Source organism: Lycium barbarum, chromosome 6 (genome assembly GCF_019175385.1).
Source record: "Lycium barbarum isolate Lr01 chromosome 6, ASM1917538v2, whole genome shotgun sequence".
NCBI lineage: Eukaryota > Viridiplantae > Streptophyta > Magnoliopsida > Solanales > Solanaceae > Lycium > Lycium barbarum.
Window position 1 is genome coordinate 97,170,770 of NC_083342.1, and position 144,179 is coordinate 97,314,948.

Consider the following 144,179-nt stretch of genomic DNA (forward strand, 5'->3'; position numbering starts at 1 on the left):
GCCTTCTTTTTTAGTGAAACCCTTGGCTACAAGTCTGGATTTATATCGTTCAATATTACCAGATGAATCTCTTTTGGTTTTAAAAACCCATTTGGATCCTATAGTAGAGAATTCTTCTGGTAATTAAACGAGATTCTAGACTTCATTTTTGGCCATATATTCCAACTTTTCTTTCATGGAATCATACAAAAGTGTGGAGTTCTCTCCACTCATGGCTTGTGAAAAAGATCATGGATCACCTTTTAGTCTCATATCATGATCAGACTCTTGAAGATATACAACATAGTCACTAGAAATTGCTGGCTTGCGAACTCTTGAGGATTTTCTTACTCTCACTGGTTCAGACACTCCTTCAATGGGTTCACGTAAAATGGGTTGATATTCACGTGGCTCCTCATGTGGTGGTAGCTCTTGAACAGTTGAACTTGTTGCTCTTCAGACAATTCATGAGAATTTGTCTGAACTACATTCAAGTTCCCAATATATAAAGGTACCACGGGTGGTTCCCTTATCTCTTACACTTCCACCACTTAAGTCGAACCACTCCCACTTACTTCATGTTCCTCAAGAAATTTAGCATTTCTAACCTCAACAATTTTAGGAGAATGAGAAGGAAAATAAAACCTAAATCCTTTAGAGTTAACTGCATAGCCTATAAAGAAACCACTTATTGTTCTTTCATCCAACTTTTTCAAATGTGGGTTATAAACCCTTACCTCAGTTGAAAATCCCCAAATGTGTAAATGGCTTAAACTAGGTTTCCATCCTTTCTATAATTCAAAAGGCGTCTTGGGGACAGGCTTGGATGGAACCCTGTTTAAAATTTACACAGTTGTTTTTAAGGTTTCACTCCGTAAGGATAAAGGTAAACTTGATCTGCTAATCATGTTTCTTACTATGTCCATTAATGTCCGGTTCCTTCTTTCTGCCACACCATTTTGTTGTGGTGTTCCTGGCATGGTATATTAGGCAATTATACCTTCACTTTAAAGTAACTCAGCAAATGGACCCTTAACTTGCCCTTTATCTGTGTAACTACCATAATATTCTCCACCCCCGTCAGACCTTACAATTTTGGTCTGAGCTCCTGTCTATTTCTCTACTTCTGTTTTGTAAACTTTAAAAGCATCAAGTTCTTCTAATTCGTTAAATAGAAAATAGATATACATGTACCTTGAATAGACATTAATAAACGAGATAAATGTCTTTCACCATTCAAGAAAGGGGTAGGAAAAGGTCCACAAATATCTATATGTATGATCTCAAGCAATTGAGAACTCCTTTTGGCATCTTTAGTGGATTTGTTGGTCTGCTTACCCTTTATGCAGTCCACACAAGTCCCCAAGTCAAAAAAATCAAGAGCTTCTAGAACTCCATCATTAACTAACCTTTTGATTCTATCAATTGAGATATGTCCCAATCTCTTGTGCCAAAGACTTGATGAGTTTTCATTGATAATACATCTTTTAGTGCCAATTTCTTTATCATGCAGAGTTAAAACATTACATCCAATCGTGGGGTCTAGTTCAAATTTAAATAATCTTCCATCCAAATTTCCAAAACCAATAACTTTATTATCTTTCAAAAATTTCACTGAAGAATAATGAAAATTGAAATCATAACCAGCAACTGATAGTCTTGAAAGAGAAATTAAATTTCTAAAATACGATGGAACATAAAAGGTTTTTTCTAAATCTAATTGAAAACCATCTTTCAAAATGAGCCTATAAGTCCCCACGCCTTCCATATGTAACGGCATCCCATTGTCAGAATAAACTTGTTGTTCACTTGCCATCGGCTTCCTTAGAGTTAGAAAACCCTGCATGGTTTTGACAATATGAGTTGTGGAACCAGAATTGATCCACCATGTATTATCAGAAACTTCAGTAAAATTAGATTCGTAACATACAAAGGTAAATTACCTTTCTTTTTAAGCCATTTCTTGTATTTTTGGGCAATCTTTCTTCTAGTGCCCTTCTTTCTGCAGAAACAACAAGAATCTTTATCAACAATGCATTTCTTCTTCATGGGAACACTTTTGCCCTTCTTCATATTTCTCTTATCATGAGTCACCAAATTAACACTTTCAAGTATCTCATACTTCAACCTCTCCTCTTACACGTGGTCAGGAGTTCAACGATTGACCATTTATCTTTATGTGTGTTGTGAGATATCTTGAACGGCCCATATTTCGCAGGAAGAGAGTTGAGGATAAAATGCACAAGAAATGGTGCAGACATATTAACCTCAAGGGACTTGAGTTTAGCAGCAATGTCTCTTATCTCTATAATGTGCTCGTGCACTGTACGACTTCTATCAAAGGTCATACTTGAAAGCCTCTTCATAAGGGTGCTGGCCAGCGCCTTGGCAGAGCTTACAAATTGTGCTTCAATAGCCTTCATGTAAGCTTTGACGTTATCACTATCAGGGATAGAACCCCTAATGCTTTGGCTTATATCAGCCTTTATGAGCATCAAGATCAAGCGATTGGATCGCTCCCACCGCTCATAATAACCTTAGCATCTAGTATACTTGGTTCCGTAGGTTTAGGTGGTTCTTCATGTTATAGCCCGCATTTTGTACGTTCGGATATTTCGAGATCGACGTGGCAAGTGAAGGGCAAGACCATTTTAAAAAATTATTTTTGATGTATAAGTTGTTATGAATAATATTGTATGAAAATATTGAGAAAGGTTAAGGGTAAAAAGGGAAATTCGCAAAATGGTTCATGGCAATATTGTGGAAGCCTAGGGGAAAAATGGTAATTTCATGAATATTCAAGAAAATTCTTGAAATTTCCAAGATGGCCGTGTGGCATGGGTAGCATGTGCTCACATTTTTATTAAATGGGGGGCTAATTATAAATAATAAAAATACATGGGCCAAAGCTTGCTTAAGAAGACACTTAGTCTTCTTTGACCATTTCAAGAAGTTTCAAGAAAATGGAGAAGGGGGACATGTGTCCATACTCCTACTCAAGGGACCTAAATATATGTATAGCTAAATGGGGGAAAAAATACACAAGATATATTTGTCTTCATCTTTTAAAAAGATGAAGAAACTTGGAGAAAATAGAAGAAAATTCCAAGGGGCCATTCGGCCATGGCTATGGAGAATTGACTCCATGAAGTTGATCAAGAAAAATTTATTTCTTCTAGTATTCCAACTAAGTTGAAGGCCCTCATTAACATGGGAGAGTTGTTGGAGCAATTAAATCACTCATTTGAGCAATATATGCCCCTAGCCGAATGAAGAGATAAGTGGAAAAGGTATGTGTTTAACCTTCTCTCATATGTTTATGGATAATTTGTGAGTATCGTGGAAGGTCGAAATGAATGAAATTCATGGGAAAATGTGATGTTGAAGTGGTGGCCGTGTGTGTGTAGCATTGGTCGTGTACATATGGTGTTGTGTAGAAGAAATAGATTAATTTTACTTAGTCTTTTGGTTGTTGTTGTAATATGTAGAAATGAATGAAAATGCATGAAAACATGTATGATGTTATTGTGGCCGAATAGGGGTTGGTTTGGCAAGTTATGGTGAATTGATTCTATGTGATATTTTAGTTGTTGTTGTTGTGGAATCCATAAGAAAATGAAGGTTTAATGACTTGGAAATGAAGTTGTAATCGTTATAGAATTGTTGAAGAAAATTAATGCGAAACTAGCTTGGATTCTTACATTGTATGAATGATGTTGTTAATACATGATTGTTGATATTGTTTATGAATCTAGAATGAGAAAAATGTGTGGTTAATACTTTTGTTGAAGTTGGAGGATTCGGGTAGCATTGGATTATTATGAATATTGTAATATTGTTAGAATAATTGTTGGTATTGTTGTTGATGATGTGGCCGAGTTCCATTCTTGGGTTTTTTGTTGAAATTGGCCGAGTTGTATTCTCGGGGATGGTATATTTACAGGGGAGATGCTGCCGAAATTTTGGCAGAATATAAGTGAATCTATTTGAGAAGTTAAGACAAGTGAATGACAATGAATCTAATGGTTATGTCAATTCTCTTGAATGTAGATTAGCAAGTTTGGGCTAATAAGCGTAGCTAGTTGGTCGTGGAACAGGTATGTAAGGCTTACCCTTTCTTTCTTTTGGCATGTCCTAGAGCCAAGAAAGTTATGATATGCACTTTTGAGGTAACTTTACTCTTGATTCCGAGTCTGTTTATGATTCGTATGCACCTTCTGATATACGTATTCAGTAAATCCGCTATGAGTGTTCGGATATAAGCATTTTGTTACAAGTATTCTGATATGAGTATTTTGATATAAGTATTCTGATATGAGTAATCTGATATGAGTATTCTGATATGAGTATTCTCTGTAAGTCTTAATGTCCCCAACTTCTGTATACGATCTTGGATAGCTTGAAAATGCCCGTAGAGGTTTTTGTACTAAAACGCTCGTAACTTTCTGATACTGAGTCTGATCGACCCAAAACTTATTTCTAAGCCTTCAGATGTCGGTGAGTGTGTGTGTCTCTATCGGGTCTTGATTTGTATGCATATGGTTTCTCACGACTCGGCTCGTGCATGTCTGAGTATGTCTTTTCACTGCGTCCCGGGCCAGGTTCTGTTATCGTGCATTTCCTCTGCATTGTTCACCGCGCCCCTCGGTGGGAGAGCCGGGCTCTGTTATCTGTATATGATGATATGGGGATGGCGGCCAGGATGGCATATGATTCTGTTCACCGCGTCTCTCCCTAGAGGGCCGGGTTCTGTTACCGCGTCCCTCGCTAGAGGGCCGGGATCTGTTATTTGTTATCTGTATATGCATATGATGACTTATGATTTTGGCATACATGATTTGTGTTCTGAAAGTAAGCATTTTGATGCCTCGAATAAGGTACTTACCTTCTGTACTTCTGATTCTGATTATGGTTCTATCTGTTATACTTCTGTGCTCCTGACTCCGATTATGATTCTGTTTACTGCACTTCTTGCCTTACATGCTCAGTACACATTCCGTACTGACCCCCTTTCTTCGGGGGTTGCATTTCATGCCGCGCAGGTACAGCCAGATGATGTGAAGTCATTATAGAGGATGTTCCAGCAGAGTTGGCAAGCTCCATTTGCTCCTGGAGTGCTGCCGAGTCCGAGTTTGTATGTTATGTTTTTTTTCTGGATTGAAGTTAGAGACTTTGCAGACAGAGTCGTGGGTATAGTATGTCGGTTGCGTAAGCGGCTTCATCAGCCGATATGTCATTCTGTATTACGTGATAAATCCTATATAATCACAGATTATGTTTAATTTGGAAAGCATCGAAAAAGAATATTTTGAAAGTTTATTATGTATTTTATTTTTATTTGATTTAAAAGTCTAATCAGATTATGTGTGCCCTAAAGGTCTGTGGGTTCGCTCGGCTCCGGATGTGGGGCCGGGTGCCCATCACACCCTAGTGGAATTAGGGTGTGACACTTCCACATGAATTGCCAGATTCAAATCCGAGCACCCTAAAGTGAGAAGGACTTTCTCCTTCCATTCAGTAAAGTTCTCACCAGACAACATCAAAATTCGAGCATTCTCGTTAAAGATCGCAATAGGAAAAGCTCTGAAAACTGCAAAACAAGGATGCACACATAAGCTATGAGGTACAAACCATCAAAGTGAATCGCGCAAATGCCGATTCTAAGTAAATTATAGACCTTCCTGTGGGCAGAGGTTGCAACACATGCACAAAATTTACTTAACTTTATTAGACTAGTAAACCAAAATAAAACTAGAAAACAATCCCTACCTGTGGTCATAGGATAATTTTCAAACTAAAAGGTTTACTAGCTCGTTCCAATTAATCTCACCAAAATAGTTACCTTCCTGTGGAGCCGGGTTAAAATTTTAATGAGATAACTGGACTAAATAGATGTCATTAATAATTTAATCACTAAACTTTATGTGATTAGATAACTTTATTTTCTTTTATATAAAGTACTTAAATGTTGTGGCTACTTTCAAGCACATGAGATAAAAGAAACTCAGAATGACATCTCAAATAATTAAACTTAATAATCAATGGGCTACTGGATATAAGCATAACGCTTACCCCAAAGGTTGATCTTTATAATTAAGCTATTATAAAACTTAAACAGTAACTAAAGTTTGTCAACATCAAAACATGACGAAAAGGCATACTCAAAATTATCATGCTACTGGTTTCAGGACTTAATGAAAATCTCTTATCACTTTTATGAAATTAGATAACATTGAAGTTCTAAATATGTGAATAAGATTTTATCAAATAATGGATTCAACTTCACATAGCCAGTGACGTCACTAATTCTTATACGTGAATGAATATAAAATCTCACCTTTGACTCCTCCAATCATTAGAATTCACGCATAAAGAAAATAAAATAATCAAAATTTTTGCATAAGTACGCATAGTTTGGTTGTTAAGGTACTAAATTATGATTCCACGTCATATTCCTTAAATACAAAATTAGATCTTTCATGCGCGTAGGCTACTGCCGCCACTCTTCAATCAAGAATCATGTAAGTATCCATTATCATCACTTTAGAAAAATCAAATTGAATAAACCGGCATGAAGATTTGATTTCAAAACTGGAATTCACGTTCTATAATTTCACAAACCTTTTAAGAGTTCAATACTATGGATTAACACACAATTTTCATGAACACAAATAGATACTGAACAACACAACAAAGACCACAACAAACCAATAAGAACAGATTTCTACAGTTGCGGGTTCTTACCCGTTTAGATCCAATCTAATTAGAACTACACTGAATAACACGGCAAAAGGTAGGCTCTGATGACCAATAAAATATTATCTGCTATAATTATCATTTACTCGGGAGACAAGGTAAATAATTTGTTACCATAATATGTGGGCCACATTAAATTCTCATTAAAGAGATATTATTCTTACATGTAACTCCTGTCAAGTATCTACCAGGATTTCTGGGATCCTTGCCTTTTGAGCTTGAAACCGGATAAGTTTAAGTTATATATACTAACAGTGTAAATACTTTTAGAAATATGGAAATTAGCTACGAACTTTATCGAATGATCTGTCTGTAAAAAGCTCGTAGTTAACAAAAAAAAATTGATAATTTGTCGCTAACGTATCGTTAAATAGGATTAGAGGTGCATTTTGTTGATTAGCTGTAAAAATTTGTCTGTTGCTAATTCCTAATCTTTTTAGTAGTGGAAATTGTTTGTATGACCTATAGGCCATGAGTTCGAGCATTGGGATCAATTGTTGATGCCTGCATCAGGTAAACTGCCTACATCACACCCAAGGGGGTGTGTGGTCCTTCCCGAACTCTATATGAACGCGGAATGGTTTGTACACTGAATTGTCCTTTTATTGTTCCTCGAGTTTCTTTTCTTTTTTTTTCTCTATTAGCTGATTTTTTTAAAAAAAATCTCAATATCTGACAGGGACTCCAGAGTGGAGGCCTGCTGAATGTTTGGCTATACTGAGACGCCGGTTATCTCATAAGCATTTTTAGTTGAGACATTATTATTAGTCATTGTAAATATTCATTTCATTCAAAAAAATCACCTTAGAAAAAACTTGGCGTATAACGCTAGTTGCAGCGAGCACACGGTATTATTTAGTGACACACGAAAGAATAGTGCACTCTGTGCCCGCTGTGTGGCTGCGTGGGCTTACTGATTCACTTGTGCTAGCATTTTATATTTAGGAAGTTTGGGGTTACTCTTTGTATTTTGATGTGGGAGTCACCACATTTCTTTAGTGAATCGGCCAAAAACGCAAAAGCAAAAAACGGAGCAGCTGCATTATTTAGTGGATCTTTTACTTTTATGGTTACTTTTATTTGGCTTTACAATGATATTGAGTTGTGGAAGAACCTTATAGTATCTGAAAATCCAATAAAAATGGAACGGTGTCGCTTTTGTTCAGAATGCTAAAGTCTGTTCTTAACGGACAGAGTCCGGCACTTTTGTAAACCAGAAAAAAAAATGGAACCAAACTAGGCTTCACGCACAGATTCTATGCGTGAAAGGGCCAAAGTGTACATTTACATTTTGTCCCTTTCACGCACACAATCTGTGCGTGAAACCCTTCCCTAAAACCCGACCCAACCTTTATTCTTTCTCTTCTCTTTCATTTTCTCCATCTTCACCCTTTCAACACACTTTTGCACTTCCAAAAGCATGTCTCAAAGTTTTGAAACTTCAATGTTTGTTATACAACCCGATATTTGCGAATGCAGTTATTACTGTAAACTAAAAACATCAACGACCCAAGATAATCCGAGTCGCCGTTTTTGGCATTGTAAAGTGCCTGAAGTAAGTGTTTTTACATTTTTTAGTGTTTTTTTTTCACGTTATCCATATATTTTACTTTAAAAAACTGATTTTCTTGTAATGTTTATAGGATATGGGCAGTTGCAAATACTTTCGGTGGGAAGATAGCATTCACGTGGATAAAATGGTGGCGGCGAAGTTTAAAAATCCAGTTTTGGATAGAGATACCGCGACTTCACGTATCTCTAGAGATACCGCTAAGTTGAACTCGCAATTTAAGCTTGTGGAAGCTGAAGAAAAAATTGATGGTTTGGAGGTGTTGCTCACCGATTCCGAAAAAAAATGAAATTTGCTGAAGGCTAAACTTAGAGAGGCTCAACATGAGAAAATAGCTTTGAAAGAAAAACTTAAATTGTGGAAGATTATTTGTGCTATGTTGTTGTTGTTCATTATTTATATGTATTTTGTTTATTAAGTTTAATATTTATATGGATTATGTTTTTTACTAGTTGTACATTTTCCACTATAATGTAATCCGCACTCTTTATGTACTAATTTAATTGTATTTCTTTGTTAAATTGTCAATTAATAATAGACTTTAACAATAAAAGCAAATTAAAAACCTGCCAAACTAATTCAAATTGATGACTTCATCATAAAATAAAAATATAAATTAACAGCCTTAGTCCGAAACTTAAATGACCCATAATCTAAGACAGTGAGCCTAAATAGACCCTAATCGTCATTGTCACGACCCAACCCCGTGGGCCGCGACTGGTACCCTAACTGGGTACCCGTACATACCTACCTGACCGAATTTCGTATCATACAGATATTTTTTATTTTTTTTTAAAACAGATGTTACAGAAGTAGGCCGATACAGGTACGGCACGCGCGCAAACATATATATATATATACCTGAACATGCAGACATTTACAGATAAGCCGATAAAGCTAACATACAGACGAAACCCGTAACCCACACATCTATCTACAGGCCTCTACAGACATACAGAATCATATGACGGGACAGGGCCCCGCCGTACCCAGAATTTCCATACATACAGAACATACGGAAAACAGAAGATATATACCAAAAGTGTATGCTCCGGATCAAAGGAGCTCTTCAAAACAGCTAAATAAGAACCCTACGCTGGCGGCGTATCACCTGGTGCGTCTGTACCTGCGGGCATGTAGCGCAGCCCCCGAAGAACCGGGGGTCAGTACAAAAATGTACCGAGTATGTAAAGCAGAAATATATCAAACATAATCATGATCTGGACCGGAAGCGCAGAAATATAATAAACAGGCTCATAAGCCGGACAGACAGAGTCATAGTCCCGACAGACGGACAGAATCATGGTCCAGACAGACAAAATCAGAATCCCTACGGACACACAGAATCGGAATCCATACGGACATACAGAATCATAACCAGTCGAACAGATAATCCGGACGGACAGACAGAATCATAACCAGTCGGACAGATAATCCGGACGGACAGACAGAATCGTAACCAGTCGGACAGATAATCCGGACGGACAGACAGAATCATAACCAGTCGGACAGATAATTCGGACGGACAGACAGAATCATAACCAGTCGGACAGATAATCCGGACGGACAAACAGAATCGTATATAGGGTACAGGAACGTGGTCGCCACTCCTGCCATTGGCACCACAACACAACATATATCAGAAATTCTTCTCCGATCTCCGTCATACATCATAACATAACCACGGTACTCGGGGCCGAACAGATAACACGGCACCCCGAGCCCGGACACATCATACTTCATAATATATCCTCGGTAACCGGGGACGGACATATAACACAGTACCCCGAAACCGGACACATCATACTTCAGAATTCACATATGGGGCTCAGCGGCCCACCGCACGATATACGTACCGGCCCGGGATCCGGTGAAAGGAATCATAGCACATGCACGAACTGATTAATGAAAAACCACATACGTACAGATCGTCGTACAGATTCAACGGAACAGAAATAGGCCAACTGGCAGATGGAATCAAAGTATTCAGATAGTTTTCAAACTACGCACCTACACGTCACTTGGGGAGGCACGACAGATCATAACCCGAACTAGATTTTCAGATATCAAAACCATATTGTGAGATTTATATAAAAACAGTCATATTATGTTCAAAATGATAGTTCAGATGTTGCCTGTGAAAAACGGACGGAAATGAGGCAATTTAGATCATTCACGGGGTATCGGGGCTCCGTGGGCCCACCTCGGACCAACTCGAGGCAAGATACATAAATTACTGATAAAAGACCTTATGAGGTCATCCATAATCATTCGGAAGTATTCCGACTCCGTTCAGGAAGGTTTCGTACAAAAGCACCCTTTAAAGATATTTTATAAGGACATGGTTCCAATCTTACTGAAGGAATTGGAGCAGATTTCCATATCGAATTCCGAGGAACGGAGTCGTATTTAAGGCTCGCGGCCGAGCCTATTATGTTCAGAACATGCCTAAGAATGAAGGGAAAGACTTTACATACCTTAGCTGCGTCTTACGCTTGTCCAAATTCAATTCCCGTTTCGCTCAAAATCTACAAATGGTCACATTTACCAATTGTCAATAGTAAGACTTTTAGCATTCTTTAATTCACTATTTGTCTACAGAAATTTGGGCAGCATCTCCCCTGCTTATATGCCTAGCTCGAATTTTTAATTCAGCAGTCAACAACACAACAACAATACCAACATCAATAATATCCTTTTTTTCATATCAACATATTCCATAAAACAGCCCACACGCTGTTTTCCAACTTTCATAACTAATTAACTCAGTATACAGTTATTTAATCGCGTCTTCTTCGTAAATAAACTAGTATTAACACAAATAGGAAGAGATTCATACCTTTCTCCTTTTAATATTGTTGTATCTTCCCTTTTTCACCTTATTTTTATGCCACAACACACCGCCATACGATTCTGCAGTGAAAATTATACGCTATCCGGACTGAAATTGGGAAATTATACCTGGTTTGGGCTAAAATTTGGTGGTGGAAAGTTGGAGAGTTTTCTGGGATTTTTGGGGTGTTTTTCGTGGGTTTTGGCTGAAAATGAGGGGGTCTCCCCTTCTTTATGATTGATTTGGAAGCTGCCAGAAGCAGCTGGAAAACTGCTCTTCGCGATCGCGCTGCCTTCTGGCGCGATCGCGTAGAGTTAAAATTTCTGACTTGATGTTCGTTCAGTAAACCGGTCATAACCTTTGATCCCGATATCGTATGAGGGCCCACGACCTATGGATGGAAAGATAATTCAATTATCTACAACGTTTATTTCTGGCGTTTTCCCAAATTCCAAACTTATAATACCGTTTTTGCCCCTGGAAGTCAGATCATCCTAAAATGCTTCCTTAAATTGTCCTTTTGGAGGGCTTCCACTTTGATTTGGCCCAAGGGTCCTTCTTGAGTTGTGTTTAACTTCACATATGTGATTCATATAATTTGTCACATGTCCCAAAAAAAATCTTGACGTGTGGGCCCCACCTCAGCTTACAAATAATTCGACGTTCGAAAATGCAGGATATAACAGTCATCAGAATAGAAGTCCTCGATATCGTCCTCAGAACAATATTGGCTGTCTCTTAACACACATATTTTTTCAGGAGATGTTAGTTCTCTACCGGTTGATGATGCTTGTTCTTCAGCCAACTTTAGCATGTAAAATCTACAACGTCTTGCCAGCATTCTGTTGTTTTCTTTTCTAATCCTTTGTACGGCCATCTCGCAAGTTGCTGGACCTACTCGAGGCATGGTTAGTGAGTACCTTGTTGGGATTGGAGCGTTGACATCTTTCAAGTCATGAACAAGACGTTCTGATTCGGCAATCCGATGTGACCATTCTTGGCGTAAACCGCAATAATATTCTCGCGGATCTGAATATTTTACACTGCAGAAATCATCATTACGCTCTACAAGAAGGTGCGAATTTAGCTCGTCTAATTTGAAATCACTGGTATCACTCGAAAAATTGCTATGATTTGAACTCTCATCATCACTGCTATTTGGTTCTTTTGGAAGGAGTAAAGACCAAGCTGTGTTTCTACTACTCGACATTGAATATAGTATAGTCTAATAACAAAAGAAAGGGCTACTTATATAGTTGCAAACCCCCAAGTACCCTCGGGGGGGGGGGGGGGGGGCGGGGGAGGGGTCTTTATGACCCTACCTACTTACCTTATTATAAGAAAAATATTAATCTTCATCGGACATTTCACAGTCCGAATCCCACTTGGATCTAAATCTTATGCTACCATGTATACCATATTCTACCCTATGGTAACGTATTTGCATCCGATTGTTCTCTTCGCGAAAACGATTAAGAGCAAAATTAAACTCTTGTGGAGTTCCGCGAGGCATTGACATAGAACGTTTTTTTGGGCGTTTAAGCCCTATTGAAGCTAACTTTTGCTCCAGTGCTTCAGCCTCCCTAACACGCCAATTCCACTCCTCTCTCATTGTTTTATTGTATTCTTGATTGAATCTTTTGTTAGGGTTATTTGAGTAATGAAAATCATCATCATCTAGTTCCCATGTCCTACCCATTGTTTCAAATATTTTTGCTGGGGTAAAACATGTAATAGAATCAAGATTTCCAAATTGGTTGTAGAATGTCATGATAACTCGTTTTAAAGTGAATACTAGTTGTTTGTTAATCATGTTATATATAGTACTGCATTTTTTGAGTGTTTATTTGAATTAAATTCATATTACGCAATGTTCTTGTGCGCAATAGGACATGATTTGACAACACATCATGCATGCCAATTTCAGCTTTTTTATGACACCTAAAGGACCGATTGGACAACATAATGCTGAATTTTTGACTGTTTATTTGAATTAAATTCATATTACGCAATGTTCTTGTGCGCAATAGGGGTGAATATGACAACACATCATGCATGCCAATTTCAGCTTTTTTATGACACCTAAAGGACCGATTGGACAACACAATGTTGAATTTTTTATCGTTTATTTGAATTAAATTCATATTACGCAATGTTCTTGTGCGCAATAAGGGTGAATATGACAACACATCATGCATGCCAATTTTAGCTTTTTCATGACACCTAAAGGACCGATTGGACAACACAATGCTGAATTTTTGACCGTTTATTTGAATTAAATTCATATTACGCAATGTTCTTGTGCGCAATAGGGGTGAATATGAATCTATTTAAGAAGAATGTTGGACGAGGTAAAAACTCATCCATTTCATAAGTTTAAGTCTCTTAAGTCATTCCAAAAAACCTATCTTAAGTCATACAAAAAATGGTCAAGATATTCCACCAGTTAAGGTTTCAATACATTGGGATGGTATTATCCTTGATGACAATAGTACAGTTCATTACAATAAAAGACCAAACGTTCATGTTAAATGCCCACTTGAAATGTCTTATGAATCACTAGTCACTTACATATATGAAAAAATGAAGGTTAGTCCAGATGAGTATGAAATACCTATAACAGGCAGATATCCACAATCAGTTTCCAATGGTATAGTGCTTTATGGTAGGCATTATATCAATGATGATGATTCTTTAAGGGATTATTTGAATGCGCCAGAAGAATTAAAACATTTAGTCGCCCTTAATGTTCTGGAGATGTATGTTGAAAAGATACCCAGAGAGGTCCCGCAACAACAGCCCAGTCAAGCTAACACGTATGGGGATTTTAGTTCTTACAGGGGTAGTTTGAGTGGCCAGGTGCCGCTGAAAAATCTTACCCAACAATTTAATCAAACTTGGTAAATATGCATTCTTATATGACCGTTTACATTATATATCTTATAGCAATTAAAATATCATTGTTAAATGTTGTTGGTTTATGCAGGATGCCTATCAAAACTTATATTGGCATGGTCCACTCAAAATATGGTAAAATCATAAGCAAGAGAAAGGAATTTCTCGGGCGTCGACGTGCTTTTGAAACGATCTTTGGAACTTGGGAATACTCTTTTCAGGCGTTGCCGGGGTATATGGCGGCTCTACAACATGCTAATCCTGGCATTGTTGTATAGTGGCGGCTTTTAGAGGGCAGAATTTTCGACTTCGTCTTTTGGGCATTCAAACTAAGTATTGATGGTTTTGCTCACTGCAAGAATGTGATATCAATAGATGTGACCCATGTGTATGGCCGATATGACATTAAGCTCCTAATTGCAGTAGGTATGGATGCCAATGGGTCAATGGGTCAATATTCCCTCTTGCTTTCGCAATGGCCGCCAACGAGAGCAATGAGACATGGGGGATGTTCTTGACTCATCTACAAACTCATGTTATTAAGGGTCGTCAGGGCATATGTGTCCTATCGGATCGTCATAAAGGCATATTGCACAATATGCGTACTCTGGAAGGGTGGCAGCCTCCACATGCTTACCATCGATATTGCTTAAGGAACCTAAAGGCTAATTTGCAAACAAAGTTTGGAAATGGCACTGTAAACAAATTGATGTGGGGGACTGCAATGCAGCATCAACAAAGAAAATGGGCTGCAAAAATAGAGCTGCTAAGGGAAGTGAGTGAAGAGGCATATGTTTGGTTGATGAAATTAGAAGTTGAAAAATGGACTCTTTATGCTGATGGAGGATAGAGATGGGGCATGCTCACAACGAACAGCTCGAAGTCTTTCAATGGACTCCTCAAATCTGCTCGAGGACTACCTGTCACCGCAATGGTAAGACTAACTTTCAGGCAAGTCGTGGAGCGATTTACGGATAGGACAAGGTAGGCCATAGCTATATTAGCCGACGAGGGAACATGGATGCCAAAGCCCTACAAAAAAATGGAGCACTATATAGGAAAGGCAGAGGGTCACCAAATGACCGAGTATGACGTCATTCAACGAGTGTATGAAGTTAGAACAGGTTATTGCGACGGCAAAGGAGGAAACAAACATATCGTTACTGGGCGTACACAATCATGCACTTGTGGTAAGTGGAAAACGTACCACATGCCATGTTCTCATGCAGTCGAGTGCTTTGAGAGAATAGTCTGAAATGTAAATGATTATGTGGCGGAGGAATATAAGGTCGTAAAATACCTTAAAGCATATTCCGACCAATTCCGTCCCCTTAGTGATCAAGCTTATTGGCCAGCCGCGCCGTTTTCTATGATTGCGAACAAGAACTATATCCGTAAATTGGGAAAAAACAAGCTAACCCGTTATCACAATCAAATGGATGTTAGTGAAAAGACTTACTCTCGCAAGTGCTCGACATGTAAGCAATTTGGGCATGATAAGCGTTCATGTGGGCAAAATTCTCGTGGTGGCAGCACATCTGGAAGTAGAAGAGTGTCTAGAACTTGATTTTTTTTAAGTCTATTGTAATTTAATGATGTATTTCGTTGCTAATGGAATGAAATATTTTTCAATTATTATGAACCTCTCGTATTGGATGAATTATTTTTAAATACTATATTTATTTTTGCTCATTCAAAAAGTGCGGATTACACAATACAATAACAAAATAAAAAAGACATAAAAGAATCTGCACCCTATAAAATATGACACTTAAACCTAAATATAACAAGTTTTCAAACGTATTTCGGAGCACTTTACAACCCCTAAAACGACAATCCAAATGTATATGTATACTTGATGTAATGAGCCGATATTATTGTACACTAAAAAAAATATTAATTTCTATATAAAATATTTATATTCCGGTGTTTTGAAACGTGATTAATCTTCGGTCAAAGTACGCAAAAAACCTTAATTTTTGAGTTTGATAAGAGAAAGAATAAAGGTTGGGTCAGGTTTTAGGGAAGGGTTTCACGCATAGAAGTCTAATTTGGTTCTTTTTTTTTTTTTTAATGGGTTAGTTTGGTTCCAAAAAAATTTTTGGGTTATAAAAGTGCCGAAGTCTAACGGACATGACTTAAAAAGACTCCTAAGATATTATAAGTACCAACTTATACCCGTACAAGAGCAGGTTTGTTTTAAGTGCATACAATTGGAAAATCAGTTAACAAATCCAATAGAAGATGAACTAACGTTAAAATTTAGTTAATTAAATGCACACGGGCTGCTCGAAGAAATGCCGCACAGGAGATTAACTTGTTACACTCTGGAACTTATAAGTACATAGAAAATTTTGTTGAAGAATTGGATAGGTGCAGCGCTAACGCAGGCCCCAACTTTGTAAACCTCAGTTCACCCTTAATGAAGAAAACAAAATCAAGAAAGTGACAAACAACTTCTGCCGCTAAACAATAATTATCCGTCATTGATCCTATTTAACGACAAATTATAAATATTTATGTTAGCTATGAGCTATTTATATTTTTTTATTATAATTATAACCATAAAAAATTATGTCATATTTAAGACAACTTTGTAAGAACTTCTGGCATATATGCCGAAAGTTTTTCTTTCTTTTTTTTCCCTTAAATTTCGTGCTCAATTAAGCACCACCACATAATATTAAACAAAAGGAGAGCAAAGTAACTAATAATACCTCCTTTGTACCCAGTCCTAGATGACTGAAATGGCAAATACGTTTGATTCAAGAAACAGATGACACGTCTAGGAAAATTCACACCCCCTCATGCTAATAACCTCACCGAGATGAAATAAGTATGAAATTATGCATGAGTTTCCACAAGTTAAGCATCCATGCTAAAGTTGCACTACTTTTGTCGCAAAAACAGGCAGATGTAAACTCTTTTTGCTGAAAATTCTTAGAAGAAATAGTTGAGTTCTACTTATTTTCTTGTCTCGAAAAAAACAACAAAAACTAAACATAAAAAATATTGTTGTCCCCGAGAATCAGGGAGATTTTTAACACATGGACCACTTGAGCTAACTTTTTGCATTTGTTCAGAATATTCAAAACTTATATATGTACATAAACATAAAAAATCTACCCTCTATAGAGTGTATTTTTTTTATTTAAATCCGCCCCTGCATACAGACTACAGTCGACTTGGATGAACAAGATTATCTACAGTGAAGGGCTGTGGTGATTATAAACTCCATGTTCCATTTTTTAAAGTGTATTGTTCTATTGAAAAACATAAAAAGAATTGTTCGTAAAACACCTCAACCTATAGCATCAACATCCAAAAAGATCCAAGCAATCAATGTGACAAGCAGAAAAACAATTACTCATAACTTGTTGAATGAAGAAAGCAATGTTTACAGAAACAGAAAGGGGTCATCTAGTTCACATTAGTAGAATTTATGTATAAAAACTAGAGCAACAATGCTAGAAACAGCTAACTCACCAAAACTAAAACACAGGAATATCAATAATAGCCAAGCTAGTACAAATAAGAACTACTGACACACATTGCAAATAAACAAAAAGTAGCCATTGAAGGGATCTCGGTCGAGCAAGAAGAACCCCAGATAAACATCAGGATAGTTCAAAAGTGCGAAGCGGATGCTCAAAACTACCAACATATCAGCAGAAGCTTGTGTTGTGTTGAATCGGACAAGGGAGCTGCCAGGGCTCAAGCAAAGTATCCGGAATTTCAGGAATATCCACTGCAAGTCCATTAGCATCAGCCCAGAAACGAGTGAGCGAATTAAGTGAATCCAACCGTTCAGTCAGTTCAGCCATTTGAGCCCTCAGCACATTGTTCTCCGCATCGACGCCATGGTAATTTATTCCAACAGCATCGATCCTCTCGCGCCAAATAGTGTTCTGATTCTGCAGCTGTGTTAATTGGCTCATCAACTCCTCCAAATGCTGCTGCTTCTTCATCCGTGACCGCCTTGCAGATTCACGGTTAGACTCCATTCTCTTTCGTTTTCTCTCATCATTATTAGCAGCATATCGCTGACCCTCAGAGCCCGAACTAGCTGGTTGCTGAGTCGAAGCCATGTTTCGTTTCGTTCAATGGGAAGTTAATTTAACAACAATAGGAATTCAAAGAAAGGGTAACGTAAACTACCGTGTTCTTGTTGGAATCACCAAAATTTGGTGGTTCTAATACCTTAAAGCGCGCTAACGAATATTTGAATTATTGTTCTTGAGGGGGGGCTAGTTCATGAAAACACGTAGAACCAGTACAGGAATACTACGGAGAAAGAGTGCATAATGCGAATTCGACGCATAAGGGTCATGTAGAAATTGAAGCTAACATAAAGACTATTTGGGAAACCACAATCTATGGGTCAAAAAATAATTAACAAATTTGTAATACTTTGATTGTTGTGTAGGTCTCCAAATCCAAACAGTGCTTTCAACAATTAAAACGCAAATCAATCTGCAAAACAGAAAACAGAACATCTAGGTATTAGGAAAATTGCTAAAAATAAACAAATTCAACAATATCATGAGTATCAATCAACCCAAAAGATAAAAATTACTAATATAAAAAAAAATTAACCCGAATGATCGGCTATATGAATCTTATATATCCTTTTAGATCTATTTGATTCTAAAAAGGGTTCAGGATTACTCATAATAAGACTAATTCTACAAAAACTCTCAAGCCACCCAAAATTCATTATTTTAACAAACACATGTACCACCAAGAGCAACAGAGACGAAAAAAAAAACCCTCAAACACAAACAAAAGAAAAAAGAAAAGAAAGAGAACAAAAACAAAAAAGGAAATAATGAAGGCAAAGAGAGAGAAATAATAGAGACGTACCTATAGATGTAGAACCGAAAGTGGGCGAAAAGAAGGTCTAAAAGGCGGGTGAGAGGGGATTTATATAGGGAGAGGAAGTAGGTTTTTTCGTAAATTCAGGCAAATATTTTAATGTTTTATGAAAGAAAAATGTAGTGCGATAGGTGTAATCAGGTAATGTGATTGGCGTGTAAATTGAAAAAGTAGTGATGACAGCTAAGCGAAAAAAGAAATACTGTGGGTATATCCATAAGAATCTTCCCCGTATCTTCTTTCTCTGTGGGCAACGTTTTTATTTTTTTGACCATCCAATCCAATTCGTTGTCCTTTAAGCCGATTAAGGCCTCCTTTGTTGAAATTTTCATCTTTAATTATTCATGTCTCAACAATTAAATCAGTTTATTTTTTAAATTTGAATCTTAATGATCTAAATTTAATCAGTAAGTGAGTTTATTTTTACGTTACAACTTACAACCACTAAATAATTTGAATAGATTTGAATGATTAAAATCTGTAACAAAATCTTAATTATTCATATCTCAACAATTAAATCAGTTTATTTTTTAAAACTGAATCTCAATTATCTAAATTTTAATGATTAAGTGTATTTATTTTAATGTTACAATCACTAAATATGTCTGAATAGTTTTGAATGATTGAAATTGTCACAAAATTTTAATATTATTGAGATCAAAGTAAAAATTTAGGATTTCTAAGAATCTAGAATTTCTATAACATGTTGCACCATTAAAAAGGATGGAAGAATAAAGTACTAGGCATAAAATGTATGATTTTGTCAAATCAAAAGCAATTATGAGATGTAAAATTATATGTTAGATGTGATCAATTTATGACTTTTGACATATTTTCGTTTATAAGCACTTTGTTTTTTACCAAATGTGTAGCTAAGTCATAGATATATACAGCTACTTGTACTAGCTTATTAGTCTAGCAAAATATCCGCTTTATAAGGAGTAAACAGTTATAGTTATATCTATATCCATATAAATAATAAAACTAGGTATACACAAGGTGATGTGACACCTCTTTGTGGCCTGGAAACTTAATTATCTTTTTTCACCTTTTTTTTCTATTTTTTTCCATTTATGTGTTATGTTAAAAGTACTCAAAAGTTACTTATCTTAAGTAAATGGGTGCTCTACATGACTTGTAGGTGGGTGTTTTATAGTCCCTCCATGTAATGTCAATGTACATATTCCAAATCTCAAAAGTCATTTCTTTTGCAATTACTCAATGTTATATTACCCTCTTCATTGTCTTTACTAGTACCTATTAGTATTACTAGATGGCGTATGATCGTGCTGCGCACGGGCCCAATAGTTTGAATTATAGTGTATCTATGTATATGAAGTTGTGTTTGGGTAGTGATAATATATATATATATATACACACACACTATATTCAAAACACGATTAATATAACATTGTAGTTTGTGCTCCATATTCAAAACTTTATTATATTAGTGTTTGCTACGAATATAAAGTTTGCAAAAATTTATTAATACTTTTTAAAAGAGAAGATTTATTTAAAAGAAAACTATTTTCCTCTTTTTGAGACAAAACAACAGCAATTTTAAGCATTAGTTGATACTTTGAATTTTAAATCGATTAATTTAAAGGTGTAAAACATTATATTATTAATGTATGTAGATTGGACCTAAACAATACTTATTATTTTTTATCAAATTTTGATTTGAATAATTCTAATTCAACTTATTAAATTAATTTTACATGTTTAAAACGAAACAAAGTAGAAATTGTAGGGATCTAGTAGCTTAGTTGGTTGACTACCTGAACTTTCACCTTGTTGGTGAATGTTCAAATCCCCACGTTGTAATCTCCTCCCCATTTCCCCTTCCCCTACCTCCTATGTAATAAAAACAAATTGAAAAAAAAAATAGAAATTTGATTTTCTATTTAAACGAAGAACTACTATTTTTTAATTTTTGGTAAATATTCTTGATTTAGCTCATTTTACTTGTCATGTCTTTTGCATGTTTTTTTTAAGGAAATGTCACTAATTTACCTTATTTATTATTTGATATCTATTTAATATTATTTTTTCTTTTACGACATTAATCTCTTTTCACATTTATTAGAGTAAGAATAAAAATGAAAAAGTAATTAAATTCTATCTTATTTTAAAATATAAATATTTTAAGTATATTTATTTTAGTAAACATAACAAATAAATGACATGGCGGAATAAAAAATACAACAGTTGAATATCTAGATTAGATCTCAGGCTAATATAAGAAAAGAAAGGAAATTGCATGGTTTGGCTACTTAACCTTTTGAAGAAAAACAATAATATGGGGTTCACGTTTTTGCTGTACTCTCACTAATGGGTTGGTTCGCATGTGACAATGAATCCACCATTATTGACTTAATGGGGATACTTTGGGAATTACATGAATATTGTTCGATTTTTTAATATGGGGTGTATTTTTTTTTTTATATTACTTGTTTTTTCAATATGGGGTCCACCCTTTTTTTACATGAGTTTGGAGGTAGTGGGGTCCACTTTTTAAAAAAAATTGTATTGTTTGATTTTTTTAGTATGGGATTCACTTTTTTTTTTGCTGTACAATAATTTTATTTGCTCCCACTAATGGGTTGGTACGCATGTGACAATGAATCCACCATTATTGACTTTATGGAGATACTTTGAGAATTACATTAATATTGTTTGATTTTTTAATAAAGGGTGCACTTTTTTTTATATTTTTTTGTTTTGATATAGCTTGATTTTTTTAATATGGGGTTTACTTTTTTTTTTAACATGAGTTTGAAGGTGGTGGGATTCACCTTTTTATTTTATTTTTTATATGAGTTTGGAGGTGATGGAGTTTTTTTTTTTTTTTTAATGAGTTGGAGGACGGACGACGATCCTCCTCCTCCGAGCTCATGTTTCTATAATAGTAAAAATTTACATATTTAATGCTAGCTGTAAGTGGGGTCCTTCTTTCTGAATAATATCTATTGGTTAATCTTCTAATCAACTGTGTCAGGAGATCATGTGCATTCAATCAAAATCGTGATATACTTTTAATTTTTCTCCTCTATTTTTTTTTTTGGCTTTTTTATGATTTCAATATGGAATTTGAGGATACCGTAGCTGTTTTGGTACCCTTTCCCTTCCCTAATTTTTTTTTAATATGTATTAATGCCATGATTTTCAGGCAAAAGACGGAATTTGGCAGTGAAACATAAATGTAACGTTTGTTTGTTGGCTCTTTCATGTAGGAAGAGTTACATTCTATGTTTCCCAATTCTTGAGCTCTCTCTTTGCAGCTTTTGCAGGGATGCCGCCAAGCTTTTTTCTCTCCCTTTTATGTCTCCAACAATGATGCAAGATCAAAAGTTTATTGGCTTCAATTAGTTTGGTAGTTAATGGTCACCGCAGTCTATACATGTTATGCAAAATGTAAATAGTACTATTTTCCATTCGTTTTCCTCCTAATTTTGTGAAAGAGATTAATTCCGTGATTATTCTCATTGATTGAGTTGGTAAATATACCATAGTTACAATGTCCTATTAGGATACAAACTATACTAACCTAAAATAGAAGATTTACAAAATATTCTTTTACTACATATTTACACTATTTATCACACCCCCGCAGTCGAAACGGGAGGTTTACGACCACTGAGACTGTCCCGAAAATCCTCAAATAAGACCTGTGGCAGTCCTTTAGTGAAAATATCGGCGAGCTGATATTGGGACGGAACATGAAAGACACGGACGTGGCCGCGCGCCACCTTTTCACGAACAAAATGTATATCCATCTCAATGTGCTTGGTGCGCTGATGTTGGACTGGATTTCCTGACAGGTAAATGGCACTGACATTATCACAATAAACCAAAGTAGCCTTAGGGACCGGACAATGTAGTTCCAAGAGTAGGTTACGTATCCAGCATGATTCAGAGACAACATTAGCAACCCCCCTATATTCTGCTTCCGCACTGAAGCGGGAAAGAGTAGGTTGGCGCTTAGATGACCAGGATATCAAATTATCTCCCAAAAACACGCAATAACCCGACGTTGAGCGTCTTGTGTCTGGACATCCCCCCAATCAGCATCAGTGTATGAAACCAAATCAGTAACTGAAGATGAGTAGAGATGCAAACCATGATCAAGAGTACCCTGAATATACCGAATAATCCGCTTAAGAGCAAGCATATGCGTATCTCGTGGAGCATGCATATGAAGACAAATCTGTTGTACAGCATAAGAAATATCCGGTTTGGTGAAGGTAAGATACTGAAGAGCACCTGCAAGACTCCGGAAATGAGTGGGATCTTCAAACAGATCGCCAGAAGAGGCACTGACCTTCGGTTTAGTGTCAACCGGAGTGGAAGAAGGCTTACACGATGACATTCCTGCACGTTCAATAATGTCTGTAGCATAACTTCGTTGTGATAGAAACATACCACCCTTGTGACGGGTCACCGCAATGCCAAGAAAATAATTCAAAGGACCTAAGTCCTTCATAGCAAATTCTGAGCCAAGAAGGTCCATAATAGAACAGTGGAGAGCATCTGAAGAAGTAGTAAGAATAATATCATCCACATATAGTAAAATGTAAGCCAAGTGGTGCCCTTTGCGATAGATGAACAAGGAGTGGTCAGACCTGCTATTAGCAAAACCAATGGAATAAACAAAGTCAGCAAATCTTTTATACCAAGCTCTCGGTGCCTGTTTAAGCCCATATAAGGACTTGCGCAACAAACACACATAATCGGGACGAGATGGGTCTCTAAAACCCATAGGCTGATGCATATAAACCGTCTCCTTGAGCTCGCTATGAATAAATGCATTTTTGACATCCAACTGATGAATGGACTAATGTTTAGATAGAGCTAGACTTAAGACAGTGCGGATTGTTGCTGGCTTCACGACCGGACTGAAAGTCTCACCACAATCAATGCCAACCTGCTGTGTTTTGCCATCACCTACAAGACGGGCTTTATGCCTCTCAAAATCACCATTAGACTTTTCTTTATGAGTAAAAATCCACATAGACCGAATAACATTCACATTAGGTGGACGGGGTACCAAATCCCACGTCTTATTTTTAATAAGAGTATCATATTCATCATCCATGGCCAATTTCCAATTCAGGTCACGTAGCGCATCCAACGGTTTACGAGGTATGGGGGACTTGGTAACTGCCGCATGTAGATTAAATGGGTGCTTGGGTTTGAAAATCCCGCGCTGACTACGAGTGACCATGCGAGTGTGGGTATTGGGCTGGACAGGTGGAGGAATGGTCGAGTTTTGTGGGCTGGTGGCAAGCTGGTGGGGGAGAGGGGCGGACTGGTCCTGCGTAGAGGACGATGGAGGCTGCTGCCTAGTTAGGGAGGGGTCGGCGTGGGCCTGAGTCACGGGCAGCGACGGAGGGGGACAGGGCAGCGGTGGTGGGCTGGCGGCTATATGATGGATCAAGTAAGGAGAGAGGCCATCATCAAGGAAGTCATAAGTGGTGGGAGTCGGAGTATGGATTTTGGAAAACGAAAATTGAGTCTCATCAAATAAAATGTGACGACAGATAATGATTTTATTTGAGGATAAATCAAAACATTTGTAGCCACGATGGTTTGGTGGATATCCCAAAAAGACACATGGAGTTGACCGAGGGTGCAACTTGTGAATAGTAATAGATGGAAAAAGGGGATAACATAAACACCCAAAGACTCGGAGATGAGAATAAGATGGTTTCCGTTGGTAAAGGACCTCTAAAGGTGATTTGTGACCCAATAGCTTACTTGGTAAAATATTAATGAGATACGTCGCCATTTGCAATGCATGATGCCAAAAAGACGGAGGAATGGAGGCATGAGCAAGAAGAGTCCGGATGACATTATTTAGTGAACGAATTTTCCTTTCTGCTTTCCCATTTTGAGAGGATGTATGAGGACACGAAAGACGGAAAGACATCCCATTGGACGCACAAAATTTTCCGAATTGACTATTAGTATATTCCCTCCCATTATCGCATTGGACATTCTTGATAGGACGTTCAAATTGAGTAAGAATATGGGTCTTAAAATCCATGAATTTTGAGTAAACATCAGATTTTCTAGCCAAAGGGAAAGTCCACAAATAGTTGGTAAAATCATCCAAAAACAGAATATAATACCGATGCCCCATAGAACTCAAAATTGGAGAAGTCCACAAATCACTATGAATAATGTCAAATGGAAACAAAGTTTCGGAAATAGAACTAGCAAATGGCAACTTAACATGTTTACCAAGAACGCAAGAATGACAAATACTAGATGAACTAGAACTATTACATTCAATGCTTTTATTATGCCTAAGAAGATCCAAAATAGAAGCTCCCGGGTGGCCCAAACGATCATGCCGACGTGTAGAAGACAAGGCAGCAAAAGTTGATGGTGAATTGGTGGGATATTTGAAGGTGGACAATGGATAAAGAGCACCCCTACTATGACATCTCATGAGAGCCATCCCCGTCCGGAAATCCTTCACAGAAAACCCATAAGGATCAAATTCAACACTTACAGAGTTATCAGTAGTAAATTTACGAACCGATATTAAATTCTTTATGAGTTTTGGCGCATGAAGGACATTGTTTAACAATAAAGGAGGGTTCGGGGGAGGCAATTTAGCATGACCACAACCTCGAATTGGAATTGAATTACCATTACCAACAATAATGCCAGTATTACGATTGCTCAAATTAAAATAAGACGAGAGAGTACCTTTTGTGGATGTCATATGGGACGTGGCGTCGGTATCCATATACCAATTCTGATCGGGTTGGTTCAACGTCATCGTGTGCATGGTCGATTCAATATCAGTCGGAGTCCATTGCGTCATTGGGCCCGCGACTTCATACGCCTGCTGCTGTGGTCGCGAGCCCAAAATTCCAGGTTGGGCCAGCGACCTGGGGCCAGACGAAGGAGATGGTGGCTGCCACTGCTGCTGTGGCCGAGCCCACTGCGTGGTAGGATACGGGCAAGGGGGAGCCCACTGAGGCATCCATCCCCACTGCCACGGTGAGGAGGGTTGTTGCCACTGTTGCTGGTCACCTGAGGGACGTCCTCCACGGCGTCGGCTGCCACTGCCGCCGCCAGAACCACGGCCACCGCCGTTATTATTCTCGCCGCTAGAGCCACGGTTTTTGTTGTTATTTTTGCCCCGATGATGGTGAGAACGACCAGAATTTTCCAGAGGAGTAGAGTCATCAAACTCACGTTTGGAATTAGCCACCATAGCCGCGGGCGAGTCATCATGCATTTCAGCCAACGCCTTTTCCTCAAGGCACAAACTCGACCGAGCTTCGGAGAATGGTGGAAGAGGCTTACTTTGGCGGATGTAGGTACCCACGTTCTTGTACGCCTCGGTGAGTCCAGCCACCAGTTGGAGAACGAGGTGGTTGTCGGTCACCGGAGCCCCCACACTCTTGAGTTGATCGGCCAAGGTCTTGAGACGTTGGCAATACGCCGAAGCGTTTGGAAAATCCCGCATCTTGACATGAGAGAAATCATGTTCCAATGCAACGGCACGGGAGTTTTTGTTGTCTTGAAAAGATTACGGAGGCGATCCCAGGCCTCCTTTGCCGATAGATCTTCTTCGATGATCGTATGCAATAAGTCAGTGGAGATGGTTGCATACACCCATTGAAGTACCGTGGCATCCAAAGTGGACCACAACTCCTTTTCGTCGTCGGTGGTAGGAGCCTTCTCCTTTCCGGTCGGCAGAATGTGGGAAAGGACACTGTGAGACCGGGCATGAAGCTTGAATAATTCGGCCCAAGCTGAATAATGATCCGTTTCCATCTCAAGAATGATAGGGATGTGATTCTTGATGTTGGAGACAGCCAAAGCAGGATGGAACTTGGTGTCTGCCATTGATGGAAGGCAAGAAAGTGGACGGAAATCGAAGAAGAAGAAGACGTCGGGAAAAGGGGTATAGGAAGTCGGAGAATTAGGGCCGCGGAAGAGAAGAAAAAAAAACCCTAGTATCTGATACCATGAAAGAGATTAATTCCGTGATTATTCTCATTGATTGAGTTGGTAAATATACCATAGTTACAATGTCCTATTAGGATACAAACTATACTAACCTAAAATAGAAGATTTACAAAATATTCTTTTACTACATATTTACACTATTTATCATTTTGTTCTTAATTAATTATTTCCTTTCTTCTATTCTTGAGATAATTGTTCTTACTAATTTTTTTAGGAACATTCTCATGTTTGAGAAAATGGATGAACAATTATGTAATACAATGTGCGATCTGAAACAAGAGCGTTATAATCCAAGAGAGATATCATATATCAGTGAATAAGATGTTTGTTTCTTCATGAGAGGTACTTTTGTGACAATGACACCAACATATGAAAAAACTGAAGACTTCTACAACTCCGCTATCTCTTGAAATTGTTTTAGATTTATGGATTATTCTGCTTCTGACACTTCACTCATATCTTCTATTAAGTTCAAACAGATCAAGAGTTAAGTTTTAAGCTTTCAAATTTGTATCTTATCTTTGTTTCTTCGTTATCAACATGAAGCATAAAGTTTGATATTTTTTAAGGAGTTTTCTTTGGCATCCCGATGCAAAGCATCGTGCGATAGTAAGGTTCAGGATTTTTTTAAAGAGTTGAATAGTATTATTTACCTCAACAGTCGTAGCAATTGGTCAACTTTAATTAAATTTCATAGATTAGGAATCAGTTTCCATAATAGTCTCCTAAAACAAATCATAAAGTGAAAAACAAAAGAAGGAGAGTGAATTCAATTTTTTTTCTCATTTCATTTTTTTTTTTGTTTCCTTCCCCTTTTTACTTTTCTTCTAATACTATCTAATAAAATGGGATAAGCAGACAGGGCGTCGACACGCCTGCTTGGCATTTTAGGGGCATTTCAGTCATTGTCGAAATGGGGCAATGTAATTGGCTGAAAAGGCATCTTACTGTAGCTTAAATATAGATATTTGAGCGAGTTGACCAAATTGCCCCTTGCTTATCTCAGCATACATCACCACATAATCCAAAAGCTTTTCAGGATAATTTCGGTATTTTGTAAACTCTCGAGCTTTAAAGATATTGTACTAGCTTGCAATACAGATGTACTTTTTCACCTTGGACAAAAAAACCAGCCAATGTTTTACTTATTACGCGTGCCAGTCGAAAAGGTTGTACTTCAGCTTTCCTACACCTCTAGGGCCCATTTGCATTTGTTTGGATTTTCTTGAAAACCTGTGGACCCCAGCTTCAATTTTGCATCCATTTTTCTTTACCGTTGCTTGCCTATAACTCTTTGTAATAACTTGTCCTTTTAGTGGCAGCCTGGGGTCCACAAGTTTTCAAGAAAATTTAAACAAATGCAAATGGGACCTAGAGGTGTAGGAAAGCTGAAGTACAGCCTTTTCGACTGGCACGCGTAATAAGTAAAACATTGGCTGGTATTTTGTCCAAGGGCGAAAAAGTACACATATATTGGAAGCTAGCACAATATCTTTAAAGCTCGAAAATCTACAAAATACCGAAATTATCCTGAAAAGCTTTCGGATTATGTGGTGATGTATGCTGAGACAAGTAAGGGGCAATTTGGTCAACTCACTCAAATATCTATATTCTAGCTACATAAGAGGCCCTTTCAGCCAATTACATTGCCCATTTCAACTGAAATGCCCCTAAAATGCCAAGCAGGCATGTCGACGTCCTGTGTGCTTATCCCTAGATAGTAGAAAATTAACATTTTCTCATCTCTCTCAAAGATCTAAGCACATAGAATTTATGAAGTTGGAATATTCCAAAATTTACAACGATTATACTAGTCAAATTATATTTTCATAAATATCACCTAAAATCTTCATAAACAAATATAAGAGTGCACGTCATTCCTAAACATGTCAAGTGTTGATCAAAAAGGTACTTAGGAGAATAGGAAAGACAAAAGAGGAAATGCTTGAATAATCTATAAAAATTGAATGTAAAATTTTGTGTTATGTTTAGCTTGATTTGATTTACTTCCTCCGTTCATTTTTACTTGTCGACTATGGACTTTTCACACCCCTTAAGAAATAATAGATGAAATGTATAATTTATCATGATACCTATATTAATTCGTGCATATTTTTAATGAACTTGAAAAATGATTTGAAATAAGTAACTAATACTACGGGTAAAACAGGAAAAAAAAATCATCTCTTAATATGCTAAAAATGACAAGTAAAAGTGAAAATGTATTTTTAGAGGCCTCACGTGGTTATGGAAGACAAAATAAATTCGCAGCCTAAAGTCAAACTTTAATAAAAGATAACAACATCCCCAGTGAAATCCCACAATGTGGGGTGTGGGTAGGCTAAAGTGTATGCAGACCTTACCCCTACCTTAAAAGGTAAGGAGACAGTTTTCGAAAGACCCTCGGCTCAAGAGAAAGCATGGCAAAAAAGGTCAGATATGGACAAACAATTCAAAGCAGTATGAAAATGAAAATAACGAAAGTGAAAAAACCATGATAAAACAGTCTGGAAAAAAAGGAGTAGTATGTCACGCCCCGAACCTGGGCCAGGATGTAACACGACACTCGATGCCTGACCGCGTGTGATTGAGTGAACCACATGGCTTGCTGAATTAATATGGAAAATGTATTGATACCGAGTATAAGGTAAAACATGAATAGTCTGAATAAAACATATGACCTCATAATAATACTGAAAATACTGTTTAAAACATAAGAGCAGAAAATAGTGTGAAACATGGTTGTGTAGCCCACAAGGCTAAACATTACTGAATACCGAACATGACATACTGACTAGTCCATGAAACCTCTGAACATGAATCTGAATACTAAATTTACCGGGACAAGGCCCCCGGCATACCTCTACTACCGAACATGACCTGAACATGAAATAACAATAACCCCCCGAATGAAGTAGGGCTCACCAATAGTTAATACGAGATAATCCTAGCGAGCCGATCTATCATTCTGTAAATCAATGCCAACATCGTGAAATGCAGGCCTCGGGCAAAAGGGACGGAAATACACTGGAATTGTACTTGTATATAAAGCAATTGAATGAAATAATAGTAAGTGGGGTGCTCGAGGAATGGGCAACCCAAATCAATAACATGGATACATGAAGTAATACGAAACTGAAACTGTAACTGCGTAGCTGAAACTGTAATTATAAGCTTAAACTGAAACATGGACATGATTATGATCTGTCATGATAAAGCTATAACATGAGTAAATCATTTTAAGTGGGAGAACCTTAGTATAACCGACAACATGAAATCACCACTTGAGCACGTGGAGTCTAGCACCTGGCCTGGCAAGCAAAGCAATCCCATACCTTGCAGGGGTATGAGACATGAGCATGACATGAAAGGATCCAATCAATAGTCTAAAGGTATCGTCCTAACTGGGCGGAGCGATCCTTACCTTACGTTGACATACGTAGTTTCAGGTGGTCTGCACCTTCTCGATAAAGCTATGCTACTCCCTAAAATACTGAATATGTACATGGTTGGCTTAAAAGCTCATAAATTTCATAAACATGGTTTGTAAATAATTTCACATGAAAATCTGTATAAATATATGTATATAAATTTTTGAGACATGAAAACATGTAAAAATTCATAGAATAGAATAATCTGAGTTCATAGCTGATATCTGAGAGCTCATGCAAAAAATAACACGAGCATACATGGATTACGAACATGTTCATGACAATCGTAATGATATACATGAATACAATAATCTGAAACATGATTAAGTATGGAAATACATAAACAGGCTGGAAGACAGGCCTATCGTAAACTTAGTCTATTCTACCGAATTTTAAGTACCTCACTATTTGTCTTGATTTCAAACCAACTATTTCCACCCAAACTCATCCAGATGACACTTCATATGGCTAAAATGTCACACTAATACTCATTTAACACATTCACACTTGACCTGGATTTAGGGAGTGTTACATAGCAGCTACCATAGATAAATAAGAAAATCGAAGTACATGAAACAACAAATAGTAGTATCGATCAAAGGACAAGAAACTATAGGGCTAAATTGCCACTAACATTACAAAAGGATAAGCAAGACTACCTACTAGCATTCCACCCTAATCTGCATCTTCCAAACTTTAATAAAAGAACTCAAGCATATTTAATAAAACTAGTTTATTACTACATGTTATACGTGCATCTTGTGCATCACATGTGCATCCTGTCAGTTGGTAAAAAAATAAAAATAAAACCACGCACACACAACACTCTCACACACATACACGCGCGCGCGCACATATATGAAATTAAAAGAAAATAAAAATATGCGAACTCTAAATGATAATGAACAGTCCCTTGTAATAACTCAAAATGACGAAGGATAATCCTTGATGGTTAAACTTGTGAAGATGAATAATTATTTTTAGTTAGGTCAGTTCGATAGGTAATTGTATTTATTCTGATAGTATGAGGTACAAATAAAATAATAATTTAAAATAAAATTGACCCTTATATTTAGTCATGCATTGTGTATAAAAAAAAACATATCTTAAGTGCAAAAGAAGAAACTTCAATTTGGGGTACATAACAATGTACACAAACAAGAATTTTGTTTGAAAGAAAATAAGAATATTGCGATAATTATATTCTCTTTCCTTTGTTTTCGATATTCATGACCAAGGTTTCTCCCGCCTGGGCATGTATAGTCGGCGCTAGGAATTGTCTTTCACTAACTTTGCACTTACTTTTGTCCGAATAGGCCTAATTTTGCTATTCGTAGGCTTATTTGTAGCAAATCCAGACCTTTGGAGTATCTTAAGCGAAGGACACAAATTAAAGACCAGCAATTTGGGGGTCAAAAATTAAGGACCACCCCCGAATAAGGGCTGTCATGCAAATTGCCCATTTGAATTTTGAAGACAATTCTGTGAAAAAGACACAAGGATATTCAATATATTGCGTAAGATTTCCATTTTATTGAGATTTAAGACAAGTGATTATATTTGAAGTATAAGACTTAAGATTAACCAGTTATTAAATAGAATTTCTATTATACATTTTAAAATGTTTAATTTCTATTACAGGAATTAAGTGTTTAGTCTTAAAATATATAAGGTATATCGCGTGACGAAGTCATATGTACCGATTTTTATTGTAGTTAAAGAAAGAAAAATTATATAATAATTATAAAAAATACGAGATAAAATAGAGAATGAGTTATGAATTATTTTATGTGCTTTTTGTGAGAAGCTATAAACATAGTTGCTTATCTTTGATGGTGGATTTAAATATTCTTTAAATATATTCTTGAACAATTTATAGTTCTTTAAATTTTTCAAAAGTGAATAGTTTTAGTCTTCATCAAATGTTTAAGAACTCTAGCTGTTAGAGTTAATAGGAACTGTGAATTTTTTAACCAAAAACATAAGAAAAGTCAAAGTCCTATCAAATAGTATCAGAAATTACAATGCCAAAAACTGCACAACCACAGTAAATAGATAAGAAATAGCAGAAGCTACACCAACTACAAAAAATGGATTAAAAATTACAAAAATTACACCGATAGGAGTTCTTATTAAATCATTTCTTGTTCCATACTTCCAATTAAATGTAATTAGTAGAGTTTTTAAAATATTTAATGGATACTAAATGTGTTCAATTTTAGTAAAATTAAAGAATCAACACAACTCAAATTATATTAAGTGGCTACTTCATACCTACCATCTCAAGGAATCATTTTTGTCATTTTCCTATCTTTGTCAAAAGGACCAAAAAAAAAAAACAGTAGTTTAGTTCAAAGCCAAAACCAAAATAAGAATTAGAGGTTTTTTGAATTAACTTATTTTAAATGCTTTTTATTTTTTATTTTTTGTTTGAGAAAAATAAAAAATATTTTAAGCATTTACTTTTTAAGTTAAAAAAATAAAAATAAGCCAAAAATCAAAAGTTGAATATTTCCTGTGAGTCCATCCAAACACCCTTTTGAATAAGTCTCTGCCTGTAAAGTATGTAACTACTATAAATTAAAGGCGCGATTGAATTAGTAAACCACAAATTATCAGATTTATCATCAATTCACATTTCCAACAGTAGTTGTTGGCAGACGAAGATCGCTGGCATTGTGTTTGATAGATTTTCAACAAATTAAAAATGGGTGTAGATGATGTACCACTGGACGATAAAGCAAAGAGAATGAGAGATCTGTTATCAAGTTTCTATTCTCCTGATCCTACTTCTCCTTCAAGAACTCCCAATAATAATACTACTTCTTCAAGATTCGCTACATTGGATACCATCAACACCACTACATTTGATGCTGATCAATACATGAACCTTCTTGTATGCGCCTCTCTTCTCCTTTTGTTTTATCCCATAATATGACACTGTTTGATTGATAGTGAGTTTGCATGGTAATTTTACGTATGCATTACAACAACATACCCAGTGTAATATCATAAGTGGGGTCTGGGGAGGGTAGGATGTACGCAGACCTTACCTTTACCTTTGCAGGGTAGAGAGGCTATTTCCGAAAAATTTGACGTATGCATTACATTGCAAAATATCTAACAACATCTCAAAAAAGTGGAGGAGTGATATATAAATGGTAAAATTACAGCCTAATGCCTTTGGATGATCTAGTTTACAAAATATGACCAAATGTATAGGTTTTGTATATTTATATATTTAATATACAGATACTATACATATAACATACATAATCAGTGTGTAGTTTTTTGTATATTTCGGCCATATTGGTAAATAAGTTTGGCCGAACTGTACATATTGGAAGGTTCCCTATATAAATTGGAGTGGAGGGAGTATTATGAGAGATTGTCTATAGTGGCACCTTTCTCCATAGCATGTATTCGCTTTTTGAGATCACAGTAGTGTAGTTCCATATATTACTGTGCTACCATGGTATAATTCAATGTTGAGTTCTCTGGTCTGTTTGGCCTATTATGGGAATTGAAATCCTACTAAAAAGTAGGATTTCAAATTGAAGTTGAAATTTTGTTCAAATGTCATAAACAAACACTGATTTCAAATCAAAACTTCAAATTTAAGCTCCAAATTGCATGGTCAAACGCCTACAAAGTCTTTCTTTTGATGTATTGGTACCAGTCTTCTTGAATATATTAAGTGGATTAGTACAAGTACTATGAGAGGTGGTTTACAATGACTAATTTTTGCTAGTATGTATCTCCATTTTAGTCATAGGAGGGTTAGAGTTCTCTGTACTACTTTGCAAGCATGTTATGATCTCATGTCTAGTCCATTTATTGCGATTCACAGTCGCTTGTACTTTAAAGTCTGCAAAATTGGAAGAGTGTCATCTAAATTGGAATGAAAAGAGTACTGTGAAAGGTGGTTTATAGTGATCCCTTTCTCCATAGTGTGTATCCCTTTTTTCAGAATCTCTGAAGTATAGTTCCCTGTACTACATGAGCCCATGTTATGATCCAATGTTTAATCCCTTTATTACGATTGACAAGATGTCTTTCAATGTACCTATCTGCATTTAAGTGTAACTTTTGTGTAGCCTTATCAAAAAAACAGGAAGAAAAAAAAAAAAAAAAACTGTAACATATATCTACCTGGAAACATACTTTTACTGATGAAACAAAAATATCTACCAGGAAACACAACTGTTGTAACTCTTTAAAGAAAGGACATAGAGCCTTATGTGGAGAGCATGGTTATTTGCCTTTAACTTAATGTGCTCTTCTGAAAGACTTCTGGTGCGCACGCTTCACACTTATGTTATATTTATCAGAGAGATTGTGATTAATCTTTTTCTCTGTCCTGGAGTAAGCTATTCTCTTAATGATGCTATTATCTTTGAAAAGATTGACTAGAGACCGTGATTTTTTATTTTATTTTTATTTTTTGTTGAGAACGTAACATAGAGAGCGTGATTTTTCTGAATATATAGGTGCAGAAGTCCAATTTGGAAGGTCTGCTTCAGAGGCATGTTGATATGGCTGCTGAGATAAAGAATCTGGATACTGACTTGCAGATGTTGGTATATGAAAATTACAACAAGTTTGTAAGTGCCACAGATGCTATAAAAAGGTAAACCTTTTCTTTGAAAGCAGCTATAGAATATGAGCTATTTCTTCCTGTTAGTGTCGGACACTTGGGGTACAATTGAACCTAAATCTAACTTAGTGTGGCGTGCTTGTTATGACATTATTAGATGTCTCATGGATCCGGAATAATTCAGAAGAAATGAAATAACATTGCCATTTTCTTGCACTTGTTATGCTTAGCCTCAGATCATATGTTGACATCACGATTGGCAGAGTTTTATTTTGTCGTATTCTTCTTTGGCATGTTGGTTCAGAACTCATTAATGATTGCCTTTTCAGGATGAAGAACAATATTGTCAGCATGGAAACAAACATGGAACAGCTTCTTGAAAAGGTTTATAGTTTCTTTCTTTCCTTTTTTTTTTTTAGTCGTCCATAGAGTTATTTGGTTTTAGTTTTTACCCAAGAAGTAGAAGATGTAAAGGAATTGTGTGCGAAGTGTTAAATTTCTTTCAATTACTTGCAGATAATGTCCGTCCAATCTAGAAGTGATGGGGTTAATACTTCTCTTTTTGAGAAGAGAGAGCACATTGAGAAATTGCATCGGACCCGCAATCTTCTACGGAAAGTTCAGGTACTAAAGTGAGGTATTAAGCTAGAAGATTTTAATTCTCTGTATCTCCAAGTCAGTCTTTCTGGAACCCACATCCTAGAATTGCAACATCCTTCTTATTACAGCACAAACCACAAAAAAGGAACTGCCGGTGATATTGTAGGTTCGAGCCCTACTAAGCCTACTACCCCCTTCTCTTCACCTGATACAAGGCAGTCGAAGACCCACTACCCTGCAGATCTCAATCTCTGGTGTTCATATAGCACTCTTCAGAACTAAATGAGTCTTGCTGTTTTTTTGAATATGGAAAAAGAAAGAAGTCATTTCCATTTCTAACCTCCTGATCTGCGAGCCGGTTGATTATGTAATGTTTATGACTGAAGGGCATTAGACGGTGACTGGCAGTGAATTATATGTTAGAGTGTCCCACATTGGTTGAGAGAATGGGCTGATGTTATGCTGACAATCCTCAGTTCATCACTTTATGAGATAGCTTTTCGGTTGGGTTAGACCAAGTGGATTTTTTTAACATGGTATCAAAGCCAGACCCATTCATGTTTTTGTGTTTCCAATGTTGGACCCTCACGTGCTTTTGTTATTTTTTTTTTCTTGAATTACATAAGGGATCAGGGAAGGGGAAAAGGGTAGTGAGAATCGAACCCAACCTACTTTGTGGGAGGTCCTACTAATACCACTACACTATAAATCTTGGTCCCCATGTTATCCACATTCTAGTTTGCCAGGCTTGGGCATGTCATGTACGGGGAGGAAAGGGGCATGTTCCCACGTTAGTTGAGCGAACGAGTTGTTGTCTTCTTATATAGTTTTGGACAATTATTGCCTTACGAGCTAGCTTTTGGGGTTGAGTTATCATGAAGGTCCATTTTCTTAACAATGTAATTGGTTTAATATATTAATTGAAGCATAAAGGAATAAGCAATTTCGTATCTGATGAGAAAGTGGAAAAAAATAATCAACTATTTCATATTTACTGGCCTGATCTTTCGAGCTGGTTAATTTGTTCATGTATGTGATGACATGATTGTACGAGTGAAGTGATTGCCAATGGCAAGATTGACGAAATTGTAAACTGTACCTGATGTTAATCGAACAACACACTACTCCCTCTATCCTCTTTTATGTGACTCTATTTGACAGGAGTTTAAAATTTAAATTCACTTATTTTTTATATTAGTATTAGTATAATGGAAGAAACCTTAAAGTAACATGGTTGAATAGTTTCCTTGGGAGAAAATATCATATCAAAGTTATCATCAATAGTTTAATTTACTTGAATTCTTAAAAGTTGTGTAGAAATGGTATGATGCCGAACATAGGCGGCCCAAAATTGCAAGAATATCATACAAATAGGGATGGAGAAAGTGCATTATTATTTGGCTGCGTTATAGACTTTTGATTCAGTCTCACCACATCATTTTCTTTGCTGAGATAGGTAGAATTCAGTTTTATGTTTATGCTGCTATGTCCTGTCCATGGTTGAGTGACAGAGATTTCCTCTTCTTTGGAAAAGAGCAGTTCATATACGATCTACCTGCTCGGTTAGCAAAGTGCATCAAGTCAGAAGCCTATGCTGATGCAGTAAAATACTATATAGGAGCCATGCCCATTTTCAAGGTTTGTAGGGATCCTTGGGTCCACACCTTTTCCCTTTTCGTGATAAAATTGTGTTTATAAGTTTTGCTGACAGTAACAATTTGTCCTAGATATATGGGGACTCTTCATTCCAGGACTGCAAACGAGCTTCAGAGGAAGCAGTTGCTACGATTATCAAAGCCTTGCAGGTCTGTAAGTGCTCTGATTACTTGTTTGGGGGTGGCCACTTTATTTGGTGGAGGTAGTTATACTTTTTGTATAATTCCTGCATTCCACGTAGATCCCTGTGACTACTTTAAAGGAGCAGTGGAAAAACATAAAGTAGGGAGTGCAATTTTCTGGACATATTTGCTTATTTGGTTTTGCTGTCAAGAAATTAATGAACTGGAGTTCATGATGCATATTACTTTTCGTTTGCTTTTCAGGGCAAGGTATTCTCAGATTCGGAATCCATACAAGCCAGGGCAGAGGCTGTTATGCTCCTTAAGCAATTAGATTTTCCGGTCAGTATCATGCCTCCCCCTTTCTCCCCAGTTTTATCCTAAGTTATGCCGACTTTCACTTTCGATGCCGGACCCTTGTCGGATTCTCCAAAAATGCACTACTTTTGGAGAATCCGACACGCACCCATTGACACTTTTTAAGAGTCCGAGCAGCATAGGTTTTATCTACTTCTTGTCTTCTGGTGCATGGTTCACTTTGGTCTTGAACTGATTTGAGATGAATTATTTGATTTTTCATAAGACTCTCCATCTCCTTATATTGAAGTAAATATTATTAATTAAAGAGTTCCCTCATTCCCCTGTTGTTAGAGTCACTTTATCTTTTTTGTAAATTTAATTACTTTGATCAAGATAATAAAGTGTCACGGTAATAATATGGATAACAAAAATAACTTTTTTGAAAAAGTTTGAAAAAAGAGAACTTTTTCAATAATTCACCCTTTTACATCTGTTGAATGCATAAGGAAGTAGGTAAGAGTGTGCTCTCTCTTAAGAGTCTCACATTGGTGTGGGATGGGGTTATTGCCTCTTTATATCGTCCATGAGCTAGATTTTGGGGTTGAGGTAGGCTCATGGTCAATTTTCTTAATATCGTGTTAGAGCAGACACAGATCTTGGGTTTAAGTCTTCACCGCAACCCATTATCAAAAAGAATTTCTTCGTGCTTGGCCCAGGAAAAAGAATCTGATTAGCATGTAATGGGATGTGTTGACGATATAATTAAGTAGACGTAAGTGTACTCTCTCTAACAACTTAAGCTTTTAGATAAGATGATCACACTCCTCAACAACAGGAAAAAGAATTAGCCATATTTATTGGTGGCCTTCATTAATTAGAGATGTCAACCTAAATTTGTTGTTTAACAACTCTTCAACACCTCAAAGGGTGACATGATGCACTTAGCTTCTGCATTGCATGGGGTCTTGGGAAGGGCCATATCCTTACCTATCATTTTTGAGAGGTTGTTTCCACGTCTTGAACCTGTCACCTCTTGGTCACACGGCAACAATGTTTACCGTTGCGCCAAGGCTTCCCTTCACTTTTTAACACCTCAACAACAACAACAACAACAACCTAGTGAAATCCCACAACGTGGGGTCTGGGGAGGGTAGAGTGTACGCAGACCTTACTCCTATCAAGGTAGGACGGCTGTTTCCGAAAGACCCTCGGCTCAATAAAAAAAAAGCATAAAAAGAGGTCAGATAAGGCTAAGAGATTCAAAGCGATATGGAAATGAAATAACGCAAGCGACACCTCAAAATTAGAATATTCTCTCTTAATGTAATATACACAGATCACTCACTGCATTATTATTATTTTTATTTTTTATCTTTTCCAAGTAGAGGTTGGAGAATGCGAAGAATGTCTCAAATCATAGTAAAGGAAACACCAGAACTACTCAATTTATTGTGAGGCCAGTTACTATAGTCGGAGCCAGTTACTATAGCTGGAGACTTGGAATAGGGATATATACAACTGTTTTGTATGTTGGTCGCATAACATGGAATATGTTACAGGCTCGCAACAAAAATAATTTCTCTCACTGGTAAAATGGAGGAAAGAAGAGTAAACTCGCCTTGGTTGATCTTCAGTCTGGTGGACATAAAATTAAGTGCATCCCTCTTGATACAATCCTGATATATTATATTCTTCAGACTTTTAGTGCAATATAACGGTTGGAAGTTTGTATTGTCTTGTTGTGACTTTGCCTTTGGAATTATATGTCTATGTTGCAGGTTAATAATTTGAAGGTGCAACTCTTTGAGAAGTTAGAACAGTTCCTTGTGGATCTCCATCTGGAATCTAAGGAAATAAGATCATCAGACCTTGGTGGGATTCCTGTATCGACTTCTTCTAGTGCTCATGAGGTATGTCAAAGCAATATAATTAATATGCTTGGGAATTCTATACTTGCTACATTATGCACAATGTGGCTATTATTCTCCATTTTTTTCCTTTTGATTTCTTAGAGAACCACGCCCTCCTCATGGTGGTGGTAGTGTGCTGGGTATTATCTTTTCACTCTAAGCCAATTAAATGAAAAAGAGAAGGAATGCAAGATAAAGAGTGTGTCTTAGTACTTAGAAAAGAATTCTAACATCTATAAACATTTAATAAACTTTATCCAACATGATCTTCACATTTGTATGAAAGAGAATACCGTCATTGGGAAAGCTGGCATCCATTCATGCCGGTATCACATATTTCAGCTCAAAAAGGGAGAGAAAAAGAAAAAAAAATTGTCAGTGTGTGGCAATACCAAAAGAAAACATATATGGTAGCTTAAAAATGCTTCTGACAGAAACCTTTGGGAGTATCACTTATTTTTTTCCTTTCTAGTTATCGTACTGTACTTGACATATTGTCCTGTTCACAACTTTAGGCTTCTATTCGTGAATTTGCTGAGGCTGTCCGCGCTTATCGAGTTATTTTCCCTGATTCCGAACAACAGCTCTTTAGACTTGCAAAAGACTTAGCTGCCAAGTATGGATGCACTTCTTTTTTCCTCTCTCCTCCCTTCACGGCTGAAGTTGATCTTGCTTTCTGGATATCGTTTGTGCATTAGTTTTCGACATCTGATGAGTATAACATAGCACCTCTTTCGAAAACTTTAGGCGCTTTGAAGCCACAAAACAGCAGATCAAGAAGCAGCTCTCTTCAGCAGACCTTGTTGCGATGCTGCGTAAGCTCCTCTCACTGTTACTTCATCATCACATGTAGTGTTGATCTTTACTTTGTTTTCAATGTTAGGTCCTTCTCATTCACCTTTCTCTAGGGATTCAGAATCATAGTTATCTTTTACCATTTGCCATCTGCTATGTATGTTTAGCACTTGAGAAAAAAACACAAGGTTCAACCCGCTCTATGTTTGGTTAGTTTAATTATCTAGGGACAGGGGCTGAAGGTGCGCTTGAACCCTAAAGTGTGGTGCAACGCAAGCTAAACTCTTCCTTTAGCTTATGTGATGCTTCAGCAAAGACGCCTAGGTGTTACAGCGTGCGCTTCAACAAACCTTGTCAATCAACAACTTTTTTTTTGAAATGTCAAATTTATCAGGCTCATAGATCACGAGGAGGCAGCACTAAACAATAAAGCCAAGAAAATGATATATTTATTGATTAGGAACATTGTGGATGAGTATGATTTGTAATTATTTATTAGTTATAGGTAACAGAAATTTTAGTACGAGAAAATCAGTCTGCAAATCTTTATTTATCAAAAAAAGAAAAAACAGCAACTCTGAATCAGAATGCATCTTGGCATTTACATCAGAAATTTAATACTCCCTCCGGATCAAAAAGAGTGTCCATTTACCCTTTTTTTGGTTCAAAAAGAGTGTCCACTTACTAAATCAAGAAACAATTAACCTTATTCTTCCAAAATTGCCCTTATTCAGTGCTAAGTGATCAAATCTCAATAACTATATAATTAGGAGTAGTTTAGTCAAATTACCTATTTTTGCCTAGGAGTTAGTATTTTCTTAAGGCTAATAGCTCGTTTGGATTGGCTTATTTTAAGTGCTTATAAGCCAAAACAGCTTTTAAGCAATTTGTAGTGTTTGGATAAAGTAAAAATTTGCTTTTAAGCACTTATTTTTAAGTCAGAATAACCAAAAAAAGCCGAAAGACAAAAGCTACAATTCCTAACTTATGGCTTATGCTTAAAAGCCACTTAAAATAAGCCCATCCCAATGGGCTCTAAGTGGACACTCTTTTTGATCCGGAGGGAGTATGGTTTTTGAATTTGATCTGCTAGGTTATTAATTTCGTAAATTTCTCTTAACTACTGTATTTCAATTCTACTACTGTCGTAATTGTTGTTTGTGTTCTTAGTTATTGATTGATGTGTGTGTGTGTGTTATCTATTATTTTTTCTTTGTTCTGGACTTTTATTTACCAATTGTGCTTCATTTAAGCTTTGCACTCAAACCCTACTACACCTTGCTTTTCTACCTTTTCGCCTTTGCTAACTCTGGCTCTTTGTAGACACCAGTTTTGCATTTAATGGCTGCTACTTTTGGTCTGATTTTATTTTTTCTTTCACTCACATTTTTCCTCAGGAGTAATTTGGACCGATGTGCTTCTGATGGATGAAGTGCTGCCAGAGGCCGGAATACGTGATTTTACGTTTGAGGTTGCTTATAATAGACAATTACCAGTTCATGGATTCATGTTGTTCAAATTGTGGTTGTTGTTACAGTGATGGGTTTGGAAAGTCTGATAAATCCTGTGTGGTTTCAGGCTGCTCACGATGCTATCAAACAATATGTTGCTGGAAGATTCAGTCATCTTCTGCTAGATATTTCAGGTATGTCTTGTTAAACTGGTACTGCCGGATAACAATCTAAACTTGACTCAAGCTAAATTTGTCAGGTTTTAGGTTTACGAGATACAACGGAATATCTAAGAAGGATGTGAAAAACACAAAAAGTAAATACAGAACCTCCTTGTTATTTCTTCTTGGATAGCTACTATGTCCTATATAGGATCTTGTGATTTGTGACGTGACTTAGCAAAGGTTATTAAGAAGATAATTCAAAATAATTCAGATTATCATTCGTCTTTCAGAGGATAAAATCTGGCAAGGTTCTTCAGAAGTCTGAGGTCTTATCCTATGTGTTGTATCATCTGGCATTCAGAACTTAATGCACAATGTGTAACTACTCGTGTATGATATTATTTGTGATAATCCAAAATCTTAATTACCGTTAGAGGATAAATTAGTTCCTTCATAGAAAAGACCGCTCTCAACTATTCTGAGTTTGACTGTTGCTTTGTTTTCTTTTAAATTGGCAGGTACTCTTGTAAAAGTCCATGATAATCAAAAGGGTATAATTGAAGAAGAGTGTCCTTTGCAGGCTGCCCTAGAGACCAGCAAAAAGGCATTAGTTCAAGGCAGCATGGACGCCTTGCTGGTAAAAGTAGTTCTGTGGCTTTATATGAATAAGAAATTCTCGTGAATCCTTGTATCAAATAATTCATGTGTTGGCTCAAAGGTTATCAAAGCCGTCCGTTTAGTTTTCACTGGGAATGGTTCTTAAAGTAGTTGGTAACTGTTGATCGTTTCCATACCCTAGCCTCCATATTGTTTTTCTTTCACTATTTGATTCTACCCAGGGAATGATTAAGAATTGTAGAAAATATGTTAAAAGATTTAAAAGGATTTCCGCTGAACCTATGAATGGAGATAGAGAGTTTTCTAACCCCTTGGGAAACAAACTATTTTGTTTTACAAGGGATAGGTAAGAACCGTGCATCAGTAACATCAAGTGAGTTCTCTTTCATGCGGATTGTTGTATGACATGCATCTAGAGCTTCTGGAGTAGTGGACTACTGTGAACCAGGGTCTTTACTGATGAAATTATGTTACCACATGAAATGAGTGTGCATTAACATTTTTCTGCTGCTATAACAACTACTGACCTACTTTGGTCTCTGCTGTTATAACTGGCCACTTCGGTTTGATCTCAAGTAACTGACAGACAGTTTTATTATGCCAAAAGTATCAGGAAGGTGACTCAACTGAACAAAAGACTTGTTGCAAAAATCACTGAGCTTAGCTCCCAAAAAATATAAAATGAAAAGGCTATAACTCAGAGAGTAGCAACGGGTAAAACTAGCATCATAGCATCATGATTTCAGCATATTCTCTATCAGAGTGCAGTCTCTAGTTTTCCAGTCAGTTGTGTTCTTTATTGTACTTGAACTTTGATTTTTCATATAACAGGATACCCGTCGACTTCTTGATGAAAACTTGGAAGTGCTATCAACGTTGACAGACTTGATCATTGAGTGGGTACGAGAAGGATTTCAGGACTTCTTCAGGAAGCTGAATGATCAATTTCTCGTGCTTTCGGGCAAGAAATATTCAGCTAATCAGGATTTAACTTTTGGGGAGGGAATGCAGGGTGATAAAGTACTTCCTGATCTTGTTCTTTTGCTGGCTCAGCTCTCCGTTTTCATTGAGCAAAATGCCATTACCAGAATTACCGAGGCAAGGGTTCTCTGATTGTTACTTCAGTATAGTTACCTGTCTGGCCCATTTAAATGGGCTTTTGATTTTTTCAAAATTTCAGGAAATATCTTCTTTTTCTCGTGGTGGGACTCGGGGCTTTGAAAATAGTCCAGCTTTTATTCCTGCAGAAATTTGTCGTATTTTTCGATCAGCTGGTGAAGAACTCTTGCAGCATGTATGTATCTTGATTCTTGACATTTTCTTATTTCTACAAACACCTTGTTGTTTGTTTTACTGGTTGGCTTTTGCTAGAAGTGTATGGATTAGCTTATTTGCTCTATGGAGGAAGCTTACCATGTCTAATATTCGTTGTTTTCATGCTTGTATTTAGTTAGTAGCTTTGATACCCATTTAGGCCTTCAACGATAAACTTGTGCCATTGCAAATGTATACTGCCATCTTTTATTGTGACAAGAGAGGTATTGCAGTATGCAAAAACAACATTTCTAAGTTGCAAAACCATTATTCTTGTTGCATTTGATGAGTTGCAAAAAAGTTATCTTTTCCTGTATCTCACATACAACATTTTTCAGGGCATGGATTTTGCGTTTAGTACACAAACGTTTTCAGTCATTTTCATGTATTATTCATGTTTCCCTAGTCAAGTGGATAACTTAAGTTACGACTTTGATATTCTGTTTTCAACTCAACTTGTACACATCATGTCCATGTATCCTGATTAATCAAATGGATAATATATGTAACTAGAAGCAAATTTGTGCATGCGAATTATAATAATTTCATAGAGGGACAGCAAAATTTAAATAATCCAGTATAAAGCGGTAAGATATGCTTTTTGATCAAATGGATTAAGTCAGATATAAGATGGATTTAGTGCACATATATTAACCTATAAATTAGAGAACTATAAAAGTTTTACAACAACAACAACAAAGCCAGTGTAATCCCACAAGTGGGGTCTGGATAGGTTTTAACGATTAAAAAAAAAAAAAAAAAAAACTATTTGCTCTCCTTCTCTAACTCCAACTACACATAGATCTGCATGATGGGCTGTCTTTTAAAATACAATAATTATCCTTTATGACCAACAATTACTTATCCGTCCATCAATACAGTTCTACATGTTTGCTTTCTTGAAAAAATGGACACCTTTCATGAACTGCTAAATGCCATTGTTCATTTATTCAGGTAGGTTGTTAAGAACCCATTTGTTGTCTTTATATGGTTAGATAGCATACCTTTTTTTTTAAGCTTGGTTACATGGAACTTAAGATGATTTTCCGGCTGGCTTGCATTTACACTCGCTGTAGGTTTGTTGACTTTCTTGAATTCCATATTATCTTTTTGCCGTGCATGATGAACTCTCTTGTGAAATACTTTATCCATACTAAAAAATTGAAGCTTATGATACTTTTTGTTATTACCTTCCTTGGTAAATAGCTAATAGTTAGAGTTTAACGAAATACTGAGTTTTAATTCTATTTCAATCTCCTGTTTCAGTATATAAGCTTGAAAACTCAGAAGATCTTGATTGTGCTGAAGAAGAGATTTACAACCCCCAATTGGGTTAGGGTAAGCAAACATGGTCGGCTTACACTAATCACTTGTAAGCATCAAGATCATGGCTTGTGCTAATTTTGCCTACCTTCCCATTTCTGTTCCATCTTTGTATAGCATAAAGAGCCCAGAGAAGTTCATATGTTCGTTGATCTGCTTCTCCAAGAGGTAACTTCTGCAGTTGTCGTCTTCTCTTGCTGTTCCAGGATGAGGTTTTTGTAAATAGGAAATTGAAGCACCGAGAGGGAGAAAATTGCACCTTTTGACTTCATATGATATAACTATAGTTTCTTCTCCAATAATAGTTAATATGACTAGTTCAGTAGAAAATTAAACTTTTTCTGTTTGATCTCATTTTCAGCTGGATACAATCCTTAATGAAGTAAAGCAAATATTGCCTGAAGGGCTCCACCCTAAGCATCGGCGCACAGACAGCAATGGGAGTACCAATTCTTCTCGTAGTAATCCATTGAGAGATGATAGACTGGTACGATCAAATACCCAAAAGGCTAGGAGTCAGCTTCTTGAGTCTCATTTAGCAAAATTGTTTAAGCAGAAGATGGAAATTTTTACTAAAGTTGAACACACACAGGTTTGGTCCTAGTGCTTGTAACTCCACAACCTGCACTAATTTTGTAGAGCAGTGGACTAAGAATTATTTAATGCGCAGGAATCAGTTATAACTATGATTATAAAACTTTTCTTGAAGAGTTTACAAGAATTTGTCCGACTTCAGACTTTTAACCGGAGTGGATTTCAACAAATTCAGTTGGACATTCATTTTCTTAAGACCTCTCTTAAGGATACTGCTGAAGATGAAGCTGCTGTTGATTTTTTGCTGGATGAGGTAAAGACAGAATCTCAGCTATTGTATTTAACGGCTACTCTGTTAATGAGCTTTTACCTATATTGTCCACTTCAATGACCACCTTCGAGCAGTCCTAAAAGGTTCCTTTATCATCTGTGTTTAGTTGTTGTCGATCAGGTGTTCCCTCCCTAGACTCTTCCGCACCTCTTTCTCCCTCTCCCTAATAGATTTGACTTTGCAGAAGAAATCATCCAGTTGGTTATCACTGCATATACTGAAAGTTGAATGCTTCAACCGTTTTTAGCAAGCAAAATGTGACGGTGTTTCTTGCTGAACAGGTGATTGTTGCTGCTGCTGAACGTTGTCTTGATCCCATTCCTCTGGAACCGGCAATCTTGGACAGGCTTACCCAAGCAAAGTTGGCTAAGAATTCGGAATAGAGCTCTACTTCATAATAATCTGGGAGACTGGGAGCTCAAGTGCATCTTGCTGCTGCAACCCCTGAGCTTGCAATAATCAGAAAGCATAACACTCGATGCAACTTTTTTTGATAGGTAAAGCATAACGCTCAATACTAGGTATATGTTAGAATAAAAACCTTGCTTTAAAGCCTTTCTAGGCAGAGACAAACTCAAAGATTTAGAGTCAACGAGTTCAAAATGGGTGTGATCTGTTAGATATTCACATTTCTAATTCATTTTTACATATGTCTAAGTGATTCGAGCTGAAAATAGTGGATTCACTCGAACCCTGCTAAATCCGGTCTAAATAAGCATGCAACATGCACATACATCTCTTTGATAGAATAGAGGCATTGCCAGTTTGCCAATCAGTTCTCCTGGTTTTGAAACAAATCACATTGCAGCTTAGTTCATGCATCGCTGGATTGTTGAGGAGCCAGCCATTAACGTGGTTGCAGGATTTTCCAAATGAAAGAAGGGGTAGAGTGGATATTGTAATTTGTATTCATTTTATTTACCTCAAATCAATGGCTCATTTGTTTATTTTTTTATTGCCTAAGTCCCAAATCAACTGCTAAATTGACTTTCATTCATTCATTGTCAACTTTACCAATTTTGATCATCAAACTACTGTTAATATATTTTATCTTTTTTGCAACTATAATTTAGATCCTAATTTATACTCAAGTCTCAAAATGAATGAAGGGGTTCGGAGTGTACGAATGAAGAACTTTCTAGTTTTATCTCAATTGTTGCTCAATCCTCTTTAAAACAAAATTTTATGTAATTAGAAACTAGACAAATAATTAGAAATACATGAAAATTTTGTTTGACTCTTCGAATAAAATAATGTCATACGAGAACAAAGATGTGGAGCAGTACTTTTGTTATAGTTTAGGGTGATTTGCACAAATAGAATAGTTTTGTGCTAGTACTTAGATTTTGTTCCTGGTTTTGATATTTACATATTTACGCAGAAATAACCCTTTTAAATTTAATGAAAATAATCGGACTAAAATACCTTCAAGTTGTGCAAGTCATTACGAATTATGTAGGATAGCTCACAGACCCTATTGGATTCTCATAATCTCTCTCTTTTATATATGCAATTCAAACCTACAAAAAGATTGATTTCAAGTTTTCACTCGTGATATCGGTTTAGAAGTTATAAAAGAAAAAAAATACATTTTAAAATGATGGCACGCAAGTTTGACATATCGGCATGACTTTATGCTATATTCAACCTAGTTGTCTTATTAGATAACTCACAAACTTTACCGGATTGACATGACGTTGTGCTTGTTCAGTTGTTCAACAAATTTCGGTTGACATGACTTTTGTGTTAACGACATTTGGCCTATCTTGTGAAATTGTACACAAATCCTATCGGATTGACATGATTTGTCTAAGTGGTTCAACATGGTGTTTTTTGAGTTTTCAATTCCAATTCCAATCAATCTACCCCAAATCTGATCTAATGATCTCAAATTTGAAACAAATCCTCCAAACACTGATACAAACTTATCCTCAATCACCAATTTAATCAAATAACACCAAAATCAAGAAGACCCAGTTTGTATTCTTCAATACTTTCTAAGACCAACAATTAAGTTTTGAGAAAGTAAATCACTAATTTAGTGTTTGAACTAAATATTTAAGCACAAATAATCAATACTTAAGCGATAATAACAATAATTCAACAATTAATTTTGAATTTCCACCCCAAGCAAGAATTTCAGCTTTCAAAATTGAGAAATACGTGTTATTGGTGAAGAAGAAGAATAGGAGAAAAAACGTAAGAATAAAATGGTAAAAATATCGATTGTGGTGTATATAATAAAAAATAAATAAATAACTATTTGTGCAACAAGTTAAAAAATAAACGGGAGATAATATTTAGAAGATTAATCCCGCACGGGAACAACCTGTGCAATTTCTTCATAGTTTAACACGTGGCTCTTCCTGCAACGAAATTGGTCAAATTGATAACCATTATGGACAGTTGACAAATGGAGTAGTTAATTTAGGATAAGCTACATCTTTAAGAAATAAATTAGTTCTTGTTTTTTCTAGCACTCCATACCGAAGTTTATCCAATGAGTCTTGTGCATAAAATTCTTGATAGGGAGCTCTTTTCATGGGCCTAATGCGGTGTGAATTCAAATATAATCGGAATACGCAACACTAGATAGTAAACCAAAAAAAAAAATGATTTTGATTTTCATTGGGCCATCCATATTACTTCTATTATTTCCTTTGTCACACATTTAGATTTTAGTAATCAGTTTTCAAACCAAAAAAAAAAATGATTTTGATTTTCGCTGGGCCATCCATATTACTTCCGTATTACTTCCTTGTCATACATTTAGATTTTATCAACCAGTTTTCTATCATAGTGTATCCCAAAAAGTTCATATGTTTTCTAACATAACAATATATTTTTCCTTCTGAGAATTTAAACAGATCTTCCTTCCCAAAAATTTTTGCCCTTAAGGCTTTCTCAATCAAGTTGAACAGTAAGTACAGTGAAACTCCATAGAAGTAAATCCATTCTATGAATAAAGAAAGTATCACATTTTTAGAAACTAAGAGTAATAAAAATCAGAAACTAATTAACTTGTTATAAAATCATAACGGGGCAAGAACAACGGATTGCGTATCTTTTTTGTTGCAGCGGAAATCGTTGTAATTACCATCAAAGAATTGCCACAAGTCCAACTTCGATTCTCCGGGAAACGAAGTTAGTATTCCACGAAGTAAATGCCTTTTCTATATGTGTATTTTTAGGGAGATTGAGAGAAGAAGAAATTTTTGCATATTTAGTTATTTACACCTATGCGTTGTTCTACTCTATTGTAGAAGAGAGGCGGAGGTTATGGAGAAGAAACCGTTCCATATTATCCACGTAATACAGTTTCTCCAAAGTGGGTTATCTGATTTAAAATATAACTTCTCACATAATAACCTCTTTTATTCTGTATCTCTACTAACCGGGTCGGGTCAGCCCACATGGAGCGACCCGGGCCCAATATCCAGCATCTCCCACTTCGCTCATAATGGGCTAGACCCAAGCAAGCACCATGTAAGCATTACACACAATTCATACCGGTAAATAGTGCGTGCGACCTGCGAGCATCAAGATCTACGAAAGCTCTACATAGGAATTCAATCACGTGCGGAAAGAATCCACTACAAATATACGGATCATATTACTCGCAATACCCCAAACATCATCCGCTACGCCAGTAGCTATTTATCTGATCCCTCGTCCTCTAAAGAGGTAAACTCGAGTTCATGTTTAACTTTATATCCACAATTACACTTGATTGGTACCCTTATGGTAAGTGTAATGGCCGGCCTATGAATAGAAGTTAAATTAATAATTTTAATTGTTTTCCCTTTCTACTCGAATCTATTTGTTTCAAATAAACTGCTTTGCTAGACATACACTGCATTGCCGAATCACTCATGGCTATTAGTAACATGCTAAAGTAGCAACACTGATTGAAACTTCAAGAAACAGTCAAAGGTCAAAGGGTATTCCATTGAAAAGTTAATGTAACTTTTCGAGTCTCACACAATGAAGAAGCAGGGATCCATTCTCCATTAACCCATTGGTCGCTTAGCACACGTGGTATGAAACACGTGCTACGGTGCTCTCACCTTATATTGGCGCGTGTCTCATTCTTTTACTCATTCAACACCGTGCAAATCTTGATCTAGACATCTCCAAAATGTCTAACCCGAGTTTCTTTCTTCAATGAACCTCAAATCCATCTTCTTAGAGAAACTCATAGCTGGCTTACAAAACAAGTCATAACATGGTGGTGGAACTTATCTCTTCACGTTACTCAACGTAACAGGCGATTGCTCGTGTGAGAGAGCCAATCTCACGACTTGTTCGACACACTTTATCAATAAAATTACATCATCACATGCATATAAGATATGAACACAAATTCAAGAGTAGAATATTGATGAAAATATTATAACAACCAAGTCATATTACAATACAGAAATATAATCATATCCTACGCAAACCTAGAGCCATAACATGTTTCTCAAACAGGTCTCTAGCTATCGCCTTTGTAAAAGGATCAGCTATCATTTCTCGCGTAGGTATGTATTGTAAAGTTACTTCTCCACTTGCTGTTGTGTCTCTTACAAAGTTATACTTAATGTCAATGTGTTTGTTTTTGCTGTGATACTTAGGATCCTTTGTGTATGCAATAGCCGCTTGACTATCACAATGTAAAATCATTGATCCTTGAGAATTCTTTGCTACGTCCAAATGCTCAAAGAATCTTTTTAACCAAACAGCTTCTTGTACTGCAGATGCACAAGCCACAAACTCAGCTTTCATAGTTGAAGAGCCATGCAAGTTTGTTTCTTACTTTTCCATGAAATAGCACCACCATTAAGTAAGAAAGCATAACCGGATGTCGATTTTCTATCGTTCCGGTCACCACCCCAATCAGCATTTGTGTATCCTCTCAAGTGTAAATCATTTCCACTATAACATAGTGAATAATCAACAGTTCCTTTCAGGTATCGGAAGATCCTCTTCACAGCTTTCCAATGATCTCTTCCAGGATTGGACTGATACCTGCTAACCAGACCTACGGCATAACAAATGTCCGGACGAGTACACATCATAGCGTACATCAAGCTCCCGACAGCACTAGAATATGGAACTCGAGACATGTCTTCCTTTTCTTTTTCAGTCTCTGGATACATTTCAAGGCTTAAAGTTTCACCTCTTGCTATTGGAGTATCCATGGGTTTGCAACTATTCATTCGAAAGCATTCCAAAATTTTCCTTATATAAGTTTCTTGAGATAGACTCAAAACCTTCTTGGAACGATCTCTTTGGATCTTAACACCCAATATATAGTCTGCTTCACCCATGTCTTTCATATCGAATGACTTTGCAAGCCATGACTTGATAGTTTTCACATACTCCAAATTATTTCCGGCTAATAAAATATCATCCACGTAAAGGGAAAGAATTACAAACATTCCATTGGACTTCTTCACATAGATGCAATGGTCTTCATCGATCATGGTGAAATCATATGAAATCACCTCTTTGTGAAATCTCAAATACCACTGCCTTGAAGACTGCTTCAGGCCATAAATGGATCTTTTTAATTTGCAAACTTTCTTTTCTTGGCCTTTAACGATGAAACCTATAGGTTGTTCTATGTAGATTTCCTCGTTTAATTCTCCATTGAGAAAAGCTGTCTTCACGTCCATTTGGTGTAACTCTAGATCCAAACGTGCAACAATAGCCAAAAGTAACCGAATTGAGGTAAACTTCACAACTGGTGAAAAGGTTACCTCATAATCTATTCCAGCTTGTTGGGTAAAACCTTTTGCGACCAATCGTGCCTTGTGTCTTTCTATTGACCCGTCCGCTTTACGTTTAACCTTGAGAACCCATTTGTTCCCAATGGCTCTACGCCCAGAAGGAAGGTCAACCAGATCCCAGACTTTGTTGGTTCTCATGGACTCTAATTCTTCTTTCATTGCTTTCATCCATTCATCTTTTCCAGGACTTGCCAAAGCCTCAGTCACATAATTAGGCTCATCCAATTATGTGGGAGACACCAGGAAAACGTAATCTTCAATCTCATAAGATCGTTTAGGTACACCTTTTCTGGTACTCTTAGGTTGTTGAAATTCAGATTCCTCTAAAGGATTTTGGGATTCAAAACTCCCACTTGGACCAGGAACTGATCCTTGATCTATTTGACTATTAAACATGTCCGAAGACATTGTTTGATCATCTGAATTTAACATTTCGTAAAGAGGCTCTCCTTCTTTTATTTCTCCCTTTTTGGGAAAATCATTTTCTAAAAAAGTGATATCTCGTAATTCAATTTCAGTTATACTTCCATCTTCTAATTCACCAATGAACACATACTCTTTGGAGTGTTCTGAGTATCTTATGAAGATACATTTCTTCCCTTTTGGACTCAGTTTTCCAAACTTACCAAAATGATCCTTTACATATGCAGCACAACCCCAAGGTCGTAGATCATTCAAGTTCGGTTTATGACCAGTCCATAACTCATAGGGAGTGGAAGTAACTGATTTAGAAGGCACTTTATTTAGTATGTAGGCTGCAGTCAATAATGCATCTCCCCAGAAGGAGATAGGTAAATTTGCATGCGCCATCATAGATCTTGTCATGTCCAATAATGTTCTATTGCTCCTTTCTGCTACACCATTCTGTCATAATTCTTCAAACTGTTTTGATAAATATTCACGGCCTCTATCGGTTCTTAAAGTCTTTATACTTTTATGTAATTGATTCTCAACTTCATTCATATATTTTCTAAAGCATTCAAGTGCTTCAGATTTATGAAAAATCAAATAGACATAACCAAAGCGCGTGAAATCATCAATAAATGCAATGAAATACAAAGCACCAGACCTTGCCCTCACATTCATTGGACCACAGATATCAGAATGGATTAATTGCAACGGGGAATCTGCTCTCTTAGCCTTCCCAAATGGTTTACGCGTAATCTTTCCGGCAAGACAATTTTCACAAGTTGGCAATTCAATTTTGGAGAAAGGACCTAAATGCCCTTCCTTTGCCAATCTATTCATCCGGTCTTGCCCTATGTGACCTAATCTTGCATGCCATGTAATAACATCAACATCACTGTTACTAGAATAACATGTCATTACACAACGGTCAACATAATAGTCATAAGTTGAAGGATTACAATCTAAAACAATAAAACCATCATAACGTAGTCCAAAACCATAAAAAACATTGTCTTGAGTAATTCTAACACCATTGCGACTAAACTTTAAATCGAAACCTAGATCTAGAAGAACAGACACATATATCAAGTTACGTCGGATCTCTAGAGCATATAGGACATCATGCAACATCAAAGTTCGGCCACCACGCAAGTCCATTTTGCAAGTGCCTATCCCTTTGACTTCAAGCTTTGCATTATTTCCTACATATATCCACCTTGATCCAGGTGAGACTCGACGAAACTCCACAAACGTTTCTCAATCACGACTCACATGGTCGGTGGCCCCTGAGTCTACAATCCACACAGGATAAGATTCAGTTAGTAAAACAGTGCTAGAAACATATGTAGCACTTAGAGATGCGTTTTGAAATGCGACCTTTTTCGGCTCGGAACACTCTCGAGCAAAACGTCCTGGAACATGGCAGTTGTAGCATTTCATCTTACTCTTGTCTTTCTTCTTGAAAAATCGTTTTCCCTTCTTGGGATTTGGCTTGTTCCTTTTCTTGGAAGGTCCTTCTCCAGTCTCCTTACCCTTTCCGTCATTTTTCCAATTCTTCTTGCGCTTGAAGCCAGAAGACTTTATGCCACTTGATTCTGCTACATAGGCATTAGATACAGTTTTGATAGCACCAAGACGCTCGTCTTCAACCTCGACATGACGGGCAACATCAGAAAAGGTTTTGATGCTATCATTATGGGTTAAGTTAACCTTCAAGTGTTCCCAACTATTGGGAAGAGACCGGATCACTGCCTGAACCTGCTGCTCATTAGAGAGAACATGACCAACACTTTTGAGTTGAGCAATCATGTTAGACATCACCCTAAGGTGTTTCTTGACATTGTGATCATGACGCTTCTTGTAAGTGTCAAATTTGATAGTCAGCTGTCTAAGGCGGGTCACAGTGGTACCCCCATAAGTCTCTCGTAAGTGTGCCCACATAGCATGAGCAGTAGGGTATTCTTCACATTCGTGAATGAGATCATCAACGACAGAACTTACAATAATTCCACGTGCAGTAGAATCTTTCTTTTTCCACGCATTGTAAGTTTCCAAATCTCTCCTGTGCTGAGCAGTGTTACCCTCTTCTGGGTGAACCAAAACATGGTTAATACCTTCTAGAGCATCTTGCTCTTCTAGTACATACCACATTTTATGACTCCAGATGTCGTAATTCTCGCCATTCAGTTTTTCACCTTTGTTTAAGTCAGCAATGATACTCTTAGATGCCATATTTGTTGATTGAGACAATTAAGCAAGTTCTTATTCATCAATACTTACTTTAATAAATTTATGCATGTGATATTCACACTCAAGCAATTAATTTCCATAAATGACTTCACATTTAGTATAAAATCGAAAGGTCACAAAGTTTCCAATCATCATTTACAGTCTAAATGTTTAATCAGAAATGGAAAAATAAATCTTAGCGTGAATAATAACTTTCAATTAAGTCTCAACCCATTTAAAAATAAATAAATAAACGGGATATAAAAGAAAGTTAAACAACATAACCATATATTGAAAAAAAAAATCACAATTTAAATTACATGTTCATAATCTCCCACTCGAATTCAAGTTCTTGAACATACACCTCAAAAGGTTGACTTAGAAAGAAATCGTGATAAATATTAACTAAAATACCACTCCAAGGCTCTCAGAGGGAATCTACTAAAATTGCTAAAGCTTCCCAATCCGAGATTTCAATAAAATTAGCCAGTTCTTCTCGTTGCAACCGAAAAAGTTCAATATGTTCAGGCACTGAAGTATTAGGAGACATCCTAAAAGCTTTAAACTCTTTAAATTTCTTCTCTCCTTCCCTTCATATAGCCCTTTGATCCCTTAGTAGATTTTGGGTCGCCCTTGGAACATTATTCCTTATGACTTCACGTCCACGGAAATGTGTCCCATGACGACGTACTCTTCTACATTGTCTCCTTGCTCAATTTCGGGAACTCCCACTTGGAGTACTTCGAGCTTGTCCCTGTCCAGCCATGTCTGAAATGGGAACAGTGAAACAATAAGAATGGACATACCATTCAATATGACAACACATGCCACATTACTTGTAGAAGACAAAAATACGTCAAGGATCATATACCAATATAATGGCGTGGCTATTAGGAGGTTATAAAAACATTATTATTTTATTTTACTTAACATAACTTCAACACTTTATAACTCACTCGTTTTAAATCCGTTTTTAATGGGTAACATATCAACGGAAAGTTTGTAACGAGTAGATTCTGAAAATATATATCACACATTGTAGTTCTTAACAAGCAATTTCCAGAGATTAAATTTCAGAAGCAGTTTTTCATAAAAAAAAACTGTCATAATTTTCAGCATTAACTTCAAAAAATCATATCTTACTCGTTTCAAATCCGTTTTTAATGAGTAATATATCAACGGAAAGCCTGTAACGAGTAGATTCTGAAAAAATATACCATAAATTGTAATTCATAATAAGAAATTTTCAGAAATTAAATTTCAGAAGCAGTTTTTTAAAAAAAAAAAAAACTGTCACAATGTATGATGCACAGAAGTTAATTTTCAGAACGTTGGCAAAGTTCATACTCATTGTTCATAGTAAAAGAAATTGGAAAGAATTTCATTTAATAAATAATCATCTAATAAGAGAATCTTCTGTTTCATTCGCATGGCAACATAAAAAAAAACACCACGTAGAAACAACATTGGAAGAACACTGACCAAAACAAAATAGATTGTAAGCCAACGTGACTTCATAAAGTTTGCTTCTCTGGCAATCTTTCTTTTTTTTTAAAAAAAATATGAAACCATCTATCTTTTCCCATAATAATTCCAATGTACCATCAGAAGTAAGACAAATATATCCGTTTTCTTAAATCTGTAGTAATTATAATTCTATTCATTGTCAAAGGCCTATCACAAAATCTGCTCTAAATTCTCAGATAACAAGAGTTCATATTAGACACGCTTCACCCAAGAGTTTGCTTTAGAGCAATACAAAAAAAATCATAAGTAATTTTGTTCCACGCAGTCATGGTATCAACTATAAACACACAGTTCTTTTACAAATCAATTCTTTTTTAAATTGAACGGACCGAAAAAAAATACCAATCTTTGTGAACAAGAAGAAAATATAATGCAGCGAGTTTCATTCTTGTTCACATATTCCATCTAGTATTTTCTTAGACACAGACTAGGGAACAAAAAATCTTGGCTCTGATACCATTGTTAGAAAATCATAACGGGGCAAGAACAACGGATTGCGTACCTTTTTTGTTGCAGCGGAAATCGTTGTAATTACCACCAAAGAATTGTCACAAGTCCAACCTCGATTCTCCAGGAAACAAAGTTAGTATTCTACGAAGTAAATGCCTTTTCTATATGTGTATTTTTAGGGAGATTGAGAGAAGAAGAAATTTTTGCATATTTACACATATGCGTTGTTCTATTCTTTTGTAGAAGAGAGGCAGAGGTTATGGAGAAGAAATCGTTCCATATTATCCACGTAATACAGTTTCTCCTAAGTGGGGTTATCTGATTTAAAATATAACTTCTCACATAATAACCTCTTTTATTCTTTATCTCTACTAACCGGGTCGGGTCAACCCACATGGAGCGACCCGGGTCCAATATCCAACATAACTAAATTACTGTTCCCTCCATTCTAGTATAAATGAATTTTTGACACTTTTTTATAGTCCAAAATGAATAAAAATTTTAAAGTCTAAAGATGTATTAATTGATTTTTCCAAAATTACCTTTCTCTTTAATGAGTTTTTCAACTATTTTACATTTTCTAGGAGCATATATAGTATTAAATCACAACATTGACCATCGAAAAGTTTAGGAAGAAGCAAAAGACTAATATTAACAAAAATACGTTCCGATTAACGTCCTTAATTAACTTTCTTAAATTCATTTATTTAAAAATGGAGGGAATATTAGTGATCACCGATGACATTTATTTTGGTCTAGTGTAGAGACGTACACCCGCAGCGCAGGTGAGCATAACCTAGGTCAGTTATCTTCCCGCCAAAACACCTCAACAATTTTGGCGCCAAAAATCCCTAGTGTGTTACTATCAATTTCCCCCAAAACCCAACCCTCATATTCTCCCCAACTGCTCTCTCTGCCTCCCCATCCAAACAACACCATGACTGACTTTGACTTCAACCGCGACAAAGGTAACATTTCTCTCTCCGTATTCCACTTTCAAATTCTGGATCCGCCTTTCGATTGATTCATTTATCATTTACTGTCATTAATTCTCTCTCGTTGTACAGATCTAGCCAAAGATTTTCTATCAAACTTTGCTGATGCTAATGGTGAAGCCAAATACATCAACATTCTCGTGAGTTCCCTCTCACTTTCCAGTTAAAAAACTTTACTTTCTGTACGCTGAATGTATTAATACTGGAAATGTTTTTTTTTTTTTTTTTTGCCTCAATAGAATACTTGCTAATTGTTCCATGTTTCTGTTTTATCTTTTACTTTAGCAAGATGTTGCTAATCGTAAAACCAAGGCTATTGAGATTGAACTCGAAGATTTAGCTGATGTAAGTTCAAGTACCTCTCTGAATTATTTTTTGTTGTAGGTTTTTGGACTTTACCCTCTACTATTTTCCACTTTCATGTTGGTTGTTCACTTTTTAGTGATCTTTTTGTCTATGTTTTGAAGTTGTTAGTTCTTTGACATGAATTGTAACTTCTCTTTCAGTACAAGGACTTGGACGAGGAGTTTATTCGTAGAATTGCTGAAAATACTAAACGATATATCATGATATTAGCAAGTGCCATTGATGAGCTAATGCCAGAGCCAACAGAGGCCCTTCCAGACGATGATCATGATATTTTGATGACTCAGCGATCGGAGGAAGGAACTGAGAACACTGATGGTTCTGATCCTAAACAAAAAATGCCCCCCGAGATCAAGCGATTCTAGTAAGCAGCAAAAAGAATCTATAACTTTATGAATTAATTTGCTATCTTTTCTTTTTCCCTGTATGTATAATTATGTCTCTTGTTCTCTCTGCTGGACTTTATATTTGTGTACTAACTCATTAGTCCTTTAATTTTGTAAACCTTGTGGTACCTCTTGGTAGTTGGTACTAATTTCTTTAATAAAATACCTTACCTTATATAAGAATGTCGTTTGTTCTCTCTTTTAGCATTATTAGGAGTACTTCTGTTAACTGTATGCTATGAATTAGATGGACTTATTTAGTTAATCTCGAAACAACGTGGCGACATGTGTGATAAATTATTAGTCTGAATATACTAGGCAGTCAAGTTCCCAGGTGAAAAGAGCTTGTCCTTTAACTTGAGACTACCTATTTATGTTAAAGACATGCTTGTGGGTGGTCAAGCCTTATAGTTAACTTAAGAAAAGTCTGGAAGTGAGAATTCTGAATGGGTTGACCGCCTAACTGTTTGTCTTTGTTAAATCCAGTGAAGTGTACATCAAAGCATCTTCAAAAGGTCGGCCATTTACAATTAGGGAGGTCAGGGCTTCATATATTGGTCAGCTTGTCAGGATATCTGGTATTGTGACACGCTGTTCCGACGTCAAGCCGCTGATGCAGGTGGCTGTATATACATGTGAAGAATGTGGATTTGAAATCTATCAGGTATGAATTTTAGTTGTGCTTGTCTGCAACTTAATCTCTCTTTTTTTGACCTGCTAATTGCAACTGTAGGAGAGCCACAATGCTAGCAATAAATTAAGCCACAGCAGTGTTAATTAGCATGTCAAAGCTACACTGTTTCAGATCTAATTCGCCTATCTTAATGCATTTGATGAACAGGAAGTAACTGCTAGAGTATTCATGCCTCTATTTGAGTGCCCATCCTATCGCTGCAAGGTAAATAAAGCAAAAGGGAACCTCATCCTTCAGCTTCGGGCATCAAAGTTTTTGAAGTTTCAAGAGGTTTGTTTTTTTGCATTAACTCTTGATTAAAATATCAAATCCGTAGCACAGTTGCTTAACATTTCTGACATTGATTCAGGCCAAAATTCAAGAGTTGGCTGAACATGTCCCCAAAGGTCACATTCCCCGATCAATGACTGTGCACTTCAGAGGAGAACTTACAAGGAAGGTTGGTGATCTTTTTTTGTTTATTTATAGTTTTCCTTGAAGTGTTTTCGAAAGGAGCTTGTCTAGATGTAAGGAGTAAATGTTAAGGACAGTAAACTGCTTAAGATTGAGTTAGTCGGTGAGATCAAATGATCCCACAAATTTAAAGCTCCCAGTGAGCATCTTCTTGAAGGGGTTCCTCTAAAGCTTTCACTACCTGCTTAAGTGTGACACATGCTGCTGCTTTTCTAAAAATTGCAGGTATCTCCTGGTGACGTTGTTGAAATGTCGGGCATTTTTCTACCTATGCCTTACACAGGATTTAGAGCTATGCGAGCTGGGTTAATTGCAGATACTTACTTGGAAGCTATGTCTGTTACCCATTTCAAGAAAAAATATGAAGAGTAAGCTATTGTTATGTTTTCCCTTTTCTGCTGAAGTTTTTTTCGTCTTCATGTTCTGCTAGTAGTCCTTTTTGAGATGGATTCTGTCTTCTACTAGCAACTGGAAAAACACAACTGAATTTAATGCATCACCTTTTCCTTGATGAATTGGAGTCTGCTTTCAGCACACTGAGGACTCAAACTTGATTCCAGATTGAGCTTAAATTCAAAACGTTTCTAAAAGAAAAATGAATTTCGAAACCTAATACTCCCTTCGTCCCAATTTATGTGGCACCATTTGACTTGGCACGGAGTTTAAGAAAGAAAGGAAGACTTTTCAAATGTGTGGTCCAAAACAAGCCTTATTTAAATGTGTGGCTGTAAATCGTCTCATAAAGTTAAATTGTTTCTAAATATAGAAAGATGACATTCTTTTTGGGACAGACCGAAAAGAAAATGGTGCCACATAAATTGGAACAGAGGGAGTATATTTTGCTTGGAATTGGTTCAGACTACTTCGGATCAAATCTCTATCTTTTCTAGTTTCCTATTTAGAATACAAAAAACAACATACCCAGTGTAACCCCACAAGTGGGGTCTAGGGAGTGTAGGATGTATGCAGACCTTACCTCTACCTTGGGTAGAGTGGCTGTTTCCGGTAGACCCTCGGCTCAAAAGAAACGTAGCTAATGTAGGATAGTTTCCTATTTAGAATGTTTGGACTTTAGAGGGCACTACTTGTAAATTTTATTTGCGCATAACCTTTTGCTCATAAAGAAAAAGTTACTTGTTCACTATTGCAATAGAAAATACAAGGTTTTATTCTTGCTAAATTTCTTAGTAATGAAGATATGATTAATAAGTTTTCGGATGCAGTTATGAACTTAGAGGAGATGAGGAAGAGCAGATTGCACGGTTAGCTGAGGATGGAGATATATATAACAAGTTGTCTCGTTCCTTGGCTCCTGAAATTTTTGGGCATGAGGATATCAAGAAAGCTCTTCTTCTTCTTCTAGTAGGTGCTCCTCATCGGAAATTAAAGGATGGTATGAAGGTAACTGCTCCTGCCTAAATTGAAATCCATCTTTTGCCTATCTCCTCAGATTAAGAAAATCTGATTCATCTTTATGACAAAAAAACTCAGATCAGAGGTGATTTACATATATGTTTGATGGGTGATCCTGGGGTAGCAAAAAGTCAGCTTCTCAAACACATAATCAATGTTGCACCAAGAGGTGTCTACACAACTGGTAAAGGTAGCAGCGGAGTTGGTCTAACTGCTGCTGTTCAGAAAGATCCAGTAACTAATGAGATGGTTCTTGAAGGCGGAGCACTGGTGAGAACAAATCATTATTTTTTTCCTCCACTGAATTGAGTTTTGGAAAATATCATAGTGTGAGCAATGTGCATTACGAGTTTGAACTGTATCAGACATCTTTCAGTGATGTGGTATCATCAGATAGTTGATCACACAACCATCTTTTCTTAAGTATTCTGTGACAATGTTTTTCTCAGGTATTGGCAGATATGGGTATATGTGCTATTGATGAATTCGACAAAATGGATGAGTCTGATAGAACAGCTATACATGAAGTAATGGAGCAGCAGACTGTTAGTATTGCAAAGGCTGGGATCACTACGTCTCTAAATGCAAGGACTGCAGTGCTTGCTGCTGCTAATCCTGCCTGGTAACTATTTACTGTTTTCCCCTACTTTGCTTGTTGAGTACATTGAGAAGCAAAACTGGCATCTTTTAGAATTTTGAGTTTTGCTGTATGTAAATATATGCTAAATTTTGCAACAGATGGTCATCTGATTTATTTGTGGAGGCAGTTGGCTGTGGTAATGCACAAACTTTAAAACACTCACAATTTTTGTTCAAAACCTTTTTAGGGGAAGATATGATATGAGAAGGACGCCAGCTGAAAATATTAATCTTCCTCCAGCTCTTCTATCAAGATTTGATCTTTTATGGCTAATCTTAGATCGAGCAGATATGGATGCCGATCTTGAATTGGCTAGACACGTTGTTTATGTTCATCAGAACAAAGAATCTCCTGCTCTCGGATTCACTCCACTTGAACCATCTGTGCTTCGGTAAATACAAAAATCTCTCTGGCGTTTTAACCTGCAAGAGAGAACATCTCTTTACTAGTTAGTAGTGAGTCTTAGAATTGACTGAGCAACCTATATCCTTTTTCCTCAGGGCTTATATTTCAGCTGCAAGGAGATTGTCTCCCGCTGTCCCAAAGGAGCTAGAGGAGTATATTGCTGGTGCATATTCTAGTATCAGGCAAGAAGAAGCAAAATCAAACACCCCTCACTCTTATACAACCGTCAGAACACTTCTAAGCATCCTGAGAATATCAGCTGTAAGTTTCTGCGTCAATTTACAGAGTAAAGTACCGCAACTCTTAATAGTTAGAGTTGGGACTATTTTTCTCTTCAACTCTTATTTGAAAGTGGAAAACCTTCACTGAATGACAAGTGCCAGGTGGAAGAAACTGAGGGGGGAAACATTCTTGTTTTCTCCTTGGTTTGAAAGGCTAAATAGCAGAAATCTGGGCTAGCTATTGTTAGGAAATATGGGGTCCTTGAAAATATAAGGCTTTACTTTCCAAGACAATTCTGGACCTCGCTGTCCTGATTGTAGGTTTTACAACTCAAGTGATAATAAGTTGGTCATAAATATAGTTATGTCTCCTTTATCACAAGGTCAAATAGACAGTGATGATGGCAAAATAATCAAATGAATATCAGAACAATACCTCCTTTTTAATTATCCTTTACACTTTATTCATGTTTAGGCACTAGCCAGACTACGTTTCTCAGAGAAAGTTGCTCAGAGTGATGTGGATGAGGCGCTTCGGCTAATGCAGATGTCGAAGTTCTCTTTGTATTCAGATGATCGCCAAAAATCTGGCCTGGATGCAATATCCGACATTTATTCAATCCTGCGTGATGAGGCTGCTAGGATGAACAGGCTGGAACTAAGCTATGCCCAGGCTCTGAACTGGACTTCCAGAAAGGTTAGTTTGTGGGTAACTTATGCCAGATCAAGCTGGAAGCACTAACCTCATTGGTAGCTTTAAATATGTACTTGGATCTAGTGCACATGCATGATAGATTACAGCTTTACAAATTTTACATTTCACACTTACACATTATCTGATGATAAAGCTGTCAAGAAGTCAAGGTGGATGATACTTGTGATTAGAACATAGCAAAGAACAAGAAAATAGTTTGCATCATCTGTGAAGCTTGTCAAAAATGTTTGTGCTATGGTTTCTCAATGAAGTGGTGTCCAACTGCATTGATTTTCATGCTTTTGGGAAGGGTGAATGCAGAATGATAAAAAGCCCGTATAGGGTTATAATATTGATACATCTGCTAACTACTTATGAACTATTTATATTCTGTTAAGTTAGACTTTGATAGAACATCTTTTTGCTTTTGGAAAAAGTGTCGCTTGATGCATAGCTAAAATCTGCTAGTTCATCTTATTGTTGCTGAACTTCCCTCCACCTACCCTGCCATTCCCCCATATTAAAGAGTAAAAAAAAGAAAGAACAAATCAGATCAGATTAAATAGCTCAAGCTGGCTATTGATATAGTACCAGTATATTCCCAGAATTTGCCAGAATTAGTTACAGGGACGTAGTGTCTTTCCTCATACTCAGGTCCACCCATGTTTTTAACCAACTAAATCAGTTTTCATTTTTCTGCAAGTAATAGCAATCAGCTAAGATCATGCTAAACTAGTTGGGATGTATATCTTTATCAAAATCTTTTCAAGGCTACCTTGTTTGATTCTTTCATTTCGAGATCTTGTATACATTTCTTGCTGGCATTCGATATCCAACTAAACAAGTCCTATATTCTGGCTTAAATTGTTTTCTCCCTGGACATGATAATGACATTTTGCTATGAGTTCTCTCTCCTCTGATGTCTTGCTGCTTTATCTTGGAACAGGGATACAGTGAAGCTCAACTCAAGGAATGTTTGGAAGAATATGCAGCCTTAAATGTGTGGCAGATTCACCCTGACAGCTTTAACATCAGATTCATCGATGCATGATAGGCACTGATCAATGTGAATCCAGTACCGTTGCAAGCTTGTATCACGAAATCTACGCTGCTGTTTGGTTACTACTTACAGTTAGAAAACTAGTATTGTATCAAGAATGAATTTAGATCAAATTATTACAGCCCATCAACATGGGGGGCTAACTGTGTATGACCAGAGTTGTCAATCTGTACTAGAATTTGCTAGAGTGGATTATTATTTATTCCTAGTAGTTTCTATGCCCCTCCTACCTTCTCCGCCATATCAATGTGGAGGCAAAATGTTCCTATACACTCCGGCTTGTTCATTTTTAGGATTGAACCTCTTCAGTAGAAGAAAAACTTGGCCCACTAAAGGACTTAAACGCAAGTCATTTTAAGATTCAAATTGAAATTACCTTGCTTACTGGAAGGCGGATTCTACTCAACTTATATGTATTGCAAACATCGTTTCAGACTTTGGAATGCCGCAACATAGCATATATTGGTGTGTTTTTTGTTAGACATAGTTGAGTATACAAGATTTGTTTCAAAGATTTATAATTTCTATGATTAATGAGGAATTAGTTAAGAATAAAGCGTTTTGATGCAAGAGATCTGCTAAAAAAAGGAGATAATCTGTATAAGCATGTGGATTAATTGAAATTAAGGTCAAGTTAAGAGTGTGAAAACTTTTAGAGCTGATTTTAAAATTACATGCTCATTTCAATAAGCTACTTCTTAAAAAAAAGGTAAAAAAGATTTGACTTCTAAATAAATTTTACAAAATTTGAAAGAGAAGTTCATATTAGCTGACTTTTACGATTAAAAAGTTCATAGAGACAATGAATAAAAGTAGTACAATTAAAAAATTGAGATATTGTCAAGCTAGTCGGAACATTATTGATACAAAAACTTTAGTTTGTATCTCACATAACAGGTTATTCGCATAAATGCCTTATTCGGGCTGGTCTTTTATTCTTGTCCTTCGGCACTTTAAGTGGCCGAAAATACCCCTGAAATTATGAGTTTGAATTCCAGCAGAGTATAAAAAAAATCGCAAGACAAAATTTTGTAGAAAATTAAACCTTGCAAAAGTTAGACCTTAAGACCTAACTTCTGTAGAATCCTAGCAAAATAAAAAAAATAAAAATTCGTAAGGCAGATTATGCCTTTAAGGCACATTCTCTATATCCCTAAAGTGGAAAGGAAAACACCCAAATTCCTTAGCCGTTTGACGCAGCAACGCAACTCCCACTTTGCTGGTGAAAAGTTAAAACCTTGTCTTTTCTTTTTCTTGTATTTATTTTATGTTCTTTTTACAAAATGAACTTACCGAACATAATTAGAATGCATAGAAGTCGTACTTTGTTTCAGTACGAAATCAATCTTTTTTTTTTCTATGGGATATGTTAATAACAAAAAAAAATTATATTACGCTTTTTTTACTCCTTGTCCGGCATAACTTAGAACTACAGAAGTTATGTCTTATAGCCTAACTTGGAACTACAGCATAACAACTTTCTCGAAACCAAAATTAGGCCTTGCAAAAGTTAGCCCTTGAGGCTTAACTTCTGTAGAATCGCAGCAGAGTAAAAAAAAAAAATTGTAAGGCAAGTTATGCCTTAAGGCATGGTTTCTATATAGAAGTTATGCCTTTTACCACTTGTCTGGCATAACTTAGAACTACAGAAGTTATGCCTTATAATGCCTAACTTGAAATTACAGCATAACAACTTTCGCGAAACCTTGCCTTGCGAAACGGTTTTTTTTTAATGAGCCGAGGATCAAACCTAGAACCTCGCTATTTGAGGGGCAAAAATTAAACACCAGCGCGTTTGAAGGGCAATCCGTGCAAAAAAAAAAAGCACATAACTGATATAGTAGTTGTGTGAGTATCTTTTTATCCATATCTATAAAATTTACTCTATAAGTATCTTACACTTTTGAGTCCACACAATTTAGATCCACAAACTTATGAGACAAAATAAAATCTGACACACAAGTAGAATAAGTTGTGTATAACACAATTGTTTTTTTTTTTTTTTGTTATTAACATATCCAATAGAAAAAAAAAAGATTTGATTTTGTACGGAAACAAGTACTTCTATGCATTATAATTATGTGTAGTAATATCATTTTGTAAAAAGAAATAAAATAAAAACAAGAAAAGGAAAAGACAAGGTTTTAACTTTTTTACCAGCAATGTGGGAGTTGCGTTGCGGCGTCAAACGGCTAAGGAATTTGGGTGTTTTCTTTTCGACTTTACGGATTGGCCATATCGACATAATTTGTACTCTATTGTCTTTCCCTTTTTTATTATAATATTTTGGTAACAAATCTCTCTCCCTCCTTGTCCCCAAAAGGAGCTAACTTTCCATTTTTCCCGAACACAGTTTCTTGCATATTGTAGGCTCAGGGCAAACCATCTGCATCTCAATCAATTAGGTACACTGTTTAATCCTTATAGCTCATCAGCTCTTCTGGGAATAAGGTTGCCCTATTTTTCTCACAGGTTAATCATAAAAACTAAGTCTTTCTTTTACTTTGATATAACATTATCTGGGTTTCTTAATTCATGCTTGCAGCTTATTTTCATTTCTGGTGGAAAAAAAGAAAAGATGTAAACTTGGGGAAGAAGATAAGAGATGCTAATATAGTGTTAGTTCCTATCAATTTTTTCACTGGAAAGTTTATTCTCACAAAACCTGACTGGACTTAGAGTTTTAGGCAGATTTATTATTTGTGTTTAGAGGATTTGAGATGTTATATATTACTTGGTATGAAACCTAATGTTTAGTCTAGTTAGAGAATCTCCAGAGAAACCTAATTTGCCTTAAAAGACAAAATATTGATCATAATTGAAATGGAACAGGTCAAGTAGTGGCAGAGTTAGAGGATTCTTGATGTTATATATTACTAGGTATGTGCCTCATGTTTAGTCTAGTTAGAGTATTGCATGTTAATTTACAGGTAAGTGTGAGATTTAGAGAATCTCCGGAGAAACCTAATTTGCCTTGAACGACAAATATCGATTATAAATGGAATGAGATGCGTCAACTAGTGGTAGAGCTAGGATTTTCAATGAAGGAATCCAAAATATAAAGTATTAAACACAAGAAGAAGTCAAGGGGATTCAATATCCACTATATATAACGTAAAAATAATAATTTTGACCTTATATATAAAGTTTGATTTCCCAGCAAAAGGGATTTGGATAATCCTCCCTGAGCCCCTAGTTCCATCCCTGCATATAGTCAATCACAACCTGCTTGGGATTAGGACATAGTTCATTTAGAAATTGGTCGTTTGATTGATTGCATCATTTATGTTGCCCCTGTTGTTGAATTGTTATCTTCTTTCTTGCGTCCTCTTCATCATCTTGTCATTCACTTGCGATACTTTTTTTTTTTTTTTGAGGGATTCTTTTGTAGCTTATGGTTCGAGTAGTATTAATTTATTGAGTTTAACCCGATACTTAGAATATATCCAGAAAATATCAAGCCGTTTCTTTAATGTATTACATGTTCAGAAGATGATCTTTGTGGTTTAGTAACTAGAAAAGTAATTTAGTTTCTCTCTGTAAAACTTTGCTGAGGTTTATTAAATGCGTAGATGTTAATGTTTGCCAGTCTTTTGGCAGTTAATGGTTATGGAAAAAAACCCCTAGATTATGATCCTGAGGCAGACACAATGAGGGGATTTTCAGTGGTACTGTATCCTTTGTCCAGAGTTTGTAGTGGATGTATGAAAAGAAAGGATGTAAAATAAAGATGTCATGTCCATTTACTTTTAATATGCAAGGGGGTATTGAGTGGATTACAATGCCTTCCCCTCCTCTAGGGAATTTTTATATTGTACAACATTCCAACGCTTTAAATTTTACCAAAATAGTCGTCTGTCCTGCTTTGTTCAGTCCGATAAGGTGTTAGAGCAAGCCCTAGTTGTTGTTTGGCTCCCAATATCTGTACCTTTTGAAGCTTAAACAAGAACACTGCTAACAATCTAATTTATCAGCAAAGTAGTCAAATAATTGCTTCGTCATGCATGGTTTCTTAAAGAAATTAGTACCTTTTGGTGGAGCCAAAGTGTGTGACAGGCATGTTCAAACTTGCCATATGAGCTCGGGGAAGTGATCAGATTCTTGTACTAAGTATTAACTATGCTAAGGAAAAAGAAACTTACAATAATGTCCTCCAGAATCAGTAGTGATTAAATCTATGGGAACAATAGTTGCACCATTCTGGTATATCAGGGATTAAAAAAAAAAAGGGGGGGGGGGGGGGGGGGGGAGGGTATCTTCTGAATCTCCACCCTGACTTTCTAGTGAGTCAATTATTATTAATACTTTCTCTGTTCACTTGTACTTGCCCAAAATGGACTTTTACTCCCCTTAAGAAATAACAAATGAAGTGCATATTTTATCGTAATACCCATATTAATTGGAGTATAGTCTCAATGGACTTAGGAAATGATTTGGGGAAGAGTAGTTAATGTTAAGTGTAAAACAAAAAACAAATTTGTTTTTCTCTTGATATGCTAAAGTGGACAAGTAAAAGTTAAAATTTATTTTTAGTACAGTGGACAAGTAAAAGTAGATGGAGAGAGTATTTTTTATTTTTTATTTTTTTTAATAACCATGGTGCCCGGCCAGCTTGCGCACACCTCGACTAGTTCCATGGGGTAGCGTTGTCCATCAAGGCTTGAACAGATGGGAAGAAATCACCTACTGTTTTTGCCTCCATTGAGAATTGAACTTGAGACCTCATGGTTCTCAACCCATTTTATTGACCACTAGGCCACACCATTGGCTGCTCTAGTGAGTCAAGTTATTCTTGAGCTGCTGTAGGTTATTGGCTGCTCTAGTGAGTGAAATTATTCTTGTGCTGCTGTAGGTTAAGTAACTGAATTCGTGCTTTCACTGATAAACAATACAAATCAAAACAAAAAATAAGAGGAAAAAACCGCGATTAAGTTATAAAAAGATTAGTAGAAAGTACTTAACACATCATGCTTTTGCACTTTAACTATAGTGGATCATTAAGCTCATATTATCAGAAAATGATAAGGTTGTCAATATCGGCCTTAACAGGTTGATGTGGTGCTTTCGAGCGAAGTGTATGTATCAAGCAATTTTTTGACCTGCCATGAAGACCATCAATTGTTCTGTTTTAGCTGTGATCTATTTCTACCAAGTTACTGACTTCTTCTGTAAGAAGTCTCCAAGGGGCTAAGGATGTAATAGAAGAGGTAAAGTATGCATGTTTGATACACAATTACTCTCTATTTGACGTCAAATTGCTATTTTTGTCTTTGATAAATTCTATCTTCGACTGTGGTGGGCACATGCTTAGAACCTGCTTTTATGTGCTTATGTTAATATTTTTTCTTGTTCTAGCAATTTTTCTTCAATGTCTACTCGTGTTAGTCTCATTTGTCCTTATGATACCAATTGTAGAGGTGATTTATGGAGGATTCCTGAGAGGGGTTCTGAAATTCCACTTTGGGATTTGTACAAGGTTGATACTGAAATGCATGAATGATCATCAATTAAGTATAAATGCAAATGAGCACTTTCCTAAATTGGAATTGCAGAACTTCCAAGTCCTCTTTTAATAATTAAAAAGAACCGTTTCACGCAAGAAGCAGGTGCTAGAAGTGTATTGCATGTTGTTCCAGATTTTTCTTACTTTTTGTGCACAATGTTGATTGAACTTGGAGTAACTTTCTCTAATGTGGATTGAACTTAAGAGTATTTTCTTCCATTGGAAAGTGGACCAATTATCTATTTTCTTATTTGGTTGGTGAGAAGTTGAGTTATTGAGGATTGTCCATAATTAGGATGATGCAGGCATACATGTTCTTCAGTGACTACTGCACTGATACAAAGATGGAGAGCCTTCCTCCCTCTAACCTAGAAAGAGTTCTTATGTGGTTAAGAAATACCAAGCTAGTGCCCAAGGGCTTTAGTGTAGTGGTAAAAGCGCAACTTGTCATGTATCGGTTAGCACACGTCCATTCGTTTGAACCCCGTTGTAGACAAAACCTGGTAATGTGGAGAAGGATAGAGGGGTGGACCCATTATCCACCGAGTTTTGAACTGTGCATCACTGACCCTCGGGAATTTGTTGATTATGAAAACTAAGAAAACTAAGCCAAACCTCTGCAATTTGGAACTACCATGTTAAATTATTCTATTAGTCAAGATGAAAATGCACCAGTACCTGTTAAGGAAATATCATGCGTAATTCTAAAAAATATTCTCCTATTAAATTTGACAATCTTGTAAGGTAGAAGAATGAGAATAAGATGTTGATCCATTAATAGTTTTGATTTTGTTTGTCCAATGGTCTATGAAGGATTTTGTGATACCTACTTTTTGGTTTTTAAATTGAACTTTTGCTTATCTTGTTACCTTTTGCAAAAAGAAAAAAAAAGTTGAACTTTTGCTAATATATATTGACTCTATTTGTTTGGTCTTTTTTTTTTTTTTTTTTTTTTTTAAAATTGCGCTTCACGCTTTAAGCTAGGCAGGGACTTGTCGCTTCACACTCTCCAAACACTGGATGTAACATGCTTTGTGCACCTCTTCTCGTTCCTTCCGCCTCACCCTTTTTGCATTCGTTGAATGATAAAATCCTGGAACTCTTGCATTAACTTGTTGGCGACATACTATCCTACTTAGGGTTGTTTGTTGAAGTATCACACAAATCCTAGAGTTCTTTCAGGTTAAGTTTTTCTATACCCCTGAAAAAGGTTTGAAATTGTTAAAGAGTTTTTACTAGTTGGTTTGCCACAATTCTGACTTCACTATTTTTACTCTCTGCTAGTGTGCGCGCATATGTTAACTTTGTTGTGTTATACTTGTAATTAGCAAGTTAACCTATGTCCTATAACTTCCATGTAGCTGTAATCGGAAGCTGAAATGAAATAGAAAGGAAGAGGGGTGGGGGGTGGGCGTGGGTGCTTTCTTGTTATTGTCGTGTTGTGTCACATATTTGTTGCATGAAAATAACATGTTAATCATATCTAAGTGCTTCTTTGACCTTGTGTAGTGACCTTTGTGCACGCTTGTTCCGTGATGGTTAGAATATGTTTCATGAAGTGTTTATGAATTATGTTTACTTCCTCTCCATCAAAAAAAAAAAAAAAACACTTCTGCATTTACTTCCTAGAAAATTGATTGAGTATGCTTTCTAATTTCGGTTTTTGAGAATGTAGAGTCATGGATCTTGCTCTTTGAAGAGGAATACTCAAAGTGGGGAGTTTATTTCCTAACGAAGGATGGATTCAGGGAAGTGTACATCTAGAAATGGCGCTTCATCATCAAGTATGGTACCTACAAGCTTCCTGAATAGGGTATACACAAAACCTCTGTTTGAAGAAGAAGAGAGATTTGTTGAACATGCCACACTGAAGGATGTAAATATTGACCTCAGAGAAGTTTATTTTCTGATTATGCATTTTTTATCATCTGGGCCATGCCGAAAAACGTTTGGGATACTCTATGATGAACTTTTGGAACACGAGCTTCTGCCTAGGAGATATCATGCTTCGTATTCAAGAAAAGGTGTACTTAGTGGAGATGAAGATGATGACGGCTTTTCTTTCCCTCTAAATTATGATGACCTGGTGATAAGGTGTGCCTTGTAAAAATATTGTGTTTGTCTTTTGTTGAAATTAATTTTCGTCATGTTTTCTCTTGAGCCGAGGGTCTTTCGGAAACAGCCTCCCTACCTTCTGAGGTAGGGGTAAGGTCTGCGTACACTTTACCCTCCCCAGACCCCACATTTTGGGATTTAACTGGGTATGTTGTTGTTGTCGTTGTCTTTTGTTGAAATTAAATATATCTGTTGCGGTTTCGTCCAGTCTCCTGGTGGTAATTGGCTTGAGCCTTGGGGTTTGCTCCCTTTCAAGGTCTCAAGTTCGAAACCCACTGGGTGCAAACAATTTCTGAGGGCCATCGGACTGGGGTAAAACCCTGAATTACCCGTGGTGCACTTGCGGGAAACTCCTTGCCGAGGGCCTGTGCACCCCCGGGATTAGTCGGGGCTCAAAGAGACCCGGACACCCGGTGCTTAATCAAAAAAAAAAAAATATCTTAGACAACCTAAAATAGATCAGATCCAAATATGTTGTAATGAGCAAGCTTTCTAACAGCTTCTTTGGGCACTCTTTGGATCCAGAATAATAGATATGGGAAGCTGTGTCCTTTCTATCCGATTATCTGTGTTTAATAAGACTTTATGTGAACAGTCCGCTCTCTTTTCCCCTCTTCAGTATCCTCGTCAGAATGTGTCAAGTTGAATTTATAGAGCACTTCAATCGGTCTTTGGAATTTGCCTATCTTCTGATCTTGTAGATTTCTAATCCTGTAGAATTCTCTTGATTTGGAAGGAAAGGAACTCTAGATGTTTCGAAGATACTAGTAGTTCCTTACAAAGAATTAAGATGAATTGTATTCTTATGTTTTGTTATTGGTGTAAACCAGGGTATATAGATGATTCAGTTTCTGTTATAGACATCCTAGGGTCCGTATGAGATGATATAGGCCTTAGTTTATACTTTTGGTTCGGATCCGCTTCATTTTGGTTTCCAACACTTTGTGTTGATGATTCATATACTGTTTGTTACCTTGTCAAAAATACAAAAAAAAAAAAAAAAAAAAAAATCTCGTGAACCTCAAATTTCAAAGAACTCCCCCATCTTGTGATCTGTGGATTGATCTGTAAGATTCACCTATCCCAATATTAAAAAAAAATAAAAAAATACTAATTTGAATGATCTCATATTAAGAGCTATTTGGCTAAGTTATGAGTTATAAATATTATGGAGAACCCACATGGCCCATTGAGCTCTTACATTTGTTTTTCAATAGTAATTCTAGGTACTATTGGATGTAATATGCTTAGCTATTTTTATAACCATCAATCGTTGGTGATACATTTCCACCCGTTTGGAAATATTACCTAAAAGAAATTTCTTTGCTATATGTCGAATACTTTGTTTGGTGTCCAATAAATTACTTGAGATTCTTTTAATGGTCCAGTACCTGCGGGATTAATAGTACCTTCTCTAGAGAGTGTTAACTGTTGATAAATTTCAATATCCATTTCATGGACCAGCAGTGATAGTTGTCTTTTTGATTGTTATGGCAGTCACCCTTTGGTTGGGCATTGATGCTACATTACCTATTGATAGATCCATGACTTGAGGGCTTCTTTAAGTTTTAGATTGATTCAGTTGTGAAATAAGACGACATGTGATCTAGGGAATATATGGTAATTTAAATGTGGTAAAGAATGTCAAGCTTTTCTGATTGAGTCCTACAGATTTTAAACTTTCTTCTTAAAGACTCAATTATGAGTTCTTTCTTATAACCAAAAAATCAATTATGAGTTACTTCTTTATTATACTATATAATGCTTTCTCACTAGAACCTTTTGCTTATATAGAATTGAATTATTCATATTTAATGATGCTTTCAAAATGGTTATGATATCGCGTGCTGGGTTCCTCGGAAAGTTGACCTGGTTAACATGCCACAATATCCATCTGTTTCTGCTTAAATTAATTAATTGATAGTCTTGATTCCTTTTGTCGTTTAAACCTATAGCTTGCTGATGATAGGTATCCTCATGTTGAAAAAGATCACTTGGTAAAGTTGCTTAAACAACTGCTGCTGAGTTCGAGTCCTCCTTTGCAATGTGGTGGGGGAGATGCCCCAGGGGCTGCTGACGTCCCCACGCTACTTGGATCTGGGCCTTTTTCTCTTTTGGCTTGTAAGTAAATTTATGATGGTCTAAGATCTAACAAATATTCTTTTTGTAAACTAACCTCACACGTCTCGGTTGTCTTTTCCCTTATCTTTTTTTCTTTGGGTCAAAACAAACGCCTTTCATCCTTGATTAATTTTCCTACTCTCCGTTCTGGCATGTGCACTACTATAGCTTTGGTACTCGTTTTGGCCAAAAGCTATATAAACCTTTTACCTGCACTACTCAACATTTCGCCAATATTGTATCACCAGATACTGAACTAACAGGAATCCAAGCATTTTACAAGATTAACTTATCTCTCTACTTTTGGACTCAGGGGCGGACCCACGTAGGGTCGGGAGGGTTCAAATGAACCCACTTCATCGATTTTTTTTTTTTTTTAATATTTTCTATAGGTTAGATTCTGGAAAATGATATATAGACTTTAGTTGAATCCACTTGACACAACATTGTTTTGTGGTCTGATGGTCAAGCAGGCTCAAATTTTATTGCTGGTCATGAGTTCGAAACTGGAGAGCAGCTCCGCCTTTCATTTTTCTGCTGTGCTAAGGCCTATGTGCCTTGTTTCTTGTTACTTTATTCTTCTTTTTCCTTTTTCCTTTTTTGTTAAAATTATAAAGAGCTAGTAGTCTTGTTAGCCTTTTTTTTGCTTGGGTAGCCTATTTACCTTAGTGTGTTTTATTTTACTTTTATTTTTTTTTATTTTATTTATATTTGATCTCTTTACGCAAGTTCAGTAGGAAAATCCTGCCGTCTATTTTACTTCGGAAGGTCAAAATTTTCTACAAAGCGAAATCTTACATTATTTTTGCTCAAATATGCAGTTGCAATCATTAAAATTATTTATAATATGTAGTTTATTTTAAATTGCTTATTTATGTTACAATGAAATTGTTAGTTTACTTTATAAGTGTCTTCTTTTATAGTTTGCAATAGTTTATTTTAAGCTATAATTTTTTGTTTGTAAATTAACTACTTTATTCTTTATCAGTAAGAAAAAGATATTAGATTGTTTCAAATTTCTTAGTCAATAAAACTTTAAATGGTAAACATATAGTCAAAGTTTAATAAATTGTAAAATTCGTTGAAATAGTATTGCTAAGTTAAATACATAATTGTTACTAGTAACATTTTTGGTTAAAGTAATTAGTATGTTAGACGTTTTAAATTTCTTGCACAACTTTTTTTGGACAAAAAAAAAAAAAAAGAAGAATGTCGACCACAACTTTTTAAACTTGATCATTTTATGGTAGCATTATTAGTTTATGACCCAAAAAAAAGAGCCTCAGACAAGTTTCACTTGCCGGTACCACCCTTGTTGTCGATTAAGGTCCGTTATTACTGAACCCGCTTGTGTAAAATTCTGGGTCCGCCACTGCTTGGACTGACATACACTATCACTTAAACTATAGCTTTGGTAGTTGTTTGGCCAAAAGAGGATAAGCTAGAAAAAGAAAGCCACAATTTATTGAGTAGCATTTTTGAGCATTGTATTGCATTTGAATTTGTGCTTTTCTATGGCTTTATAAGGCGTCTCACTGAAAGGCGAAAGCAGCTTTATGTACTTTTTAAAACTCTTTTGGCATGTATTCAGCATCTTTGATCTTGAACTATTTACTATCATCAATTTGTCCAAGTGAGCTAAGTTATCCACGAAAGCTTTCCAAACTACGAATTCTTTACAAACTTGTCTCGTTTTGTCATTTGCACTGTGATCTCTTATGCACATTGTTCCTGTTCCTTTTTTGCTCCCTCTCTTAAGTAGCACGATATGTACATTCTGTTTATATATGTTCGAATAATTGATGGACAGGTGAGCGAAATAGAGTCAATAAGCAAGGACAATCGCTTCCTTCATACCTCCGTTGGCCACACATGCAGGCTAATCAGGTGCATGGTTTAACTTTGAGAGAGATTGGAGGTGGTTTCCCAAAACATCATCGTGCTCCATCTATCCGTCTTGCAAGTTATGCTGTTGCAAAGCCGTCAACTATGGTCCAAAAGATGCAAAACATAAAGAAACTAAGGGGACATAGGGATGCTGTTTATTGTGGTACAACTTTAAAACTTTTCTAGTTTGTTTCTGCATCTAGACACTTAAAAGTTTTTCTCTCAAATGGGTTCTCATTCAGGGCACGTCATTTATGCTCAATAAAACACACTTCTTCTGTGTTACGTAGTATTCCAGAAATTGAGTGCTACTAATAGTTTTAAAGGTAGCACCTGTCAAAAAAAATAGTTTTAAAGGTAGCTGTTTTTTTTTTTTTTTTTTTAAAAAAGAAATCATAGAGACATTTAATAGCTTTTAAGGTTTATCATATTAGAGATATAAAGGTTGTCAGTAAGAAGACATACGAGCCTTCAGCTCAATTTCTCTGCCTTTTCCCTGTGTTGTGTAGCAATATTTGACCGCTCAGGAAGATATGTGATTACTGGATCTGATGATCGCCTTGTCAAGGTTTGGTCAATGGAAACTGGATTATGCCTGGTTAGTTGCCGAGGACATGAAGTAAGTTCATTGAAGTTTGTCCTTAGCTTTAGCTCTTCCTTATGAATTGTTACTCTGCCTTTGTCCACTTATTTGCTTGTCATGCTAATAGGGTGACATCACTGATTTAGCCGTCAGTTCAAACAATGCATTGGTGGCATCTTCATCAAATGACTACAGCATTCGAGTAGTAAGATTCTCCTTCCACTTGACAGAGATATCTTTTTGCTTTCTTTGAAGAGTAATAATTTTGGTCTCGAAGATCTTCTCCACTGTTGAAGACTGAGCAGCTTATCTACTTTATCTGTACTTCAGTGGCGCTTGCCAGATGGATTACCTATTTCAGTTTTGCGTGGTCACACTGGAGCTGTTACTGCCATTGCATTTACTCCAAAGACTAGCTCTGTGTATCAGCTTCTATCGTAAGCCACCTTTAAGCCTTGATCCTTATTGTTGCTCCTTTCTCTTTGAAGGGACATGATGCATTATTGTGTGTAAGAGATCTAGCCCTATTTGATTAAACCATACAGATTAACTGTGGCTTATGGAATTAGCAAACTATTGAATTTCAGAATTTGGAAATTATTGGAGTATCTTTGTTTTCTGAGACATGACTGCCACATGGGTGATCGTGGTCTTGTATCCTTCTAATTTTATAATTAATTTTTAAAATTAAAAATGAACGTCATTTGATGCCTCGATCTCACCACTTTTATCACCCATTTCGCTAATTTTGTTTTGTCTTATGAATCCTTTTCCATTGAATGTTGTGTTTTTCCTTATGTAGTCAATTAATTAGTGATAATGCATCTGTAAATTTTTTTATAGCAAATTGTGTGATACCAAACACAATCTGTCTTGAAGTAGAAAAAGTGAAAAAAGAATAGCACTCTGTTTAAGAGAGATGTTATATATCCTTCAACTGACATAAACAACTCTGTTTCTTTCTTTTCACTGGCTTCAACTTTTCACGCCCAAAAGTTCAACAAAAGCTTTAGCTCATTGGTATTCCAAATCTGGCATTTGATGTATCTGATATATCAATTCTATGGTGGGGCACTGCGTAACCCTCCACCTTTGTCTAGATGGTTTCAGCTTCCAAATTGCTGTGTTAAAGGTTTTTGTAGCTTCATTATAATCATCATCAGAATCAGAATACTACTTCTTAACTGAAGTGGACATCTCCTAGTGATTAGCTTGCCTACCTTCTAGAACATCATTCCTCATGTTGAAAATTGAACTGGTACGGAACCTTCTCCCAGCTTCTTACCAGGATCATCATTCCCTACCTCCAATGTCCCTTTCACCTTATATGATTATCTGCTTCCTTGTCCTTTAATGGCAATATTAATTCTTTCTTGAATTTTAGCATCTCCAGAACTTCTGCCAAAACTTGTACTAACTGATTGAGGCCCATTCTGTTCCACCCCCAAGAAAGCAGAGGTTGTTAGAAATCACACTTGTCCCTCATTGGTTGTATAAGGGTCTCCAAAGAAATTGATAATGTCGTGGACCACCTCACTTTGCTTTAAAGTTTTGGTTTGGATATTCAGATTGTTTCACATGGTATCAGAGCTATAGGGAGCCCATTTTCACTGCCGTTGTCTCTCTACCTACTATATTGCCGTCATCTCTCTACCTCTTGTATTGCTCGGAACTTGTCTCTCAACTCAGCCCATCGAGCCCCTTTAGGATTCTCTCACTTTCTCTCAATTCAGCTGCGCCAATAACTTTGCTCTACACCCACTACGTAACTTGTTGAGCCTAAAAAAGACGAAAAAGGAAAAAACAAGTCTTCAATACACGTGTAAAGCTAGAATGGGTTACACGCGTGGGAGTGTGTTAGAAAACATACTTGTCATTGTTTATTTAAGGGTTCCCGAAGAAGTTCATAATATTCTGGTCCACTCCACCCGTTTGGCTTGGATGGTCAGATTGTTTCACTGACGTGATTTAGTAAAACCAACTAATTGACCCTTACCGAGTATCCATGCTACTTTTACCATTTCAAAAAATAAAAAGTACCCATGCTTGTTCTCTTGCTTTACGATTTGGTGTCTCTGTGTGTGGCAGAACCGTAGGAGCTTCCATCTCAACGTGAGATGGTACTCAGCTTGTTCCCTCATGCAATAAATTTGGTTTGACTACCCTTCTTTTTGGGGGGTTTTGGTTTGTTGAGCCGATAGGTATGCTGGTATGATGGTGGGTGGTAGCACTAGCAGGTGCTTGGTGGAATAGTCGAGGTGCGCGCAAGCTGGGACACCATCATTATGATAAAAAGAACAAGAAAAAGGATAAGTGGAAAAACAACAGTCATTTGCTGACCTTTTTTGTTTTAATTGCTTCACTTTTTAGTTTTTTACACATTTTAAACATTTTCTATGAGGACTTCATTATTCGATACACTGGTTTAATCTTGCAAACATTCTCCTTGAAATCTCTTCATTGGATCAAATTGGGACATCTATTTTTGCCGGAGGGAGTAATATGATATAAGAAGCTAACATGATAGCAGAAGAAATGGAAGGAAAATTTGTGGACTAATCCATACATTTAATTTGATTGGAACTAGGTACGCCTATAGTAAATTACTCCTCCGTGTCATTTTACTTGGCCCCTATACTAAAAATAGATTTTTCGTTTTACTTGTCCATTTTAGCAAATCAAGAGAGTTTTATTACTATTTCCCCATACTGCCCTTAGTATTAAATAACTATATAAAGTACTAGTAGTCAAATTTAGAGTTCCAAAACATCATTATAAGGTTAGTTTAGTAAAATACACTCCTAATAAAAGCTTTCTTAAGGATGTGTCAAGTCAACATGGGCCAAGTAAAATGAAACGGAGGGAGTAGTAAGCTAGTAATTATAGTATTTAAACTTATTGTTCTTTTTCTAAGTACTTTTAAATTCTCTTGTTTTTTGCCCTTGTTCTATGAGATTATATGAAGTTCAAATTTTAGTGATGTGATGGAAAATACCGCTTACGAGGTGTATACAGAAGGTAGAGAGTCTTACAACAAAGCACGATTCTCTACAAATTCATCTAGTCCTCAACAATAACTGTCTGAAAAAGAATCAACAATGACTGGAATGTCAACAACACTCCAAAATTATGCAAAGATTAAAAATGTTCCACCAATCTATACCCTAGGAATGAAATGGGGTGGAGATTCTGGCATAAGGACTATCTGCAATTGTTCTTGTGCATTCAGGTGCCTCTACATTTTTGAATACTTCTTCAAAATATTTATACAAAAGAGTATTCTACTCCTTCAGATGCTCTCCCATTTCTCCCTTTCCATATTGTCCATGTAAGCTCTAAGCGAGCTACTTTTACCTTTACTTATCTGGAAAGCAAACAGTGTTGTCAAAGGCGCGCTTAAAGCGCGCTTAAGCCCTGAAGCGAGGCTCAAAACATGTTGAGCGCTTTGCCTCAGTTTATGTGCGCTTCAGTGTCATCATCAAGGCTCTAAGACATACTTTCCCTTGCCAATGAGCCTCTCTTGAAGACGTGACACTAGATAATTGATATTTCACTTTATCGTAATGTTTTTACAATTTCTTTGTCCATATATTTGTTATTCATGCTTATTATTATTAGTCTTGGACTAAACATATATATATATATTTGTATTTTTGCACCATTGCGCCTTTTTTCATTAAAGCCCATACTTTATTTGCGCTTTGCGCTTAAAGCCCCAGGCAGACCTTAGAGCTTTTTTGCGCTTTTCGCTTTTGATAACACTGAAAGCAAATAGGGAGCTACTTCACTTGATCTGCTTCTCCTTCTCTTCTCTGGTGTTCGATCCTATATGCACCTCCCATAGGTGTCATCCTTTCCACTCCGAACATACTCCACACCAAGGTCTTGTATTCGTTACTTTATTTCCTCATTTATCCATGGGGTATTTTGTATATTCGATAATTATAGAGACCTATAAGAACATTTCAATTGATCACAGACAGCTCCTAAAATATTACACAAATTTCGCTCTTGCCTGGTTATGATATACTGCCACTCTATATTAAGCTGTTTGGTCTTCATAATAGTGGAATTCTTACGTCACAATTCGTTGTTTTAAGAAACTCTGGAATATATATGTGGAGTTATGTGCCAGTAGTGCGTGTTTTATATATGTTAAAGCAAAAGATAAATGTAAGAGGGGTTTTTCTTATAATTTATTTTTAAATTCCTCTATAAACTTCCTTTGAGTTAGTGGCCAACTCAAAGCATTAGATGAAAGATCTGGAAGCCTTAGACTAAGCTACAAAGAAATAAAGATGATTAAAACACAAGAAACCTGGTAAAGATTTTACACTAGGCTGTACAATCAACTGAGAAATCATTTTAATCTGTATTCGTGTCTGTTAAAGTTTCTTGCTAAGTATTACGGGATTTATGGTAACTTGCTTCATAAATGTCTGACTTCCTTCCCTCGGGTTTTTGTTTCCTATTGGTAGGTCATCAGATGACGGAACTTGTCGCATCTGGGATGCTAGGTCTTCTCAGTGCGTTCCACGCGTTTACTCGCCAAGGCCAAAGGATAACATTTCTGGTTAGCTGAGAACAAGTTATTTGTCTGATAATGTTTAGTGCAGTTGGTTAGCGAGCTTGTGAATGGATTTTAATTTATGCAGTGAAGAACAGTGGTAACGCAGCAACCAACATTCAGTCCTCAAGTAATCCATTGCATAGCCATCAAATTTTGTGTTGTGCATACAATGCCAATGGAACTGTCTTTGTCACTGGCAGCTCTGATACTTTAGCTAGGGTATGAACAAACATCAAGCATTATGCTCTATCATAACATTGTCAAATCTCATTATTAAGATAGCAGGGATATGAGCAATTTTTGTTTCCAGTCAATAAGCTCTTAGTGTAGTTTGCCTTTTTTTTTTTAATTATGTAATATTGTATTAATCCTCTTAGGACCTGACAGATACAATAGATGTTCTGAGCTTCTTTATCAAAGTCCTCTAATTAATGTTTACTTTATGGTAAAACACATGTTTGACAACCCGACAATAAGAAACTTCCAGTAACACTTAAACATAGAGTTTACTGTATGAAGTATGCAAGAAATGTTAAGAATATGAACATGTGAAAGTTTTTGGTGCATTTTCCCTTATTTTCAATGTTTTTCTATTAGTGGGATGGTGAAATTGTATGGGTTCACGAACTTATCTGTCTTCAGGTCTGGAGTGCTTGTAAATTCTCCCCAGATCACCCGGAGGAGCTAAATCATGAAATAGATACATTATCTGGTCATGAAAATGATGTCAACTATGTGCAATTCAGGTTGGTGCAGCCAAGTTGTCACCGTTAAACGTGTTTATCATTATCTCACTTGCTATTCTTTTATGCAGTGGCTGTGCAGTTGCTTCACGATTTTCAACATCTGATTCCTTTGTAGAGGACAATATTCCAAAATTTAGGAACTCTTGGTTTGTGAATGTCTTATTCCCTTGTTCCAGTGATTTCAAACGGTCCTAGTATCCTTTTATCGGCTATAGTTAACTCATGGTTGAACATAAAATAGACTTTGGTTGGTTAACCTGATTGATGGATAAAATTGTGTTAATCTGCGTAAATGATCATGCTCGTTAAAACACAATTTCAGGTTTAGCCATGACAACATAGTAACTTGTTCCCGGGATGGAAGTGCAATTATTTGGACACCAAAACCACGCAAGTCGTCCCATGTGAGTTCTTGGCTGCATAAATTTGGTTTCTTTTGTGGAATAAGTTGAGATAATTGTTGGTCAACTTCCAGATTTTTTGTGGATTTATTTGTGAGAAAAAAAGAGAAAGAATACATGCGCAAATTTATGCCTGTGTGTTTCTATAGGCAAACTACAGAATGAATGCTGTGCTTTACCAGATGTGCTGGACACTAATACATCACACCATTACATCTGTAAATTGGGACTAAGTCTAACGGACCTACATTATTGCGACATATTACTCTGCTGGTTCTTTCTGACTATTAATGTTCTAATCCTTTCAGGGGAAACATGGACGTTCTTGGGGTAAGGCATATCATCTTAAAGTTCCTCCCCCACCAATGCCACCACAGCCTCCTCGAGGAGGGCCACGTCAGAGATTTCGCCCTACTCCTCGTGGTGTTAACATGATAGTATGGAGCCTGGATAATCGCTTCGTACTGGCTGCTATAATGGGTATTTTTTCTTAATTGCATATTCAGTTAAAAAGCTTTGCATTAGTTTGTACTTTTTTTCCGTTGAAATTATTTTAAATATTATTATGGGAGGAAAGTTTCATTTCTTCCCCATTATTCTTTGGTCTTTTGTGATTTGAAGCATCTAGTTGTTGACAGGGAATACAGGAGCTATGGATATTTTCCAACTTTATTACTTTCCATGGGTTACTGATTTATTGTTGCCTTTAAATAATTCAATCTTGCTTTACTGTTGTAGAGCACCCGCCAAATTTTGCCCTTTTTTCACGCAATGCTATCAGACATCTAGTTCTGGGAAGTATGGAGTAACTACTGTATAATGACCGTCAACTTCATGTTAAATCTTTTTTTTTGGTTTGCATCCACAGAAGTCCTTATTTGGAATAGGTATTGGGTAGTTGGAATTTTTGGTTGATAAAATGTTATAAAGGGCATTTGAGGTACTTTCAAGATTTCTAAACTTCGGAAACCGTGTCAAGTTGATTTATTCTAAGACATTTTGGTGCCTGGCATGGGCGTAAGCTTACACCCAACCAGGGTAATGCAGCCATGGTCGAAAACAAAAGTAATGCAGGCATGTGAAAGTTATGAAAAGAAATGCATAGGAAACTTATTTCATTCTGCAAGTAATAATGGTGTGAGCTGAGGACAATTGGATGCCTTATGGAGGATTATCATTTCTAAGGTGCTTTCCATAAGACTTAAGAAGGTGCTGGACGAGACTATCTCTACTTGGCAGAATGCTTTTGTGGAGGGCAGACAGATCTTGGATGCAGCGTTGGTGGCAAACGAAGTGGTGGATTCAATGAGAAAGCAAGGAGTGCCAGGTGTGTTGTGTAAACTTGATCTTGAAAAGGCATATGACCATGTGAACTGGAAATTCCTAGATTTCATTATGCTTCAAATGGGATTTGGGGAGGAGTGGAGGAAATGGATTTCCTTTTGCATCTCTTCAGTGAGATTTTTTGTGTTGGTGAATGGTAACCCGTGCAGCTTCTTTGGGAGTTCAAGGGGTTTGAGACAAGGGGACCCCTTATCACCGATGCTATTTATTCTAGTTATGGAAGCATTGAGCAGGATGATGGATAGAGCTGTCTTGGGAGGTTACTTGAAGGGTTTTGACGCGGCGGTAGGGGGTGTTGGGGCAGTTTCGGTGTCTCACTTGCTATTCGCGGATGATACCTTGGTTTTTTGTGGTGTAGATGTGACCCAGTTGGATTATTTAGGCCAAGTTCTAACTCGGTTTTAGGTGTCTGGCCTTAAAATTAATTTGAGGAAGTGTGAGATTATTCCTGTTGGGGAAGTGAATAACATTGCATCGCTCGCTCAAGTCTTGAATTGTTGGGTTGGTGCTCTCCCAACTACATATCTTGGAGTATCGTTAGGGGCGTTGAACAAGGATCTTATGGTGTGGAACCCGGTTCTTCAAAGGGTCGAAAAGAGACTAGCAGGGTGGCAGAAAAAATATTTATCCAAGGGCAGGAAAGAAGTGTTGATCATGAGTACTTTATCGAGCATCCCAACTTACTATATGTCCTTGTTTCATGCTCCAACTTCGGTTACTGAAAAGTTGGAAAGGATGCAGAGAAATTTCCCATGGGATGCGGCGGATGGGACAAGAAAACATCATTTGGTCCGGTGGGAGACTGTCACTTAAAAAATGTGGAGGTCTCGAAATTAAAGATTTGAAGGTCTTTAATAAAGCTTTATTGGGAAAGTGGCTTTGGAGGTTCGGGGTAGAGGTACAAGCTCTGTGGAGAGGGGTGATAGTTGATAAATATGGGGCTATGGAAGGGGGTTGGAGAATTAGAGATATCAATTTGCACAGAATATCTTGTCAAAGAGAATTGTCAGTTCAGCAAATTAGGGTGTCATAAGGCAGAGAAACTTTCTGGGACTTGAGATTTAGAAGGGAATTTCAAGATTTGGAAGTGGCTGAGTTTGAGAGATTGCTAGCCTTACTACATGGGGAGGTCAATCCGGTTGATAATACCGATGTTTGGAGTTGGGGTTTGGGAAATAATGGAATGTTCTCTGTGAAGACCTTTTATGAGAAACTCTTGGTTAGGGAGGAGATGGCTTTCCCATGTAATGCAATATGGATCCCAAGGGTGCCGAGGAAAGTTTGCTTATTCACTTGGCTAGCTACTAGAGGAGTGATTTTGAAAGCGGAAAATCTTAGAAAGCGGAATGTTATGTGTGTCAGTTGGTGTGACATGTGTAAGGAGACGGGCGAGGATGTGAACCATCTTCTCTTACATTGCGGCCTCACTATGAGGCTATGGTGGGATATGTTTAGGTGGTTTGGCACTCCGTGGGCAATGCCAAAAACCCTGAAAGAGTTGATGTTCAGTTGGAAGAGCGGGAGAAGGAAGAGAAGACGAAGGGCTTGGAACATGGTCCCACTTGCTCTAATGTGGGTAGTTTGGAGAGAGAAATAAGAGAGCTTTTGAAGGTGTAGAGTCAAGTTTCTCTCAATTAAGGAGTAGTCTTTGTTCCCTTATTCCTAGTTGTTTAGATGAGTGGGTGGAGTTTGTAGAGAATCATATTCTTTTGTAGTTTTTTTCTCTTTTGGTATATCCCTTGTATACAGCCAACTTGGCCATGTTTATGAATGAACATTTGATCAAAATAAAAATAAAAAATCCTCGTGATCTTTTAAGTATAACACCAATCTAACACGGCTTAGAAGTTGTAGATTGACTTCCCAGTATAATTTTGTCATTGATCAAAGGAGCAGTGAAGCATGTCTTTTAAGAGTTACTCTGGAAGTCCATGTCCGGTCATATCGGAAATGGATTTCGTGCTTTTCTTGTTTTCCCAAGTGTGCAACTAGTCAATTCCTGGCAAACTGGACACGTAGAAGTGTGCATATTTGCCTAAGCACCTGCAAGGCTAGCAAAAAAATTGATTTATGCTCTTCCTACTAGTTGAGTGTCAAACTCCAACTTCGTGGGCTCTGAAATCAAAGTTTTCTTGGTTCTTTTTATAAAGGAAAAGACCTCCATTTGGTTGTTAATTCATATTATGCTCCTTTGTCGAAGAGGAGATATTCTGGTGCTTGAATTTGAAATTTTCGAACTCATAAGGTGAACTTATGCAGATTGCCGAATTTGTGTTTGGAATGCTAGTGATGGTAGCTTGGTGCACTCCTTGACCGGTCATGCAGAGTCTGTAAGTTTATTTGACTATGATTAGGCTGGTATCTCTGAGTTCTGCTTTCAAAATGCTTGCTTAGGCTAGTATTACATTTTCAGTCATCTTGTTTATATATTTTTGAGAAACTTCTGCTTTAGCTCCGTCTAGTTGCATGTCTTCGCTGGTTATTTCTTTCTCAGCTTGCCTCCACCATTGTCTAATTTGTTGGTTGGGGCACTATAAAAGAGTCATGCAATTCTTTATGGCGGTTTATTTTAACTTTCTTGGTCATAATGAACTCTAAAAAATATGTTATTCACTAAATTCTGGTACTAATTCTTGATTTGACGACTCCACCCCATGCCCCACACACATCTATTAAAAAATTTATATCTAGTGTAATTGACGCTTAGTGTTCGATTCTTGTAGACGTATGTTCTGGATGTTCATCCTTTCAACCCCAGAATCGCAATGAGTGCTGGTTATGATGGGAAAACCATCCTGTGGGATGTAGGTTTCTGGCTCTTTTGATTATTGTATAACATGCTTTTACACAAGTATTTCGATGTGTTGACCTCTTGCTATTTCTATTTCCAGATATGGGAGGGGATCCCCATCCGCACATATGATATAGGACGCTTTAAGTTGGTTGATGGAAAGTTTTCACAGTAAGTAATTTAAAGAGACATCATAATATTTCTGTATCTTTGATATTTGAATTGTAAAGTTTGTTCGCATATATAAATGGCTCATCAGAGCTTTCTGCTTTGGGGCCATAGAAGAATGCAAATCCTATCCTGGCTTCAGAATTAATAACTCATTCAGTTCCATTTCCTATTAGATTTACTAACTGGTGCAAATTCTCTTTGCTTTATTTAAAATGTCAAAGTTACTTATTGTGTGGAGATGTGCTGTTTCTTTGTGAAAAGGGATGGAACATCAATTGTTCTTTCTGATGATGTTGGACAAATATATTTATTAAATACAGGCCAAGGCGAGTCTCAAAAGGATGCTAAATATGATCAGGTATATGAGGCGATTTCTTTCATTCTCATCATAGTTTTAATTTACAGTTACTGTATGCAATCTTGAGGCTTTAACTTTCAACAGTTCTTCCTGGGGGATTACCGGCCCCTTATCCAGGATGCGCAGGGGAACGTTCTTGATCAGGTACCTTTGGTTTTGACATACTAGTTCAGTCCTTCAATTCCAGGATTGTGAGATATTTTTCGTTTTTGTGCTTTGCAAAATTCTTTCCTAATGTCATTCTTTTTTCCACCCATCCCATTCAAACTAATATCACTTGACATTATTTTAAACTCTGTATGAAATCTTTTCAAATGACTAGTCCAAGTCTGAACAGTGGAAACTACTATTTTATACACTGTATCTAATTCCATTTTATCATCTTTCCATACTATTTACTGTTAATCTCTATAGTCAAAGCAGGTCATGTTTATTGTGCGAAGTGAGTTAAAGATTTATTCTCTTACCATTTTTAAGTTCCACCATTTTGTTTTTACTAAATAATTTTCATGTCAAACATGTCTGGGCAATATATCGATGTCTAATCAGTCAGTAGATACCTACAGCTGTTGCGTCCTGTATAAGTTTGCCAATTTTTTTGAAGTTATAAACAACAGGCCTCTGTTTACCTGTTGCAGGAGACACAGCTAGCTCCATATCGGAGGAACATGCAAGATCTTCTTTGTGACGCAAGTAGATATTAGTTGCTTTTGTCATTCGTTCTCTTTTTTTTTTTGGGTCAGTTTCAAGAAGATGGTAATGAATGTTTTCTTTTTCCCCCAAATATGAAATAATGGGATTACTAGGTATGCTTCCATATCCTGAACCATACCAGAGTATGTACCAGCGCCGCCGCCTAGGAGCTCTGGGTACAGAGTGGCGTCCTTCTTCAATTAAATTTTCTGTTGGCACAGATGCTGGTTTGAGCCTAGGATACCGGGTTTTACCAGTGGCTGACTTGGACATAATAGCTGAACCTCTGCCCGAGTTTGTGGATACCCTTTTCTGGGAGCCGGATAATGGTGTTCTGAATGATGAGACTGATTCAGAATATAATATGAATGAGGAACTTTCTACTGAAGGAGAGCACGAATGTCTAAGAGACGGCTCTTCTAGCGGTTCAGTATGTAGTGAAGAAGAGAAAACGAGACGGAGTCGGAAAGATAGCCTACGCAGATCAAAAAGGAAAAAATCTGTATCAGAAGTAAGCTTCGACTTTCACAAACAGATTACCTATTTGTTTACCCTGGCTGAGTAACATTTGCATCTTTTTCAGGTGGAAGTCGCATCATCTGGAAGACGTCTTAGGAAGAGAGTTAAGGATGAAGATGTTGGCACTTCATATAGAAGTCTTAGAACTAGGAAATCAAGAAATGGGCAGAAAGCTACCACTAAAAGGAAGTCAACTAAACCGAAGTCATTCAGACCTCACCGAGGAACTGCACATACTGAAATTGTACGTCAGGATTCTGACATTTCTTCAGATGATGAAGATGAAGCTAGCTCTGAGGATGATTCAGTGGAAACGGAATCACCAGAATGCTCGTCAAGCGATCTGAGCATTGAATCTGATGACAAGCTTCCAAGCATACAGCAGAACTATCCAACAGGTGGAGCTATGGATGTGCCTCCTAAATCCACTGAACCTCAAACAAATGGCGAGAACAAAAGGAGATTAGTCCTGAAATTGAAAATCCGTGATCCTAAGATTGAGCTATCAAAAGACACTGCAGCTCACTGCGGTGACCAAGCTACTAAGCCATGTTCTTCTCAGGCTAGTGAAGAGATAATTGAAGATAATCTCGTTAACCTAAAATTAAAGGAGCCAAGATCATCCTCTGCAGATGAAATTGACATGGAGCTGTTTGGGAAATACAATAAAACTGAACGTATGGTTAATGCCAAGGAACCCAAAGATGTTTCGAATGAGCATGTCAGTAGAAAACCTTCTGCTGGTCCAGATATCCAAAGTCTGGCTCTGGGTGATAATATAATGGCTGAGGCTCAAATGAATCTGGAACAGTTTGAAGCTAGCAGATTGCTGGATGGAAATGTTCCAGGAAACGCAGTATGTTCCTCAGGAGCTGCTAAAAGTTCCTCATTATTTGACTTGTCATCGTCACCAAGTCATGAGCTGCAGCAAACAGGCGTCGGTCCTGGAGCAAACAAGCTGACTACCACCGACGGCAATCCTCAAATAAACCTCAAACCTAGAGTGAAGACAACCATAATAAAGATAAAATCAAAGAAAATGTCCAGGGAGTCTCAAGCTCATTCTGAATTTAATATTCCTACAGATGCTTATTGTGGGGATGAATCAACATCCAAAAACTTTTCCCATTTGGAACAAAACCAACTTCCAGAGGTTCCAGAAACAAGTAATGGCCCTGATAGATTCGGCCAGAAATTGCAATGGGATGTACTGGTGGATGATACTGTTGGCAGAAACAAGTCTCATGGATCTAGAAGCGGTTTACGTAGCAGTCATGCAATTTCTGAAAGTGCTTCTAATGCTTTTATTGATCATAACGAAACAGGTTCTGAATTCCCTCATGCGGCTACTGATGCAGCACGTAGAAAGAGATCCTTGAGATTTACTGCAATGTCGAGAGACACAGCACTTGGGAAAGATGCCCTAAAAATAAGAGAGAGCCATGTCTCTGTAGGTTCATCAAGAAATGCAGAAAAGCTGACCAAGAAGGCTACTGGTTCTCTGCCATTACGATGGAGTTCAAGTAATGTGTCCAAGTGCCGGTCATCTAGAAACATTAAAGAGGGTTCTTCCAGGGAGGAAAAAGTTTTTTCATCTGGAACGAGCTTGAATGAGGCAGTGAAAAAACTGAATTGGCTGCTATTATCAGAGCAGGAGGAGGGTTATCGCTACATTCCTCAGCTGGGAGATGAAGTAGTGTACTTCCGACAGGTGAATTATTTAGTTTCTATTGATTAATCATTGCCTCTTCTTTCCTTTTACCCCATTTATATTTTTCATGTAATAATTTCTTTGTTGCATTAGTGATTCTCATATCAAATTATTAAGCTTTATTTGATTTAAACTTGGTATCTCTTGACATTAGGGGCACCAAGAATATATAGAGTTCAGTAATTCATCAGAGCCTGGTCCTTGGACAAAGAATGCAGCTGCAATCCAAGCAGTGGAAATTTGTTTGGTAAAACATCTTTCTTATGCAACTCTTCCTGGCTCTGGTGAGAGCTGCTGTAAAGTTACACTTCAATTCGTAGATACCTCTTCCCCTGTCTTTGGACAGAAGTTTAAGCTTACACTGCCTGAACTAGTTAACTTCCCTGACTTTCTAATTGAGAGATCAAGGTATGAGACTGCAATGGAGAGAAATTGGTCATACAGAGATAAGTGTCTGGTTTGGTGGAGGGATGAGACTGAGCAAGGTGGTAGGTGGTGGGAAGGTCGGGTAGTTTCTGTGAAAGCCAAGTCTGACCAGTTTCCTGACAGTCCATGGGAAAGATGCGGTATACTATACAAAGATGAACCAGAACCCCATCATCATAGTCCCTGGGAACTACATGATATAGATAGTGCATGCGAGCAACCTCAAATTGACTTGGAAAGCAGAAGTAGAGTTTTGTCTTCTATCACTGAACTACTGCAATCAGCAAGCAGAAATCAGGTTTCAATCTTTTAAATTGATTATGCCTTGAATTAACAACTGAACTTTGTAGTTCAAAGCATCAGACCTGACCCTGCTATGCATGTTACAGGATGCTTTCGGGATTCTAAAATTGAAACATGTTGCTGTGAAACTGGACTTCATGAATAGGTACACTATTTACATTACTTGTGTTGCTCTGAAATTGTTGAAGAACTTCCATAAGGAATTCCATATTGTACTCAGAACCTTGCCCCTTACCCTCTCCCTCCCTCCTCCCTAAAAAGAGGAGTTAAGAATATAAGTTAAGAAGTTAGATGTTAGGCTCTTTTCTTCCTCTTTTGATTATATTCTCTTTATACTTCGGGGTTTCTATGTTCTTTTTTCTTTTTTGCGGTAAAGGGGGTGGATGTGTTTTGTTATAACAACTTTTTGAAGCTTCGAACCTATGTCTGTTATAGGATTGCACGGCATGCACAATTTTTAATGGACCCAACACTACAAATGTTTTCCTCTTTGCAGGTTTCCTGTTCCTCTATCACCTGATATAATCCGGTCAAGGTTAGAGAACAACTATTATAGAAGCTTGGAAGCAATGAAGCATGATTTCTCTGTGATGCTAGCAAATGGTGAGGCTTATTTTGCCAAAAATAGAGAGCTCTCAGTGAAAATGAAGCGTCTTTCAGATTGGTTTACCAAGAAATTATCAAATTTATGAGGGCTTGCTTTTCCTTCACTTATTATTTTCTTCCCTTCTTCCGACTGCCTGAAGGATCTAATTTTGTCGAATGGATCTTCAGCAGCTATGCTCTGGAAATGGTTGGTCTAGACTCTAGAGTTGTCTGTTGTATGATTTAGGTTTAAATGAGTTTATGATATTATATGATGGGTTTGAAGTACAATTTGCACCAAGTAGAATTACATTCTGGATATAGTGAGTGTGGCATCCTTTTTTTGGTTTGCTACCTGACCAGAGCTGTATGTAGTTGGTAATATGTTTCTCCTAGAGAGTTTTACTCAAAAATCAGAATTACCTAAGGTTCACAATACTTTGGGATTCAGTCCTTTGTTTTTTCGATTCGAGTAGCCAAACTTCCCAACTGAAATTGAATGTAAGCAAAGCTGACCCATTTCGTGACAAGCTCGGCGACAAGTCCACCATCATTCCAATAGTCGAGGGGAAATTGTTTTGTCCAACTTTCTTTAATATAAATCTCTCCTTTAGTATTTTGCTTATTTTAAAAATAAATATCTCAATATTGAATATAAGCTTTAGAACTTTGACTCATTTCAGAAAATACCTGACAACTATTTGTTTCAACTTTTAATGCAATTTTCTTGGGCTAAAATCCTCTTATCTTATAATGACAGTTGTAATACTTGTCGAAAACACTTTGAAGAAGTTAAGGTATCCACTTCGATCCATATATTATGAATTTATTTTTAGTTCTGGAAATTTCGATACTTTCTTAAGCTTAAATAAAATCTAATTACGTGTTGTCGTCCTTCATTCAATTCGTTAACATTAGTAGATCAAACTAGGAGCGTACTGAAGAAACACTTTCCAGTTTAGTAAATAAAAATGAAACCTTCTTCTTTCAGCTATTTATTTAACGTTCAAATAATTTCGAGGGTGCAACACGAGAGTAGGATGAAATTATAGTAGAGACAAAAACTTGATCAAGGGGTCATTTGATTCATGTAGGAATTGTCATGAGGGGGCTATAATAGCGGGAGTTTATGCGGAGATTAATAATAACGAAATAGGCATGTAGTGCTTAATAATGAGAAATTATTATACATGATTTACTTACTGTTAAAGGGTATGTCCGTCTTTAAATAATTCAATCCCAACATTGTATATTATAATCTTATTCCACATTCCATCTTGCATGATATAATATATATATTTCTCCCATAACTTAATGTAAATATTATTTAATACGGAAAAGGGCTAAATATATCCCTGTACTATCGGAAAATGGCCAAATATACCCTTTGTTATATTTTGGGTTAAAATATACCCATGTTGTTATACTTTGAGTTAGATATACCCCTCATTTTAACGGAGAGACACGTGTCATCATCCTATCGGTCTATTTTAAAATGTCCCTTAATTAATAAAAATCCAACTCATAATCCGGTATCTAATGTAAAAAAATCCATACCCATACCAGGTATCCAATTAAAATGAAATCTTTGCTCCTCCGCCTTCTTCGCAGGTCCATTTCGTCAAAGTATTCATCTTTATGCATTTGCATTTTGCTATACTTTTGTTTTTTTTTGCCACCAATCAAGATCTATTTCTTCTTCCACTTCATCAAATCTTTCAGCTCTCTGCTTTTATTATGCTGTTGTTTATTATCAATCGGATGGACTTTTTTTCTATTTAATATTTTCAGCTTGAACAAAATTTTCAACTTTATGTATTTACTATGCTATTATGTTCTTTATGCTCCATCAAAATTGGTTTCTTTTCTTCATTGCGACGAAGCTCAGCTTTCTGCATTTACTATGCTATCATGTTATTTATTCTCAATCAATATTGAATTCAATTTCCCTTAAGGTGGAGTTACTGGCAAAACAACTTGGGTTGTGGTTGATTTGGCTATGGGGTTTTATCTTGATTGGTGTCTCCTTTTATTCTACTCAACTTATGCCATTGTCTTCTTCGTTTAAAGCGCAGATAAAAATTACCATCCTTTTCAATGGTGAATGGTATGGTCCCACCATTACCGTATTTAATCTGCTCCAAGGCATTTGATCTGCAAAGAAGAAGAAGGGGAGCAAAATTTTCATTTTAATTGGATACCGGGTGTGAATATGAATTTTTTAATGGATACCGAGTTAGGAGTTGGATTTTTATTAATCAAGAGATAATTTAAAATAGACCTATATGATGATGACACGTGTCCCTTCATTAAAACAAGGCGTATATTTGTGTCAAAGTATAACGGTAGGGGTATATTTGAATCCAAAGTCTAACGGCAGGGATATATTTGAACCCAAAGTATAACTAGGGATATATTTGACCCTTTTCCGTATTTAATATTGCTAACCAAATCTACTTTAATCTTGCGACAGTTACTTTTTCCTTATGCTGTCAACCACACATTATATTATCTTATTTGGGATATGATGAATCGGTAGAAGCTACAAACTTAATTGAATTGAGCTTTGATATGAAAACTTACTAAGTGATCACATTCAAATTCAGAGGTAAAAATAATTCCAAATCATCAACCAAACGACCCCTTGGATAGAATGTGGGATTATTTAATCCTCTATTTTGTTGGATATTTATTTCCAGTATGATCATTTCCAGAATTAGTTATACTATAATTTTAAAATTATTTTATAAATATTCCATGTGTTGTAACAATCTTGGAATAAAACAAGCAAATACAAAATCCTTTTAGAAGGCCAATATTAAAATTAGAAATAAAAGTTTATCTATTGTAGAACCAAGCACATAGTTTATATTATACTTATTATATATATCATTTTTAATTTGATGAACCAAACATTAAAAAAAGTTATTCATTAAATAATTTTGTTATTATTTAATATTTATTTATAATCCCAAGTTCCCAACATTACAATTTCGGTTTAAATTGTTTGTGAACCATACTTTTTTTTTTGCGCGGAGTGCCCTTCTTTTGGGCTAGTCTTTATATTTTGCCCTTCATTTATGTCTTCTTTAATTTTTGCCCCTGCCGCCTGTTTAATGAATGTTTTGTGATGAAATTACCCTTACCCCATTAAAACCCTTTCTATTTCGTCATTTGCCCTTTTCTTTTCTTTTTTTGCTTCTTCGTTCCTCATCTGTTTTTCCCTTATCTGTTCTAAAATTTAGGTACGAATTTGGATATTTTGCTCGTTTCAATATTTGTTTTTATGTTAAATTATTGTTTGTTGAATTGATATCTTTGTCTTCGTCGTTTTTTATATTTAATTGATCCTTTTTTATTTAAAATTATAGTGCTTTTGTTACAGTGTCTGTATTATTTTTTGAACTTTAGTTTCGTTCCCCATGTATATATTCTGATTTTTTGAATGTCGTATTATGAATGTCTTAATATGTTTTAGTTGATTTTGATATGCGTTTTGGTTTTCTCTTTGTTGAATCTTTGAAGTTTTACCTGTGAACAGCTGTTTTATGTTGTTGCCGTTGTTTTTGTTTAATAATCTGGATTTTGCGAAGAATGTGTTTGTCTGAGGCAACATATGTCGGGTCCGGCATAGTTGTTGCTTTTTGAAACTGAAGTTATGCCGGTTCCGGCATAAAGTTATGCCTGTTCCGGCATAACTTCATGAATTAAGTTAATTTATGTGTGTCTTGTTTTTTTGGTGTTTTCTTGTTAATAATTTTGGTTTTTATGCAATCTTTATGTGTTTTGGTGTTGTTTTGTTAATAATGTTGGCTTTTTATGCAATCTTATGTGTTTTGGTTCTTTCTTCTATTATGCAGGTATTTGTGTACCAGTCTAGGGGCTGATTTTTTATTATGGTATATGTTAATTATTTTCATTCTCATTTTTGGTTTATTCTTATGTAAACTCTTGGTTTCTTTTGACATTAATTTTTCTTTTATAGGAGGAACATCCCTTGGTTAAGTTTGAACACTGGGTTGAAGGAGGTGGCATGTGGAGTGGTGATTTTCATTTTCGGAGTTTGATTTTGTCCTTTTTGAGTGTCTCTCAATTGGAGTTGTTGAAAAAGGGTGTGTTTGGACAGTTTATGGATTTGGTTGATGTCCGCCTCAATGATAGTATTTTCCATTGCTTGATCTAATCGCAACTTTCATCTAGTAATGATAGTGCGTTAAAGTTTAAGATTTTTGATCGCGTGTGTGTATTTGATTCCGAGTCTTTCCGTCTTATTACTGGGTTGGATTCTTGTGTTGGCGATTTTAGTGTTGTGTCTAGCAGACCAAATAGATTGTTGAGACTTTATTTTCCAAATCAGGATAGAATAAGGTTGTGTGATCTCAAGAGTTTCTTACAGATCAAGTCAAGTAATCGTACTGGTGGTTTTTGGGAAAGATCTAGTGATCCTGTTAGACTTGCTGAGGTCTATATATTGGAGAGAGTTTTGTTGGGTCGTAACGAGAAATGTGTTGTTAAAGGTCATCTAATGAAGATAATTGACGATGACAGTCTTCGGGTGTCTTATCCTTGGGGTTCTCTTAGTTTTAATTGGTTGGTACGGTCGATTTGTGGTTGTGTGAAGACTTTCAAGAGCATGCCATCTACACGTTATATGATTAGTGGTTTCCCTTACGCTTTAAATGTGTGGCTGTTGGAGGTTTTCCCTATCTTTCGAGGGTTTTCAAGTTTTCATGGTCTGAAGTCTCCTCGTATGTTGTCTTGGGGTCCTTCAAAGCAAGTTGATTATAAAGTTATTACTGATAATTTCTTCCATGCTGAAAAAGTATGTGTTTCCCTTTTGTTGATGCTTCTTTTTCTTGGTTCTTTTTCCCTCTTGTTATTTTTTGTGTTTTTGTCTAAATTGATGTGTTTATATTGTGTTATAGAGATTCAAGAAATTTATTGTCCATGCTGTTGTTGTTGGTACGGAACAAGAGATGCTGGATTATCCAGTTGCACTTAAATTTTCTGATGATTCAGGCCCTTGTTCTTCTCGTGCGGTTTTGCCATCTGAAGTTACTTCTCAGATAGTTGATGTAAGTTGTACTTTACTTTTTGTGTTTTTGGTTGTTTAACTGAATTCTGAGTTAGAGGCCTTGTCGTATAGTATTTTAGTAGGACACATTCTTGTAGTCTTTTCTGTTTTGGTTATGGAAATTAAAGTTTATGCCCCTTGAGGCATATTATTTGGTTTTGCAAACGTAGAATCTGCCCCTTCCGGCATACATTTCTCCTTTCATATTTTCAGTTCTGCCCCTACTGGCATAATGTTCTCATTTTGAAACTAATTTTAGTAGGTAACACATTTTGCAGTCTTCTCTGTTTTGGTTTTGGAAATGAAAGTTTATGCCTCTTGAGGCATATTTTTTGGTTTTGCAAACTTAAAATCTGCCCCTTCCGGCATACTGTTCTCTTTTCATATTTGAATTCTGCCCCTACCGGCAAACTTTTTTCATTTTCAGACTTCAGTTCTGCCGGTTCCGGCATACTTGTTCAACATTAATTTAGTGACATCAAAAGTAATGTGTTGTTTTATTGATCTGTTATACAGGGTGTTTTGTCTAGTGTGAAGAAGCAACTTGATGATGAACGATCTACAATTGTCAATCAAGTAAAGGTATGGCCTTTTATTTTTTTATTTTTGAGTTTGTTAATATGATATGTATACTCTGTATGCTGCATTCGTTGTTTTTGTTTATTCTCATTTTCTTTTCTTCTTTGTTTAAATTTTTTTTTTTTCGTTTTTTTGTAGTCTTTGGATAGCCGTTTCGAAGAATTGGATAAAAATTTTGTTGGCGCGATTAATGTTGTGGATAGCTTAGTTCGTGTACATGATGAAACAAAGTCATCTGTAGCAGCTTCTGAAAGTGCTAAAAGAACTTGTTTAGAAAGTAAACTTGACAGTTTGGAAAGTAAATTTGATTATGTGATGCATTGTGTTGAAAGTTTAGTTCGACTGCATAGCGAAAACAAATCTTGTAAAGCTTGTGCATCTGGTAAAAGACAACCTGATTTGGGTTATTCAGTGAATGATGAGGTGAAGTTAGATGCACATCTTGGAAAAGAGGAGAATATGCTTTGTAAAGCAAGGTCTAAAAAAAATGAGACGTCTCTCATGCTCAATATGCTCTGTGATGCTGTTGTTTCTTCATCAAGTCAACCGTCTGATAAAACTCAAACTCTTTCTCAGTTTGAAAAGGAATTTGTGAAAGAAAATGAAGACCGCGTTAAAGAAATTGTTGCAATTAATAATGCTTTTCAATGCGGAGATTATGTGTTTTCTTCTAATGAAGTATCACAAAATGTAAATGAAGCAGCAGCTGCTGTTGAAGATAGTAGAAAACGTCCGAGATGCGAAGATGGAAACAAAGAAGATGATGGTTATCCTAATTGGTATTTGCTTACACCAAGAAGTACTCCAGTTGAGAAACGGTTGAGTTCTGCTGTTGAAGATATATACTGTACTGTAGAAGAGTTAGGAAAGTGAATTGATTTTTTTGTTGTTATTTACGGCAAGTGTTATGTTATTGTGTTTCTCCCTTTTTCGAATGATGTATATGTAAATTGTTCTTTCATTTTCTGTACATATAATGAAGTTTCACTTTTTCAAACTGTGTTCTGTAGTCTACCTTAACCGGCATACTTTTGCCATTTCTCAATAGATATTCTGCCCCTTCCGGCATACTTCTAAGATGGAAGTAACTGTTTTTCCTAAAAATAAAAAAGACAATTAAAAATTAACTCTTGTTCCAAAACATCTCGAATAAGTGTGACAGTTACTTCCAATTAATGTATTAATTATTTTGTTTTAAAAAAAAATGGAAAGAAAAACTGAAAAATTCTTTGTATTTTTGTCAATAGTTGCGACAGTTACTCCAATTTAAATTTGAGTAACTGTTTTTGCTTTAATAAAAAAATTCAATAATTTTAATCTTGCCGCCTCCGACATAAGTTTACCCGTTGGGAACAGAAATTATGCCCCTTCCGGCATACTTCTAAATTCGTAGTAACAGTTTTTTTTTTCGCTAGAAATAAAAAAAGATAATGAAAAAGTGACTCTTATTCCCAATATCTCTAATAGGTATTGCTACATTTACTTGCAATTGAAAATGTATTAATTCTTTTAAAAAAAAATAAAAAAGAAAAAACTGAAAAACTCTTTGTATTTTTGTCAATAATTGCAACAGTTATCTCAATTCAAATTTCACTAACTGTTTTGGTCTTTTTCTTTTTTTTTAGAAAAAACTGCAAAACTCCCTGTATCCTCATTCAATTGAAATCCAATCGTTTCAACAGTTATTCCAATTTAAAATGCACTAATTTGAACTTCTATATAAAGCCACACAGCTATGCCTACAACGGCAAACTTTTATTCCTAACACACTTACATTATGCCGCTTTCGGCATATGTTTGTCATGTGGTTAGCACGTGTGCAGTTTTAAATTTTTTTTTGTTCAATATATATTTGCCCGCTCTTCCTGTAATTTACTTTTTATTTTCGTTTGTTCACTTTAAAGCTGAAGAAGGCAGTTGCTTTGTCACGTTTCCAATATCATCTTTATCATTCATTGATTTCTCTTAGTGGGGTTTCAATTTCATCTGTAAGTTATTAGTTACTATTTTATTACTTGTTGATAAGTTATTTCTTTCAATTGTTTGTGTCTGTATTTTATTTGAATAGGGTTTTCTGTTTTTTTTTTTCCTTTTTACGTTTTTGGTAATGCATTTTGGTAATGTATTTTTGTTGGTAATGTTTTTTATGTGTTTTTTTTTTCCTTTTTTTTCCTGATTGAATTTTATGTTTTGCTCATGTCAGTGTGCTAAATCATGAGACGACAATTTGGACAAGTTGCTGACTATTATATTCCTCCGGAAGAGTGGACGAACACACGCATCAGTGCTGTATGGCGAGGGGATGAAAAGTTTATTAAATTTGTTGAGAAATTTCTTACAAAAGAACAGTTGGTAATTTTGAAGAATCGTCCTTTTGGGAAATTTATGGAATTACATAATATAAAAATGTCGGGTATCTTGGTGAATTTTATGTTGTTGTCGGAAGTTCAGTGTTCTGAAATCAATGAAATGCATTTTAATATACAAGATAAACTTGTGACATTTACAGACCAATCATTTAAGAGAGTCACTGGGTTATCAATTACTGAACCTCCTAGATCTTTCTATGCTAAATATAACAAAACCAATGGCAGTCGTCTTTGAGAAGATATTTTGGTGTTGAAGATGGTAAAAGGAATTTGGAAATGAGGGAGTTGAAGAATGTGATGAGTGCTGAAAATGTAGATTTTGAAGATGACCTTGATGCGGTGATGCTAGCAGAGGTATACATTCTTGGTCGTGTTTTATTGGGCGGTAGAATTGATAAAAAGGTGTTGTGGCAGCCTTTTTTATACATAGAGGACAGTGAATTGTTCGAGCAGTTTAATTGGGGGTCTTTGTGTTTTGCCGAACTCCTGAGGTGTTTCAAATCAATATATAAGCAAGGGACAAACAGACATACCATTGATTATGGTGTTGTTGGTTTTGTTTTTTGCTTTAGTGTTTGGGTTTGGTCTAGGTTCAATGACTATTGCAAACAATATGTTGATATTATTGGCAATTGTGTGAACCTCTGATGTTGTCGTATGTCAGCAATAAATCTCCACATTTCAATGAAGTGAATAAATTGCTTGTATCCGAAGAGTACACGAGTGGAAAGGTAATGGTGTTTATTGCCCTTTACTTTTCGTGTCAATTTTTAATGTGGTTTTTCTTTTTCTGTTTTGATGTCATTATTTATTATTATTGTTGTATGGATTTTATTTCAATATCGAGGTAAAAGGGTGGTTGATGAATCTCCGGACAATTCAAGTGCTGATGAAAGTGAATCTGAAGATGTCAATATTGCTGGCAAATCCACTGAAAGCTCTTCTCTGGAGCATCGCATTGAGGTATTTCTCATGGGTCCTCTCTGTTTTTCCTGTAAAAGTTTTGTTCCTTTTTTTTTTCTCTTGAATTTAACACTTTGCTGTATTTGTTTATTTTCACAGTTCCTGGAAAATGTTTGTGATGTTAAATTGGATAGGATTTTGAATAATCAACAGAAGGAGAAGGCCCGGATGGATCAGCTGATTTCTGCTTTGCAAAAAGCAGGGTTAAATTTTGAATCCCAAACTGCTTCTCATGCTGAAAATGTTCGTCGACATGTTGATTCTCCTCGTCATGTTGAAAAGGGTAGGCGCAAGAGCACAAGATCTGTTCGTAAAAGTGCTGCTGCTAAAAGGAAAACTAAACAAGCCATGCCTCGTAAAAATGTTGAGCAATCTTCCGTTGGGCAACGAAGAAGATCGGTGCAGTATGATGTTAGGGAAGATATTGCTGATCTTGAACAGGAATTTTGGGAATCTGAAACTGCCACCAGAGATGAGGGGGGAAACGGTGTTGATTTGTCTAATGTTGAGGCTGAAAGTAATCAAGAAATTCAGATCGAAGATGTGCAAGCCGGTTCGAGTGAAAGAACCGTTGATGAGACAGAGTTGGGACGAAAAATCCAGTTTTACAAGAGAAGAAAATTACGCAAAACATTACAAGATGCAAATGCTTCTCTAAATGTGGCATTTGAAGATGTTTTTGGAGAAGGCGAAGCAAATGTGACATGTCCCATGGAGACAGATGTTGAACAAGTTGAATCTCTAAATGCAACCGAAAATGTTGAGGCTGAATTGCCTTCGGTAATTTTACATTTATACTTTGTTGTTTTCTAAATCTAAGTTGCATTTTCTGGTAATTGACACTTTGTTTGCTCTTTTTGTTTTCCTATATGCAAATGATAGTTTTGGCCGTCCTGGCATAATCCCCTTTTTTATTGTAACTCATGTTCTGCCTACTCCGGCATACTACCTTTTTCGCAAAATTATATTTCTGCCTACACTGGCATACTTTTACTTTTTGAAACTTAGCTCTTGCCCCTTCAGGCATACTTTCACATTTTATATGCAAACTCATGTTCTGCCTCCTCCGGCACACTCATCTCTTTTGGAAAGTTATTTTCTGCCCACTCTGGCATACTTTTACTTTTGAAACTTAAATCTTGCCCCTTCCGGCATACTTTTTCCTTTTTCAAGCATAAGGTTTGCCCCTTCCGGCATATTTTTCAAAACTTGTTCATAAATTTTCCTTTTTGTGAACCTAATTTCTGCTCGTTTCGACATAATTTTCAATCTTTTACCACTTGCAGAATTTGTTAATTTTTTATTTTAATATTTTTTCTTTGATGACGGATGTTGTGTTTCTTAATTTGTTACTTTATGTAGGTTGTTGCGGAGGAACAATTGGGCGGTGAACAGTTTGGTGACGCCAATTGCGAAGAATCCATTGTATCTCTACCAAAAGGAGATATGGCTCAAAATCTTGAGCAAACAACACTTGAAAATCTTGAGCATATAAGACGTGAAACACCTGAAGCTCAAGTTTCTAACGAGGGTGATGAACGCGCTGTTGTTCCTCATATTGGTGTTATGCCAGAGCCTATTAATGCGGTTGAGCCATTGAGGAGCGAACCAGCCAATGCAGACCTGCCCGAGCCTATTAATGCGGTTGAGCCATTGAGGAGCGAACCAGCCAATGCAGGCCAGGTTCAAGTCAGTATTCCAAGGGAGTCTGCTGTTGTTGATGGAAAGGTTGAGAACTCTCAAGGAATGGAGGACAATTTTCGATGTGTCCTTTGAAGATATTGTAAATGTCGTTTCTTCTGCTGTGAAAGAGAGTACTGTTAGTCAAACCCCTCCTATTCCTGTAGAAGAACATGTTGTTGAAGTGGCGGAAGTGCTATCTTCCTTAAAGACAAGGGGTCAGAGGAAAAGGAAAGTAGTGGGTGATACCCCGGCACCCGGATGAATGCTATATTCTGGACGAAACGATCTTCCTTTTGGGTCACGGAAGGACGAAAGTGACTAGGATGAACAGTACAGAAGGATGTGCCCATTCCATTACTTCAAAAGCAAATTTGCCGTGAACTTTTGGAAAAAATTTATCAATCCTCGAAATCTTCCACCAAGTAGCTTTCGACCTACTGGGTAAGTTTTTAGTTATTGTGTGCTTTCTTGCATTTTTCTTCCTTATTTTTGGGTTTATGTTTTTTCCTTTTCAGTCTTTTAGGTACAATCTCTGTATTTTTGTCCCTCCTGGCATAATCCCCCCTTTTATTCCAAACTTATGTTCTGCCTCCTCTGGCATACTCATCTCTTTTGGAAAGTTATTTTCTGCCCACTCCGGCATACTTTTACTTTTTGAAACCTAAATCTTGCCCCTTCCGGCATACTTTTCCCTTTTTCAAGCATAAGGTTTGCCTCTTCCGGCAAACCTTATTCATAAAATTTCCTTTCTGTGAACCAAACTTCTGTTTGTATTTTTCTAATTTTTGTTCACTTTTCTTTAATTAGGGAAGAAGATGAGGTAATGTATCTTAGAAAGTTGAACCAACTGAGTGAAGTTTATAAGTTGGGTGATGTTGAGCCAAAATATAGGATGTTTTTTTTGGAGCTGTACCATGATGTCTATGCGCTTAATGATGAGGTTCGTGATTGTCTTTTACTTTTTCTTTTCTTATTTTTCTATTAGTTATTGCTTCTTGCTTCTTCTTTTTTTCTTTTCTTTATTGCTGAATCGCTATTTTTTTTTCCTTAACACAGCATATTGATGTGATGCTATATTATTTGAGGAAGAAAATGATGTATCATCCTCCAGCTGCCAATGTTGTTAAGTACACAACCGTAGATATGATGTTTGATCAGCTTGTGCAATTTGACATCAATAGATACTACCAAGACCCGGTTAATTACCACTGGTATGCTGGCGGCAGTGATGATGCATTTTTGCTGAGTAATATTGTGTATGGGCAAAGAGGAAAATGTAGTATATCATGGGAGAATGTCGACAGGGTATTAATTCCTATTCGCCCAGGATCTGATGATCCTAAAGCAATTTCTCACTATGTACTTGTTGTTTTCATGATTGATGAGCGTAAATTGGTAGTTTATAACTCACTCAATCATAATGATGATCGTTTGGTTCGCATTGTCGAGGCCTACTGTGGTATGATCCCTAAGTTGTTAGAGGTCAATGATTTTGAATTATTCAGGCCATCATACAATAACTTCAGTAATCTGACATATACCTGGGCTTCCTGTCCAAAGCAAAGATCGTACGTTTCATTCTTATCTTTTTTAGCTTTTTCCATTGTTTTTTGTTGATTTTTATTTTTGTTTATTGTCTTTGGTTTTCTGTTGTTCTAAAACATCTCTCGTTTATCACTTTCAGAGATTATAATTGTGGTCGTTTTTTGATCAAGTTTGCTGATATGCTGATTAGTGGTGAAAATCCTGCTGATTGGGATGGTTCTGGTTTGATGGACTACATGAAAGAGTGGTCAATCAATTTGGTTTGTCATGGGAAAATTAAGCTGAAAAAGGGTTATGACACGCCACCAGATACAGCTGGAAGTGATTATCATGAGCATAACGATATGGAATGTGATTATGAGATGAAAAAGAGAGCAAGATCTGTGAAGAAAGCAAAAAAATAGTTTGTTTTAGTTGAGCTACATCTGTGAAGAAAGGAAAAAAATAGTTTGTTTTAGTTATTTTTGCACCATGTAAATTTTTTTCGTGCGCCCTTTGTGTTTTTTGTAAATGTTATAAGATTGTATAGTTTATTTGTGTTATAAATTTCAACTTTAAGCCCCTTTGTAATTTGATGGTGTTCATTTTTAATCTCAACTTCTCTGTTCCTAAAAGCTGTTATTTTGTTGAAAATCCAAGTTATGCCATTTCCATCACAACTTCATGGTGGTTGTGTAATAGAATTTTGCCGGGGTCGGCATAGTTTCTCATTTTGTAAATTGAAGTTCTGCCCATTACGACATAATTTAAGTTCAGAAAATTTGCCAAAACCAGCAACAAAGACAAACCCTTTGAAGTTATTGACCAGCCAAAATGCATTTACTGGGGATTATTTGTGACGTAATGCTGTTATTTTGTTGAAAACCAAAGTTATGCCCTTTATGGTGGTTATGTAATAGGAGTTTGCCGGGGTCGGCATACTTTGTCATTTTATGAATAGAAGTTCCGCCCTTTCCGGCAGAAATTAAGTTTGTATAGTTTGTTTGTGTTATAAATTTCAACTTTAAGCCCCTTTGTAATTTGATGGTGTTCATTTTTAATCTCAACTTATCTGTTCATAAAAGTTGTTATTTTGTTGAAAATCCAAGTTATGCCCTTTCCATCGCAACTTCATGGTGGTTGTGTAATAGAATTTTGCCGGGGTCGGCATAGTTTCTCATTTTGTAAATTGAAGTTCTGCCCATTACGGCATAATTTAAGTTCAGAAAAGTTGCCAAAACCAGCAACAAAGACAAAAACCCTTTGAAGTTATTGACCAGCCAAAATGCATTTATTGGGGATTATTTGTGACGTAATGCTGTTATTTTGTTGAAAACCAAAGTTATGCCCTTTATGGTGGTTATGTAATAGGAGTTTGCCGGGGTCGGCATACTTTGTCATTTTATGAATAGAAGTTCCGCCCTTTCCGGCAGAAATTAAATTTAGAGAACTTGCCACAACCAGCAACAAAGACAAAACCTTTTAACTTTTTTGACCAGTCAAAATGCATTTTATTGGGATTAGTTGAGACGCCAACTATTTGGGCAGTCAAACGCATTTATTAACTTTAATTAAATGTATTTTGACTATACTTATGATTTTACACTATAAATTAGACCATTTTTACATTCACTCACATTTTATCTCTTTCTTATACAACTTTTGCCGCATAACAATGGATGTGAATTTCGAGAAAAGATTAAGCAGGTCCTATGTCCTTAACGATGACTTTGTATGTGTAAATGTTATCAAGAAACTTTTTTGTTTTCATCTGGGTTTTTATTCCATTCATCCCTATTTTTAGTAATAATTTTGTGTGTTTATTTCGTTGCAGATCCTTCCAAATGACATCTCAGACAGTCTTCCGAACTCTGAATGTGAAGCCTATGTGCTTTATGGTCGGCATTACTACAAGATGACTTACAAAGTTGGTGCATATCGGCGCCTTTGCCAGGGGTGGAAAGACTTTGTTGATACCAATGGGCTGCAGGAAGGAGATACTCTATGCTTTAGGCTTGTTGAGTGCAATGCTGGCATAGGGATTATTGTTAAGAAGAAGGAGGAGATTGTAGTTATAGACTAGATCTGCTCATAATTTTTGTTTTAGTATGAATGAATTTTTATTTTTAGTCTATGTTTTTTTTTGTTGCTCTCCAAAATTTGTATGAATGAAATTTTACTATGAATGAATGAAATATTTTACTTAATGTTAATTGTGTTGTGCTGAATGTTTTTTTCCAATTTTTCAGCATTTTAAAATATTTTATAAACAACAAAGCATATAAGTATGCCCCTAACAGCATACTTAATTATTTTGTAAGCCGAAGACATGCCAGTTCCGGCATAAATGTAAAATTTGAAAACAACAGAGAGAAGGAATATTGTTATGTCCCAAGGCATACATTTATTAAACTTACCAGGATGTAGTCTTTGAGATACCAATTTTGTTTTGCCATTTTTCCCGGCAAAAACTGTTATACCTGTCAGAGGAGGCATAAATTATAAAACTGGATAATTAAAGTTGATGATTTTTTTTCTTTTTCCTCAATGTTTTATGGTAGAGAATTGTAGATTTCATGTAGGGACATTTATCTGTTGCTATTATATAGTCTTTTATTATCAGCAACAAGAAGATAACGACTTAATAAAAGGAAATAATAAAAGAAAGAATGGACAGAAGAATAAATGAGTGATAAGATGCTTGAAGTCTCAGTCTTAGTAATACCAAAGTTTTGCCATTTCTTTCAGGCAGAGCGTGCATTATGCGTCAAGAATCATAAGATAAATTCATATAAACCATGTATAAGAGTGTGATGTTAGGATGACAATTTCCTCTTCATGTATCTTCTTGAATATGGATTGAGAGCTGGACTATGGTTACAGGTTTCCCTAGTGTGTCCAAAGAACTTGCATCTACCACATCTGTATGTGTACTTTGTTGATTCTCTTCTTGGGCGATATCTTTTTATTTATTTTCTTCCAGGTCTTATTTTAACATCAGGCGGCGTTATTTTAATATCCATAATGTTTTGTGGAATAATCCATGAGTCTTGATTTCCAACTGATAGTATTTCACCTTTGTATGTCTCTTGGCAAGCTTGTTTCTTGAACCAGTCCGCACAGTATGTAGATTTTGACAAACTTCTTTTGTCTATAACTGCCATGGCATGTGTGCACGGTAACTCATCAGTTTGGAACTCCAAGCACTCACAAGTCATATTCTTCAGGTCTACATTGTATTGATATCCTTCATCTTTCACAACAAATTTGACGGGAGTTATGTTTTCTACCTGTGGAAATTGACAATATAAATGAGTGATATTTTTTGTGGAAATTTTCAGATTATATGAGAGTTATGCCGTTTCCGGCATACTTCTTGTACATTGAAAATAAGAGTCTGCCCCTTCCGGCAGAACTAAGTATAAAATAGGGTCATAGTTGTTCCTTTGTCCAGCATAACTTTTGTGTTTGGTTAATTTTAAACTATACATTGCTCATAAAACTAAGATTGAAGTGTGTGTTGGTAAAATCTACTTACTTTCATTGTGAGCATAAAAACAGTGTCATAGTTATGCCCTCACCGGCATAATTCCATGCTAGTTAAAATAAGAGTCTGCCCCTTCCGGCAGAACAAAGTATAAAAATAGGGTGATAGTTTTTCCTTTATCCAGCATAACTTTTGTGTTTGATTAAAATTAAACTATGCATTGCTCACCAAACTAATATTGAAGTGTGTGTTGGTAAAATGTACTTACTTTCATTGTGAAGCCTCTACTTATCTTTTCAAGCAGAATCTTTTCAGCCCAACATGTCAGGTCATGGGACGGTCCTGTTGCGTCTAATTTTCTCTGGTAAAACCAATTTTGCAGCTTGTTCTGGATGTAATCAATACATGCCATTATTGGAAACTCCCTTGCTTTCCTCAATATAGAATTCATTGTCTCGACATTGTTTGTTGTGAGCATGTTGTAATGCCTGTTGGTGTGGAATGAACGTGCCCATCTTTCTGGTGGTTCTTCTTCTATGTATACTGTAGCTTTTGGGTCGATTTGTTGTATCTGTGACATATAGGTACGAAACTCTGCCTGTTTGTAGGTAGTTGCAGCATTGTAGAACAGTGATAGGATCACTTCGGATGGGAAATATTTCTGCAAGTTCTTCTCCATGTGGTAGATGCATATTCCATGCTGGGTATCTGGATACAGTTCTTTGATTGCAGTTGCAATTGACGAGTGGCGATCAGAAAGAATTGATAGGTCTTTGCGCGTGCCAAACACCTTTTTCACGTGTCTGAAGAACCACCTGTAGGATTCATTATTCTCAGAGTCTGCAATACCAAATGCGAGAGGAAATATGTTGTTGTTTCCATCTTTTGCTACTGCTATCATGAGCACACCGCAGTATTTTGATTTCAAGAAGGTTGCATCCACCATCATTACTGGTCTGCAGTGTTTCCAACCCTCAATTGATGCTTCATACGCGAAAAAAACATATTTAAACTTATTGTCAGCGGTCCATTTGATGTTAGTAACTGTTCCAGGATTTCTTAATTTCATCTTGTGAAGATATTGCGGTAGAAGTGTGTAGTTATTTTCTGGGCTTCCTCTTATGACATTATAAGCGTGTTGGAGGGAACGCCATGCTTTGTGGTAACCAATGTGCAAGCCATATCTGCTTCTCATTTCTTCAATGACAAATTTGGGTGTTATCTCTTGTAGTGTATGGCGTACTAGGTCTGTAATGTATTCCGCTATGACTTTTGAAGTTGCATTCCTCATGTCAGAGGTGATGAAATTTATTGAACAACTATGTCTCTTTTCAAAGTTAACTATTTTGAAAAGTTTTGATCCTCTGAACCTTGAACTGTGGAAACGCCAAATGCAGGTTGGATCAACACATCTGATGTAATACCGTTGCGTGCATGACTTTTCTACCTTGTACTGTTGATGACGAGTAATTGCAATGTTATTCATGCACTTTTTCACGGTATCTTTGTCTTTGAATAAAATGCCAACTTCTATTTGATCAATCGATGCACTAGGTGTCAAAATTTGTGTATCATTTTGTATCCTCTTCCTTTTTAGTGTCTTTGTTTTGTTGCATGGATGTGTTTGTGTCTCTTCAACTGTCATGCTCGGAGTAAGTGATACAACATTCATTGAAGTTGGATGCTGAGAAAGGTCATTGTTTACAACTTGCTCAATGTTTGGCGGTTGCCATTGTAGCTGCTGAGGTGTCTGGTTAGGGGTTACTATCTCGCTCTGCTCAAGTGGAATCCCAAGGTTATGTCCAATAGGGCTGTGTTGTTCGTTATCCAATCCAACTTCAGACATGTCTTCTTCATAATCAATGCAGAGTTGTCTGTCAATTTCCTCTATGGTTTGTCCTTCTGTCATTAGGATAGATTCATTATGATGTTCTTGTAATGGGTTGTTCTCCGCATCAGCTGAATTGAACTCTAACATGAAACGGGAATTCCTGAAGTTGTCATTGTTGTTGAGCAGGTACAAGCAAGTGTGAAGATCAATGTCGTTTGTTACACGCATCCCTTTGGATGTTTTCTCACTGGTGTCAAACCATATGTTGGCCTCTTTTTGCTGAGTATCTTGTGTATGCCCCGCAAATATCTGTTGAGTGAATTGTTGAAAATTTACACCATCATTGACAAGTATTTGCTTGGTTTCATGATTAACATAATTGTAGGCGGCGTCCCATTTGCCGTTGAAGGCTACGTAGATGCATCTTGGTGTCATTTTTTTTGTTAAACTTCCTACATAAAGAGAGATTCACTTGAGAAAAAACCAAAATGAAATGTATTTAAGTTGTTAGTTTTGAAAATTTAAGTTCTGCCCTTCCCAGCAGGCTTTGTATGTAAAGTCATGAAGTATGCCTGAAACGGCATACTCTACCATTTTGTAAACAGAAGTTCTGCCGCTACCAGCATTCTTCAAAAACGGAGTAACTGTTTCTGCAACAGTTATTCCAATGAAATTGCAACAGTTATTTTCATGAAACTGAAAAACCTCCTCTGTCTTTATCCAATTTAAATCAAATCCATTCAACAGTTATTCCAATTTAAAATGGACTAATTTATACTTCTATATAAACCAACACAACTTTTGGAAGAAGGAAAAAAAAACACTTTACTTCTGAAAACCAGATATAATCACATACAAAATGAACCAAAATCAACATATTGTACATGTTAATGGTGACCACGGGCAAGCACATGAACATGCCCATCCTCATAACCAAATCCATCCTAATATTGAAAATTTGCAAATTACTCATGAAATTGCTGATATCAAAAGAGACATAGATTTTCTGAGGGCTCTTTACGGTGCTCTAAGTAGAGAAAATGATGATATGCGAAGAGAATTACGATTTGTAAGGCAGAGGTTATTCCAGCACACTGGCCAAGTTGACGATGGGGCAATTTGGAATGGGTACACGTGAAATTAGAACTGATGATGGTAGCTTGGTACTTATGAAGTTAGGATTTTATGTTTTGTGGATATATATATATATATATATATATATATATATATATATATATATATAAATATATGTTAATGAAGTGTAAGTTTCTTTAGGTTTGTAGAATTTTACTTTAATGACTTCTAAACAGAAGTATTGCCTTCTACGGCATACTTGTTCAGAAGTTTGTTCAGAACTTTGCCAGTAACGGCATACTCTACTACTTTGTAAATTGTACTTTTGCCTTCTCCGGCATACTTGTTATGAAATTGGTTCAGAACATTGCCGTTAACGGCATACTCTACTCTTTTGTAAATTGAACTTTTGTCTCCTTCGACATAAGCACTTTTTGTTTTGCTGATGATAATGCAATAACTGTTTTTGGTTAAAAAAAAAAAAAAATGAAAACCTCCTCTACCTTCATCCAATTTAAATCAAATGCCTGCAACAGTTATTCCAATTAGAGGATTGACGCAACTGGACTAATTTATACTTCTATATAAACTAGAACTTTTGCCTTCTCCGCCATACTTGTTATGAAATTGGTTCAGAACATTGTCGTTAACGGCATACTCTACTTTTTTGTAAATTGAACTTTTGCCTCCTCCGGCATAATCACTTTTTGTTTTGCTGATGATAATGCAGTAACTGTTTTTGGTTAAAAAAAATAAAACAAAAATGAAAAACTCCTCTACCTTCATCCAATTTAAATCAAATTCCTGCAACAGTTGTTCCAATTAGAGGATTGACGCAACTGGACTAATTTATACTTCTATATAAACCAGAACTTTTGCCTTCTCCGACATACTTGTTATGAAATTGGTTCAGAACATTGCCGTTAACGGCATACTCTACTTTTTTGTAAATTGAACTTTTGCCTCCCTCCGGCATACTTGTTTTAAATTTGCACACAATTTACCTTAATTCAAGTTTAAATCGATAAACATTGCCTGATTTAAATTGAATTTACTATAATTACAATTTCAAGTAAATAAGCATTGTATACTAATTTAATTAAGGTATAAAGTAATTAAAATCAGAACAAAGCATTAAATCCAATCGATTCTATTTTGCTGATTAATTTTATCATGCGTAATGTTCAATCTGAGCTGTATGTCATCTGTTTCTTAATAATCAGGTCGTAGAAGATGATCTTTTTCAAATATTAACAATCTAAACTCAATAAAATCGTTAAATTGAGTTGAATTAAGATTTGTATCTTTTACTGATGTTGTAGCAGCAAAATCAATGGAGAAATATGGCTTGAAACAACGATTTGAATAATTGAGAAATCTGGTTTGGGAACGAAGTTGAGCTGGGTTAACGATAGAAGGATTTGAGAATAACGATTTTTGTTGTGTTTTATATGTAACGGTTAGGGATAGTAATGTCTTTTTACTATGTTAGTTTTGCTCGGAAGGGCAATAATTAAAGACCACCATTTTGAGGGGCAAAATCTAAAGACCAGCCCAAAAGAAGGGCATTCGCGCCAATTGCACTGAACCATACGACCCTAAAGTGATTTGAAGAAAATAAAATAAAATAGAGCTAATCAAATATAATAGTGACATTGCAGGTGGTGAGCCGTATATCAGAAAAATAAGCAAATTAGTTGCACTCGCTAGTCGCTATTGAATCAGCGAGAACCAAGAAGGGCTTAAAGGAGGCTTCCCGCCAACTGTGACCCTCAACGTTCACTCTTCCCGCCATTTGGGACAAGCACTATATATATAGTGAAGGTTATTAGTACTATATTACTCTCATTCATTCCACTCACACACACTATTTACACAAATGGGCCGGTCCAGCAATGGGAGATCACCTCTAGTCAATCAACAGAGCCAAATCACTTCTTTCTTCTCCAAAACGACATCGTCCTCACCTTCTCCTTCCCCTTCACCACTTCTCCCCAAACAAGATAAATCTAACCCTAATCCAAGTACCACCAGTCCTTGTGCTAGTCCTACGACTCCCTCACCTCTACACGGGAAGCGGAAGATTACTGTGCCTATTTCAGCTGTTGTTGAACTTAAGCCATCATATGGACAAGAGGTAGTGGACAAAAGAGTTAAGGTTTACTGGCCATTGGATAAAAATTGGTATGAAGGATGTGTGGTGTCATTTGATAGTAGTTCTGGTGAGCATTTGGTTAAGTATGATGATGGGGATGAGGAAATGATTGATTTATCTGAAGAAAAGATTGAATGGGTGAAAACACCTGTCAGGAAGTTGAGGCGGTTGCGGAGGTCTTCTTCCGTTGTGGTGGAAGAGGAAGTGAAATTGGAGGATTTAGAGAGCGTTGAGGATGATGATTCGGACGATGAAGATTGGGGAAAGGATAAACAAAAAGTGTCTGAAGTCGAAGAAGACGATGATGTTTTGGAGGATATGGATTTGGAGATTGAGGAAGAAGAAGATGATGATGGTGATGTTGTGGGGCCTAGAGGTAGGAAAGGGAGTGCGAATAAGGCGGTGGCGAGGAAGAGGAAGAGTGGTGTAGAGGTGAAGTTAAGTACTCCGAGTTCGAGCAAGAAGAGTAAGACTGTTGTAGATAAGACGAGTGCTCATAGCAAAGTGGATTCTGCTGTGATTGGAGTAAATGGGAAAGAGCCTGTTGCAACCAACGTGGATTGTAAGTGATTGTATCTTCGGTTTACTTGTTGAATATTCTATGACATTTGGTGGTTATAGTGTTGTCTAGTGCTATGATAATGATTGTCATATAAGTATTTGCTTCCTATATTACAGTTGTCCTGCTATAAATGCATATTTTTTCTATTACATGAGTTTTCGCAAGTATGTATGACTCTTTGACTTTGTATTGAGAAAAAAGAATTGTTTGCTGGTCTTGCCAAAGATGGTCCTTTTTGCGAGGTAAGTGTAAAATGGTTGGAACAAGCCAAAAGGAAACGGACTAGATTGGAAATGAGAGGAAACTTCCACTTATTAAATAGACAAAAAGAAAGGAAAAATCTGGACTATATTTTGATGGTTAGATCCAAATGAAATGAAAATTTGGACTTGAGTAAGGCAGGAATGAGGTCGCCTAATTCGGCAATACCTTTCAATTTGCAATTTGTTAGTGTATTAGATTGAAATTTCTTCCCTAGGTGTTAGTGTTGGCAAGAAAAAAAATTAAGGCTTAAATGTTATAGGAAACAAAATTGAGGTGGCTCTGTTTCGTTGCAGGTGCCAAGGCATCCAACAATGACAATGTACTGCTGGGCGGTGCAGCAGATAGATTTGGACAACGTGAAGCAGAGAAATTCCCTTTCCTTGGAAAGTAAGTACTCTTGCACTATCTGTTCATTATTTGTTTTGTTTTATTTGATCTAGGTGGAGATCAGTGATGTTTTACCATTTTGCTTGTTATGGCCTTGTTACTAAATTTTTCTTGTGTCCTGAAACAGAGATAGAAAGGATGCAAATAGAAGGTCCCCAGGGGACGCCAATTATGACCCAAGGACTCTCTACCTACCTCCTAATTTCTTAAAAGGTTTAACTGGTGGTCAGGTAATTGGATTCTCGTGATTAGATATTCTTGGAATTTTTTCCCTATCAGAATGAGTACTTAAATGGTGTAAATGATGCTCAGAGACAATGGTGGGAGTTCAAGTCGAAGCACATGGATAAAGTTCTCTTTTTTAAGGTAATGATGGTGGCAGCATATTGAAGGCTCAATCTTTTTGCCATTGAAGTTGCTGTGCAACTTTTTCATTTCTTCTTCTTCTTCAACTCGCCTTTATATGATGAATTTTAATTACCCAATGATTTATGAATCAGATGGGAAAGTTCTATGAGCTTTATGAAATGGATGCACATATTGGAGCCCAGGAACTTCATTTGCAGTATATGAAGGTAACTTGAGTCTATGCACTCAAAAATTGAAAAATGGAAGAAAACCAAAGATAAAAGAATTTTCATCAATGTGTGTAGATGTGCCTTAAAGAGAGTTTATGCTTCACTTTGCTTTTCCCTGTTCAGAAAGAGATTGGTTTATACCCTGTATCATGTCGTGGCTAAATTGCATGTTCTGTTGTAGAATATTCTCAGTTTTTCCTTGCAATAGGACGGTTCAGTTTTATCCTTCAGTTCCTGTGCATCTTGAACTAAAGTTTTAGCTGACTGTTGCCTGTATCTCCAGGGAGAGCAACCCCATTGTGGATTTCCAGAAAAGAACTTCTCAATGAATGTAGAGAAGTTGGCTCAGAAGGTTGTAATTTCTAATTGTGCAACGTTCAGTATCCGTGTCAATGGTTCCGAGACTAGTTAGACTGCCTTGTCTTTTTCGTGGCAGGTTTCTTACTGTGAGTTGTTTTGATGGTGCAGGGTTATAGGGTTCTTGTGGTTGAGCAAACAGAGACACCTGAACAGCTTGAGACTCGTCGAAGAGAGAAGGGATCTAAAGATAAGGTCATAATTGTGCTACATAAGATTGCGGCAGTCATAGTGATGACAATTTTACATCCTTCTCAGTTCTTTCTGTAGCTGACACATCATACCCTATTCCAGGTTGTCAGACGTGAAATATGTGCAGTGGTCACTAAAGGAACATTAACCGACGGAGAAACGCTTGTGGCAAACCCTGATGCTTCATATATGATGGCAGTGACTGAAAGCTCTCAAACTGCTGCATTCCAACAGGGGAAGCATACTTATGGTGTCTGTATGGTGGATATTAGCACAAGCAAGATTATTATTGGACAGGTATTGAGCAAAAGGTTATAAACTTTTCTGTAGTTTTGTTGGTAAAAAGTTTATTGCTATTTTGTTGCTAGTCATGTGTAGCGTGTTTGCTGTCAAATCAGTCTGATTCTACAAGGTTGCTTTCTCTGGGTGATATCTTTTCGTGAATGCTCTCTCAATGCAATTGGATTAGCTTCATGAGAATGTTCACTAGCATCTGAATTAGTTTTGATCAGCCTTCCCATATAGTGATGTGTGCACTCACAGACGAAGGGCTTATAACTGGCGAATCAATAATATCAAATAGGTTGCAAAAATAGATTGGCAACCCTCAACAGTAGTTAAATTATAAGCTCAAACCATGTCTCTTGAATAATTGAAAGTAAGAGCACAAAGAAAACTTCATGACATATTCATTGAATCGGCAAAACATGAGCAATTTCTTCTCATATTCAGCTCAGTTAATTCAATCATCACTCCGATGGTAGAGGAAAGCACAATAGTATATAATACGTCTTTACGTTACTTGAAATGCTTCTAAACAAAAGCTTCTTTTATATATTTAATTCCAGGTTCCACCAGTGATGATGTTTGATATTCTTCAACCAACTTGGCACCTTTCCGTCTCTTGTTTCTGCAGTAGTCAACCTCACTCTTTCATATTGTACATACACACATCCATCTGTTTTGCTTTCTGGAGTTTCCATCCTTATAATCTCATTAATTGGTTTCTCTTTCGTTTCCTTAAACCTCTCCCACTGTCTTAACCCCCCACCAGACACTCATTTAGGTTTCTAGCATAAGCATCGCCTTTTTCCAATGTAAATCTTGTCTGAGGTTCTGTTGCCAGTAGACTGAGACACTTATAGCAGAGCTTGTAAATTTGTATTTATTTAAAAGTTCTTAATTTCTGGAGGAACCTTGTTATCATCTCTGTACTATTGCATCTCTATATTGGTTAATCTTCATTTTATACTGAAATGATATGTTAGTAATTTAATGTAATTCTTTACCAGTTTGAGGATGATTCAGATTGTAGTGCATTGTGCTGTCTCCTTTCTGAGTTGAGACCAGTTGAAATAATAAAGCCAGCTAAATTGCTTAGTATTGAGACTGAGAGAGTGCTGCTGCGGCACACGCGAAATCCGCTGGTCAATGAGTTGGTTCCTCTTTCTGAATTTTGGGATGCTGAGAGAACCATTTATGAGGTGAAGGGAGTCTATAGGAACATGAGCTCTTCGATGCTGTCATCATCTCCAAATGAAATGGGATCACATGAAAGCACTATCTCTGAGGAAGATGGTGAAAGGAACTTTCTACCAGATGTTTTATGTGAGCTTGTAAACCTTGGTGGGAACGGGAGTTATGCACTTTCAGCACTTGGAGGAGCTCTATACTACTTGAAGCAAGCTTTTCTGGATGAATCCCTGCTCAAATTTGCGAAATTTGAGCTACTTCCCCTTTCTGGTTTTTGTGATAGTACTCGAAAACAGAATATGGTTCTTGATGCAGCTGCGTTGGAGAATCTTGAGATATTTGAGAACAGTCGAAATGGAGATTCTTCAGGGTATATCTAGCGTACTTTCATTTAGTTGATTATATTGTCGTCAAACTTAGAGTTGATTCATTTGTTAATATAGGACATTGTATGCTCAAATCAACCATTGTATCACTGCATTTGGGAAAAGGATGCTCAGATCATGGCTTGCAAGACCCTTGTATCATCCAGAGTCCATTAGAGAACGACAGGATGCTGTAGCCGGATTAAAGGTACATTCAGGTTCCTAAGGTTCAGTGTTTGTACTGTTGATGGTGAAATTTTGCACTTTTTGATTTATGGTCCTTCGCTTGTGGCATTATATAATTCTTTGTCTTGGGAGGGTGAAAGCTGTCGATCCATCTATCAAGTAGGTACTTTCTAAAGGTTGGATATATCTTATAAAGAAGACATCACAAGAATTGGACCGACCTGAATTTGCTTGTCCTTTTGCCTACCAACTTTCCTTTTCCTTTTTGCATTTTTCCCTTGTGTATATTGTGATAGCTTCTAAATGGAGCAGCTATGAAATATGAGATGCTATAATGTGCTCAATGCTTTTCTAGGGGCTCAATCTACCTTTTGTTCTTGAGTTTAGAAAAGAGTTGTCAAGGCTTCCTGATATGGAGCGGTTGCTTGCACGCCTCTTCAGTAGCAGGTAAAGATGACAATTCTCAGATTCAACAATCTTTTTTCTTTACAAGTTCTTCTGTAGTCATCTCACAAGTATTTATCTCATTAATGTGCATCGGTGCAGTGAAGCAAATGGAAGAAATGCAAATAAAGTGACTTTATACGAGGATGCAGCAAAGAAACAACTGCAAGAGTTCATATCAGCTTTACGTGGGTGTGAATCAATGGTGCATGCATGCTCTTCACTTGGGGTGATCTTGGGAAACACAAACTCAAAGCTACTACATCATCTTTTAACACCCGGTACTATTCAAATTGAATTATTCAGTCATGCTGCAAATTCTGGTGGCATCTGATGGATTAATTGGATTTATAGGCAAAGGTCTTCCAGATGTAGATTCAGTTCTCAAGCACTTCAAGGATGCTTTTGATTGGGTGGAAGCAAATAACTCGGGTCGTATTATACCTCATGAGGGGGTTGATGAGGAGTATGATGCTGCATGTAAACAAGTTCAGGAGGTTGAACTTAAATTATCCAAGCACTTGAAGGAACAGAGGAAACTGCTCGGAGACTCATCAGTAAGAACATAGTTTAAATATCCTATTGAGCAATAGGAGGTTATCCAGATCCACTTCATATATTTGTGAATGTTGCAGATAGATTATGTGACAATAGGAAAAGATGTATACCTTTTGGAAGTACCAGAAAGTTTGTGCAGGAGCATTCCAAAGGAGTATGAATTACAGTCATCGAAAAAGGTTAGTATGCATACTTATACATGGCCAATGCTGAACATACAAACTGTCGGAAATTGTGTTCATGGGGTTTCTTGCTATGCTATGTAAAAGTTTACCTATTGCTAATGAGATTTAGAAAGTCTAAAGCTGGTTCATTAGTTGCATGTGGTGCCTGTTACTATTAAAATGATGCTCGAGTCGACATAGATGATGGTTTCAAAACCATTTTGTAGAAGATTGCTAATTTAAATCAAACTGTTTAGCCCATGTTCTTTATCTTATTGAGCTGTGCATGCATGCAGTTGATGCTGCATCTTAACAACAGTTGCAGTGTTTCTAGTTTATTTATGAGTTATGTTGTCCCTCCTTACAAACACAGAAAATATGTGACATTCTCTCATTTTATGTGGTTATCTGTATTGAGTTGGATGAAGAGCATGAAGATTCCTTTAATCTTTGTAAAGCTGTGGCGATTTTAGAATTCAAAGGAACGACACTAGGAGTTTACTATTTGGTGTATTGGTATTCGTTCTAGATTTAAACAAGTAGATCACCACTAAGTAGTAGATTAGTTCCCTGGTTTGTTGGTTAGCAGTAGGTATGCACCTGCTTTGTTTTTTGAAGTGCTGAAACAGGTTTAATAGGTTGCAGAAGCAATATTTCCAGCCGTGTGCCATTACTGATCTTCTATTTTCCTTGCAGGGTTATTTCAGGTACTGGAATCCAGTCTTAAAGAAATTAATTGGAGAGCTCTCACAAGCTGATTCAGAGAAGGAATCCAAGCTTAAAAGCATTTTGCGGAGGTTGATAGGACGGTTTTGTGAACATCATAATAAGTGGAGAGAATTTGTTAGTATCACTGCAGGTATTGTTGACCCTTAATTTGGACATGAAATCAGATATTACCTTAAGTCTCTCTTTTCCTCCTCTATTTCTTTACCTATTTTGGAGCAGTAATATCATTAGTGCGTAATGTTGAATCCATCAAAGTCTTTCGGAAAAACAAAATCATACCTGCTTATGGTGGAAAAAGAATAGATTACTTTCAGGTTCTCAGTTTTCTCTGCATACTTTTGGGCAGCTACATGATGTTCCATGGAAGTTACCTGTGTTGCTTTTCATGCATATTTGATTGTATTCTTTCCTTAAGAAAATTGGAGCTGGAAAATTCGTTATTTTGATCCGCTTGGTCCTCCCTTTTGTGATGTAATAGGATGGCATTCATCTATAGTAGGTTGGTCAGTCTGCCCACTCAATAAAAGTACTCTGCCCCAGCTGAACAGTGTACTAGGAACATAAAAAGCTCTATGTGTGTGTGTGTATATATATATGTATATAAGTGCATTAAGAAGTCTCTCTTTGCTTTTGCCTCTTCTCTATATGCAAAGAAACAAGGGAAGTGAAGGTTGAGGAAAGATAAGAAACCATAATAGTGTATTCTGAAATTAATAGGTAACTATTTTTATGAGGAAAAAAGGTGATTCTTTTATAGTACTAATTACCTTTTCTTAATCTTATATGATGTCTTTTAAGCAACAGTTATCAGAAGGGCATCATCATTCCAGAAAAGAGCAAAAGTCTCTGTGATTATAACAAACTTGGAGGGAGGTCATATTAATTTGTACCAATTTCTCAAAGTTAAAATAAAATAAAATTGGTTCTATGTTCATTTGACTTCAAATTAGAGTAAAATCTGGAGGTTAGTGACACTGTCAAACCAATTTCCAATAAATGGCATTAGATGATGAACATAACTATTATCTCTTACTTTAGAAGGAGCTTTTTGCTCATGAAGTGTAAATTTGTATTTGGTAGAATTTTAGTTCAAGAGCGTCTGCTATACTATCAGGTATAAAACAAATGGAGCCTAATGAAACACAATTAGGATCTTTTACATAAAAAATGTGGCTGTTATCTCTTGCAGAATTGGATGTTTTGATCAGTTTATCAATTGCAAGCGATTATTACGAGGGACCAACATGTCGTCCAAACATCAAGTCAGTGCCAAGTCAAGATGACGTGCCAGTTCTTCTTGCTGAAAGTTTAGGACATCCTGTTCTTAGAAGCGATTCTCTAGATAAGGGAACCTTTGTTTCCAACAATGTTTCCCTTGGGGGTCCTCCAAGTGCCAGCTTTATCCTTCTCACTGGTCCTAACATGGGAGGGAAATCAACACTTCTGCGCCAGGTCTGCATGGCTGTAATTTTGGCCCAGGTGAGTTATGCCAGAATAAGATTAGAGTTTTCTCATCTATTCATGGCTAAAAGCTCTTGATGCTTCTCAGGTAGGAGCTGATGTACCAGCATCATCGTTTGACTTATCACCTGTTGATCGTATATTTGTAAGAATGGGGGCCAAAGATCATATTATGGCAGGCCAAAGTACATTCTTGACTGAACTCTTGGAAACTGCTTCAATGCTGGTGAGATTTTATTGTTCCTAGAGGCTGTTATCAATTTATTGCTCGCCTACCTTCTGATTTTGCTAGATATAATACCATTCGACTGAGAGTGAAAGGGAGAGAGAATTATGTAAACACAAATAAATAATCAAGTTATATTAGGGTTATCTGCTTAGATGACCTTTAGATGTGGTATTAAGAGCAAATTGAGGTTGATATTAATGTCAACTAAAAGGCTGTTATCAATCTATTGCTTGACTGCCATTCAGTTTTGTAAGATATAATACTATTTAATTGAGTGAAAATAGATTAATAATCGCCCTATATTATGGTGTTTGCTAAGATGAGACGGGCTATTACGAGCAAAATGGGGAGACCAGAACCGGATTGTTGATATTAGTTTCACACTGTTGTCTCCATGAAGTAATCTGACATTTGTTTTGCTTTGACCAATTATCAATAATTGCAGTCTTCGGCAAGCCGTAACTCACTCGTGGCACTCGATGAACTTGGTCGTGGTACATCTACTTCTGATGGACAAGCAATAGCGTATGTGCCAATTGTACAAAAAAACCTTATTGGTTTTGTTATATTGTGGATTTTATTCTCTGCCTTATTTGCTCAATCATTTTCACCTAAGATCATTATGTTTGTTATGTTTCTGGTCCTGTTGGCAGTGAATCGGTCCTCGAACACTTTGTTCACAAGGTGCAATGTCGAGGAATGTTTTCTACCCACTATCATCGATTATCTGTTGATTATCAGAAAGACTCCAGGGTACTGTGTTCGATCTTTCACTTGCCTTTGAATTGCCATTTTTAAGTTGCATCGTTTAAAAAGAAAAGAGATGCATTGCTTCAAGGGTCAAACATTTGGACAGCTAGCAGCATATTAGATTCAGATAGCTAATAATCTGATACCTTCTGGTGATGATTCATTAGCTTCTTTGCTGTTTTGATTTCGACTATTAAGCTGCTAAAGTTGATGCTCAGTAGCACTTATTTGGAATGATATTTCTTTGGTTGCACAGGTCTCGCTGTGCCATATGGCATGCCAAATTGGGAAAGGGTCTGGAGGTCTCGAGGAAGTTACTTTTCTTTACAGGTTGACACCAGGTGCATGCCCTAAAAGTTATGGTGTCAATGTTGCACGGCTGGCTGGTATGTGTTCAATTCGTTCTACTGCATCATGAAGTCTTGCTTTGTGTATCACTTTCATTCCACCTCATAAAGGTTCAGGGGACTCGATCTCTCTTTGTGGTTCAATGAGGGTTGTTTTCTGTGAACTTAGGTCTCCATTTATTTTTCAGTTTTAGGTTGTTAAGCCACGTTCATTATATCTGTCTTTTCAGGACTTCCTGATGATGTGCTTCAGAGAGCTGCTGCAAAATCTGAAGAGCTTGAGATTTATGGCCACAATAAGCAATCTGAAGAAACCCCTTACGAGAATTTGACAGGAAAGACAGCAGCACTGCTCCGAAATTTGATAAATTTAGTTATACATAATAAACTTGATGACAAAAAGGGTGTGGTTCTTGGTGAGTTGAATGGATTGCAGAACAGGGCAAGAATACTCCTTGAACAAAATTGAAAAGGCAACCTTAATGTACAGTGCCTATATGTGCATTCAACTCCATAGTGTTTCTGGAGGACTCTGCTGCAACTATTTTCAATTGCCAATTTTGTAAAGAAACATGCTCTGGCGAGGTCAGATTATTAAAGTCTTAAAAAGTTGAGATGTTCCAATGTTTCTTTCTATCTTTACTATGAAAAGTTTTGCCCGCATGGACATATAGGTAGCGGATTTCACAATAAGACTGTAATTGGCATAGGTGCATGGAGGGGTAGGTTGTCTCCATCCATGAAAGTGATTTCTTACAAATTAATTAAAAATCAAAACAACCTAGTTTGTTGGCAATATCTAACCGTTTTAGAAAGTTGGCTTCTCTTCCATATGACTTGGATCGTAAGAGTAGTTTGGCCGAGGTCGTTGGCCTAACTGGAATATACAAGTATTTCTCTTTCGCATTTGTCTTTGTTAGTAAGCTAATAAGTAATAGTAGTAAGTTGGAGTGGTTGTTTGTTAAAAGAAGCAATGTAATTGTATTAATAATGATGTAACTGCCAAGGAATCTGTCCTGAAACTTTAATTACCCCACGTGTATGGGGAAAAACCAATTAGATAAGCATCAGGATGATGCTTAGAAATACAAATTACACTGTTAATGAAAAGAATATGCAATTGGACACTTGTACTAGTTGTCTTGGTCAGAGTTGGATAGTCTGTCTTCTGAATCCTAAATAAAGAAACGACAAAAAAATAAGATTGTATTTATGGAAGCTAACATACAGGTTGAAAATGATTGAGTTGACAAAAATAAAGAAATGAGTTTACCAAATACTGATGTCTAATGATAATCTGAATCCTTGTGATTAACAGGAGTATAATGTACATGGGCAAGAGTATTCCAGTGGATCTTATAATTAGCAGCTGCAAATAATAGGACAAATAAGGTTGTTAAGCAGTAGTAGTTGTTAGAAAAGTTAAGTCGGTGCCAAATTATTAATCTAGTACATAATATCACAATCAAAAAAATTGGTTCACTTACTGTTGGAAGTGTAAAGGGGTAATTCCTGGCTCCTCCATTGAGCACCTCTAACGTATGTCTCATCATAAGCAGAATTGTGAACTGTCAAATTAAATCAATGCCACAGTGTTAAATAGGTAACACGTTAGCAGCAAAATCAAATCAATGAAGAGATCCACCATATTAATTAATAAATACCATATTAATGATCAATTAATTAGATAGTGAAGTAAATTAAAGACCACGTAGGATCACGAACTAGTGCATGATGCATATGGCATGTGAAGATAACCGAAATTGGCTGTTTTAGGTTCATGATTTTGGGTGCAAATCGCAAGAAGAAAGTAGTGAATAAATTGAATGTTGGTTTTAATTTCCATAATAAATATGAAGCAACACTCAAACACATGAGTTTTAGAGTTGTCAATAAATAGTGGGTTACATTAGTTTACGTTTCCAAAAAAACAAGTCAATGGTCAAGATTTCACAATTTGAACAGCCAGTATTACTGCAAGTTCCAATTGGACCTTATATAAAACAAATTTGAAGAATTGATAAAATAATAACTATAACTCAACTCCAAACAAGTTGAGATGGGCTAAAACTGAAGCATTGATACAAAATTTAAGTGCTTACGATGAGAGCAATAGTTCGACAACAAGAGGCGCTTCTATCCGCTGCTTGTGAGCATTCAAAATACTGACTTCTCACCAACATTTCTATTCCTTCTTCTGAATCTGACTCCACTCTTTCCCTTCCATTTTCTATATTTGCTTCTACATTTCCTCTACAAATACAACATTGTTTCAAACATTTCAACAAATCTATTCACCGACAGCGTAAAAAATAATTACACAATCAAGTAGTTTATAGGATAATCATAAGTACATTTTTATGATAATCTTTAATTGGTTATTTGGTAAAAGCGTAACTAACATACGGTCCCAACGACAGTTTTACGCTGTCTGTGCATGTAACTTAAATTCATTAAGTAAGAAGTGCTTTAGTAATGGTCATTTAAATTTTGCCCCTTATGGCAAATGTTATGCTTATTAAACTTGTACGACTACTTATTAATTTAATGAAAACAATGTTCAGACATCCCCGGCAGTATCTTTAGGGATGTATTAACTGTCTATCAGCTACAATGAAGGAGACAAAAGAAATATCTTAAATACAACAAATGCTAGTCTAAAATAATATTGTGCTAAATAGGGTCCTTTTGCCTTCTATCTTTTATTTGAAAAAAAAAAAAAAAAATCCAAGAAGGAGATTGGTGGAATACCTAATAATTGCAGCTGTACTGTCAACCAAGTGGGCCTTCTTCTTAGGAGGTGGAGCCGTGTATCCAGGTTCAAAATTCTGCAACGTTAAAATTGTCATCACTTTTATACCATTACTCATATACATACACAGTACATAAAAGAAACTTTTAATTTGGTCAGCAACTTTTAAAGAGGAAGACATTTAAAAGTACATTCAACTCATATACATAAGTAAATTAACAATGTTGAGAAGTTTTAACTGTCGATATAATTTTACATGTTGAATAAAAGTTAAACTTTTTAAAATAATGCATGAACAATCTAAATAGATAGGCAAATTAGATTAAAAAGAATCTAATAGAAAATTGGGTGGCTTAAACTGAACGTCAAGAAATAAGCAACAAGTCAAGAAGTGGATAAGTATAGACGAATGAGATATATACTATCTAATATATATATTTCATTTTTTGTAATTATATTCAAAAGAGGCGTGTTCTGATTGCTGTCAATTGTCATATGTGAATTATCTGTCGTTTCTGGCCCAATCAGGTTCGTCCTGTTTTACGTAACATTATAATTAATTACGCCGATTATAAAGTACTTAGTAGTTTTCAGATATACTAATTTTATTAAACCTGACGAATTGTTGCCTATATGAATACTGAAAATTAAATAATTAAAACCTCGTACTCCAAATCTTTCGCACAAAATAAAACAGTAGTACTAAAAAAAAATCACCCATTAGAATTGCAACTTGGAAATTATCTTTTACTATGATTATAAAATAGCCTATTTGTTCTGTGAAAAAAAAACGTGCTAAGGCTGACCCATTTCTGTAGGGGAAAAAGAAACAGAGGAAGCAACCTTAAACCAGGAAAAATGGTTTCAGATTAATATAAAGAAGAGAATAAGTGCTCTGTACGGAAATTGTACAATTTACTAATTTCATTTCTTGGAATTCGAATTATCAAAAAAGAGAAATTTTGTTACCTGTAAACAAATTTCACAGATTGTGTTCCCTTTTTCATTGCACCATCTTTGAATACAATCCCTGTGCGCATACTGAAAAATCAAAAGTCCAAATATGTGATCACTAAAAAAATACTTATCAAATTAACCAGCTCAATTAGAAGCTTAATTTACCAGAAGAGCGTTTAAATGAAAGAGATTAAATAATAATTACCTTGACAGTTCCAGAACATGCACATGGAGCTTCTAAATTTTTACAGCTTTCAAATTCTTCATCATGGCAAATTCTACATAAATACGTTGAAGTAGAGAAGAATTCATAATCATCAACATATATTATCACTTCTCCCATTTGGGTTTTGCTTTTCATAATAATCTCTTGAATTTGCTTTGCAATTTTCTTCTTCTTCTTCTTCTTATATTTCTTTGATGTTTTTTTTGTTCTTTCCTTTCTTTCTCTGTTTTCTTCATTTCTTGGAGTCTCTCGAGTCTAAATATAGCAAGAAGATGCACGGGTGAAATTCCAAGATTGCCCTTTTCGGAATTTTCAAATGAATCTACCACATAGGTCCAAGTTGTACATGTCCCAAAGTTGGACATAATCAATACGCGCTTAAACTATTTAAAATAATTCTTTTAGGATCATAGAAAAATATAAAATAAATTTTTTAAACAAAGTAGACCATCTTTTTCCATTTTCCACCTCTCTGATTAAGCAATTATCCGACATGCATGCAGACTCTTATATTCTTTTTGTGCCTATTCAGCTTTATTTTTCAACTCTCAAATCATATCAATTAACGGATATATAGCAATAATTTTGTTTTTCAATTATTTACAAATTAATTTAATTTCTTGTTAGGCCATAATTCAAACTGCCTGAATTCATCAACTCTCACCAACGTCTATTAATTATAGGTGCGACATTGCACTGCCTTTTACTTAAACTAGATGAGTATAGTCTTGAGTACTTTGTATTATCTGATTTATGGTCTTGAATCTGTATCTACGAAAATAACTTTGAGGAGTGACTAAGCATTAATAATTGGCCATTCTTGTTTAGCTTAAGAAGGAGAAAATTAAAGTTAGTTTACCCACTTTAAGCATTATTTATTTGCCACAAACTAACCTACCAACCCTGCTTCTTCCTCACTCCTTACAGAGATAAACGAACTTATATTTTTAATGAAATGATCAAAAGAAAATATACACAAAAGGAAAACAAATTTAATTTTATGAACACTCCTTCCGGTCCATTTTACTTGTCATGCATGCTTATCTTTATAGCACGGCCTTAAGAAAATTTTAACTAAAAGAATAATTTGACTAAATTCTCTTTATTTATTCTTTTAACTCAATTAATATTATTCTTCTTTTTACCAAATTAATCTCTATTCACATTTATTAGAGTAAGGATAAAGGTGAAAGAAAATAATTAATTCTGTCATGATTTTCTAAAATGACAAGTATTTTGGAGGGCAATAGAATGTTGCAACATATATGCTTGTTTTCGAGCTCCGACATGTTCTTGCGTTTTGCTATGAAATTTACCAGAAGCTGAAGTTTACCTATTAATTTGTTCAATACTAGTAATATTAAATGAATTCAGTTTTATTCATTAATGGTGTGAGTAATTTTTTGAACGCTCGGAGAAATTTCTACATGTTACCTGCTTTTTGGTCAGGTTGTCAATTCTTAATTAGCATGTTCAACGAATAATATTAGTGGATAAAACTTAAGAGTAAATTCTTGCTTGATGTGAAACACAAAGGAGCCTGTTTGCTGTTAAGTTGAATTGAATTTTTCAGAGAAAAAAACTCAAGGGGGTACTATGTTTCTGATATTTTTATTTGGTGGAGCTTTTGGTAAGAGAATCTAAAACATTACTACTATATATATATATAAGGGAGAATCACTATTTTTTTTTAGTCCTCACATGATTTTTTGCCTCTTTTTACTTATATTTGAAGTTTTTATGATTTTATAAATGTTCACACAGTTTTTTAAATATTAAGAACTTTAAAGTCCTTTTTCAGGCCACTAGAATGATGAGGTCATGGATAAGATTATAGTGGTCCCCATACATACATACATATTTGAGTATATTATTAATTTGTTTTAAATAATGTTTTCCCTTAAAAATTTATTATAAATATGTAAAGAATTATCTTGTCATTCAAATTATATCTTAATAATAGGCTTAATTATTGAACTAAAATATTATTCTTATAATATTATATAATTTTATTGATGTTATTTACCATTTGTCATTTTCTATTTTAAATTTTCATTCATCCGATTAAGCGTATGTTTTTTTTTTTTTTTTTTATTTCATGTAATTTTGTATCGTACATGCTGGCAAACATAAGTAACTAACAAAGATTTCACTTAAAGTAGGATTAAATTTTAAATTAAAACAATAAACACAAATAACTTATATCATGTTAAATATTTAAAAATGTATCAAAAATGAAAATTATAGTCTATTCGTCTTATTCGTCTCAATTGAAAAATGAATTCTAAAGTACGGTAGTTCATTAGTCAAAATTTACATGTGCACACTTTTAACATAAAATTTATCTAATAAATTACTATATTAAAAGAGGAACTATAACAAAATAATTTAATATATATATTATGAAAAAAGTTTGAAGAAATATTATAGTTAAAGAAAATACGATTTGATCTCCAAAAAATAATAATACTAGACAATTTCAAAAGTATATTTTTTTAAAAAAAATAATCAATATTTTATATAATTTAGCACAAAATATTTAAGTTCGACCATTTCAAAAAATGGTTAATTAAATTAAGGAAGAGAAAAAAAATATTATTTTTTAACATGCATTTTTTGGAAGTACAAAGAAAGCTTAAAATATAAACAATTTAATTTTATTGACTTCTTAGTATTTTTTGTGTGATTTAAGTTGAAAAGAACATCTACAAAAATATCTTGCAGTATCAACGTTTTTAATTATTTATAGTTTTTTATAAGTTAACTTTAATGGTATCATCATAAGACAATATTTTCGCATTACATATTTTTTATATTAATTAGGTACTGTAATATCTTATGGTAAAAAATAAGTTCGCCAACATGGCTCAATTCGAAGAAACAAATGAGATCAAGTTAACATATAAAAAGATTGATTTGGATCATCAAAGACTTTAATCTTAATTTTTTTTAGTAAAATAGAAATTAGAAGAGCTTTCAATTGTTTTATTTTTCTTTTAAAAATATATATAAATTAAGAAAATATTTTCAATTAGCTTTCAAATACATTTCTGTACTTTAATATTTTAGAGATCTTTCGAAATTATCAAACTGATATTACAAAAACAAAGAACCAAGAACATAAAAAAAATTTAAAAATATCTACAAATTGAATTTTAATGTCGGTAAGCCCGGGCCAAATGACACTAGTAAGGAAATAAACTTTTTTTTGCGCGGATTGCCCTTCATTTAGGGTAGTCTTTAATTTTTATCCTTCGCCTAATACCCCTATGTTTTGGATTCGAACCCCAGCTCAGTAAAAAAAAAGAAGGATTTTTTGCAAGACAGATGTTTGGATTCGCAAGGCAGACTTTTGCCTTCAAAGCTCTGCCCATGCAAAACTCTGCTTTAAGGCAGAATTTTACCTTCATGCCAAAATTCTGCCTTGCGAATTCAAATTCTACCTTGCGATTTTTTAAAACTTTTTTGACTGAGCTGGAGTTCGAACCCGAAGCCAAGGAACTTTTAGCAAAGGCAAAAATTAAAGACCGCCAATTTGAGGGTAAAAATTAAAGACCACCCCCAGCGAAGGGAAATCCTGCAAATTGCCCGGAAATAAACAGCACGCGCCAAACGACACTAGTAAGAAAATAAACACATAGAAGCTAAAGAAATTCAACATCTCTGTAGGGATCTAGTAGCTCATTTGGTTGACTACCTAAACTCTCACCTTGTTGGTGAGAGTTCGAATCCCCACATTGTAATCCCCTTCCTTATTTTTCCTTCCCTCCCCCCCATATAATTAAAAAAAAACATTTAAAAAATAAAATAAAATTCAACATCTATTACACATAAACATGAGGAGTAAACAATTAATCTAATATATATATCCTTAACCACATGGCTCTGCCTTATACGGAGGGTCACCTAAATGTGCAACTAACAACATACGAAAATGAGCTAAGTATGTAATTAACTAAAAGGTGGAGGGTATATAATGCAATCAACGGTTTCTTTATTTTCAATTTAAAAGGGGAACAAATTATGCATATCTAGAAACTAGTCCCAAAGAGCTGTTATTTTTCTGTTTAGTACTTGTCTACCTGTAATCCATTTTGAATTTGTGAGGCTCTGTCTCCTCCAAGAATTTGAATATGAGGTGTTTGATTGTTGATAAACGGCTATAAGTAGTTCGGCTGCCAACACTTTTTCTAAAACTTGTGGGACCTATTCGTAAATTAGCCAAAAATTAGCAACGCGCTCCCACCGAAGGAAAAAAAGAGAATGATTCTGTAGCCTGTAGGGACCATTTCGACGGCCCGTGATGTCCTAATCTCTCTCTATTTTAATTAATTTTCTGATTTTTAATACAGAAGGTATTTGTAATGTTTTTCACATACTAGCTAATATTGCAATTAAGATCAAACCGGACAACAAAAAAAGTTAGGGCAACTTTTGAACCAAAAAATTAAAAAATAAGTCACAGCCGATATTTACACTAAATTTACAATACAAGAGAATTGAGCATATTTTCACCATAAAATATTTGTATATATGTGAAAATTTTACTAAACTATTAAATTCTAAATTATAATTTCAAATATACAGTAATTGAGCTAGTATTTCTCCATGGAATATATATATATATATATTAAATTTTAATAAATATTAAATTTCAAAGTTATAAGTTTATAAGTATGTATAGTAAATTCGGTACCGAGATTTTTATCGAGTATTTTTGTACTGATTTTTTCTCTAAACACAACATAGGTGTATCACGCTTTAATATGTTAATCCGTTATATTATTACTCGGAATTGTGATCTATTGACAATTTAATGAGCTCACAAAACTACAAAAAAAAATTATTATGTGCCTCACACAATTGATACTAGTTGTGCGAGACTTCTTTTATCTCACCAAAAAGTGGACACAAATCTTAGAATTTTGGGTCCGCCAACTTTGGATTCATCTTTTATGCGATAAAAAGAAGCTTCATATAACTAATATTAATTGTAACAACAATAAAATATTCAGTATAATCCCACCAGATGAGGTTTGGGGAGATAACTAATACTCCTGTTAGTTGTAAGAGTCACAAAATAAACCTTTTCATAAAGTCACGTTCAATTGTGATTTCTTCTAAGTTTTTTTTCTAAGAGAACACATTTGTAATTGTATAATGTATACTATGGGGGATATTTTCTGATAGGACAGAATGTTGACTGCTGAGTGCTGACATGTATGCTTATCTTCTTCTCGTTCTTATCACGTCTCTCTAAAAGCCAACCGGGCTTTGCATGGAGGGGTCCGTCCAAATCCAAATGGAAACATCAGAAAGGTGGGAAACAGAATGAAATGAGAAAAAACGGGAGTTAATAAACGTAGCTTTTAATTAAATGCAATATGGCATTATTGTATTTGGATTGGCATTAGGAGCTAAGCTAACACTACTGACTAGGTCACCCTATTGGTTATATTTAGGGACATGTTTTTGACTTGTGAGAATGGACTGTTGCAAGTTTGGGAAAAAACTATGCTAATGTCCCGTGACAGAGTGGTCGGCACAATATTGCGATAATTAGCAGATTATTGGCCAATGAAGCATTTCTATTTTCCCAGATATGGCCTTCACGTCCTTGATGAATTTCAGGCTCTTGGGCCACGAAGGGTGGGTGTGAAAACAGCAATTCTACCTACAGTAGCTCGCAAATAACGACGGGTGATATCGACAAAGAACTGAAAACATATGACGGTATAAGAAAATTAAATTATTTGTGCAACTTAGTTTGTAATAGCATAGTACTCCCTCTGTTTCAATTTATCCTTATTAGTCAGTGCAAAAAAGAATGACCTCTTTTTTTATTTGGAAACAATTTACCTTTATGCAATGATTTATAGCCACACAAAATATATGTGACTCATTTTACATCACAAGTTTAAAAGTCATCTCTATTTTTTTAAACTCTGTGTCCAGTCAAATGGGTTCACATAAATTGAAACGGAGAAAGTATTATTTATCACTAGTGAATTTGATGGCGCTTCGCGCAGTTATTTCATGATAAATATTATGCACTTCTACTGCCACCAATTTTCTCCAATAATCACCTCCCTTGTTTTATTTCTGAACCACAAAATATTATAAAATTACTTAATACTTGCACAACAAAAACATTGTTGGATGAGTATACAAATACTAAAATTTTATAAAATTGTATTACTAAATTCCGATCATAAATAGGGTATAGGAAGTCACATACTAATTTTGTTTGTGTAGAGAGAAAGAGTCTTTTCCAAAAGTATACAACAAAATTGACCGGAATTCACATAAATGAATCTTTCAAAAGCTTTTTTTTTTCCTTGAACAGCACCTTACTCAATTTTATTTTATAGAGACAAAAACTTCACCCACTATTTAAAAAGCAAGGAAGTAAAAGAAGGTTAAAGAAATGGAAAAAGAAATAGTTGAAGAAAGACTTTTTGACATGCACTTGAATTATTGTAAATGGTTTAAGACTTTAAGTGCAAGGAAAATTAATAAAAATAAATGATAAAACATAAAACTATTTGACGTTCGTTTCTTTATCACGTGAAATTACATTTGTAGGCATAAACTTTTTTTCGGGTAAAAAAGAGATACTAACTTGTAGGTGCATATAATAGTTTGATCAATCAAAACTTTATCAAAAAGATAGTGATACATCAATTATTATTCCTCGTGACTTTAAACATCCTCTAATTCACAATTGCTCTAGAAATATACCAATCAAAAGATGACTTAACAATATCCTCATAAAGAAAAATAATTCAAATGCAGTAACTACACAAACCAATCAACCTAAAAAAAAAAAAAAAACACAAACCAAAATCACTGAGACAAGAAAAAAAAAAAGAAGAGAAAGGAAACATCAAAAAAATACTACACTGAGCACAATTGATATTTCTATTTCTACAATATAAGCCCAAAAATAAATAAATTCAAACACAGTTTAAAAGTACTATATCTCAACTAAGATCAACAAAAATAGAATATTAAAAATAAACAATAATTGGACATTACAAGTTCTAGCATCTTCAAAACTAAGAAAGAATGATCTATGTTTTGATAAAATATGCAACCCAAAGAGATTCTACTTGAGCTTTATAGAGAGAAAAAACGATGATAATGAATTTAATACACCATTATCGTCATAATTCATTAAGTTCAATAAAACTGTGCCTTTTCAGTTCATTCTATTAGTATAGGTTTTTATTTGGGCTCATACAGATTCTCTTTTTGGTAAAAGCGGACAATTAACATGAGTACGGATTGGGTTAATACACATGAACGACCAATGCATGAGATTGACAATAGCACATAAATAGGAAAAATACTATACTTGAGTCAAAAATTTGAGAAAAAAGATAATTGAGTTTTTTTAAACTTCTTGAAAAATCTCCAAGAAATTTAATTTCTTGAAAGGTTAGGTTGGAGTAGTAAATAATAAATATTGAGACTTTTATTTTTTTTTATAATAAAGAATAGGAAAGAGTGGATTAGTAAATTTTGAGACATTTACGTATAAACATTAAAGAATGGGAATGAATAAAGGGGTAGTAATTGACACATTTATTTTTGTAGAATAATAATAATAATAAGTAAATAGAAAAGTAGGAGAAATTGTCAAAAAAAATGAGAAAAAAGATAAATCCATTGCCTACCTTTATATTATATATAGATTTTTCATTAAGTTATCGATTAGGGGTTATCGTAAACAGTTTCTCGTTCCCTAGAATTATCTATTCATGTATTCCTTTGTAGTCTTTCAAAATCACAAGTCAAAATTCGTCAACAAAACTAGCTAGCTCTTAATTTTATCTCAGGTCCAAGCTATTTCAGAGAATTTTGAAGTTTGCCTGCGATTTATCTATAAATGCATATTTGAGAAACAAAAAGACAACAAGCAATTTCCTACACCAAGAGAGTAGAGTGTGCTCGATGAGAAAGAATGATTCAGAGGTTATTAAGATTCAAACTCACGATATTGCAATTCGAATAATCATAATTTTCTACCAGTTGAATTGTTTCTTTGAGCTCAAGTTTTTGTTCATGGTTCAGGTTAGTGGTATTGGATTGAGATAGCATTTCCATCATTGTAGAAGAAATCATTCACTTTTTATTATCTCGCTTTTTCTAGACAATTTTTTATACTTTAGGTTGGAGAACAAAATGACGTTAGTATAATAACTTAACCATAAATGACTTTCTATTTTCTTTCATAAAAAATTCATTGAACTCTTTTTTTTTAAAATATATCATTGAACTCTTAGGAAACATTATAATTATCAAAGCTCAAGAGTTTTAAGTTGAAACTATGTAAGCTCAAGAGTTTTAAGTTGAAACTATGTATTTCTGCGTCATCAATTCATCATCTACACAATACTTGGGCTGGGAGAGCGGGATTATTCGGGCAATTTGCATGATTTCCCTTATTCGGGGGTGGTCTTTAATTTTTGCCCTTCACCTAAAAATTTCTGGGTCCGGGTTTGAACTCCCGCTCGTCAAAAATTAAAAAAACAAAAATCGGAAGACAGAGTTTGCCTTCAGGTATAAGGCAAACCTACCTTAACGGAATTTGTAGGCAAACTCTGCCTTGCGACTTTTCTTTTTAATTTTTGATTGAGCGGGGGTTCGAATTGAAATCTCAGGGATTGTCGATCACTTTTTTAAGCGAAGGCCAAAAATTAAAGACCAACAATTTGAGGGCCAAAAATTAAATACCATTGCCTTTGAAGGCAATCCGCGCTAAAAAAATGTTATTCTCTAATTGAAATCGGTCTGTATCAATCATATATCCCACACTCCTCGTATGTCAAGTGAGAAGTACCTCATGGCTTCTTCTCTGCGACAATTATTGGCTTAATCTAATGATAGCAATCTTTCGAATTTAATTATAACATATCAAAATTAAAAATAATGGAGGTTAAAATGTTGAATCACTCTTCCTATTAAAATTGACTAATCATTTGTTGTTTGTTTTATAGATTTCTCCCTAAATCGTGAACGACGGTCTAATAGCAAACAAAAGCGGCTTCGATTTTTTTTTTTTCCTTTAAAAAGCTGATGCATGCAACTGCGCACTACTTTTTGTGGTATCGACTGCAAGTTTATTTAAAATAAAAAAGTATACCAAAAGTGTTTGTTCTTTTGAAAAGATGACTATTTAGATAGTTGACGTGTTTGCATACTAACCTCTTCCATTCTACTTCCTGTATGTCCCCTCTCAATTCATTGTATAACTTCTTTGTGGAAAATTTGATGAGGTTAGTGAATGTTTCATAGTTGTAGCCAATCTCCTCCAGGTGCTTCTTAGCTTTGAATATCTTTCTTATTACCCATGAAGCTTGTTTTGGTTCTACTGTCCATGCTGTGTTCCTCTTGATATAGTAGCAGTGGATCCATTTTATCCATAGGTTGTCTTTTTTTCTGGCATAGGCTTCAGAGATGCTTGCTAATTGCTGCCCTATTCCATACATTTATGTCCACTACATTAAATCCACCCGCTGATCTTGGCATGCAAACTCTATCCCATGCTAACAGTGCTTTTTTGGTGAATATATTACTGCCACTCCAGAGGTAGCTCCTAAGCACTGACTCTATCATTCTGGTAATCTTCTTCGGGAGGATAAAGATTTGCCCCCAAATGTTTGTATGGAGAACAGAACACTCTTGATTAATTGTAATCTTCCAGCATATGATAGGAATCTTGCTGTCCATGAAGTAACTCTTCCTACCATCTTATCTAATAATGGCTGACATTGTGCAACTGAGATCCTTTTTGTACTTAGTGGTACTCCAAGGTATCTCACAGGTAGTTTTCCTTTTGGCATTCCTAGCTCAGCAAGTATCTCCTCCTATACTTCACGAGGGACCCCTCCAAAGAAGATGGAGCTCTTTGCTTTATTAACCTTTAAGCCAGAGGCTTGTGAGAAGTCCAAGAAGCATTTATACATTAACCTCACAGAGCCCGTATCTCCCCTGCAAAAAAGTAGTAGATCGTCAGCAAAACCAAGTTGCACAATGTGAAACTTTTCACATCTTGGATGGTAATTAAAATCAGGCACATCTCGGAGGGTCATGAGATTCCTGTGGAGATAGTCCATTGCCAGTACAAACAGGAATAGGGATAGAGGGTCCCCCTGCCTTAGCCCTTTACAAGCTGGAAATGGCATAATAGGCTGTCCATATATCAGTATAGAGTATGAGACTGTTTTGACACATTGCATGATCCATTTGACAAACACTCTAGGAAAAGCTAGACTGTCTAGTATCTGCTCCAGGAAGTCCCATTCGATGGAATCATATGCCTTTTGCATATCTAATTTCATCATACACCTTGGAGAAACTCCTTTCCTGCCATATCCTTTAACCAGTTCATGGCTTAGGATAATGTTGTCAGTGATTACTCTACCAGGAACAAATGTAGATTGTGATTTATCCACTAGATGCTCCATGACCTGTTGGAGTCTTCTAGTCAAAATCTTAGAGATAATCTTGTATAGGGTGGTGCAGCATGAGATGGGCCTGTATTCCTTTATGGTTGCTGGATTCTTAACTTTCAGTATTAGGGTAACTGATGTGCAATTTATAATTTTCAGCATACTAGAGGTTCTGAAGAATTCTAAAACAGCATCAGTCACGTCTTCTCCAATAATTGGCCATGCCTTCTTAAAGAAATAGGCGTTCATACCATCACATCCCGGAGCCTTTGAGTCATCGATGTCCTTTATGGCAAGCCATACTTCCTCTTTAGCAACTGGTTTGATCAATTCTCTCTGTTGGGTAGCATTTAGAATTGGACCAAGCTTTACTATGTTGGGGTTGATAGCAGGCAGTCTACTAGCGGATGAGCCTAGTAGTCTTTTGTAGAAAGTGATGACCTCCAGTTCAATATCTTCCTCTATTAATACAGTGTTCCCTTGCTCATTCATCAATCTTCTGATTCCATTTGTGGCAGTCCTATTCTTCACTTGAGCAAAGAAGTAGGTTGAATTTGAATCCCCTAGATTTAACCATTGGACTCTAGACTTTTGCTTGTATATTCTTTCCTCGATGTTTCCCCATTTCTCTAGTTCTTTCCTCAGATCTAGTTCTTGTTGGATGCTTGTAGTGTCATGTGGGATGTAAGCCCTCTGTTGTTGTACCTGCTTTAATTAGGACCGGATTTGCTCCAACTTCTCTGACGTTTTCACAAATTCTTTAACATTCAGTCCTTTGAGCTCCACTTTGAGGCACTTTATTTTTTGTCATACTTGATTCATTTTCCCCATAGTGGCAGTTTTGGACCACCCTTTTTTTTACTATAGGCATGAACTGCTGGTGCTCAGCTAAACAGTTAAAGAATCTGAAAGGTTTCCTTCCACTTGGTGCTTCTCTATGTATCTGTATCTGCAGGGGTGTATGGTCTGAAAAGTAAGGCTCCATAAGGACAATTTGATGTGTTGGCATATGTGTCATCCACTCCGCATTAATTAGTCCCCAATCAATCCTGCTATATGTGTGATTATTTGTCCATGTATAGGCCCTCCCCGTAGTTGGCAGCACCATCATTCCTGTATTGCTAACCATATCTCTGAAATCTCTCGTTTCCACATCCTGAACCTCTGCACCACATTGTCTGTCTTCTGTGTTCAGTAATGTGTTAAAGTCTCCCATGACAATCCATGGTCCTTGTTGAGAGTTATTTATTTGTTCAAGATTTTCCCAGAGTGGTTTCCTATTATGTATTGTGTGCAGCCCATATACTGCTGTTACTAAGACTGCGATATTCGATCTATAGAACCTGACCACACCATGGATGTACTGGGGGTCCATGTCAATCACTGAAAAATCCATGATATTTGGATCCCATATCACCCATACTCTACTCTTTGTACTAGGGCTGGTGTTTGATGTCCAGCACCATCCAGGAGCAATTTTCTTTATTACACTTGCTTCTTTTTGTTCCTTTACCCTATGCTCTATGACTGCTATTAATGCCATTTTATTCTTTCTAACAAACTCCTTCATCTCCTTTTGCTTGTGTGCTTTATTTAGTCCCCTCACATTCCAGGTTATTATCATACTGGATTTAGAATGGGGTTGTTTCCAACTTCTTGCTCCATATGACCCCTTTCCTTTCCCCTTCCTGTGCTGCCACAACTAGTTCCTGCAGCATTAGCCATTTGAGTAACCAAGGGATTAAAAGTGTTTTGTATTTTTAACGCCATACTCCCTCTTGGGCTTTTGTTTGGAGATCTTGCCACAACCTTGTCTATCAGTTGTGCCCATTCTTTTTCTTGTATACACTCATCCCTTGATTTGTCATTCGGCCCAGTTTTGCCCTCCACTGGTTTTTGTTGGGTTACTACTTTCCCATTCATTTGCCATCGTTGCGTCGGTTTTGCTTGCCTTCTATCATATTGATTAGCTAGTTGAATTTTATTCCCCTTTTCTGCTTGCTTTCGTTTCTCAGCCTGCTTAACCTGTTTGAGCTGACCTTCCTGAGCCCCTTGATTTTGCTGCCTGTTAGTCCTACAGCAGTGGCCTACTTGCATACATGTGGACAGGTTCCCACTTATACTGTAGAGGCTGATCAAACACCTTGCCAAATGGATCCTGGACTTTCACCACTCTAGGAAGAGGCTTTGTAATGTTCATTTCAACCAGTATCCTAGCATAGGATATTCGAGCAATACTAGTGGTGCACTCGTCTGCATATATAGGATTTCTTAGTGTGCTGCCAATTTTGCTTAGGGACGACATACTCCAGCAGCTTAATGACAGGTTTGGGAGCTTAAGCCATAGTGGTATTGAGCTTAAGACCTCCTCATGGATAATGAAATCAGGCGACCATGCTTTAACTATTGCAGGCCTATTATTTATTGTGTGGGGGCCCGAGTAAAGGATCCCATCCCTTTCTGCCATTGTGTTGAATCGAATCACAAAATAGTCCTAGTTGTGGTAAAATACTTGTGGTTTCTGGGAGTACTTACCATTCGATGCAAGAAATCTGTCGATAGCACCCATCGACGACGAGTTTCCTATCACGTATAACACCACTGATAACTTCCATTTCGCCACCTCTGTCTCTATATCCTCATATCTATAATTTCCGGTGCCACGAATTTTAGGTCCATGCCCCTAGCTGCCATCTTATTACCAGCAACAACGGTTGCCCATGTCTGTTCACCCGTTCTAGTAGCTTGAGTTTGTGACTCATTCGTTGCGGGTCTTCCCTCCTCCAATTCTGCTGTTTTTCCTTTTTGTGGCAGAATTTCTGTTGTCGCTATATTCCCCATTTGCACAATCTCTGCAGTTTGCTTAGGAACTCCCGTAGTCATCTCCGCCGTTACTGGGCCCTTTTCTGTGTCCACATCTGGGTCCATATGTTGAGGATTGAACAACACCAATTTGGGATCTGGGATCTGGATCGGTAAGTTTTGCACACCCATCGCTCCACCACCCGTAATCTGAAGACTGTCTCCCTGCGTCGTGGCTGGTGACTGCGGCATTCTCGTGGTGTTTTTCTTTGCTCTTCCCCGTCCCATAGTTGCCGACGGTGCCCGTTAGTCGGCTACTAACTTGCGCCGAGAGGGTTTAGAGGGAGGAGAGAGAAAATCTTATTTGTTTTTTTTGTTGGCCCTCATCTTAATTGCAGTATTTCGTACTGGCTATTAGGCACTATAATAGCTACATTTTTTAAAAGTTTGGTCAAAGCACAAATGCCATAATATTTTTAAAATTGTTTTTCAAATTGACTAGTCAAACTCATATTGTTACTTTTAAAAATATTTGATAAAAGAATATTTTTCAAATAAGCAAATTTTAAAAACTTAATCAAACAGGCTATGACTCGTAATAGGCTAACAAGGAAGGTTCCAATTTTATAACAAATAAAAAATTAAAAAAAGAAAGAAGAAAGAAGGTTCCTATAAATGACGGTAATCTGGTGATTGTCATTGCCTATGAATTAACTAAATAAGAATATTCTGACATCCTAATGAAAATCTAAAAGCAAGAAATTTATTCAATTTGTTAGCTAGCTAATACCTCGATTCTGGGCATGATTCTTTGAAATTTAGGAAAAGAAAAATCCACCGCCTTCAGAATTCATATGAGTTCTCACTTTATGCAACAAAGTGACTGAAAAATAGTATTCTAATAATGTATGTACCAGAATGTCGATTTTCCTGTCATTATCTCCTAGCTGAATATAAAAATGAGACCAAAGTGTTAAAATTACGAAAATGAAGCAAATGGTCCAGCCGTCCAGCAAGCTTGCATTCCCTTTCACACAAAAGTAAAGCTCTCATCCGAAGCCAAAATACTGTCCTATTCATAATCTTTTTAAAAAATATATAGTAATGCATTGTGATTTGTGTGTTGTGTGGCGTTATCTTGTAAGGTGCATTTTGTTGTGTTGTAGATTCCCCACCAGTCTTTTTCAATCAAATCTTTCCTCATTTGGAGTGTTTTCGAGGCAAAAAAACTTTTAAAAGTGTCTTACATTGCTTGAGGGATATGTTGTAGTTTTCTTTATATGAATTTTGTCACCGGTATTTAGCTCATGAGTTTGTTTTTAAGGTTTAGTTTTTAAGGTTGAAATGATTCACAATTTCTTCTTTTTAGATATGGTATCGGAGCCAAACATCTTTGTACTTGGTTTAATCAGTGTTGGTCCTCAACCCACATTGGTTGAAAGTATAAGTTATAATCTCATTATTTAGTCATAGACAATTTTCGTTTTATGGGCTTACTATAACGGAATTGGGGCAAATATACAATTAAAGCTATGAGTTCATCCGAAATCATTAACTTTTGACTCAATTCTTTATATTAAAAATTCAAATATATATTCGACATTTTGAATCTAAGTAATTTCACTATATTAAAGATGAGGTAGACTTAAATTCCATTTTCTTAACAAAAGCACTCAACAAAACGTCCAATTTTCCCATTTTATTTGAAATGCTCAAGGAGTCAAGGTGATTTGAGTGAAAGAAGTTGACATTTTCTTTTCCATTTGAGCTTTATCCAATCAATAATTTGAATGATGCAAAATGGGATATAGACGTTGCTAGACCACTTATCCCTAGTATGAAAGGGATGAAAAGAGAATTTATAATCCTAGTACTTATACCCATAAATTGGGAAGTGTCTTTTTAGCAATTTTCTAATCAAGAAAAATACTCAAACTTGACTTTTGGAATGTTGAAAAAGAAACCCTCTTTTGTAATCGAATTCGTGCCAGAGAGTGAGCAAGCTGGAAGATGGCTTTGAGGGAAATAAGCTTAATCATAGCCAGAACTTACCTGGGGCTTTCTGAGAATGTTCTTTACTATTTTATAGAGTCCGGAACCAAAATGCCCAAAAAAAAAAAATATTTTAAACCAAAATACCCCAACAAAAAAAAATGTTATCAAAATGTCTTTAGCGCAGTAAATTACTGCGCTAAAGCAGTTAACGGGGACGGCTCCGTTAACTACTATAGCGCAGTAAATTACTGCGCTATAGTCCCTCCCTTTTTTTTCCGGCCCTTTTGGTTAACCCTTCTTCCATTACACTTTTTAACGTACTTTGACCATAGATTAATCATACTTCGGGACCCCAAAACTTCAATATTTTATATAGAACCCTACTTATTTTTGTGCGATTAATAAGGTAGGATCAATACATTAAGGATACACAAAAGTTCGGATGGCCGTTTTAGTGGTTAAAAAGTGCTCGAACGCCATTTTCGTTTGAAGGCTCGGTGACATAGCTTGAAGTTCTTTACGAATACTTAAACTTGTTCATTAATAATTAATCAAAAGTTAGTCAAAATGGCAACATTCATACAAAAAAAAAAAAAAAAAACTTAATTAAATTGCATCATTCATAACCTTGAGTAGATGAAAATACTTAACATACTAATATTCTTCAAAATAACATCATAATCATAAATTAAACTTAAAACTAAAATCACAACATTCTTAATCATCATCAGAGTACAAGTCCTCAATATCGTCCTCAGAAAAATATTGGCGATTTCTTAAGACACATCTTTTTTCAGTAGCAGTTAGTTCTCTACCGGTTGATGATGCTTGTTCTTCAGCCAACTTTAGCATGTAAAATCTACATCGTCTTGCCAGCATTCTGTTGTTTTCTTTTCTAATCCTTTGCACGGCAAGCTCGCAAGTTTCTGGACCTATTTGAGGCATGGTTAAAGAGTACCTTGTTGGGATTGGAGCGTTGAGATTTTCCATGTCACGAACAAGACGTTCTGATTCGGCAAGCCGATGTGACCATTCTCGGCGTAAACTGTAATAATATTCCCGTGGATCTGAATATTTCACATTGCAGAAATCATCATTACGCTCTATAAGAAGGTGGGGATTTAGCTCATCTAGTTTGAAATCACTGGTATCGCTCGAAAAACTGCTATGATTTGAACTCTCATCATCACTGCTATTTGGTTCTTTTGGAAGGAGTAAAGACCAACTGAGTTTCTACTACTTGACATTGAATATGGTGTAGTCTAATAACAAAAAAAAGGCTACTTATATAGTTGCAAACCCCCAAATACCCTCGGGGGGGGGGGGAGGGTCTTTATGACCCTACCTACTTACCTTATTGTAAGAAAAATATTAATCTTCATCGGACATTTCACAGTCCGAATCCTACTTGGATCTAAATCTTGTGCTACCATGTATACCATATTCTACCCTATGGTAACGTATTTGCATTCGATTGTTCTCTTCGCGAAAACAATTAAGAGCCAAATTAAACTCTTATGGAGTTTCGCGAGGCATTTACATAGAACGTTTTTTTGGGCGTTTAAGCCCTACTGACGCTAACTTGTGCTCCAGTGCTGCAGCTTCCCTAACACGCCAATCCCACTCGTCTCTCATTTTATTATTGTATTCTCGATTGAATCTGTCGTTAGGGTTATTTGAGTAATGAAAATCATCATCACCTAGTTCCCAGGTCCTACCCATTGCTTCAAAGATGTTTGCTGGAGTGAACGATATAACACGATTAATATCTCTAAATTGGTCAAAAAATGACATCGTAACTCAATTTTGTGTGGAATATTGTGTTGGTAACAGTTATTCGTCAAATTACGTTACATAAAGTTTGATTCGAATCATGACGTTTTTTTGTTTGACAGTTGAGGTGACAATATGATGCAGTAGTATAGCGCAGTAAAATACTGCATTATACTAGTATTACGCATTAAATTACTGCGTTATTCTGACATAACGCATTATTTTACTGCGTTGTGAGGCGCTGTGACAGAATAACGCAGTAATTTACTGCGCTATTCTAACATAACACAGTTATTTCATGCGTTATGCAACACTCCATACTTAATTTGATTTGACGTAACACTGCAAGACACTGTAATTGCATGCATACGTTGGTTCTATATTCAAACTTCAAATCCTATTAATACCGAGTTCGTATAAGGCAAAAAAAAAGCAAAAAATTTGAAGTTTCATCTAGTTTTTGCATTTTTGTATTCCTCCTAAATTATTCCAAATATGGCAGATGTTCCAAGAATTAGAGTTTCTTTATTCTGAGACGGACAAATTATATTCGAGGAAAATAATTTGCGCTGTGATTCTTCCCCAAAATATCACGTTAAGTTTCCACTTGACTTAAAATTCTCAAAACTACTCCAAGCCTTATATAATAGACTACAAGTTAGTAGAAGTGATTTTGATCTAAATATAATTGGAAAATATCCAATGTCATTTACGCCGCAAGGTGTAACTAGTTATGGACAGTGGTACATTCAAGACGATGATTCTTTGACTGATTATTTGAAGGCGCCTTATGATTATAGGCAATGCATAACTTTAAACGTCCTTGAAATGTATATAGAGAAGGTGCCCATTAATCGACTTGAATTCATGGCTAAGGCTCCTCAAGAAGCCCGAAATAGACCTCGTCGGGAAGCCCCGTCTATAATTCAGGCCGAAGTCACTCAAGCAGAGCTTACTTATCAACACAATTACCCTGACATGAGTACCTATGAAAGCATTTTGACTATCCAAATGCCTTTGGATAGTTTAAGTCAGCAATTTGACGGGCAGTGATAAATATTCATTTTTTACAATATTATTATTATGCGTAGTGGCACTTGAATGCTACTAATGATGTCGATTATATTATTTAGGGGTTATACACATGATATGGATCATATCGGACGGTCTCCTCAATCGGGATGGAGGAATCAGGTTGGAACATCCTCAGCCTATCCAACAACTCAAAGCGATGGTCCTTCCTCAAGTTTCGGTGCAGTTGATTACTATCGGTACGTCTATTTTTTTACATCAATAGTGTTATTTGACGTGTAGTAGTTAAAACACCCTAATTTCTTATGTAGGGAGAATGTGGTGGTTCCACCAAATTATAGGCAAAAGCCTGCTATGGATGGTCAGGATTATCCGAATTATATAGTGACATCTTCCAGCGATAGTGAGGAAATACCTAATGCGGAGGAAAGTGACGATGAGCAAAGTGACGATGAGATTGAGGTTGGAACTAATCCTCAACATCAAGTAGAACTGTTGCAAGACATGATGGAGAGTCCGGCATACGAGGAGGAACTGAATTCACAGCAACCATTTGAACAGCAAGAGTCGACTCCGGTTCAGCCGCAGAGCCAATTTCAACAGCAAGAGTCGACGCCGATTCAGTGGCATTCCGATGAGATCCCCTATCTTGATCATCTTCAAGATCTCCCAGATGCCTTTGTCTTTACTAGGGATGATGATCATATTCGACGAAGTTTGTGGAAAGAGCCAGTGGATCTTTTAAAACAAAAGGCTCATATTGAAAAAGGGATGATTTTCAGCTCGAAAAAATCACTGCAAGGGGCTGGCTATTAAGATTTATTGCATCCAGGGGATGAGGGAGTTTAAAGTTGATGATTCCACATGAAAACTTTGGCGATTGGTCTGCAAGCGAAAATATTAAGGCTGCGAATGGATGCTCCGTGGTAAGGAAACTGCTGAGAAGATGTGGACTATTTCAAAGTTCTACACAAAGCACACTTGTGATATGGGTGACCTCCCAGATGATCATTGCAATCTAGATACTAATTTGATTGCGCGTGTATTAGTTGACGACATTGGAAAAAACCCAAGGTATCCCCTTCGCCTAAGTTTATTTTATTTTTGGTGTTAATATAATGTTCCTCGTTGTTATATGCTGATATTTTATCTTTTTCAGGCTCCCTATTAAAGATTGTATTACAGCCGTCCTGAAAGTATATAGCAAAACTGTTACTAGGAGGAAGGCGTATGTTGGGCGTAGGCGTGCACATGAGATAGTCTACGAAAATTGGGAGGGCTCTTTCAAGAAGTTGCCGAGATACATGGCGGCTCTACAACACTTCAATCATGGTACTGTTGTTGAATGGAAGCTCAAATCGAAGCCTGGTGTGCCTGGTAATATTTTTTATTTTGTGTTTTGGGCATTCAAACCATGCATTGATGGTTTTGCTCATTGTCGGCCTGTAATATCAATAGATGGAACACATGTGTACGGGAAGTATGACATAAAGCTGCTAATAGCAGTTGAAATGGATGCAAATGGAGCTATATTCCCTCTAGCTTTTGCAATTGCAGCTAATGAGAGCATTAGTACGTGGGGTATGTTTTTGGACTACTTAAGGCAACACGTTATTAAGGATCGCATAGGAATATGTGTGATATCAGACAGAAATGCTGGCATATTGCACAATATGTTCAATTTGCAGGGGTGGCAGCCACCTTTTGCCTACCATCATTATTGTTTAAGGCATTTGAAGGCAAACTTCCAAAAGGCATTTCGAATCCCAGCACTTTGCAATTGGATGTGGGCGGCTGCAACAGAGCATCAGA

General features: G+C 36.2%; 5 protein-coding genes and 1 pseudogene across 13 annotated transcripts; 4 read left to right on the forward strand and 2 right to left on the reverse strand.

The window, feature by feature from the left end:
• Window positions 1–17,378: 17,378 nt before the first annotated feature.
• Window positions 17,379–19,043, reverse strand: LOC132644939 (bZIP transcription factor 53-like; annotated as a pseudogene).
• A 13,421-nt stretch (window positions 19,044–32,464) lies between these two features.
• Window positions 32,465–47,077, forward strand: LOC132644940 (vacuolar protein sorting-associated protein 51 homolog). 2 transcript variants are annotated; one of them, XM_060361621.1, is made up of 21 exons: window positions 32,465–33,227; window positions 34,822–34,961; window positions 35,258–35,312; window positions 35,445–35,552; window positions 37,068–37,166; window positions 37,256–37,333; window positions 37,571–37,648; window positions 39,385–39,516; window positions 40,032–40,132; window positions 40,264–40,331; window positions 41,709–41,782; window positions 41,890–41,956; window positions 42,022–42,078; window positions 42,445–42,563; window positions 43,376–43,642; window positions 43,725–43,838; window positions 45,125–45,196; window positions 45,299–45,349; window positions 45,543–45,773; window positions 45,852–46,028; window positions 46,328–47,077. In XM_060361621.1, the coding sequence occupies exons 1-21, from the start codon at window positions 33,039–33,041 to the stop codon at window positions 46,427–46,429; spliced, it is 2,379 nt and encodes a 792-aa protein (XP_060217604.1). In that variant the 5' UTR covers window positions 32,465–33,038; the 3' UTR covers window positions 46,430–47,077. The 2 variants fall into 2 exon arrangements, with proteins under 2 accessions (XP_060217604.1, XP_060217606.1); XM_060361623.1 differs by lacking the exon at window positions 42,022–42,078 and having other exon boundaries at window positions 32,468–33,227.
• A 10,184-nt stretch (window positions 47,078–57,261) lies between these two features.
• LOC132644941 (DNA replication licensing factor MCM7) lies at window positions 57,262–63,972 on the forward strand. The gene is made up of 15 exons (XM_060361624.1): window positions 57,262–57,402; window positions 57,502–57,569; window positions 57,715–57,774; window positions 57,936–58,159; window positions 58,668–58,845; window positions 59,023–59,145; window positions 59,225–59,314; window positions 59,554–59,696; window positions 60,552–60,729; window positions 60,820–61,011; window positions 61,191–61,363; window positions 61,569–61,772; window positions 61,882–62,047; window positions 62,483–62,704; window positions 63,648–63,972. The coding sequence occupies exons 1-15, from the start codon at window positions 57,372–57,374 to the stop codon at window positions 63,750–63,752; spliced, it is 2,157 nt and encodes a 718-aa protein (XP_060217607.1). The 5' UTR covers window positions 57,262–57,371; the 3' UTR covers window positions 63,753–63,972.
• Window positions 63,973–65,926: 1,954 nt separating this feature from the next.
• Window positions 65,927–91,118, forward strand: LOC132644942 (uncharacterized). Of its 8 annotated transcripts, none has more exons than XM_060361628.1 (26): window positions 65,927–66,011; window positions 66,115–66,166; window positions 68,811–68,968; window positions 70,940–71,358; window positions 73,349–73,500; window positions 75,311–75,550; window positions 75,897–76,006; window positions 76,098–76,175; window positions 76,301–76,407; window positions 80,449–80,543; window positions 80,626–80,759; window positions 81,183–81,286; window positions 81,355–81,432; window positions 81,609–81,690; window positions 81,996–82,167; window positions 85,291–85,361; window positions 85,755–85,835; window positions 85,923–85,993; window positions 86,255–86,351; window positions 86,436–86,495; window positions 86,990–87,044; window positions 87,158–87,555; window positions 87,628–89,274; window positions 89,429–89,998; window positions 90,090–90,148; window positions 90,500–91,118. In XM_060361628.1, exons 4-26 carry the CDS (start codon window positions 71,003–71,005, stop codon window positions 90,693–90,695), a joined length of 5,013 nt encoding a protein of 1,670 aa, XP_060217611.1. In that variant the 5' UTR covers window positions 65,927–66,011; window positions 66,115–66,166; window positions 68,811–68,968; window positions 70,940–71,002; the 3' UTR covers window positions 90,696–91,118. The 8 variants fall into 8 exon arrangements, with proteins under 8 accessions (XP_060217611.1, XP_060217610.1, XP_060217609.1 ...); XM_060361627.1 differs by having other exon boundaries at window positions 65,936–66,011; window positions 66,115–66,233; XM_060361626.1 differs by lacking the exon at window positions 65,927–66,011 and having other exon boundaries at window positions 66,018–66,166.
• Window positions 91,119–110,871: 19,753 nt separating this feature from the next.
• LOC132644944 (DNA mismatch repair protein MSH6) lies at window positions 110,872–120,997 on the forward strand. The gene is made up of 21 exons (XM_060361633.1): window positions 110,872–111,889; window positions 112,447–112,540; window positions 112,668–112,770; window positions 112,853–112,906; window positions 113,041–113,115; window positions 113,402–113,470; window positions 113,587–113,670; window positions 113,770–113,964; window positions 114,960–115,510; window positions 115,584–115,713; window positions 116,047–116,138; window positions 116,238–116,416; window positions 116,490–116,692; window positions 116,771–116,872; window positions 117,554–117,716; window positions 118,776–119,065; window positions 119,136–119,273; window positions 119,722–119,801; window positions 119,930–120,029; window positions 120,283–120,412; window positions 120,604–120,997. Exons 1-21 carry the CDS (start codon window positions 111,052–111,054, stop codon window positions 120,840–120,842), a joined length of 3,909 nt encoding a protein of 1,302 aa, XP_060217616.1. The 5' UTR covers window positions 110,872–111,051; the 3' UTR covers window positions 120,843–120,997.
• Window positions 120,998–121,327: 330 nt separating this feature from the next.
• LOC132644945 (uncharacterized) lies at window positions 121,328–124,545 on the reverse strand. The gene is made up of 7 exons (XM_060361634.1): window positions 124,288–124,545; window positions 124,095–124,166; window positions 123,125–123,201; window positions 122,476–122,626; window positions 121,861–121,941; window positions 121,647–121,742; window positions 121,328–121,548 (listed from the first exon to the last, which is right to left on the reverse strand). Exons 1-7 carry the CDS (start codon window positions 124,441–124,443, stop codon window positions 121,507–121,509), a joined length of 675 nt encoding a protein of 224 aa, XP_060217617.1. The 5' UTR covers window positions 124,444–124,545; the 3' UTR covers window positions 121,328–121,506.
• Between the last annotated feature and the right edge of the window lie 19,634 nt (window positions 124,546–144,179).

Bases quoted from the DNA above. Each gene is read 5' to 3' on its own strand.
- LOC132644944 (XM_060361633.1), top strand. From the start codon at position 111,052: ATGGGCCGGTCCAGCAATGGGAGATCACCTCTAGTCAATCAACAGAGC. The intron at 113,116-113,401 runs GTAACTTGAGTC...CTGTATCTCCAG, and splicing joins TTCATTTGCAGTATATGAAG to GGAGAGCAACCCCATTGTGG. The intron at 113,671-113,769 runs GTCATAATTGTG...ACCCTATTCCAG, and splicing joins AGAAGGGATCTAAAGATAAG to GTTGTCAGACGTGAAATATG.
- LOC132644941 (XM_060361624.1), top strand. From the start codon at position 57,372: ATGACTGACTTTGACTTCAACCGCGACAAAG. The intron at 57,570-57,714 runs GTGAGTTCCCTC...CTTTTACTTTAG, and splicing joins CCAAATACATCAACATTCTC to CAAGATGTTGCTAATCGTAA. The intron at 57,775-57,935 runs GTAAGTTCAAGT...CTTCTCTTTCAG, and splicing joins AACTCGAAGATTTAGCTGAT to TACAAGGACTTGGACGAGGA.
- LOC132644942 (XM_060361628.1), top strand. From the start codon at position 71,003: ATGGATTCAGGGAAGTGTACATCTAGAAATGGCGCTTCATCATCAAGT. The intron at 71,359-73,348 runs GTGTGCCTTGTA...TGCTGATGATAG, and splicing joins TATGATGACCTGGTGATAAG to GTATCCTCATGTTGAAAAAG. The intron at 86,496-86,989 runs GTACCTTTGGTT...TACCTGTTGCAG, and splicing joins AGGGGAACGTTCTTGATCAG to GAGACACAGCTAGCTCCATA.
- LOC132644940 (XM_060361621.1), top strand. From the start codon at position 33,039: ATGGGTGTAGATGATGTACCACTGGACGATAAAGCAAAGAGAATGAGA. The intron at 37,167-37,255 runs GTTTGTAGGGAT...AATTTGTCCTAG, and splicing joins GAGCCATGCCCATTTTCAAG to ATATATGGGGACTCTTCATT. The intron at 45,197-45,298 runs GTAAGCAAACAT...ATCTTTGTATAG, and splicing joins CAACCCCCAATTGGGTTAGG to CATAAAGAGCCCAGAGAAGT.
- LOC132644945 (XM_060361634.1), bottom strand. From the start codon at position 124,443: ATGAAAAGCAAAACCCAAATGGGAGAAGTGATAATATATGTTGATGAT. The intron at 124,167-124,287 runs GTAATTATTATT...TTGATTTTTCAG, and splicing joins CATGTTCTGGAACTGTCAAG to TATGCGCACAGGGATTGTAT. The intron at 121,942-122,475 runs GTAAGCACTTAA...TTAATTTGACAG, and splicing joins GTCGAACTATTGCTCTCATC to TTCACAATTCTGCTTATGAT.